The following is a 132,536-nucleotide window of genomic DNA, read 5'->3' as shown; positions in this document are numbered from 1 at the left end:
ATTCACAGCATTTTTGAACCGATATAGAACTTGGAAATTTTTTTTTTTTTTTTTGGTCTGCTTGTATATGAGGAAATTTGTGCAGAAAAGGGAAAGAAATACTTCTTGGTCTTCGGAGCCAGACAGATCTGGATTAAATTCAAATCCTGGGGCAATACTAATATACACTATATCTGCAGCTTGTGAGAGCACCAGAACCTCCTGGAATTAGATTTCATGGGCTTGAATCTTGGCCATATATACTTCCTATTAATTTGCTAGCTGTGTGACCTTGAGATCATTACTAAACCTTCCTATGTTCCACCTCATAGGATGCATGTAATGATTGAAAATGTATGTAAAGCACTAACCATGTCATTATTAGGTGATATATATGTAATCTTCAAATTCTTCCGAGAGCCTCAGTTTCCTCATCTGTAAACTGGAGATAATACTCATCTTGCTGGGAATTTGGGAAGATTAGATATAAACAAAACATCTAGTACGGTAGTAGGCATTCAATAAATTATAGTAATAGTAATCATATTATTCAAGAAAAGCCAGTACTGCACCACACCTATCTCAACTCATACTGCCTTGGCTTCTGAGTTGTACATTTTTGTAGCCTCCCTCCACCCTCCTTTATTAATCAGTCCACCTTTATTTATATATTGGGACAGGTGAGTTTGTAGGGACCATCGTTATAAGGCACCTACTACCTTCCTAAGAGGAAGCTGGCACTCGGGTTGGATAGAAGTTGGAGCCCAGGGTTTCAGCCAATCCTGGGACCCACCCTACTTCTGGATTTCAGTTATGTGAACCATACATTTCCTTATTGTTTAAGCCAAACTGAGTTTGGGGTTTCTGTTATCTGCTACCAAAAACATTCTGATTCCCTCAGGAAGGTAAGTCATCTTTGACTATATTATCTAAAGCACCTCCCGGTTACTCTCTGTTGTAATTCATTTATTTCCATGTCAATATACACCACAATCTGCAATTCTCTTGCTTATTTACTTAATTATTTCCTTTCTTTGAATCGCATGGCTCAGGAAGGCAGTGAGCTCATTTTTCTTCCTCCTAGTACCCTATAGATACTCAATAAATATTTGGTACATGGTTGAATGGTGATGCTATATCTGAATTTATTGGGTAAAAGAGACAGTTTCCAGCTTTCCTTTAATACGGGGTTTCACAGCCTTGACACTGTTGACACATTAGGCCAGATAATTCTTTCAAGGGGCACTGTCCTGGGCATTGTAGGATGTTCACCATCATCCCAGCCCCTTACCCACTAGATGCCAGTAGCAGGGAAAAAAATTCCCTGATTGAGAACCATTGTTGTAATATCTACGAGATTTTCGTTAAGCTTAACTGGCACAAAAAGGGCATCATCTTAGGACAGGTTTTTTGAGGTAAATAGAGTAATATTTGGTATCTGAACCACAGATGATGTAGCTATGAATGAGTCAGACAACTCTGGCCAGTGTGCCATCCGACAGCTGAGGAGGGTGCTATGTCTCCCACTTAGCTACAGGACCTGCTTGTGTTGTGATGTGCCCCGCCCGTTCCGAGGAGTTAATTTTGACGGTGGTTGAGAAGTGTTTTTACGATTATAAATTATTTCCTACAGGCGAGTGTATATAACTGGCCACTTTTCTTTGCCTTAGTTTCTCTACTTATGAACGAATAATTAGAAAGCTTGCACAGTTACTGAAAATTATTAAGTAATTCTTACATTTATGGTTACCTTACCAATTCTATGATAGTAGAGAAAATAAAGAAATTCAGTATTTGGATAACCAGGATCATTGTTGCCCTACATAAGATTTTCACTCTGAAAACTAACTCCATAGGCCAGAAATAGATTTCTCTTGTCTTTGTTTCTTCAACACATATGAGAAAAAGGAAAGGGAGGAAATGTTACTGTCCTGTCTTCTTTATTCTGAACTATAATGGGGTAAGTTAAAGTACTTATACAGAAAGATGAGTTATTTCAGTGCAGACAGTTTGGATTTGGCCTCTTGAAAGAAGCACCTTCATTTTAGTGGGGGAACAACCACCAAAGTGTTGGTGTATTTTTTTTTTCTAATATCAGATAGATTCTAAAACCAGGATGTGTCTGAGCTCCAGAGATGTTAGCATTATTACGGATGCCTTTGTCGGGTGGCATATTAGGTTCTTGGAGTCCAAAGGAATTAATAGTCCACTGTGTGGGGTGGGCGTGGCAGAATAAATAACATTTTCAGGATTGGTTGTCATTGGGCAAGTTGGACTGACCTTACCTCAGGTGTGCCAGGTGAGATGAGGCCCTCCTTCTGGATACTTCACGTGGCTACCTGCTTGCAAAGTCGGCCCTTGGCAAACAAAGGAACAGTTGTCAGTGGTGGACCACTAGCGTGAGGTGGAAAAGAGAGAGACATGAGGACTGAGTCCTGCAAATTAATGTTGCTTGTTTTAATTCTCCAACATAAAGGAGAAATAGCAACAAGGCTATTTCTTGCCAGTTCTGAATGAGGAGGCACTCCAAAATAATTGCACGTGCCTCCCATCTGCTGTCTACATCCGCAGACAGAAGGTGGAGGCTGTGTTAGGAGAATGAGGACAGCTTTGGAGAAGACGTACCCTCCAACTCCGAGAGGGAAAAGCACAGTGACTGTTAGGAAGCTGATATTGCAGACTAAGGACCCCAAAACCAACTATTTAAGTTGTAAAATGTCTGTTTTTCCTGAGGAAGTTTGTAAATTATTACTTTTCATTTAAAAGCAGTAGGCTCCACAAATATGTGATTTTGTGCTTGCGAAGGCTCTATTCCGAGGAGTTGACCATTTATCAACCCTTGTTACTTTTTGACAGTAGTATAAATTATTCTCCTTTTTCTGTGCCGGGAGGGGACAGGGTCAGCCCAGGAGGAAAAGTCAGGAAAGGCTGTCTTTAGCTCCTGACCCTGCATTTCTATACCTGTCTCCAGCCTCTCATTTACCGTTGGGTGTGTCTCCTCGAAGTCCCAGAATGCAAATCCAGGGCTCCCGGTGCCTAGTGCTAAGCAGTTCTTGCAGGTTTGTTCCATCCGGTTTCTCTTTGGCCTCCCCCAGGCTGGGAGGCCTAACCAGCCGAAGACACCCCCAGCTGCGAGGCAGTGGAAAGGTGCCTGTCTTTCCTAGGACAAACTATGACAGAGACCTTATTCCCCGGCCCTGCACTGTTCTTCCAATGGTGAGGCCGCCTCGGAGGGCGGAGGAGTATAATCCAGTGTTATTAGGAGTATAATCTAGTGTTATTAGCATTGGGACAATGATAAAGGAAAGTACGGGAAGCCCGCCCTTACTGTGACTTCTGTGTCTGTGGGGATCTCTTTTGTCCTAGAACAGAATCACAACTCTCCTGAGGCAGAGTCCAGTGTGTCTGTGAGTGAGGGGATGGGGGCAGGGGGCTGCAGAGTGAGGAGCTGTGGGCTATTTCCGGGAGGGCTTCAGGGATCTTGGGAACTGTCTTCAATAGCAGTGGGTCTCCCGGAAATTCATCATAATAAAACAAAGCCAATATGGCTAAACTGTTGTGCTGTTAAAGTGTCCTTACAGATTGCATAAGGAAAATGGCCATTAGCTTTCAGCTTGAGTTGTTTGCCTAACCAGCCCACTGTGCGCTTCACTCCTGCAGAGGAGCCTGGCTGTGCCTGTGATGGTGAGAACCCCAGGCTGCCCTGGGAATGTGATGACGGGCGTGGCAAGGCTCAGGGCTGGTCTGTCCTGACACTTGGCAAGACAATAGGTAGACTCTGTGTCTGGAGTCAGACGGATCTGTGTAAATCCTGGCACCTGCAGCCTCTCTGGGACAATGACCTAATCTCTCTGAAATCCTACTGCATCATGGTAGCATGGGGACCAATTAATTAAATAATGTAACATAAGCAAAGGACCTGCCACAGAAGGGAGCATGTAAATGGCAGCTATGGCGGTTATTGCTGTGATTAATTTCCTGGTCACATAAGATGCCTCCAATTGGCTCCACTCTCCTTTTAGTCCTCTCCCAGTAAGACACCACCGACCTGTTTACGTGTCCTCACCTGCCTGTCAGTGTGCGTGCTGCTCACAGCGCATGACTGCTCAGGTAATCTACAGTCCATAGATTTCAAAAACGCAGTCCAATCTGTGTTAGTATCTTCACAGATGATTTAAAATCGGAGATTCCAGTTTTAGCAGGGAGGTTAAAATGTCACCTTCCTGTGGTGAGAGAATCTTAATAATATCCCACAGATTTTAACTTTGTCACTGTCCTGGAGAGATACACTTTATTTTTGGTACTTTATTTCTGTTACATTGTTCTTACAAAGGCCTTTCTCCAATGTTACTTTATAACATTAGGTTTCTGCTTAGTGAATAGCTATAGTGATATTAGTACATTTCCTAAAGGAATAACATCCTATGGTGCACTAAACGGACTAGTCAGCCACCTTTATACAGCACTGGAAGTTTCCACAAGCCCAGTCAGTCATCCGTTCATCCAACAAATATTTGTGGAATTCCTCCCATGCACAGCCATTATGTAAAAGTATTACAATGGATTCAAAGATCATTATCAACAACAACAAAAATGTTTGCCTACTTGCTGGGGTGAGGGCTAGCACGAGGGGCGAGCCAGAGACCACAGCCAGGTCTCGGTGAAGCCAAGAGCCTAGCGGCCAGAGAGGGCCGTGCTTGCATCTCAGCTCTCAGTGTCACTGTGGGACCCTGGGAGGCAGCTTACACTCTGTGAGCTGCAGCATTTTCACCTGCAGAATGTGGTTCCACCATCATTCAGTCAACAAAAAACACATCCATGCTGTGCTAGGTATGTCCCCAGGTCATTTACCTGTGCGCTCTTAGTAAATTCTCACCACAGTGCTGCAATAAGGCATCCAGGCAACAAATGCTATTTTCTCTCTCCTGTCCTCCTAATTCATATATTCATTTAATAAACTTTGGGCCGAGCCCTGTGCTAGGAAGCACTTGGTTTAAAGAAGAACGAGATGAAGACCACACCTCAAGCTTCTCGATCTAGTTGGGGACACCACCCATAAACAGGTAACAATCCAATGTAATCATTGGAATGCCAGCACTGTGCTTAGTACCTTATTGGAAGCAGAAGCAGGGTGCCTGGGCTAGGGTGTGGGATGGGGGCACAAGGTGACTGACAGCTGAGTGGAGGTGCGGAGGTTGCAGGAAGGGTACTGCACTCCCTGCCAGAGGCTGCAGGCACACAACAGAGGGACCTTACCTGTAGGATGGGCAGCTGAGTGTTCCTGAAAGCAAGGGCCCAAGGAAGGAATGAGCACGACAGACGGGGACATGCCCAAGATGTGTTTCCAGACTGTCTCTGAGTTCTAAAGGGCTGATAAGGTCTTCAAGGACCTTGTTGACTTTTTGCAACAGCAATGGCTCTCCAGAAAATGAATCATGATAAAATAAAAGCAATAAGGCCAAACCTTTGTGTTTTCAAATATACCCTGACAAATTTCACCATGAAAATGAATACTGGTTTGAATTTTTGTTCTATTCTGGACTTTCCTCATTCAGAGTGACCTGGAGGAGCCCAGTTCACGGGGCCAGGGCTTTTAAAAGTATGATGGAGTCTGTCTGTGCTGGTTTGCATGGTTGGCTGGCAAAACCTAAGAATAATTCCAAAATGGTGCTTTGCGTCCTGAGTGCTTCTAAAGAAGGGTGACCCACTGCCCCCCTGGATCTGGGCGCTCACTATACCACTGACACAAACCCAGTGGCCACCCCAAACAGGACCGGTAAGGGGATTCGACTGGCCCACTGCACACATGGCACCATCACAGCCGGGCGAGCAGGCAGGCAACGCGAAAGGAATCTCTGTCCAAGCGTGTGTGGGCTGAGAGCAAAGCCAAGTACATCGGAGACAGGAGGAGTTGAAGTGTCAGTGAAGTGCAGAAATGAGCGTGCTCGTGCAGAGAACTAGGATCCTAGAAACATGAACTTACCCTCCTTGCCAGCCAGGGGAGCCAGACACTCAGGAAAATCTTACACAGAGCCGCCAAAGTGAAGAGCTGGAGCACAGGACAAGCAGTGTTTTAGTTTGGGCTTTGGCATTCGCAGGCAACAAAAAACCCAAACAACCAAGAAACAAACGAAAGGGAATGCATCGATTCACATGGCTTGGAAGTTTTGGGGTGCTTCCGGTTTAGGCTCAGCCACATCCAGGGGCTCCCCTGGGCTCGTCAGGACTTGCTGTCTGTCTGTCCACCTCAGCTGAGCGCTTTCTTTCTGGCGTGGGCCATCCTGGCATGGGCAGTGTCGGGCCCTGTAGCTCTAAGTGGACACAGTACTCAACCACCGGAAAGAGGAGAGCAAGTGGGCAGCACGCATGCTTTCCAGGAAAGCCCCTCAAGGTCCCTCTGAGGTAGGGGTCTTCTATGTCTTCCTCATTTTACAAGTGGGAGGAAAGCTCAGCTGGATTCAGGAATTCCCTGAGGACACTGGTAAGTGGTGCAGCCAGGTGTGAAATTCCAAAGTCCTGGCCTTGGTCACAGGGGCGGAGGGGAAAGGCAGGGGCAGTGGCTGGGAGTGGCAGAGGTAGTGGGTGTGGGAGCTGGCAAAGCCAGGGGATCGAACAAAGTGCTTTTAAGTAGCTCCTTTCCTTTCTTCAAGCACAGCCTGAGCCACAAATCCCTAACGGGTAAGTCCCAAAGAACAGAACAGAATTTTTGTTCCAGTGGAGGCACTGGTTAGCATCTGATGCTGGCCAGTCCTGGTGAGGCTTCAGGACTGGAGGTGGGGACAGTCCCCGTCTGACCTCGCAGAGAGCAGGTCCTAACCCTCCGCTGGGGAAGCAGCGGCATGAGGGTCTGTAGGCTGCTCTCAGAGGGCCAGGCTGAGTTCCAACGGGCTCCCCTATGGGGCTCCCCAGAGGGGCCTTCAGGCTGCAGGTACTGTGTTTCCCTGTTGGTTGAGCCCAAGCTGCTGAATCTTCCCACAGGGGCCGTCTTGAGTCCAATGTGTGTCTGTGTGTGTGTGGGGGGGGGGGGGGGAGCACAGCCCACAGAGATGGGGCTGCCTGGAAGACATAGGGCTGCATTAGAGTGACTATAAGCTGTGAGCTAGATGTCTCCAGAAAGTGAGGGTTTGTATAGGAAAAGCTGACATTCCACGTTCTCCTTGCGTTGAGGAGACTGTTCAGGATCAATCTAGGTAACCGGAGATGAGGTAACGTCCAGAGCACACGTGACATGGGGACAGATGGAAGCTGGAGCCAGGGGAAGCCAGGCCTTCCTCCTGAAATTTTAATCAACTCATGATGTCATTCTAGACATTGTGGGATCACAGCCCAAGCCTGACAGTGACTGGTTTTATGCTATTTGCATTTCGTAGCTTGCTTTTGATTTTACCTAAGAATTAAAAAATACTGTATTCTGTTTTAGTCATGCCAACAAGGAAGGAAGGAAGGAAAGAAGGAAGGAAGAAGACACACACACACACATAAAGATTTTTGTGAGCTGTTAAGGTTGATAATATTTGGATGACACCCACATCCCCAGGTCCTGTCCTGCCATAGCTACCTCCTTGAATATCTATAGAGAACAAAACAGGTAAAGAGACTCCATTACTATGAAGCTTTGCTTCAAACCCCAGTGTAGAAGTCCATTGGTGGTAGAGGAGATCCTTTTACTTAGGCTAGCAGCCAATCTGAGGGCCATCTGGGCTTTTCCCTCCTGGATCCACACACATTTACTGCTCTGACATTTATTCATTCAACAAACACCCACTGAGTGTCTACAGCATGCCAGGCACTAGTCTCGGCATTCGGTCTTCGGCAGTGAACAACACACACAAATCCTTGCCCTCATGGAGCTTACATTCTAATAGAGGGAGACTGAACTCCTCCCTTCCACCAAAATAAGTAAATAAAAATGACAGCTTCTGGTAAGAATTATGAAGAAAACTAAAGCAGAGTAAGGAACAGGTGGCACAGGGTAGTGTGTGTGTGTGTGTGTGTGTGTGTGTGTGTGCATTCCTGCTTTAAATAAGGTGGTAAGAAATGAGCAGAGACCTGCAGGAAGTGAGAAAAGACGCAAATATCCTGTGGACAGATTCTCAGCAGAGGGAAAAAGACATGCAAAGGCCCTGGGGTAGAAGCATGGTTGGCACGTGCAGCGAGTAGCAAGGAGGCCAGTGAACAAAGGCAGGAGTGGCAGAGGAGGGTCAGAGCAGTCGTCGGGATCGTCTATGACCAGCTAAGGCCCTACAGGCCACAGTGGGAACTTTCATTTGCCTCTGAGTGAGGTGTGAAGTCGCCGGAGTTTTGACTAAAGGAGTGACTTGACATTCATGATGCTCAAAGGTTCACTCCACGTGCTGTGTGGGGTCCAATGCAGATGGAAGGTGAGCCACAAATGTGAGTCGTATCTATAACCTAAAAACATGTTCCACGTTAAAAAGTAAAACGAAACAGGTGCAAATAATTTTAATCTATTTAATTTAACCTAATACACTTAAACTCTTAATAGTACAATATGTAATCAATATAAAAATTACTATTGAGGTAGTTTATATGTCTTGTTTTATACTAAATCTTTGAAATATGGTGTCTATTTGACAGCTCCTCTTAATATGAAATAGTCATATTGCAAGCGCTTAACAGCCTTATGTGGCCTGTGGTCACCACACTGGGTGGTACAGCGCACGCCATGGGGGCGAGGGTGGGAACGGGGTCACCATTTGGGACGTTGTTGCAATGGTACCGCTGAGAGAGAACGGTGAGAACAGACTGGACTGAGGCCCAGAGCGCACCAAGGACGAGCCATCTGAGAAGTGACAACTTCTCCTTAAGGCATATGGCGGACTGCTTGCGGAACCACCACCCTGGCTCCTTGTGGGAGAAGGCAGAGCCACTGGGAACAGCTGATAAATAACAACTACACTGGGAGAGAGGAATCCATATTCAGTCACATTCACCACCAATATGGCCTCAGCCACACGCTCCCAGATTCACGACAGCCCAGCAATGGGGGTCATTGTTCAGGCAGTGCCGGGGCTACAGTCCCCGGCTGTAGGATATTGTGGAATAAACCCTCAGGGGAAAGGATGAACGGGGGTCTGTTACCCCAGACCCAACGCAAACCCTACACAGCTCCTTTAACAGCACACAGCCTGCCATCAATTTCCTTATCATAGGATGCCCCCCCCCCAAAAAAAAAAAGCAGCGTTCTAACAGCTCACCTGTACTATTGTGTCTGTGGTTCTCGTCCGGCAGCTGCCCGAGGCCCTCTTCACAGAACTCCCTCACTTCATCATAACACGTTCGCATGGCCTCTGAACAGAATTTTCAGAAAGGGGAATTGCGGCTATTCCTATTGTTTTTATCTCTGATTCAAGACTTGTGCGAATCACTGGACTTTGGGCTTCTTTGCGGTGACATGAATGACCCAGTCCCAGCTGAGATGGAGATGTCCAAACACTTTGTATCAAAAAGCAGCCCAGAGCTGGGATTTTTATCAGCCCCAAGCCTGGAATTCGATTGTCATTCATTGGTGCCCTAAGGCATAAATCTAGGACTGACAGAAGGGAAAACCTAACTGAGACAAGTGTCAGGACAGTTTAAATGAAAATGTAATTCACTTGCTTTTTAAATAGCGTTGCTCAGATAAGTGAGTCAATACACCAATTGCTACCATCTGTCATTACCGAGGATTTACAGGAACTTGAAACTATAGAGAACCATTTCTAATATTACATAAGTTAATTCAACAGATATTTATAAGGACCTACTTTTTGTCAGGCACTGTATGAATGGATACAAAGGCAAATTAGACCAGGTTTAGAAACAGAATTATAACAGAATTGTGATGGATGTGATGGATGCTGCGAACACTGGTAGAATTACGTGCAAGGATTGTGCATGCTGGGCTGGGGTGGAGATAGGGACAAGAAAAAACATTAGAACTTGTCTTTATATTTTTCTATCTCATACTTTAACGTTTTCTATTTTTGTGTGTTTTCAGATATGCATAATTGGTACAGTGACACACATATAATTTATAAATGATATAGGGAGCTGTGGTGCATAGCCAGTCATTGAGAGAGCACGGCTAAAGGCGAACAGATGCAGGCGTCATGTGATCTGGGCCGTAGAGGACTCAGGACAACTTGCCCGAATGAGCAGCATTCGTCCTGAGTCTTACCTGTGATCTTGCCCGACAGAAGAGCGGGGAACCATGCCAGTCAGAAGGAAAAGATGGCAGTGTTTTCTCACAGGTGTGAAAAAATATGACACTTCTTCTACACAAGGAGTGCCGAGAGAGTCCTGCACCCAGGTGGGACATGGGGGAAGGGAGAAGTGGCACTGATGGGACTTAGTGTGCCAAGTTCATGAGCCTGTTTTACCCCATATGAAGGAGAGGAGGGGGCAAAGGGACTCAGTGGTCTCTGGACAATTGGACCTTCCCCCTGCCCACTGGGTCAATCTGTGGGAATCTTCCTAGTTACGGTGCCGAGAGTGGTGGAATAACCGTCTTCTGTTGGAGGAAGAAGGAATGAGAATCAAAAACTCTCCTGTATCACTTCTAAAATGTAGCCCTGAGCAAGAGACGACCTCAGAGTTTTACCAACTGGATGATAATGAGTCCTCCAGAAATCTACAGCCAAATCCCTATTGTTGGTTAGCACAGTATTGGTCTCAGGCACGTGGTCAGGTCAGCATTATTTTTGAACTCCCTCTCTTCCACTCCTAATAACATTTTATGCCCATTATTAGCCATTTGTCTAAAGCCACGAATAACCAAGTCATGAAATCCATTGCCCTTTCGATCAACCTGCAAGGTTTGACGTCCTTAGCAGCCTTTCTGTACTCGTCAAGGGTCTTAGTTGCGAGCAACAGAAATCACTCTGGATGATTTAAGGAGAAAAGAACAGAAATAATCTGGGGTGCAGGGACCGAGGAGTGGACACAGGGGAGGGGCAGGGAACCAGGCCTGGAGGCCAGAAAGCCATGAGTAAGTCCTCAGATCATGCTGGTGTCACGGAGTTGGAGAAGTGGTGTTGAGAAAGACACCAATTATTCCGTGTCAACAGTACAATCTTAACAGCCCCCAAGATGGCGCCCTGTGCCTGGGATTCTGCCATTTGCCACTTTCTTCCTGACTCCTGTGAACTTTCACTCCAGGTCTTCAGGGGCTCACTTCCATTCTGTGTTTCGGTCACTGACCCTTCTCTCAGTTTGGGTTCTCGTGTTTGTCTGTACTGAACGTTTCTGTTTAGATGGGCCACCCTCCCGTCAGATGCAATTTGTCTAGCAGAGAACACCAAAATCTTTTTTTTTTTTTTTTTTTTAAGATTTATTGGGGAAGGGGGAACAGCACTTTATTGGGGAACAGTGTGTACTTCCAGGGCTTTTCCAAGTCAAGTTGTTGTCCTTTCAATTTTCAGTTGTGGAGGGTGCAGCTCAGCTCCAGGTCCCATTGCTGTTGTTAGTTGCGCGGGGTGGGGGTCGGGGTGGGGGGGTGGGGGGGTCGGGGGGCAGGGTGGGGGGGAGCCCACCATCCCTTGCAGAAGTTGAGGAGTTGAACTGGCAGCCTTGTGGTTGAGAGCCCACGTTCCAACCAACTGTGCCATCTGGCCTCCTGGGAGCTGAGCGGCAGCTCACTGACTTCATTCTAGTTGCAGAGAGCGCAGCTCGCTGGCCCATGTGGGAATCAAACCTGCAGCTGCATTGCTCAGAGTTCGCGCTCTAACGAACTGAGCCACCCTTCCACCTCCCAAAAATCTTTTAAACTAATGTTGGTTCGCGCACTTCTCTAACCACGGTTGTCGGCCACTCAGACTCCAGAACCGTGTTACTTCCTTCTGGTTAATCCTAAATCATCTTGATGTGTCCCTCATGATAACTCTCGCATCCACTGTCTTTTCTAATTCTGCGGCCCAGGTTCTAGCTCAGCCTCTTACTGCCTGGACTATTGCGACAGGCTCCAAGCCGCCTCACTGCCCTCTGTCTACATGTTCTCAGTGAATCCTGGGCTCTGCCCCAGTCTTCATGAGCCACTTTGATGAGTGTCGGCCTCTCAACAACATGGTAGGTCCCCACTGACTATTGGAAGAGCCTGGTATGTAAGGCCTCAGTTGTCTTGCCCCAGCTTCCTGACTCTGTTCTAGCATTATGTAGTCTAGGGTTTAACCTCAGACATTTCAACAGACTAAGGGAGGGATACAATCTTGTAGGGGTCATAGAAAGGAGAGTATGTTGGTTCTAATCACCCAGAGGTCCTTTAAATGCTATGCCTGCAATGTTTCTCTCTCCCATTACCACCTCTGCCCACTTTCATTTCTCCTTATTCTCAACCAACCCCTGGGCATCTCTGTGAGCCATGGCCACTCCCCTGAGCACAGGCAAAACATGTGTCTCAAGGTTTGGGGTTTCCTTCTTTCTTCTCTTTTATCTTCTGCTTCTCCCAAAGTCGATGTCAGTGTACAAAGCAGGGAAGCACAAAAACAGGACTTGTCTACTCTCTCAAGCCAAAGAACTTGGCAGTTGAACGTAAGCAAGATAACTCCAACACCCTCTTGACTTAAAGCTTGGAAAATGATATTTCTGAAACTTGTATTTTTATTTGTGTAAGACATGATCACACCACAGCTATTTTATATATGTTGAAGTTGGAAATACATTCTTATTTTTTTCTTAGGCAAAAGAGAGGCATAAATCATATAGCTTCTTCAATTAAAATAAATGCTGTCTGTATTCCAAAGCCTAACAGTTGTCTTGTCGATGAATGAGAAGTCCTTAGGGTCCTGTGGTCTCCTTTCCTGGGGACCTGGTCAGCTGTGTCCTGTCCTCCCACAGGCCGGAGCCCTCACCAGGGCCAGCGCCCACTCCTGGGCTGGCTCCTCTCCTCCCCAGACAGCTTTCCTGCCTTCTCACCCAGATGATACCTTGTGTGCTATCCGATACCTTTTCTGCAGCCATAGTGGTCTAGCCATCGTCTCTCTTACCTCACTGACTTTATGTCTTTATATACATTTTTCCATTTCTACCAGTTTGGGTCCTTCCCCCATTTCAAGACCTCTGTTCTGATCCCCACCTTCTCCCTGAAACCATCTTCGATTACCCAAGCCATGGTTTTCTTTCTCCCAAGAACCCTCAAAGCTGTTTGATTCATCTGGACTTCTCCTTTAGGTAAGTTGTTTAAGAATTATTTATGTAGTGCTTAGAAAACAGTAGAGCTATACAAAGGTGACATGATGTCACTTGCAGTTTTATCTTTTCTTTCTAGATAATTTGTGAGTCCTTGAAGGGCCGAGGCTAGCTTCTCAACCCTGTGCATGCCTCCTGGCATCTAGCAGCTTTTTGGAGCAGATGATGGGGTATTACAGGGTGGGGACACAGAGAAAGGATATCCACTCTCCTCTCTTGGCTGTGCAGGACTGCTGTTTCCCCATCCTGCACTGAAACCCCAGCAGAGGTGACAGTGTCATTGTCGCTGGAAGCTGGAAGCCGTTAACTGCTGGTGCTTGGCTCTCTAGCGTGCCCCTCCCCTGCGGTAATGAGGCGGAGATCTTGAGTGGAGGTGGCAGGCAGCCTGGAGGCCACTGACAATGCACCACAGCTGGCCTGGAGTTTTGCCCGAGCCAGGAGCAGGCTCGGCTGGACCACGAAAGCCTTCGTAATCTAAAGCAGCATAACTTTGCCCACCTCACTGACACTTATTATTTTAAATCCCTGATGATTAGGGGTTTCATTAGGTGACTGAGACCCCAAACAGGGTTCTTGGAAATTTAGTACCTGAAAAATAACTCTAAAATGAAACAGGGAGCAATTCAGGGTAAGAGTGAAGGCATTTGATCAGAGTTTGAACACCGGTTCCTACAAGTTGCAAGTTCTAGGTCCTGTGCTGGCAGTTTTTAAATCCTTTGGTCTCAAGACCCCTTTATACTCTTAAAAATTATTGTGGACCCTAAAGAACTTTTATATAGTGGGTCATATCTAGGAATATTTGCTGTATTATAATTAAGACCAAGATATTGAAACATGTTTATTTATTCATTTAACACAATAATAATTAACTTATCACATGTTAGTATACTATATTTTTCATACGAAAAAATTAGTGAGAAGAGTGTCATTATTTTACATTTTTTGTAAATTTTTTTATCTGCTTTAATGGAAGATGGGTAGATTCTCACATTTCCTTCATTGTATCTATTGGGATATGTTGTTTTAGATGAAGTAAAGACAAGCAAACTCCACACAGATGGGGGGATATTGTAATAATCTTTTCACATAATTGTGGACATTCTTTGATACTCCACCAAAACACGAGACTATTGCGAGTTTCTTTTCTTTTTTTCAAATTAAAGTTTTTTGGGTGACAATGATTAGCAAAGTTACACAGGTTTCAAGTGTATGATTCAGTAATACATCATCTATATATCACATTCTGTGTTCATCACCCAGAGTAAGTTCTCTTTCCATCACCATATATTTGCCCCATTTACCATCATCTACCACCCACCTCCCCCCAATTGGGAGTTTCTTAAAGGTTAGTTGTAATGTGGAATGTGAAGTCATGTCAGTGAACTTTGGTACTGTGTCAACGTTAAAATCCATTGGTCTTTTACTTCGACTGGAATTTTTTTTAACCCATTCACGGTTTTGTAATGTCATACATAGGCCATTTGGAAAATATTGTTTCACAAAAGTACACAGTTCTTCCAAATCTGGACTCATTTCATTATAGAAGATAAAAAAAAATCACATGTGTTAATACACCATGATCTCATCAAGAAGTTTTTAAAAGTTTTTAAAAGGGTTGGGAAGCTACTGAGCTCACGATGGCAGATACAAATTTTCCAAAATTCAAATTTCGTGTGAAAGCTTGAATTTTATTGTTAGCAACACATAACATCAGTTGTTTCCCTTGAAGAGACAGGTTTACTTTGTTTACTTCTGAGAAAATATTTGCCCAGTCATGATGCTGAATAACCCGTTTATCTGCCAGGGTTCCTATCACCTGAGAAATGGGGTGCTGTGAAAAACCCAGCTAGTTCAAGTCGTAACTCAAGCAGTCACACCACTGCTGTTCCTTGAGACATCATGGTTTGATAAACAGTGCAAGAACTTTTATGCGACACCTCATTTTGCCACACACAATTTCTAAAAGATGTGTGCTCAAGGGTGTCATTTAATAACAATTAGTAATTTGTGCTGCTTCATCAGACTCTCCTTAAGTGAATTTCACTCGGTTGTTGCCACCGCACACAGTCTGCTGCTACTGCCTGGATTAGTGCAAAGGCAACACCACTCTTACCTGTGCTGCTTCTGTTCCATTGGTGGAAATTCAACAGAGAGGCAAAAAGCAAATAACGTTTTAGTGTTGTTATAAAAAGTTTTAACCTTGTGAACATGGGCACCGGAAAGAGTCTCGGGAACCCCTAAGAGGATGGCGAACCCCACTGAGATTCACTGAGCTCAGGCACGCTCCTGAACCAAAGGTGGGAATAAAGCAGTTTTGAGAATTAAATATTATTTAACAAGAACTAATGCATGTAAAGTACATAGTAGCATGCCTAGGATATAGCAAGTGTTTATGAAATGTTAGCTATTAATCTATCGCTATTGTGAGGGTAGAGCTATAATTTATAACAACAGTAATGACAATCTTTCATTTTTCTCCCCGAACCCATTCCTCAGGTACGTTTCCATTTCCATTAACTGCTCCGTCAGTCTCCTGCAGCCTTTCTGTGCTCCAGCCAATATCTACTCCCCAACAAGCCCCATGGATCTGACCTCTGTCCTGCCTTTAGGCAATCCCTTCCTTCCCTTCTATTCCTGTGGCTGTGGCTTGGCTTTGTGGAAAGAAACTGCTGTGAAAGGCAGTTCTGGCTATTGGTATTTGACCTGTTTGAGACTCAGTTTACTAATCTGTAAGTGGGATTAATAGTCTACACACACACACACACACACACACACACACACACACACGCAAGGTCTGACAATTAAATTTGCGAACTTGTTGCAACAATGTTGCTAACCTTTTGTGATATTAGAGGGATTGTTCATTATGAATTTGTACCAACTGGACAAACAGGTAACCAAGTTTACTATTTGGAAGTGCTGAAAAGGCTGCATGAAAAAGTTAGACGGCCTGAACTTTTCACCAACAATTCATGGCTCTTGCATCATGACAATGCACCAGCTCACACGGCACTGTCTGTGAGGGAGTTTTTAGCCAGTAAACAAATCACTGTATTAGAACACCCTCCCTACTCACCTGATCTGGCTCCCAATGACTTCTTTCTTTTACCTGAAGATAAAGGAAATACTGAAAGGAAGACATTTTGATGACATTCAGGACATCGATGGTAATACAATGAAAGCTCTGATGGCCATTCCAGAAAAAGAGTTCCAAAATCTCTTTGAAGGGTGGACTAGGCACTGGTGTCAGTGCGTAGCTTCCCAAGGGGAGTACTTCAAAGGTGACCATAGTGATATTCAGCAATGAGGTATTAGCACTTTTTCCAGGATGAGTTCACAAATTTAACTGTCAGAACTTGTGTGTGTGTGTGTGTGTGTGTGTGTGTGTGTGTGTACAAAGGGTGCCAAAAAAAGTATACACATTTTAAGAAAGGAAAAACCTATTAAAATTGTAATACTCAATAACAAAAGATGAATACAAGTCACGTTTGACGTCTGCAATTATAAGAGGAGCTCAAAGTGGTTACCATCAGCATCCAGACACTTCTGATTACGGCGAACTACTGCTTGAGCAATGCTGACCAAAGTGTCCACTTGTGTACATTTTTTTGGCACCTCCGTATAAGTTACACACACACACACACACACACACACACACACACACAGATTTTTTGAGGTTAAATGGAATAATATATTTGAAAGTAACTGGCAGAGTGCCTAGTTATATCATGTGTTTAGCACTTCTTTCCCTTTCTCCTTTTCTCATAGTTTTCCTTTTTTAAAGTCTTTCTTCTTTTTCTTCTCCTCCCTAATCTATCTAGAACATTACCACAGAATTATTGTTCTCACAGCCTAGCTGGTTCATTAAATCAGTGCCCTGCACCCAGGAACGGCTGGCTATTCATTATGCACTGGCCTCTCTGAGGGGGCTGCAGACTTAGGACGCAGACAGGTCTGTAGGGGGGAGACTTGTCCTCACCTGCCGACACGTCTTTCCCATCTGTCCACTGCCCTTACTGCCACAGTCAATGGAGGGTCAGTCTCCTTTGGGTGGCACTCAAGGTCCTCCTTGGAGCGGCCTGGACTGGGCCAAACTGCACCCATCAGTCTGTGAAGTCACAGCTCCCCCAGCTTACTTCCATGTCACTGCCACCTGTTCCCTCTGTGGTGTGGCAGTGCCCTCTCCCCTCCTCCGCTCCTCTTTCTGCCCACTGCCTGTCTGTTCCTTCACCTCCAGTTCAACTGGCTCGTGTGGGAGGCCTTCTCCAGTCCCCTAGGGGATGTGCTGCAGTTCTCTCACACTTCCTTCAGGTGCTTCTTAGGGGACCTGGAGTGTTCTACAGGGTCTCATGGCTAGCTCAGTACATCCGGGAGATCTCTCCACTCTGATCTCCCCAGGAAAATGCATTTCTCTTCCCAACCTCTGCAGGTCATGTGAGGGCCTCCCACCTGCAGTGACTCTCTGACATGTTTGTTGATGGATAAATGAAAAACGTTTACTCATTTTGTTGAGCTTGTGAACCAGGAGCCTATATCTGAGAGCAGCTGTCGTAAAATGAGCAACTACTTACTAGCACCAGCACCAGGAGGACCAACACATTTCTGTAGGCTGCCAAACGGCTATGGCCCACAACTTCTGCCGTTAGTACCAGTCCAGGGAAGACACTTCCTGTTGCTCCTGTTGATATGCCTGTTAGAAGCGATTCTAACAGGAATCTACTGAGAACAGGAGGACATGTGATTCTAGAACAAAACAGCCAAGTGGATAATCTACTTCTGATCAGAAGATTCTAGAAGATAGCTCATTTTTGTAGGGAAGCCCCTATACCACTCTGCGTCTTCCAAAGAACAGAAAGTTGCATGGCAACAGTTTTGCATTTTTGGGCTTAGCCTGGGGGCTGGCCTCTGTTGTATTTCCTGGATCTTGGTTCAGGGCTGTGTCTGTACAAATCCCGGGATTAAGCTTCTTTGGATAAAATCTTGGTGGAAAGTCTGGCTGGACAGAATGGGTCTCACCTATAATTTGTGAACACCTCTGGAAGCAGAGACAAGCCCCTCTAGGGCACTGGAGAGACCACCGTATTTCTGTCATCAGAGGTCTTCTTGAGCCCTGCTGCAGGGGGAGGCTGCGGCCACTGATGAAGGTGTTTGCTGGGTCTGTTTTCTTCCTACCTCATTCTTCTCCCCTAGCAGGAAAAGGTTTTCTTGCTTCCCTAAAGGTTAGAGCCTCAGGTGCAGTGACTGGCTGCTCTCCCACGGCCAGGTGTGCACTGATTCTGGGGGGGTGGGGCACGGTTAGCAGAAGGTCAAATGTGGGCCTGCTGATCCCAGTGACCTTTGTCCTAGAGACCCAGTTTTAGACATTCTAGTTCACTGCCAGATCATCAGCCTGGAAAGTAATTGCTAAGGACACTCATAATTCACAAGGACACACTTGTGTGCCAAGGGCCCCTTGAAGTCCTGTGAGGGATCCTGAGGGAATGAGGAGTTGGAACCTGTCCCTTGGTCTTTACTGGTACAGGCCTGGATGCCCAGGAGGCTTCTCACGAGGCACAGGAGAGGCAGCAGGCTGGGAAGGGCAGGCAGGGTGGACAGCCGCTGGGGCCACCGCATTGCACTCCCCACCCCCACCCTCCTTGGGGTTGATGGCTTTGTGTGTGCTGTACCTCTTCTTGGGGCGCCTTTCCTCTTTTTCTCAGCCCAGGACCCTCCTATTTCTCCCTAAGACTCTGCACAAAAGCCCTGTTCTGCCTTTCTGACAGATTCCCATGGCCATAATAGATTTTGTCTTTCCCTCTGTAAGTTCCAAATTGTTTCCACCTACCTGTGCTGTAGCATTTATCACGTGGCAGTAAAATTACTTATGGACATCATTGCCTCCTTTATGGGACTGTGAGTCCTGCCGCCCAGTTCTCCGTTTTATGCTTCTTTGCATCTGCCCCAGAGCCTACAAGGGGCAGGCCAGGCATGTGTTAGCGTCCTCACAGCACCTTCCATTCCAGGAAACTCTCGACTTGCGGTAGGGAGTGAGAACTCCCAGCAAGTCCATTTATCATAGGACTGGAGTAAGTGAAAGGTAATCCTTTTTAAAATGTGAGTTATGGAGCTTTGTAATGCGCCATTTGTCTATGTCTGTGTGGAGAGGAAGACGCCAGGGCAAGTTTATTACTTACACAGAGTGCACTGGGTGTTGTCTTTAAGGCCCCATTCCCCAGCCCTTGTATAGCACACAGTCATACTCTGACCCGATGAATTTTGATGAAAACATTGATTAAGCACCTAGAGTTGCTTGTTACCAAACGTGGAAGAGGTATTTGAACACATACTCGGCAACCAAGCTGTTTATTAGGCTTCTGAGTCTCTTTATACCCACCTTGCTTTAATGTTTAATATCTAATATATGTGAGGCAGGTATATTTTCTTGGAAGAAAGCTAAACAGCTTTCGGAAATTGGAAATCTTCTAGAACAGGCAGGTAAGTTTTAGAAGGATAAAAGGGATCAATGCAGTCAAACCACAAATTTGAAAAGCCTCACTAAAAAAATGAAATGAAGGATTCTTACATTTGATTTCCCTCCCCTACAAATGGTATTGACATGTAGCCACAGACCTTGGCTGAACGGGACAAATGGCACGATTTTCATTCACGCAAAATGGATAACACACACCTTATTTTGTTCCCAGTTTTAAGAAGTCAATATAACCCAGAGAGAGAAAACCCTTTGTCTCCATCTTCCTCTTTTTAAAACACTTGCAGCAGCTGCTGTATGGACAAACCTGTCCTAGTGTGTCTGAGGTGACACCCCCTAATGGCATTCATGTTTATAAGGCTCAAGACAACAAACATTTGTTTAGTACCGGCTTCTCTAGCTCCCGGAGCCTCACTTGCATTCCTAGGGCACTGGGCCTCCTTTGGTGTTTAGCAAGTGGGTGAAAGCTGCATGTCCAAGTGGCAGATACCGGTATTCACAGAGCACTTAGTGCTGTCGCAGGCACATAGTAGGCATCTAAAAAATATGACCAAGTATGAAAGGAAAACATGGACAGGACCTCAGGAAGTTGTGGTCTAAACACAGGTAGGCAATGGGCCATTGGTCCGTCTACTTCCCAAGACAGAAATGAGTCAAGGCTTGGGGGAGACACAGGGAGTGCGGACCCATTAGAGAGCTTTGTCGTCCTTCCTTTGTAATTGCTTTCCCCTTCAGTCCACTACACAACCTAAGGGGGCCAGTCCTGGGCCAGGGACACCACTCTTCCTGGAGGGAGGGAGCCCCTGGTGGGTCCCACGGCTTCCGCATGTCACTTCCCCTGCATTCCGATTTAATTAATTTTTATAAGTAGTTTTGAATGACACCCTTCCTCTTGCATTATGGTGAACGCTTTAAAATTACATTTATAGGGAATCACATTCCCTCAAACTTCTATTAAAAGCCAAATTCCAGGCTGAAGCTATTGGCCAAATGCCATTAAAAATAGATATTAAGTAAATTAGCTGATTCAAAACAGCTTCATCAAAGTAGAACACTGGTACCAACACTATTAAGAGTTGAATTACTGATTTATTTTTAATAGCAGGTGGTACAATAACAAAGAGGAAAAGTGACTTCCTTTCCCTTCTCCTGTCCTCCCATCACTTTGGGGGTCAGAGGGGGACTAGTGACCTAGTGCTGGAGATCCAGGAAAGAGAGGTGATGGCATCAGGGTGGAGGGTGGGGCCTAGGTAAGGGAGAGGGTGGAGAGGGAGAAGTGGAGACTAGTGGCCGGAGGGAGCAGGGGTCAGACGCCTGCCTGGTCCTCGAGGTAAAGCGGCCACCTCTCGGCTCACCGCGGGCCAGACGGGCCCTGCCGCTGCCGGCCGCCAGGGGGCGCGGGCGGAGCCGGCGGAGGGAGGAGGGAAACGCGGAGAAGGGTCAGCCGGGCGGCAGGGGCGGCGGCGGCGGCGGCGGCGCAGCTCCGCTCCCCGCGCGTCTTCGTCCCCGGCTCCAGGCAGGGCGCTCAGCCCCGCCGCCAGCATGCAGCCGCCCGCCCGCCGCCGCGCGCTCCCGGCACTGCTCCCGCTCCTCACCTGCTCGCTGGGTAAGTAGCCGGCGGCCGGGCGCGCATCGGCGGGGCGCGGGCGATCAGCCTGCCCCCGGAGCCCCGCGCCCGCAGCAGCGCCCCCTCGTGGCCCCCGGTGGACCCGGCTTCTCGGCCCCGGGACGCGCCGCCCCTGCCCCAGTCGGCTGCCGGATCCCCGCCGCCGCCCGGCCCGCCTTGTCTTCCCGCCGCCTTCCGCCCCGCGCTGGCTGTCGGCCGAGCGGCGAGCCCGAGGCGTCACCCCCCACAGGAAGCGCGAGTAAACGGGCGACTGCAAGAAACTTTGGAACGAGGGACGCGGGCCCGCCCCCTGCCTGTCGCCCGCGCGCCCCGCACCGCCCGCGGGGCCCAGGGATGGCGCCCGGGCTCCGCTGGCCCCTCGGGCTCCCTGCGGGGGCTGACTGTGATGCCCTGACCCCCGAGGCTACGAGGCTGTGATGGTGCCAACTTGGCGTCAGCACCCCCACTACGCATTCCTGGACGGGGACGGGGAGAGCGGTGCCGCCGGACCTCGGCGTGTGCGGCCCTGCGGAAGCCTCGCCGAATCCTGGCTGGGTCTTTAGGGGGAATTAGACACTCCTGGGAACCGCTGCCATGCTGTACTGCCCCTTCTCTTTTTTCTTCCATTCTCATAAGAGCATTTTCTCCCGTTTATCATAAAATGTGATAAAAGTTTTTTTTTTTTTAAATCATTGTAATTAACTTTCATGATGAGATTTGTTCAAGTTAGAAAGCTTGGGTAAAAATGATTCCCTTTTCAGTGCCCTCAGGGTTATTGTCGTCTAACCTAGACATGTGCGTTTCCAGCCTAAGGCAGGAATTTCAGGCTTTTAGGAATGGCAGAATGGTGCAACTTAGGAAGAGACGTGGTGTTGTCGCACGTCGCTGTTTGGTAGCCCACCAGAACCTTTTCTGCCCGTTTTTGTTTGGATTTAAGCTCTCCTAATAAGGACCTCATTTGCGAACCCCTGGTATTTTCTACAGGTGCTCAGTAAAGTGGGGGAAAATCAAGTGAGATTAATTGGTAATTAATTGTTCATACGCATGATTAAGTAAGCAACAATGTAATTAAAAGTGTGCCGGCATCTTGGGCAGACAAGGCTGTAAGGGACTGTGGGGAGCCACTGAATTTGGCAGAGATCTGTTTTACTGGGAGGGAGTGACCTGCTTGGGAGCAGTCCTGGGGGGGGCGGGGCGATGGACTAGGTGACTGCTACCTGCATCTGTTGGCTTGCTGCCTGGAAGTTTTGTACCTCACCAAACCCGGTGGGTGGTGGCTGAAATTGGCATTCTATTTTTAGCCCTGCACTTTATAATGCTGTCCTGGGGATGTAATGTTTGTACATAATATAGTCAACATATGGGCTGAAAGGCCTGTTTGTATATTGCTCTGGGTACCTGTTTTTTATTGCCCTTGAGGGAATATCTGCATTGTCCAAACTTGGTACTATATTAAAGGGACACGCAGAATGAACTAAAATGTCAACACATTTTTAGAGATGTCGCTCAGCATTGTGAAGTCAGATAAGCACAATAAAATAAGACATAAAACCTATGAAAAGTTCCCTGAGATATGTGACTTCATGAAATGGCTTTCATGGGTTGGTACAGGTAGGAAGTTGTATTCTTCGAGGTCTGACATACATCATGAGTTCATTTTATTGAACTCTGCTTTGATATGGGGGGGGAGCACCAGGATGTGAAAAGGTGGGGTACCCACTCTACAAATCTTGAAATCAAGATTCTTGGGATCTAGCCGAAACATGGGATATGATAGGAATTCTGAGGCATGTGGACACTCCTGATCGTTTAAATATACCTTAAATATTCCCCTATAAGTTTAGTTGGCCTGGCTGTGTATATTTTATTGTACCCACACAAACTGTAGCGTATTCAGTAGAGAAAAGTCAACATAGAAAATTTATTTTAAAGCCATATGATTATGCAGATAAAATTCACTGCAATTTCAGTTCTAAAGTCTGGTGCCAGTTCTAGAGTCAGAAGATGTATTCACGCTTCTAGCCCAGCCACTGTGCGGTTTCTAGTTGTTTCTCATGTAAAATGAGAGGCATAGACTAGATCAAATATTGGAATTTTGCCATTGCTTAGTTTTAACATCCCGATTCTATTGTAGCAGAGACTGCTATCTGCCTACACGATAACCCTTAATTCCTTCTTTTCCTGACTAGAAAGCCTCTTAGATAATCAGGACCCTTAGGGACTGAAACTGGTACATTGAAGTCTTAAGTCTCCATTGTGACCCTATTTGGAGATGGGGCTGTAGGCAGGTAATTGAGGTTATAAGGTTGTAAGGGTGGGGCCCTAATCCATTAGGACTCCTGTCCTTATAGGAAGAGGAAGAGACCCCAGGGGTGCATGTAGGCAGACCACAGGCCATGTGAGGCACAGTGAGCACGTTGTCACCGCAGCCAAGCAGAGAGGTCTCAGCAGAGGCCTCTGTTGGCACCTTGATCTTGGACTTCCAGCCTCCAGAACTGAGAGATACATTTCTGTTGTTTACACCGTCCAGTCTATGATTTCTGTTAACGGCAGCTGTAGCAGACTAATAATACAGGGGCTGAGGGGAAGGGTGGAGGAATGGTAGTGGTGGTGGCAGTGTGTCCAGTGACAAAACATTTCTCAGTGTCCCTTGCAAGACAGTGAACTCTCCGTACAGATTTTGGTGGGGTCTTCTTAAAGCTTCTTAAAGGTGGCTGACCCAATAGGCTGCAAGCCTTTTTTTGGCCTTCGTTTCAACCTTTCCATCGCCGATTATGCAAATCTGATGTCTGTAGCCATGGTGGCCATCTTGTGACCATGAGGTGACTTTGAAGACGGGAGCCAGCGGGAAGGATAGCAACCACCAGTGGATCGGTGCCGGGTGGACAGGAGCACCCCGCTAGCCCAGGATTGCCTGTTTCCAGACGCGTATTGCCTGGAATTAGGAATTAACCTGTGCCTTGTTTAAGTCAGTTGTTTGGGTTTTCTATTAACATAGCCAAACCTAATCCTAACTGATACATCTGTGAAGTTTATTTGAACCAATCGTAAAATAATAGATACTAACTTTTCTCTTTCTTATCCCCGTTTTTGCTCTGGATGGGTCACGATGGTATGCCTTAGCACCTGCCAAAATGAAGGATGGTTTCCATTCTGAGCCAGCTCTTGCTCAGATGTGTTTTGCTGTAGTGAACCAGACATTTCAGGATACCAAGAGTCAGGCCTAACTCCAGGTTTTTTGGCGTTTTTTAAATTTTTGATTTTTAGACCTTCCTTTTACTGTTTAGGCAGTACTCATATTGCTGGCATAGATTTTAACCATCTGGGTGGACTCTTTGTCATCCAGGACCCCCAGGTTGGCTTGGCCCCTTGGTCATGGACTTGACCCAAGGGAGTTTGCCTGTAGCTAGTGGTCAGTACCCTGTGTCAGAGCTCTGTTCGCTAAGCCACTCCCAAAGAAACCCTATTCAGTGTAGGTGCTGATTTGAACTGTGAGTAAAGGTTAACAGTTTAAAAATGGTTAAAAGTTTCTTCCATTTATTTAAAAAGTGTTGACTACCTGCGGTGTGTCAGGCATTGGGATGTTGCAGGAGGAGACTGATCTGGTTCCCCTCCGCCTGTGGAGCTGACAGGAAGCACACAGGACACCGGAAACTATATGCAGCTGTGCTGGTGCTGTGGCAGGAGCTCACTGCGCTGTGAGAGAGAACACGTGGCAGGGAGATGTGTGGCCTGTGCCTGGAGTCTGGAGCAGCGGTTCTTAACAGGCGGCGATCTTGTCCTCTGGGAAGTGTTTGTCCTTGTCTAGAGACATTTTGGGTGTCATAGCAGGTGGTTTGGCAGGGGTGGTGCTGAACATTCTGCAATGCAGGATACCCCGTCCTCCCAAGAATCAATGACCTGGTCCAAAGTGTCACATGTGCCACTGAGAAACCTTGGATTAGGAAAGCTTCCTAGAGGAAGTGACCTCAGAGATCAGAACTGGAGGGGAAACCGAAGTCGGTTAAGTGCCTTGTGGGGGCCGGGGGGCGGGGAAGCTTGGTGATTGAGGAATGGAGTGAGAAGGGACAGGACTGGAGAGATTGAGAGGGGGCTGGCAGGACCAGTAGGGAACCCGTTATGCAGGGTCCTGGAGACCAGGGTGAGGGTTTTGACTTTGTCCTTAGAGCAGAGGGAAGCTGTTGGAAGGACTGTCATAGGAAAGTGACACGATTTGGCTTCCCTTGTAAGAAGCTCGCTCTGGCTGCCCTGTAGAATTAGAGGATTAGAGGGGCCAGTGTGGAGGCTGCTAGAGTCACTACGTGAGAGACGATGAACAATCTCTGACATGGTGACTGATTGGTACAGTGGTACAGGGACAGCCACCTACAGAAAGGGTGGGGTCAAGGAGGAGTCAGAGGCTTCTGTCCTGAGCTGTGGTGGACCGTGTTGCTGTTTACTGGTATAGGCACCAATGGAGAAAAACTGGATTTAAACCAAAAAAAATGTATTGGAGTTAAATATATATAGCGTAAAATGTATCACTATGATCATTTTTAAGTGGATACTTCTGTGGCATGGAGCACCCAGATGTTTTTCTAAAATTTACTTTAATTTTATAGGGGGAGGTGAGGATGATGAGCTCAGTTTGGACAAGTTGAGATTGGGGTGCATGTCAGGTGTCCAGGTGCCATATCAGGTGGGCAGTGAGATCTGTGGGTCTCGAGCTCAGAGAAGAGGTCAGCTTGAGAGAAACTTGGGGACATTTTGAGTAGGTTTTTTTTTTCTTTAGAGAGCCTTGATTGATAGAATAAATTCATTTAAGTCTTTATTCAAAATGTATGTGTAACAAAGATTTGGTAGAGGTTGGGGAAGAAAATCTTTATCTGTACGATATAAAGCTGCAGGTTTAGGGAAAAAAATGCGTGAAAGTATATCAAATAAGATCTGAATGTATCTCAGATGTAGCAATGCCGTTTTCTCCTAGGGCTGTGACTGATTTTCTCTCCTAAAAGAATATTTTATGATCTGTAAAGGTGATATGTTTTCGTTTACATCATTGCTTCCTGTGAGAAGCTCAAGGTTCTTTATACATCATGCTGAATTTATCTTCTCCAGGTCCTTGAGGGTGGAGATGCAGGAGCTTGCTTTTCTTTTATGAGATGCAGGGAGGAAAGGAAGGTAATAAACGACTAAGGTCTGTTGTGACAATAGCCCTGTTCAGTTCCCTTGAGGGCCTATCCAGCTGTGCCTGCCAGTGTGTTTTGGTCTTTTGCATACATGGGTATCACCTCAGTGTCTTAAGGAGGCCCCGGTAAGGTCCCCCCTTTAAAATGCAGATTCCTGGATTCCAGCTCTAGATATTTCTGATTCAGAAGGTCCCAGATGGGGCCTGTCGGTTTGCATTTGTAATAAAGCCCAAGGTGAGTTGTGTGTGCTGGCAGGCCACCCTGGCCCAGGTATAAACCAGGACTATTACTGGATGACTTTCATGCACATCTGTAGAATGGAAAGAAAAGATTGCTGGTGGCTTTGTCTTGAAATTGATATTAGGGCTGTTCTGGAGAGAGCAGAGTGTGGAATTGAGGCCTCGTGGTCAGCCGTCAGCTGTTTTGTCTCCTTGGGAAAGGAACCAGGAACCCCAGAATTTAAACTAAGGAGTCTTCCTCTGGTTTCAGCATCATTTGACAGATTTTCAAATGCTACCAGAGGGACTGTGTGTGGGGCATGGGTCTCAGAAACTGGGGAATGGGTTGTGAGAGCAAAGGTTTTTGGATAGTAAAGTTCCTACAGGTGTTAGAATGTGGCAGTTGGGCACCATGGACCTAGCAGCACTGGCAGGGGTGCATTTCAGACTCACGTTTTGTATTTCACAAATAAGACACCCGAAAGTGAAGCATACGTTTTATTTCTGTAAGTTAGCCTGACAGCTAACGGTGCAGTACTACTCCTGCAATGGAAGGAACTGACAAGTCGCTGAATTCCTCGTTTCCATGTTTGCGCTCCAGGACCTCTACGGTGTGTTCCGGAGGAGGCTGTGTCCAGGGGCTCTGTGTCCCGTACCTGTGACTCAGTGCGTGGGACATACTTACCAGGGTGCTGTTTTGAACCTTTGACCCCAAACTCTGAGTTGGAAGTTTCTTCTTTTCATAGCCTGAAGGGTGGGTCTGGGGTTCTCACATCACTTGTTTAAATGAGATATGACTCAAAGAAGCAAATGATCTTTTCCTTCCTAAAATATATGATTATTTCGGTTATTTCCTATTTGTATCCCCTCCCCCTCCAATTTAAATATGTAAATTTGTAAATATGGCACATACACTGTAAATGTCCCTGTAAATATGTAAATATGGCACATACACTATATTGGTCCTGGCAAACTTGGTTACCAAGTGAAGACGTGTCTGTATGCCAAACTCCAATTCCCATTGACTTCTTTGATAAAACAGGAGCTATGTTTCAGATGGAGCAAGGTCAAGTCTGGGTAGGTAGTGGGTTCACACCAGGAGGCACGTTACACATGTCTGCTCACTGCCCGACTTGGGTGGGAGGCCAGGCCTCCCTTCATTCCCCCTCGCAGCCTCCGGAATCACGTTGTAAGTGTGGCAGACCCCATGGAGCCGGGATAGGGGACCCTCATTTGACCAGCTCTCTACCTGCCCTGGTAGCAGAATTGTGTTGGCATTCTCCCTGGTGCAGCATGTCCCCTCCCTAAAAGATTGCTGTTGGCACCTGAGCGAAAGGCTCTGGCGTTTCCTGTAGGCCAGACCCTGTCCCGACCTGCACATGTATTGACTTATTTGATTCCTGTTTGATTCCCCCCATTACAGGAAGAGAGGCAGAGGCTCCTGAAGACCAAATCACTGGCCGCACATTGCTTAGCTCCTAAGCAGCTCGGTCTGCACTGCCTCCCTCCCACATGGCGTGAGTCTGTACTCTGTGTGAGCAGTGAGCTCGGCAGGCAGGCCTGGGGCCTAGTCACTGTGGTGTGGTGTCTCCCCACTGCACTGTGAGCTTTAGCAGAGCGTTCCCTAAAGCAGTCCCCCCCTGCAGACCCGGCTGCTGCTGGGAATTTCCACACGAATGTCCTGGGGCATCGCAGGGTGTTGGAAACCAAACTGAGTTTTCCCACACACCTGCTCACCCGGCTTTATTCTCTAGCTTGTGATGGCAGCCCAGCCTGCCCAGTGCCGCCCACCCGAACCCGGAACCATGCAATCACCTGCACCCCTCTCACTCACCAACCTTCTGGCCTCTCCCTTCCCCGCCCCACAGATGTCTCAAAGCCCATCCATTTTGCCTCTAGTATCTCCAACACAAGCTCCTGCTCAGGACCCCGCTGGGGTGCCCAGGCAGGGCCTCACCTTAATTCCTTCCCATATCTCATTGCCTGGCCCCCTACTCCCTGAGCTTCCTACATGGCTTGCTTGTGCCTTTTTCTGTCCCCGCACACTCCATCCCACTTGCTATCTCTAGAAACCTCTATAAAGCACACATTCAACATGGCACTCCCCTTCTTAAACACTGCAAAAAGCCTTCATGGCACTCAATAAAACCATCTCCCTAACACCAAACCCTTTCATGACATGGCCCCTGCCATTTCTAGCCTCATGTCTACCTCCAGTTACTCCCTTCCCTCAGGTGCTCAGGCCCCAGTCACTCCCCTCCCTCAGGTGTGCAGGCCCCAGTCACTCCCCTCCCTCAGGTGAGCAGGCCCCAGTCACTCCCCTCCCTCAGGTGAGCAGGCCCCAGTCACTCCCCTCCCTCAGGTGAGCAGGCCCCAGTCCCTCCTGCCTCAGGTGAGCAGGCCCTAGTCACTCCCCTCCCTCAGGTGAGCAGGCCCCAGTCACTCCCCTCCCTCAGGTGAGCAGGCCCTAGTCCCTCCCCTCCCTCAGGTGAGCAGGCCCTAGTCACTCCCCTCCCTCAGGTGCTCAGGCCCCAGTCCCTCCCCTCCCTCAGGTGCTCAGGCCCCAGTCACTCCCCTCCCTCAGGTGTCCTTCTGGGTACCTTGGACTGTCTGTGGTGCTTGCATGCAGAATTCTGGGCATAAGCCAGTTTCCAGGCCTCTTTGGTCTTGTACTTAGAGTCTCTGCTTCCTGGAATTTACTTCCTGAAGCTCACTGCTTCCCTGTCTGGAAGCCTCCCCTTCCCTCTGATGCTCTACCTGGGTAGGTGCCCTGTGCCCTCCCCCAGGTGCTCCCTTAGTGACTGGCCTCAGGACTCACATCAGAGCGGGCACATCTAACCTGGGTGTTGACGGGGACTTCTGTTGGACATCCTGGGGGAGCAGCTCATCCGGTCCATTCCTGGCTCCCAGCATCATGTGTGGCTCAGGTGCACATGGCCACTCTCGGAGTTTCTGTTGAACAGGTGAAACTGAATTCATGATGAAATGAGAATCGCTGCTGACCGCTAGAGAACTTAGCGAGTGCCAGGCCCTGTCCAGGGACAGCACACATGCCAAGCCATTCCATCCTCAGCCAAGGACGGTGCTGTTCTGTCCCCAGCCAAGGGCAAGTTATAGGGCCCCCCATCCTGTTGCAGGGGCGATGGAGCTGTTCTCCAGCGTGTCCACACTCGTGGGGCTGGTGGGTGTGAGGACAGGCTCCCTCAGTCCTTGTTTCTGCTCCCCCTGCCCATGGATTATCTGCAAAGCAAATAAATTGCCTGGGCTGTGCATCCTGGAGCTGAAGGCCCCTCCAGAGGGCCTGGAGTGAAACCTGGGAAGCTCCAGGGAGCCCAGCCACTGGGGCGGAGTTGTGCTGGGTGATATGTTTTTTAAGTAGGTCACAGGAAAGGAAGTCAAGTCCCAAAGGCTCCTCCCTCCCACTGTGTGTCAGAGGAAAGAGTATGTGGCCCTGAGCCCTGGGGGGCACCAGCTGCCACATCTGGGGGTGCGCTGTGAGCCTGTCCTGATGGCAGAGCTGGGCACATGGTTTTGTCCCCCCCGCCCACGCGGGTCGGGCACACCGACAAGGCCGCAGCCACCTAAGGTGTTGTCCTACCCACCCAGCCCAGCCCTGCACTACCCCTCATGCTTATCTCACTAACCTGGCAGCAGCCTAAGGTCTTGGTGGTTTTCTTATTATTTTTGTGTTTCATGTGGTTTGTGTGATAGACATGACTGGGAGAGTTTGGGAGGACAGATTAGGGAACAGGAAGAGGACAGAGCCAGGAGTTCTGAGGCGCAGGCTTCTCCTGCGTAGGCATGGGGTCCCGTGACTCTCCTGGGAACAAGGGCGGGTGATGGGTGACTGGCGTACATGCAGTGAACTGAGTCCTATCCTGCACACTGGGCCAGGAGAGCCTATAAACCCTAGTCCCAGGTCCGTGGTCAAGTCCCGACTGCTTTCTCAGGATGGGTGTGCTGACACATTAGTTGACTTACATTATTTTACGTTGTCAGGAAAAAGGTCTTATTTCTGTTGCCTGCCCTAGTTCCCTGTAGCACGTCACAGGAATTCATGTCGAAAATAGAATAGGGAAAATTACTTTTAAACAGTAGTTTGGCGTGTACCTTGCAGTATTTCTCCTGCTGCACATTGAGGCTGAGCTTTTGAGAATATTTTTCCCCACCGAGTCTGGAAATCCCTGGGAAGACAAACTTCCTATCTGGAGCCCCAGGGGCCCCTCCATTTGCTGGAGTGGGGGCACTTCCCTCCCCCGTACCCGCACTGCAGGCAGGGTTGTTACACTGCCACCCTGTGCTCTCCTCTTAGAGTTTTCAAAGGTTGACGGGTCATTTATTACCTCCCGTGCTACTTTTCCTCACTTCCCTCCTCTATTTGCACTGTTTCCCCTTCATTTCCTCCAACTGCAGATTTCATTGGTAGGAATTCTGCGTATGATTCATCATCTTAAGATAGGGTTTATGAGTGGTAAAGTGTGTTCTGCGTCTTCAAAATGCGTTTGGTTCCTTGATGGTTTCTTTTGTTTTATTTAGATTATGGAAATAGGAAGATAAAACCAACTAGTATTTTTTTTTCATAGTCATCCAATGGGGTGATCTTGCCGTATGACTTGGTTTTATGCCTGAAAGTAACTCGGATGCATTTCTTATGATATTGCTTTAGATATTGTAAAACTTATTTCTGGCAGGGCAGAAGGAGTTCCTAATGTCACAGCAGAGTAACGGGGAGAAATGACAGTTTTTCTTTTTAAGGATGTACAACTGTAGGCCTGTGCCTTTTTGGAGAGACTGCAATGTAGTTTGCCCTCCCCCCAGTTAAGCTGTGTCTGGATAAAGGCACGGGGCCCAGAGTGTGACAAGCTGGATACATGGGGGTCACTTGGTTTATTGGGAGCGTCTTCCCTCTAATTCCTACTTTAAACAGTAACATGGCCAAATAATATTAGCTGCTTATTTATGAAAGGGACGCGTTAGTCGTTTTCAGAACTAGTACCCAGTAAAGACACTTTATCTTCAGTGTCTTTCTCAGGGGCCGGGGCTTCTGTTTTGACACACATTTCTTTTTCCGTCAGCCACCCAGCCTTGCAAAAAAGTGACAGAAGACTACCTGCTGGTTGTCAGATGATGAATCACTGAACATGTTAAATAGAGGAGGTTCTTTTTCTGAATAGGAGAGTGAGCTCCACCCCAGAGAGCTCTGACTGTCTGTGCCTGGTGTTAGAACTGACAGGCTTGGTGGAGGGGGACGTGGGCATCTAAGTCGGGCATTAAACAGACCACAGTGTTTAGAGCCCGCATGTTGTCAGATGTGCCGTTTTCTGGGATCCTGTGGTGCCGAGTGATGTTAACATGTTGTCACCTCCCTGTATGATGTGTGTTGGTTCTATTTGTGATGTCTTCTTCACGGTTGTAAATGTGCATACTAGGTTGGAGGTAAATAAAATTAAAACAAACGCCCCCAAATTAAGTACCTAGAAGCAGAATTTAAATGGCTAAGTGGTGTTTGATGTTAAATCTCTCGTTTCTTCTTAGAACCTAATGAGTGATTTGGGCTTTGTGTTTGCTGTGTGTGTGTGTGTGTGTGTGTGTGTGTAAAAAGTGAGAATGTAGGTCAGATCCTAGTGAATATAAATGAAGGTGGGGGCGCTTCATCCTTCTGGGTTGACGCTGCCTAGTGTAAGGAGTCGACAGCCCTTCAATGATGTGACCCATCACGAAGACTTGCATTCATTCATTCTCTCGGTAAATATTGATTGACCTTCCTCTGTGTGCTGGCTTTGTTCAAGTTTCCGTGGCAAACAGTAAATAAAACCACATTCCTTCCTTCATGGAGCTTACAATAAACTAATACATAAGACAAGCAATAAACAAAGATATTATGTCAGTGGTGGCACGTGTTCTATAGAAAAGCTCAGCGGGGGTGGGGTGAGGAGGGGGTCGAGTGGGGGATTTACTGTTTAGATGAGGTGGTCTCAGGGAGGCCTCCTGTAATACCTGCTGTATCTAAATTCTGCCCATAGAGGTTCATTTGGCTTCTAATTCAATTTCATTCTGCCTTTTGAAATGTCATCCTGGAAATGGAAATGATTAAACCGCCTTAGTCATTGTCTTCTTAGTGTGAATATGTTTTAGATTATTTCCCTCGAGCAAATGTTAGTGGAGACAGAATGAGAGGCAGTGGAGGCTGGGAGGCATCCGCGTGTGAGGGTCGCTCCTGCTCCTGTCACCCAGGGAGCCCCATCAGGCACTGCTGGTGCTCGTGACTGCTCCGTGGAATTGCCTGTCCCACGCTCAGTACGTGCTTGCCCGACGGCATTGCCTGTTTTTCCTCGGAATGCTAATTGGAGAAAGCAAACGCTGAAATGCTTTCGAGAAATGCACTGTACAATTAAGGTATTAAGCTTTGTCTGGTTCACCTTCCTGACTGGTTTCTCATTTTGTTTTATATTTTCAAAGTGTTATTATCTTATTATTTTTTAAATGTGGAGTCTAGATGTGTCCCTAGGGATATCTCTGTTTATTTATGGGCTCCAACTCAGAGTATTAGATGATTCTGAATGGAGAGTGATTTTAATTCTTCTCACTCTCCTGGCCCCATGGCTTCAGAAGGGTCCGCTAGCTCTCTGCATGCAGGTAGCAGTGTGTACGCCACACTTCTAACCCACAACCCCAACACGGAAAGCTTGCTGTAGGTTCAGCTCTGTGGCTCCAGGCTCTCACAGTGATTTGTGGGAGTGGGGTTTGTGCGTCTTCCCTTGGGGTTCTCAGGAATTCCCCTTTGCTTAATTAAGAAGTAACCAAATAAATAAATAAATAAATAAATAACCTGAGAGGTCCCAAATTAAATTACAGCCTCAGGAGAGTGAGAGAAAGAGACAATAATAGTTAATTAGTTAATAGCTGGGGGCAACTAACAGTAGACTGCTCACAATTCCTGGATGTCTGTTGGAGCTTTGAATCAATTTCCAGGCATCTATTAGAGACCTCCAGAGGCCACCACATTCCGCTTGTACATGAACTTGCAGGGCTACTGCCTGTACCCAGTCAAAAGCAGTAAATACAGAGGTGCCAAAAAATGTATACACATTTTAAGGAAGGAAAAAACTGTATTAAAATTACGCTGATGGTAACCACTTTGAGCATCTCCTGTAATTGCAGAAGTCAAGCATGACTTGTATTCATCTTTTGTTATCAGTATATATCGAGTATTACAATTTTAATACACTTTTTCCTTTCTTAAAATGTGTATACTTTTTTTTGGCACCCTCTGTATTTCTCCCTTATAGACCATGCCCTTAGCTTAGAACTGCCCTGCCTTACCTTCTCCTACCCCTTTATCCATAGCCAATGTCAATTCTTTCGAAACAACTACATCTTTCTTCCCCAAACTGTTGGCATAAAAGAGCCCCATCAATCCCGGGACAGGGGACTTGTTGCTTTCTCCATCCAGCCCTGTGGCTGCTGGCTTAGACTGCACGCCCCAGGACCGGGCCTTTCTAGCTAGCATGTGGCTCCATAAACTCTTTCAGAAAAGTTTTTGGCTGTGAAAGTTTTTTTTGTTTGTTTAACATACCACACTGGAATCAAGGTTTCTAAGAAGTTGTATTCTGTGTGCATCTATTTTCTGGTTTATACCCGCGGGCATCAATGGTATAAACAGATTCTAACTTCTTTGATGTAGTGTTTCTCTAGCTTGTTGGCCGCTCCCTGATAAATAACTTTAGGTCCAGAGATGAAGGCGAGTGCCGCTGTTTTGTGGCAATGTAGCTGCTTTTAAAAATGAGCAAAATACATTTTGTTAAAGTATCATTTTTTTCTCTTTTTAAGCAAAACTGTTCAATGTCAGAATGAATCTTAATTGCTAATTTTAATATAAAAATGTGTCCTTTTTTCCAGCTTTGGCTTTGGCTTCTGAAGATGTAAAGAAAGAGATCACACGGTCTAAGGTACTGATTCTAATGATCAAATCTGTTCTTCTGATCTGACATTCGTTTGTGTTTTCTTTAATGGGAGATGTAATGATTTTATCTGTCAGTAGTTACCAAGTTTCTTTCTTTCTTTCTTTTTTTTTTTTATGAATTAATGAAATGTTGGTCAACATAGATTTTGAATCCATAGCAGCAACCTATATACAGTCTGGCTTTAAAAAAAAAATCCTTCGATAGTTAAAGCAGATCCACTACGTTTCAAATTTCATTTTAAGAAAAAAGGTGTTTTAATGTGGAGTTAGACACCTGAGAAGTCTTGCTTGGATACGATGGTTTCCTCCAGTATTACCACATGTTAACCTGGGGCTTAATTTTCTCAGTCTGTGAAAGGATTATGCTGTTTCCAAGGTCACCCGTGCCTGAGTGTCCCTCACCTTGAAGGTGGCAGGCACTGTGAGAGGGCATCCTGGGGACTGGCTGAGAGACCCAGACTCCTCGCACAGTCAGAACCAGAAACCGAGACCTGGGGGTCCGATGGAGAGGGGCGGGCACTCACCCAAATGGTGGGGTGCTTTCTTTGCCAGCATTTCAGCATTGGTTGCGTTCTCCAACCTAATCAATTTTACCATGTGGGCTTAACGCGACATCTGTGAGGAGAAACAATATTTTAAAATATGAGTTGTTTTCTGTTGTATTAATTAAGGCTCAGTTGGCTCTATTTTTTACCCCATGATTGGTGCAAAAGCATTTTTTAATAGAATGTTTCTTTTATCAATAGAGTATTATCTGTGCTAACTGTACTGTGGAATTTCTACACAGGGGAAATAATAATAATAATTCCTTATGGTTTTCAGATCCGGTATGGTTAATTAAGCATTTTTAGACATTTCATTTAATTTGATCTTCTCAATGAGCCTGTTACTACATAGCAAACCAGACGTTCTATGCAAAACAGAAAATTTACCCTCAGAGAAGTTAGTGGTTTGAATGACTATTAAAAGGTGAAGTCAGAATCCAAATTTTCTGAGTCTTGAATTTTTCATACTGTAATTTTATATTATACAGTCATGTGCCTTATAACGTGTATGTTTTTGCCACTAATGAGGCTCATTTAGAATGAATTTAAAGTGCTACCCAAGGGTTATTGAAATGGAAATAAAATGTTGAGTAATGAATTTAGAAATTATAGCACATACTTTTGAATACAGGTTTTGACTAATCTTTTCAAATGAGGAAATAATTCTCCTTTGCTTTAAATACATATATAGAGAGATAAGGTGAGTCCTATATCTTAGTGTCATTTTTCATGCAAAGGTATGAAAGCCCTTGAAAAATGTCATTAACCCCATCTGTGCTTAGGCCACAGAGCCAAAAAAGCCATTAATCCCACTAGGAGAGGCAGGGATAAAACATCTCCTGTAGCCCATACCCGAGACGGGCAGATGGAAAAGAGTGTTTGTCCAAGGTCGTCCAAAGTCTGTAGGTGACCTGGAGACAGGAGTTACAGCTCTTAGCAATAACCACGTTAACTTGGGGTTCTCAGTAGTTTATCACCCTCACAAGCCGTGACCAGGATCTGCCCCATCACTGCTGCTCAGAAATGGCCCCCTGTGTCCCCATCACCCCACTGCTGGCTCAGTCACACGCCCCAGGAAGGGCTGGGGGCATCCCCAAACAAGGCTCAGATTCACTGGCTGGCATCAGGTGACTTCACATCAAAATCGCGAGGGCTGTCAGTGCCCTGTGGTCCTGCTGGGACCTGGCCTCTAGGCCCAGCCTCTCTTCAGGACTCTGGTCCCTGTACTGTCCTGGGTTGTGACCTGCCCCAGCTTTCAGGGGAGTCTGCCCACCCAGGCTCGTGTCCCAGGCCCTGGGAATAGCCACGGCCATGTGCCTGTTCAACCTGTAGTTTCGTTCAGCTTTATGTCTTATGGTGGCTTGTGACATTGTGTCCTGTATGACAGGGGGTTAGAGCTGGACACTGGCACTAAACTGCTGCGAATCACATCCCTTCTCCAACACTGACCTGCTGTGGACCTTACTGGGCCCCTCTGCCTCAGCTTCCTCAGTAAGATGGGATAAGAAGACCTGTCTCCAAAACCTGTTTTGAAGAGATAGATGATAGATAGATAGATGATAGATAGTTGGATAGATAGAATGTGTCTGTGCGTGTGCACGTGTGTCCACCATGTACCAGGCGCTGTTTAAATGTTTATGTGACATGACAGCAAGAAATGTTACTCAGCCTTTCAAAAGGAACCTAAACAGTACCAAAAAGACCACAGACCTTCCTGCTTTAATTGGTTCACTTCCCTTTATGTTGGCATTTGACTTCATATGAAGTAGATGATGATGATGGGAAATACTGAGTATTTGCTTTGGGCAGACACTACTCAGCCTTATATGCTCTAATTAAACTCTCACCACATCCCTGTGAAGTAGGTCTTGTAATTATGATTCCTGTTTGACAGAGAAGAAACTGAGGTCGGGGCTAGTAAGGGGTGGAGGCGGGAAGAACACAGACCCAATGTATGGCTGAGCACCCAGATGAAGGCAGGCATGCGGATTAATTTGTTTTACTCAGAGTCTGCGGGTGGCGGGGGCTGCTTGTGATGGGGAAGAAGAGGCCATTTTATCTCTTCTTAAAAGATTTCATATCACATTCTATTGAGGATGTCTACTTTTCTTTTGAAGGATTTATAAACGAAGGCTTACATAGATGGATTGCAGGTGTTCAAATCTGTTGCGCCTCAAAAAATAAAACTGGACCAAGGGTGACTTGATTAGTCCTTTCCCAGAGATGGGGACGCTCGCTGTCTGTGGGGCAGATGCATTGGTGAAAAACCTTTCTGATCTGAATAGCAGCTCAGTTGACTTATGAAATGTTGACAGCAAGCACGTTTGACTGATATTGATAGTCAGTGGAAGAAACATACGGCAACAGAAATAATAAAACAAATCATGTGTTTATTTCTTGTTGGGAAGAACTAAGCATTTTCATGATGGAAGCTGGAGACAGAATTTTAAATGTTCTGTCAATTTGTTCATTTAGTCTAATTTTCTTTCTTAAAGGGAAAATTACTCAAGACCATTCTGGTTCGGTTTCAATTCACGTAGTCCAGCTGTTTCTTGGATATTTTATTTTTACTGTTTACAAATTGAGCCATTTGAAGTGGCTAATCACTTCCTAGCTATTATGCCAGCCAGTCGGAGGGGCAGTGCTTGACGGCAAAGAGAAAGAGGTATAATTTTGGTTGCTTTTCTTTGGTTTCACAAAGATCTCTGATGGAAAGTCCAGTGGTGCTCCAGCTTGTTTCAGTTACAAGTCTGGAAACACTCAATTCAGGATCCTTTTTATTTTTCAACTTGTTGATAAGGTGACTGCTGTCATAGGTATTATTTTTAGGTTATTCTCAAAAGTTGTTTATATCTAATGATGCCCATTTTCTGAAAACCACCTCTGGAGGAAGACTGGACATGCATTTTCACGGGGGGTATGAGAAAAGGAACGTTGAGAAGGAGTAAAAAAATCTCAGTTTTAAACATAGTTCTGTGGCTAGAATGACGGTTGGATATTAGGAAAATCCTTTATCTTTTCTCAGCCTCTGTTGTTGCATTTGTAAAAGGAGGTTGTTCGATTGGATCATCTTCAATGCTGTTTTTTTTAATTGTGATAAAATACACACAACATAAAGTTTAACCACTTTTAAGTGTGCAGTCAAGTAGTGTTAAGTACAGTATTGTGTGGCCAGTCTCCAGAATTCTTTTCATCCCGCAAAACTGAAACTCTGTCCCCATTAAACAACTGCCCCTTCCCCACCCCAGCCCCTGGCCACCACCCTCTACTTCCTGTCTCTATGAATTTGACCACTCTAGGGACCTCCTGTAAGTGGAATCACACAGCATTTGTCCTTTGGTGACTGGCTGATTGATATGTTAACCTAAAAACAGGCAAAGTGAAGAGTCCACATGCATTTATTTGAGGTCATTAAGAACAGCTATTCAGGACGCACTGATTCAGGCAGAAGCTCGGGCAGAAGCCCAAATAGTGTTCTGATTAGGAGGGAAGGCAAGGGGTATTTTTGGGAAGGGGAAGGAGAACAATTAATAGAAGGAAGGCATTGTTGTTGGTGCAGATAAGGTAACAAAGTGATGCTAATTCTAAAGACTTGCTTTTACTTTTCAGTCCAGTAGTCCTAATATCAGCTTTCTTGTTATTTTTGCAAACAGTTGTTTGGCATACACTGTTGCCTTAGGCCCAGTGCAAAGGTTATTTTGCCCTGTTTTAACATCCAAAGGTTTGAGGCCTAAGACGTGCGAGGTGGTTCCTCTGGGATGGCAGGTCCTGCTCTGTTTATATTATTTTTTACATCACTTAGCATAATGTCCTCAAGGTTCAGCCACATTGTAGCATGTGTCAGTATTTCTTTTTTAAGGCTGAATAGTATTCCATTGTATGTACGTACTATATTTCCTTTATTCATTCCAATGCTATTTTGAGAGCTAAAATTTCCTGTTTTCCATGAGCCCCAAGGAGAAGACAGCAGATGAATGGTGGGAGCTGAGAGACCCTTCTGGATCCCCGGCCAGCACTCCTTCCCCGGGAGCAGGACATTCTGCTCAAAATCCACTAGCAGCAGCCCCTGGTGGCCCCGCACAGCTCGAGCAAAGCCCTCGGTCCTAAAGGCATTTAGAGTATGGGAGATGCACGGAGTCCACACATGCTGACTTAGGATGGTCCTGCCTTTGATACCACATTTACACAAGTGGGTTGAGCTTTCCAGTCTTTTTTTTTTTTTTCTCTTCCAAAAAGTATGTGTTTTATCAGGAGTAAGTAACGTGTCAGTTGATCCTGGGGTGAGCCAAATGAGTATGTAACTCTGGGGTTCTTTTCTTCATGACTCAGTGGTATTTCTGTTCTTGAGATAAAAATCATTTCAGAAAATGCTACCAAAGGAAACACGCTCCTGTGTTTCACTGTCTGCCCCTGTCTATTGTCACGGTCCCTTTAGCATTCTAAGAGACGGCATCTGTGTGAGGCTGTCTTGGCGTTTAGACTGCTCCCGGTTTGTTTGTGCGGGCTCCGCATCGTACTTCTCATTGCAGCCTGTGAAGAAAAGGGAAGGATATTTGCCATTGTCCAGCTGTCATAATTATAGCATATGGCGGTTGAAAGCAGGAAAGGACAATGAGAGAGAAAATGACTTCCTTGTCTGCCGGAGAAAACAATGGAAATGGCAGTTAGCTGCTGCCACTTGGCACTTTGTCAGAGAACCTTCACGCTTCTCCCTGGTTTCCCTTGGATCAGGACGAGGTGTTTCTGTGTCCACATCCAGATTCCGTGTGTGCAGCGCTGCAGCCCTAAGACACCCGGTCTGGGCCTGTGGCGACCATGTCCAGGGCCCCCGTGCAGCGCCTCAGGGGGGAGAGAACACCGCGCTACTGGTACTGCGCCACCTAAAAGATGAGAAGAACAGTCATTAGCAGGGCTCATCTTCACAAGGGCACACTACCAGAACTGATACTATCTCCGCTATGTTTGCAATACTTTAGAGTTTACAACGGTTAAAAAATAAATAAATAAATAATAATAATAAAAAAAAACGGAGCCACTGAAAAGTGGAGCTGGAGCTGCCGTGCTGTAAGAACGGCTTGCAGGTCTTAGGCCTCAAACCTTGATGTTAAAACAGGGCAAAGTGACCTTAGGCCGGGCCTAAGGCAGCATGCACATGTCCCAAAGAACTGTTTGCAAGGAGAACAAGAAAGCAGATATTATGACTACCGGGCTGATGACTACTGGATTGCAAGGTGAAACCATTGTTTAGAATTAGCATCACTGTGTCACGTTATCTGCACCAGTAGCAGTGCCTCCCTTCTGTTGATGTCACTGTCTCCGTCCCCTTCGCATAAATACCATCGGCTTTGTCTCCTCAAAGCACTACCTGGCTTCTGCCTGAATCAGTGCGTCCCAGTAGCTCCTCTTTCGGATCTCAGATAAATGCTGTTGCCTCTCACTTTGAAAGGTTTTTTACTATATTTTGAGGTTAACATGAGGTTTCTAAATTAATGTCCCGAGAACACTGTGAACCAATTAAGCGTTAGCTCCACGTCACAAAGGAGGAAAGAGCCTCAGCTCAATTAAGTGATGGCCAGGATCACAGAAGGAAGGGACAGCCCCAGCGAGGCGTGTGTCACAGTACAGAGGCACATCACTGCGCTTTTCCCCGCTTAATTTTGGTCTGTGTTTTTAGGCAAACATTTCTAAGCTCTTATCTTCCATTTCTTCCCTTAATGTGTACCATACATATTTACTTGGTGTATTGTTTGTGACGTGATGAGATTTATCTTTTTCTCTTTTGTTTAAAATGCAGAATTTGGAGAAAAGTGGAATATCAAGGAACAATGACATAGGTAAGTAATGATTTTGTTTTTAACAAGTGTATTTCTTATAAATTATGTTTCAGTGAAGTGCATTTTTCTTTCTGATTTTATTTATGGTGTAAATATTATTGTCCGAATACGCAGCCCAGCGTTTGCCCTCATGAAGACACAGGAGAACACTTCTCACATTGACATTCATGTGTAGTATGTATCAAATTAACATCTTGTATGCTGGATTTAGGTCCCTCTGCCATAAGTTACTGAGTTTCCAGTAAGGGCAGATTAGCTGTCAGGTGGGCCCTCTGGGGATGACAGGTGAGTCAGACATGGTCTCTGTGACTGGGGCCCACACCAGCAGGAGGAAAGGACATGCCGGGGCCTGCTCGTGCCCTTCTCTGCCTGGAGCCTTCTCCCCGCCGTGGACCGCAGATACCACGGGCGCTGCGGTCAGCCCTCCCACGTGTCCTCTGTGCGGTTCCTGATCCCAGGTGCAGACGCGACTGCTCACTCCTTTGCAGACACTTTACATTCCTGTCACCATCCATATACACTCTTATTTGCAACCTCTTTTAAACATCTCTCTCTCCACCAGTATATTGTGTCTTCAGGGATGTGGCCAAGAGTTAGTCTTTTCTGTATTCTGTGGGAAACATGCCCCAGTGTGTGGCTGAGGGAGGGTAAGGCCACACCTCTCCCCAGAGGGTGAGAACTTTGTCACCATCAGTTGTCCCACGGTAGGCGGGGGACCTGGAAAGTGGCCCTGGACAGGAGGAAAAGGTACGCCTTCCGTTCTAGGCCTTACTTCCTGGGCCTGGATTCTAAGGAGTTGGGAAGGCAGGAGAGGCCCCTGGCGGTAGCAGAGGATGGGGTAGTTATCTCTGAGGCCTGGCACCTGGGGGAGCACAGGGCCATGGGTGGGGTCTGCAGGCTCTGAGAGTAGCACTATGTGAGGGCACACATTGCATCATTCTTTTTCTTCTCTCTGTGAAAACATTCTGCATGGTTCAGCCACTCCTTCCCGAGTGGAGATTTTCTCTCTGTTGCTAACCCTGTGGGTTTGGGCATTTATCTGGATATTTATTTTATGGGAGCTGATGGGTCTCCCTGTAATAAAATGGTTAATAGATAGAGTAATGACCACCGTTGGGAACACGGGCTTGAAAGAGAAGTTACCTGGGCCAGAAATCTATATTCTTGGAATTGCGAATGGCCAATCTGGTGACACTTGGTGTCAGTTCATCTAAAAAAGACCCTAGGGATTATTCGTTTCACTTCCTATGAGTGTACAGGGCCGGGGGCTACTACGGCAGCTGCCAGTGGATTCCGAGTGTTCAGGTCATGTCTCAGCACTCAGGGCTGGGTGCCAGCCTTCCAGGGTGCGAGTCCTGTCTTGTCTCCTGGCTCACCGCCTGATCCATACACTCACTAGTGACATTATTGTCACCACGTGACACATAATTGGAGACTCTTCATGTGTGTGCCTGTATGTATGCTTGTCCCTTAAATCCTGAGGGTGCTTGTTATTCGGCATTTACCCAAAGAATGCCGCGTGGGTGTCCATCAGCAGGACACCAGCCTGATGAATCTGTGTCTCCAGATAATTTCTCACCAGGAGAGACCAGTGCTTTCAGAGTGTGTGGCACGCGAGGGTGCTCAGCCCTGCAGGAAGAGCGGGCCTTTGATTTCTTCACCTCTGGGGAAGAATCTCTTCCCCCGCAGGCCGCCTTTCTGACGTCCCCGGTTCTGAAGCCTTCACTTAACGCTCTTGGCACCTCAGCACTGGCTTCGGTCCCTTCCGAATCCTTGACTGATTTCTTTATCTTCCCTGTCACACTCATCATTATTGTCAGGCACTTAGTGTACGACTCATTTGTCGCATTTTCCTGGAGGAGAAACAGTGACAATCTGTCTTGACTTGTGACAGTGTTTGGTGGAAGCAAATTGCACTGAGTTTAGGGACGTGCAAGCATAGTGAAAGGAGGTAGTGGGACTGTCTTATTAGGTCCAGAGATGGGGCAGTGGGAGGTGTCGGCAGAGAAGACAGCTACCCAGGTGAGCTGGGATCTAGACGCCCCCAGGAGAGGGAGGGCTTAGCGTGCGTGTCAGAAAGTATTTCTCAGTGCTGATACAGAACGGCAGCAATTTATGCACAGACGCTTTTTTCGGCACTAAGTGGTACCAGCCTGGTTCTCCTCTGAAAGGGGCTAGGGCTGAACAGCACAGAGATGATTTTCTGTCGTTCCTTATTATCAGGGTTTTGGGAACCGGATGCACCCTTCCTCCTTTGCCTCACCCCGGCCACTCCCCTACAAGCAGCCTATTCCTCAGCCATACCTAACAGTTCCGATGTTCAGGGCTCTGAATTCCACTCGTTGTCCCGAACCTTTGCTGCTCTCTCTGTGGGGAGGGTCCTCCCCTGTCTTCTCGGGGTGTCCCCAGGACTGTATCCTCATCTCCTCCTCTGGGAAGGCTCCACCGTCTGGGGCGCCAGATGGCTCCTGAGCCCTTCTGCATTTGAAAGCGATTAGTCCCCAGCCTCTGAATGTGGCGTCAGAACCCTTCACGATCTGGTCTGGCTGACCCAACCTCCATCTCTAACTTTATGGCTGACCGTTCCCTATGCCCTGTTCTCAGCAATGCCCGACACACTTCCTGCTCACCACTCAGGGATGCTGCCGAGATAAGGCCGGCTGTGGGCTCGGTGATAACCCCACTTCTGTCTGCTGTGACCCTCTGAGCCCGAGCCTGCACAAACAGCTGCTTTTCAAAGGAAACTCTGCTAACACCTCCCCCCAGAAGCTCTTCTTGCACTACCTCCCCCCTCCTCTGTGTCCCCAGGGTTCCCCAGGTGGGCTCTTTGCATTCACCCCTTGTGTTATGGTGGCCTATCTTATTTTTTAAAAAAAAATTTTAAGTTTTACTTTTTTAACTGGAGTATAGATGGTATACAATATATTAGTTATGTTTATTTTAGGTGTACAATATAGTGATTCCACATTTTTATTCCTTACAATGTGATCACCTCACTAATTCTAGTAATCATCTATCACTGTGTAAACTTATCACAATATTATTGATATATTCCCCTTCCCCTTTTCGCCCTTCCCCCACCCTTTCCCTGTGGTAACCTTCTTTTTTGGTCCCTGTTTCTATGAGTCTGTTTTGTTTGTCGTTATTTTTTTTTTTTTGAGATTCCACATAAAAGTGAAACCATACAGTATTTGTATGAGTTGTATCACTTAGCATAATACCCTCTAGGTCTATCCATGTTGTTGTAAATGGTAAGATTTCATTCTTTTTTATGGCTCAATGATATTGCATTGTACATATGTATCACCTCTTCTTTATCCAGTTGTCTATTGACAGACACTTAGGTTGCTTCCATATCTTGGGTATTAAATTCTGCAATGAACATAGGGGTGCATTGTCTTTTCAAATTAGTGTTTTTGTTTTCATTGGATAAATGCCTAGAGTGGAATTGCTGGCTCATAAGGTAGTTCTATTTTCAAGTTTTTGAGGAACCTTCACACCATTTTCCATAGTGGCCGCACCAATCTGCAATCCCCCCCCCCCCCCCCCCCCCGCAACAGTGCATTAGACTCAGGTGCTGATGTGCAGGGACTGTGTTTGGTCACCTTTGTGTTCCAGAGTCTTGCACTTGGTAGAGTCTCAGGCAGAGATGTTTGCTGAATGAATGCACAGAGCATGTGTGACCAAGGCCCCTGGGAAAGGAAGGGGATGATTTCTCAGTAATGAAGAAACACGTACAACTCACAGCCATGACCCAGGTGTGTGAAAAGCGGGGCAATTTGCTTTTTCTTCTCTTGTAAAGCCTCTTCCCTGCATTGCGCGAGCTGGGGACAGTGGGAGCTTGGCTGAGCTGGCAGCAGTGGCAGGAGCTGGTTTCTGTGCTGAGTGCTGGAGTGACCTTTGATGGATGGAGCTGCCTTGTTAGAAATTGCATTATGAATTATTCTGAACATACAGAGCTACAAAGAGTAATATAATGGACCTACCTACCACCTAGCTTAACAAATGAAACGTTGCTAACAGCTGGAGCCCTTGAGCCACGACCTGGGTGTTGTGTATGAGTCGCGTTCGTCCTGTACTTTCACGTCGTGTGTACACACACATAGATGCGTGCGCTTGTAGCACACGCCCACTTCATGCATGTTTGCGTTCATCTTTGTACACCAGTGACTTCCATCATTGTTCCGTGGCCGCTTGCTTTTCTGCGCCTTCTGTCTCTACGATTTGTCTCCAGTGCCACCTGGGCTGATGTGTGTAGTGCTGCTGAATTTTTGTGACTGCAGAGTGTTCCGGTCAGTGGGTCTTGTTAGTGGGTATTTGAGTTGCTTCCAGTGTTTTCCTTTTACACAGTACTGCTGGAAGCGTGCTTGTTATAAATCCTCTTACACGCGTGGGGGTTTCTCAAGGACGGTTCATAGCAGTGGGGTTTCTGGGGCACTGGGAATGTGCCTCAACTTCATTACAGTTTGCAGAATTATTCCCTGATGTTTTACTTCATTCTTAACAAAAGTAGATCTTTATAACTTGCGTGTGTCAGTTTATGTTAATATTTCAGGCATAGTGGATGGACGATTACAGTTTAGCTGAACTAGAAGACACCATTTAAGCCTTATTGGGAGGACCGATTTACAGAGCCAAGAGCTGATTTAAAGTGGAGGTAGACACGGGCCGTCTTCATACTCACATAAACCCCCACCGAGAAGCACTGAGGTCGGATTCAGTTGGCTGTGCAGCTGTTCCTCTTACATTTTTTACGCAGTTTTAACCAAAGAGCATTTTGGATTATTTTTAGATCTAGATGGCTCACTGTGGAACGATTTGTTGTATGAATATCTGAGAGAGTGAATACATGAATGAAACTGTGGAACTGAACATAAGAGCAATAAAATATAGTAGAATAAAATTAAGACCAAGTTAGTGTTCCGGAGTTGAGGCGTTACAGGGAAAGGCTATGGTGGGGGAAGGTTCCCACATTCATTTCCTGTAAACCTGGCTGGAGGCTGTAATGAAATGAATGTGACACCTGCCTTCTGCCAGCGCCCCTGTCTGGTGGCAGGGTGCTGACACACGGCTGTTTCTAGTTCTCTTATCACAAGCTCCAAGCCGGGGAGGCCTGATGTGCTTCTCCATGGTGGCAGCTGAGCAGCCATGTCCCTCAGGACAACCTCCGATAGTCCTCCCGGTCAGGTGGGTGTGACATACCAGTGTCAGTCATAGACTCTGCTTGCTAAAGCCTGGCTGCTATGAAATTAAGACTGATTTCCTGAACAGAACACTCAGTTCTGGCTGGGTGCCTTGTGAGGGCGGGCCCGGAAGACTTGAGTTATGTATTCGCAAGCTCTTGTAAACACATGGGACATATGCAGTCACTGTTGAATGTCACCTTGGGGGACCATCCAGAACATTCTGGAGGTAGTATGTTAATTTGCTAGGGCTACAGAAACGCAGTACCACAAATTGTGTGGCTCAAAAACAGAACTTTGTCTAATGGCTCTTGAGGCTGGAAGTCTAAGATCAAGGTGTCTTCTAAGGCTTCTCTCCTTGGTTTGTAGACGACCGTCTTCTCCCTGTGTCTTCACTTCACTTCACATGTCCTCTGTTTATAAGGACAGCAAATACATTGGATCAGGGCCCACACTAACGACCTCACTTTAAGTTGATCACCTCTGTAAAGACCCAGGTCCAAACACGGTCACGTTCTGAGGTCCTGGGGCTCAGGATGTCAACATAAGTTTGGGGGACACAAGTCAACTCCTAACAGGTAGGGGCGCAATGTAGGATTGTGTGTGCATTGTTAAAAGGCTACTTGCGAGCAAGATTTTCAGCTGTTGGGGGGTCAGTGTTCTAGACATGGTCATACTTTCCCAGGTTCGCAGTTGTTCCTTTTCACAGGTGCAAGAGCAAATTCAGTGCGACCACAGGTGTGATCTAGTACAGGGAGCTGGTTTGCTTGCTGACTTCTAGGCAGGAAGTTTCGGAGATCAGTTTAAAAACAGATTTTATCATTGGAATTCCGTATACATTGATTTTTTTCCCGTAAGAGTTTTATTGTCTGAAGCCTTGCCTTATAGCTGTCTTGTTTTTAAACTTGTTTTCAAGTTTATTTCAGTTGTTAAAATATAAATACCTTTGGTGAACACACAATGTGATATATAGATAATATATTACAGAATTGTACACCTGAAATCTATGTAACTTTGCTAACAATTGTCGCCCCAATAAACTTTAAAGAAAAGTAAAATATAAATACCTGAAAATATTTTTTTTTTTGGTTCTAGATTTGAAAGGAATTGTATTTGTCATCCAGAGTCAAAGTAATTCTTTTCACGCAAAGAGAGCAGAACAGTTAAAAAGAAGCATCTTAAAGCAAGCTGCAGATCTTACCCAGGTATGTGGAGATGGTTTGGGATGTCCACTAACATTTATTTATTTTTGTTTATTTATTTTTTAAACCGCAATTACTTTATTTATTTATTTATTTATTTATTTATTTATTTTTATTGGGGAAGGGGAACAGGACTTTATTGGGGAACAGTGTGTACTTCCAGGACTTCTTTTTTCCAAGTCAAGTTGTTGTCCTTTCAATCTCAGTTGTGGAGGGTGCTGTTCAGCTTCAAGTTGTTGTTCTTTGAGTCTTAGTTATGGAGGGCGCAGCTCAGCTCCAGGTCCAGTTGCCATTGCTAGTTGCAGGGGGCAGAGCCCACCATCCCTTGCGGGACTTGAGGAATTGAACTGGCAACCTTGTGGTTGAGAGCCCACTGGCCCATGTGGGAATCGAACTGGAAGCCTTCGGAGTTAGGAGCACGGAGCTCTAAGGAGCTCTAACTGCCTGAGCCACCGGGCCAACCCTCCACTAACATTTATTGATACATTTATGTTCTCCAGAGCACTTGGTCTGTAGAGAATCAATTTTATTTAAATGAGAATAATTCTTCTGACTTGTTTTGCTTATTTATATTGACTGTTTATGGCTTAAAATGCACTAGTTAATTCCTAATGCTCAAAACATCACATTCTAAATTATTATATATATTTTTCAATTTAAGAGAATTACATAATTATATAGGACTGTCATGGTTTTGTCATAAAGTATGATAAAAGAAGTGGAAGAAATAACTTTTTAAAAGCAGGGCTTAAAATAGAGATAATTAACGTTCAAAATTTTGGTAACAAGTTCTAAGGCAATTTTCATGTTGAAATACCATTTTGATTAACCTTAGTGTGATGTTTCCTCTGTGAGTCTCTTAGTCTGTTTTTTAATTGGATATCATTAATTGAACTTTTGATTTGATATGTAATGTATTACCTGAGAAGGATCACGGAGAGAAAGATCGACACGTACAGGTCCATTTCAGTAAAGTTTAAAAGAGGCATGAACTGAATTTAATGCTGGAGGTTTGGGGCAAAGGGAGCTGCGCCTCGAGTCGCCTTGCTGGTGCTTTCTTCTGTAGCCAAGCGACAAACATTCCTCAGGCTGCTGCACCGCCTGCTGTGGCCTCCGGAGGGAAGTGTGTGAGTGTGGATGGTGCCAGCCATGGGGGTCTGGGCAGGCGCCCTGATGGAAGGCGTGTGTGCATGATGGATTGCTGTCTTTCTGTTGGTGGGGGCTGGGAAGTAGGGTTGGACGTGTCACAGGAAAAATGAGCCGCCCTAATGATACTGAAGGCTGAGACGCTGCTGGGATTAAGGCTCGTTGTTTCATCCCGAAATGCTTTACGTACAAGATTCATCCAGCCTCCCCACGTCCTTGGGAGGACAGGGCCCTGGCTCCCTTGCTTGCAGCATCACACCTTCTCAGGGGGAGGGAAGAATTGCCTGCTATAGGCAGATGGCTTTTTTTCGGTGGAGATTGGAGCAGCTGGATGAGTCTGGACTTCTCTGTCTGGAAACCCAGCTTTTAGAGAGTTTCTTCTATAAACCTTTCCTGATTTCCTCAGAGAGGCAGACATGCCACCACTTTGACTGGCTGGGCTTCTTCCGTTTGCTCTGCAGAAGCAGAATCCCTAGTGGAGTGGACACAGGAGGCTGTTGCAGGGGCGGGGGGCCGCCAGTAGCCCACACAGTTCCTCAGGTGGTCCCGGCAAGCACTGATGGAATGTAGGTCCATTGGGCCTTGGCAGCTACATTACTGTGCTCAGCGATGACATCAGGACAATTATGTGTCACTCGCTCCGCCATGAATGAAGATCTGTGCATCCCTGTGTACCCACGTGTGACGTTGCTCTCAGAAGTACCTTCTGCCTTGGGCAGGCAGGTCCGTGTGTCTCAGATTGTATACCTTCCCCACTGAATCCATACTAATCGTCCTTGACACTCAGGTGGAAATGGCAGCCTTTGCCAGCAAAGACCAGGCGACAGAGAGTGCCCCATATGTCCTCTACAAGTGGTCCCCTCTTTTATGTTTTGGACTTTTTTGTGCCAAGGGGTACTAACCACTGGCTCTCTGCCTGCCTTGCCCCACACTTTTTTGGGAAGCGCGGCTTACAGGGACCTCGAGGCTGGCCGTACGTACTCCCAGGACTCGGCTCAAGTGGGAATTAGGCATGTGGGTACCTTTTGGTGGGAGCATGGACATTACAGCATGTTCCTCCTTTTTGTCCTCTTAGGGACAGTGAGACTTGGGAGGGCGCTGCTTCTTCAGGAGGCTCGGGACCTCCACAGAGGGTAGGGCCCAGGTACAAGATTCCTGGATGTTTAGGGCTGGCTTTAGGCTTGGGGGCAGGACGATGGTCATAGGTCCCATCTAAGCCGTAGTCACAGGTCCCCATCTAAGCTGACCTTGTCAGTCGTGGTGAGGAGTGGAGGACAGGTGTTGGCTAGAGCTTCTCCGTGTCTCAGGAGTGGAGGCAGGAAGGCCGGCCATGGAGGGTGTGGATCCACAGAGCGCTGAGGACCGCAGGCTTGCCGCCTTTCGCCAGGACAGCCACACCAGAGCTTGTGAACCGAAGTCCCTGTCTCTGGGTCACCTAGCACTTTACTTGCCAGTCATTTAAACTTGTGACTGTTCCCGGGATCACCTTGCTGTGCCGGCCTTTATGACTTTGGCAGATTGTACACTTAAAATTTGTTCACGTTAAATGTTCTTACCGCAATACAAGAAAAAAAATTCAATAAAAATTCAATACTAGCTAGGTTGGGGGTGGGTGGGAATAGGAGAGGGCTTTCTGCATGGGCAGCCAGGTAAAGGCGGCCAGGTGAGAGGCAGGAGCACGGTGTGTATGGGCGCTGCCTGCTGTCCCAGGGTGGGGTCAGGTGGCAGGTGGCAATGAGGGCGGCCAGCCTGGACGGTTAGGCCGGGACCTGACCACAGAGGAGCTGGATGTCCTCTTGAGGACCCAGGCCTTTCCCAGGGGCATTTCTGGTATTTTGAAAGAAATGTCTTTGATGTCCAAGACACTGAGTATGTCTGGCCCCTGGCAGTATGCGCTGGGAGCGACCCCCTACCCTGTTACTAAAAGTGCTTCCTGTGAGAATTACTGCTGGGGAGAGCGTTAGGGCTGCAACCTTAGCTTTGCAGTTTAAAACCGTCACTCTGGTGGCTGTGAGGCGGGCAGCTTTAAGAGAGCCGGGGGAAGGGGGCCTGATTCTCAGGTGATGGTGGTGGGGTGACGTGGGGCCAGAGCTGGGGGACATCGGGCCCGTGTGGGGCTGAAGGAGAAGTGAGGACATCCAGGGAGGACTGAGGGCGGGTGGGGCCAGCCACCATCTGAGGTTGCAGGTGACGGGCTCTCAGAGTGACAGGGTGCCAATGACTCAGGTGTCTGTAGATGAAATCTGAGGTGGAGGGTCAGTGGTGGGGGCTGCATGTCTGAAGCTCAGGAGAAAGGTTTGGCCAGAAGATGGCAGGTCTGGGAGTCGGCTGAGAGCTTGTAGGTGCTTCCAGGGGAGCGGTGGGACCCTGGGGACCCGTGTCTGGGGGCTGGGCAGAGCAGGCGCAGCCCACCCAGGACACAGAGGACAGAGAGCAGGGGCCTCCTGGGATGGCATGTAGTGATCAGTCCTTTTCCCCTGAGGACTCAGGAGGGGCTCAAACTGTCCATGTCACTGGACAGTCTGTGTGGACTCCCGCCTGTACCCTCACCTCAGCAGCGGGGGACGCCATTGCCACTGTGTGATTATTTTTAATTGTGGTAAAAAGCATACAACATAAAATTTGCCATTGTAATCATTTTTAAGTGTACGGTTTTGTTCTGTAAGGTGCATTTGCATTGTGCTACCCGTTTCCAGAACTTTTTCATTTTCCCAACTGAAACTCTGTTCCCACTAAATAATGACTCCCCATTTCCCCTGCCCCAGACCCTGGGGACCCCCCTTCTCTTGTCTGTCTCTGTGGATTTGAGGACTCCAGGGGCCTCCTGTAAGTGGAATGACACAGGATTTGTCTTTCTGTGACTGGCTCTTTTCACTGAGGACGATGGCCTCCAGGCTCAACACCCGCAAAGCTGTAGCTTCTGGCTGCGTGTATCGTTAGTGTTACTTTGACAGACTCTCCTCCAGGTCCTGCTGCCCTGCAGGTGACCTCCATGCTCATTTGGGGCCCCACGTGGGTGCCCGTGTGCTCTTTGTTCTTTAGGGCGTCTGTCCCACCCTCAGCTCTGCGCTCCTCTCCTCCCCTGTCCCCCAGGGCACCTACTTGTACAATGTCAAACACAGTCCATCAAACAATAGGATCGTCGCCGGTGAATTATTCTTGGCTTTGAAAACTTAGAGAACAGCTCCGTTCATCTGAAGTACTTAACTTTTCTTGCACTTCGTTCTATGCTACTTAGTTTCAGTGTGCTTATACTTAACTTTTATTGTCCTTGACATTTATAATTTTTACTTCAGACAATCTGTTTTGTAGGTGACTCACGTTGCCACTAGGTGGCAATATTGGTTTTGCATTTCAAGACTCGTAATTAAGCAGTGTCATTAAGCAAACCCCTCTCCTCCAGCATTTAATTTCTGTGATAATAAGAGGAATATGGACTAAAGTAGTAAGGAAACCACTGTTTAATGATAAGATAGTCTGTTTTCCCTATTCTGAAATTCTTTCCCGGGACGGAAGCTAGCTGAGTACTCAAGTACAGTAAGTCCTCACTTAACATCGTCCATAGGTTCTTGGAAACTGTACAAGGAAACCAGTTCTACCCTAGGCTGATTGATAGAAACAAGAGTTAAGTCCCCATGGCATATTTCTGGTCACAAAAACATCACCAAACTGCTAAATAAAGGTCCAAAACCCTTCTCATATTAAACACTGAAACCAACATGAACTCTACATCCATTTAAGAAAGATGAATAAACACAAGTGAGATAATGATTTTCCAGCCCGCTATTCCAGTTCAGGGTGGCAGTGAATGGAGCCCATCACAGCAGCTCAGGGCGCCAGGTGGGACCCACCCTGGACAGGACGCCCTCCCATAACACACCCACTCACACAGGGACAGTGGGATGTGGGGGGCGGGGAACCAGAGTTCCTGGAGAAAATCTACAGGTTTTCTCTGCACATAGACAGAGGCCCCGGCAGGGAACCGATACTCGGTTCTCATCAATGTTGTAACAAAACATTGAACAGACGGCATTATTCGAGGACCTGCTATAATTTGTAGAAAACGTCATCCCTCAGGTTCAATTCACTCAGTAGATCCAGAGTGTCCTCTAATGACTTAGAGCATATATGTTTGGATTAACAGGTCTTTGGGTAGTTGAAGTAGCCCGAAAGATTTTAGAGTGGGCAGCTGTATTTGGTACTGGTTCCTTTCTTTCTCTTTATAGAGTTCTTTAGCCTACATGTGTGCTTAAAAGTTGAATTGATCCCATAAGTAGCATTTTAGAGATCCAAAGATTGTTGACAGCTAACACGGGCTGCAGACAATACTTGGGGCAATGACGAGGTACCCTGACCCAGAGCTACATGCAAATAGAGAAGTGAGATTCAGTTCCGAAATGCACAGAACAGAAGGAGACACGGTCACTCTAAGAGGCAGGTATGGCTCCCTAGTTAAAACTCAACTGGAACTTGTTTTAAGAAATTGACATATTCTGGAGGAAGAATGGACAGCTCGGTCATCAGCCCTGGAAGCTTTGAGACTTGGAGGCAGAAGATGGCAGGACGTCCCCAGCACCGTGGCGGGGAGTGCTGGCTTCTTCGAGGAGGGGACGGTCCCATGGTTTGGCAGGTGTGCACTAGACTCTAATAAGCAGGCTGTGTGGGGCCAGAAGGCCTGAACCAGGACGCCTTCAGGTGGCAGTTTTGGGTTTCTCCATCGATTTGTCCACCATGGGCATTCACAAAAGTGGCTCAGTGGGGGGGACGGGGGTGCAACAGCAGTCAGTTTGATCGTTTGAATATTTATCTGACAGCCCAAAATATCTGTTCCTCCCACACTACCAGATGTCTGGAATTGTTGTTTGTTTATTCATTACTGTGGTCGGGTTGTGCTTGACTACAAAGTCTGCCCCCAAAAATGAAAGTGCAGAAATGTAAGGATTTCTGTGATTATTCATCTGCTTCTAGCTGGTCTCTTTGCTTCGTCAAGTCATTACCTGTGCCCGTTGGGCCTCAAGGCACCAGAATGCGGTCTTACTAAAAACACAAACATTTTTCATCCTTATAATGACTGAATATACAACTTTCTATGTGAAATTTAATCCTGTACTTGGAATTGTTTCTAGAGTGGTGAAAGCGTTTTCGTTTTCTGAAATAATTGGGGTCACGGTAAGTTGTTATTCTCATCTCCAGCTTTCAAACTGGAGTTTATAATGGCTTTGAAGTTGATAATGATATGTTTCTTCCAATCAATAAGCCAGCAGACTTCACCAAGTGTACTTTCGTGTGTGGAGTGCCATTCTGGATTGCAGTGGAGCAAAGGGTTAGAAAAGATTCCAATTCTTTGAATTATTGATAAGATAGATGGTATTTCACAATAGAAAGGACTATGTCACTGAGTAGAAATTAGAAGTCCAAAATGAGTAGTATGTGAAAATGTTTATTCATCCAATATTCTTTGGACATCTATAGTGACAGTAGGTACTGTTGAATGTGAAAGGGCATCTCTAAATAACTCATGGGGCCCTCGAGAAACACAGTGCCCATTGAAAGCTGTTTAAGAAGCAGAGCGATACGTAAAAAGCACGAATTAACATAGTGCTGACTGTGTGTGAAACCCGAGGATACATAAGGAGGACTTGTCAAATCAGGTGGGAAAGACAGCGGACATGAGCTGCAGGTGTTGGTTTAGAGCATGGACCCGGGACTAGATGACGGGGATGTGGATTGTCAGGAGTTTACTGTTGGGGTGCCACGTGGAACTGGTATTTGAGGAGGCACAGTGTGGGGACAAGTACAGCGCATGTTAGCAGTGGGATGGCAATCTTTTTAGATTGGAACAGAAGGAAAGCAAAGTGGGTGAGATGGGGAGATGTGGGGGACAAATACGGGGTTCTTAAGTGCACATCTGTAGATGTAAGGATACAGAGTTTGAAGAAATGCTATTTTTTTTCTGAGCTTATCTCCCCTCATGACAGGTGGAAGGGCCATGTGATGTTACAAAGATTGACTAAAGGTGCGTGGACAGTTCCTGTGAAGACCTCCGAATTAATCAGGCACTTAGTGCATTTCATTTTAAATGCCTACTATGTGCATATAGCATCTGGGTGTCCGTTATGATTTGACTTCTGTTTTCTGAACTTAAAAAAAAATCCTTTCCTGAGTAGATGTTTGCGTGAAAAATCGTCTGTCTTGTATGTTACACGAGTGGGAGCAGACAGCCCAGAACCTGGCGAGCACTCCAGCACAGTGTCTTATGACGATGGGGTGGAGAGGTGGTCACAGGGAGAGTCTCTTTCACCTTCTGGATCTTGGGGTCCAGTAACCAAGGGGATCCTACACTGAGAGAATTTTGACTGAAGCTTCAGAAGTGTGTCAACACTTGCCTAACATTAAGGAAACCATTATTGTTCTCCAAAGGAGATTCAAAATATGATGAAATCGGAAACAGTAAAGGAAAGAAGATGAAGCATCATTTTGTGTGTGTATTTTTTTTAGTAGGTCCTAATAAAATAAGGATTTGTGCACCATTTTGAAGACCCTGAAGTGTGACCTTTAACCTTCGCACAGGGCAAGGGTCATGCTAGATTGGGAAATCAACTTTGTTGGGGAACAGGGAGGTGAGAGCTGGCAGAGGGAAGGATGGAGTCTGGAATGACGCAGGACCTGGGATAGGCCGGAACCACAGGTAAATTATGGTTCCATTTTTAAGGCAACCTGCAAATACAGAAAAACAAATTCAGAAGTGGGATATGCTTATAAGGTTTCAATTCTGGAGGTTGGTACAGCTGTGAATTACATTTTATGGTAGGTGTTGGAGCACATTTTTCGCTTTAGGCCAAATGGAGCCCGGCTAGCTGCTGCTTAGAAATCTTCCCACTCTCTCACCTCCCCCGACTAGAGAGCTTGTGATGGGAACACACACTTCTAATTTTACTGCCTTTTTCTGTGGTATGAACTTTGTTTAAAACCTGGCAGACTCTTAACCTTACAAATAAATGATTCTTTTTGCTTGCTCACAGAAAGTTTTGGAAATCACTATTTTCTTGAGAAGAGTTAGTCAGGCCTTGAGTTATTAGTTTTAAAAAAAAACCCTCATTTTCATGAAATAAGCCAGGAAAGGGAGAGCAAAACCTTTATAGATCATAGAGCAAAGAAGCTTGATCAAGATGGCCTTGTGTCTTCTATTGTTAGGGATTTCTTAATTGGCAAGGAGACAGCGTAAGGTACTCCCTTAGGAGCTTGGCTTTCAGAGTTGAGTCATTCTCACTCAGCTTTTCTTTTTAGGTGAGAGTAATTAGATACTTAATCACTCACTAAAAGTTTGTTTTTTGTAGTCACTGATAGTTAAGTAATCACATTAAGTTATTTGTTAAATTGGAGATTTGATGACATTGCCGTTGAATAAGAATGGTCATCTATTCATTTAATAAATCTTTATCGGCTATTTACTTTATGCAGAGGCTTGGGAAAGCTGCCCCAGAGGCAGAGCAGTGAGTCCACTCCTGGGGCAGGAGTCGCTCAGCAATAATGATTATCTGCGCTGTGTGGACGGGCGTGCTATGAGTGCCCGTCTTTTCGTCTGTCCAGCATTTGAACCCCTCTCTGGCCCTGAGAACCTGGCCCCGTGTGTTCTGGTGGGGTTGGGGCTTGGCCCACTAAGAATGTCAGAGGCCAGACACTGGTCTCCCCGAGCTCGGGAGGGGGCCTGTGATGGAGTGCGTCCGGGTAGACATTATTGCCACCCAGGATTCTGAGTCTGGAGCCAGGGACCCAAAGAAGCTGGTCGCTTTAGAACTCACTGTAGTGTCAGCTTGGTTCGGACATTTGAACTGAGCCTGGAAGAAATAGTAAGAGTTTGCTAGACTCCTGCCAGGGTCACCTGTGTGGACTGCCTGGATGGAGGCTGTCCCTCGTGGGTCTCACTGCTGTTAGCGGACGGTGCCTGTCAGGAAGGTGAACTGCTGTGTGAGCCAGCACGATGGTTCACGTTGGGAAGGTGGCCTCGGAGAGACGCGTGAGATGTCTCATGCATGGGGTCCGGGCCTGGAGTGGAGACACAGACTTGGAGCTGCAGGGTAATCCCGGCTGGCTGTCACTGCGTGCGTGTCCCCATTGTTATTTTATTTGGTGCTCAAAGCCACACAGTGCTGAGCTGTTTTCAAGCGTCAGCGCATGTAAGTCTGTGAAGTACTTACTGTTATCCTCCCCATTTGCAGAGGGGAAGCTGAGGCTCCGACTGAGTGACACGCCCATGGTCACATCACTAGTGAACAGTGCAGCTGGCCTGTGTGTCCTTTTCAAGTGGCCCCAAAGCCTCTACTGTCTGTGTGGCTGCCTCCTGACACGCACCTGGGGCTCTCGTCACCGGCGGGCCGGAGATCAGTGCAGCGGGCGTGTGCAGAGAACTCCACGCTGCTTAGGTGACAGTGTCCTGTTCACGCCACCCCTTTACCTGGCTTTATTTTTCTTATGCCATTTATCCCTGACATTATCTTTTAGATTTATTTGCTTATTGCCTGTCTCTTTGATTAGAATGTGAGCTCCAAGAAGGCAGGCACTTGGCCCTGTCTTTTCACAGCTGTTTACTGTGTTCCTAGAACAGTGCCTGGCACACAGTAGTTGCTCCACAAAATAGTGTCAAATCCATAATAATAACAATTGTCACATGCATAGCATGTGCCAAGTGGAGGCATGTGTTAACTTGTTGTTTTTATTCCTATGGTAGATGACATGAGACGAGATGACAGAGGCACAGACAAGCCAAGAAACTTGCTAAAGGTTGCACAGCCCAGAAGAGATGGAGTGAGGATTCTGATTAAGTACTTTGGCTCCAGAAATCAGGTCCTTAAATACTAGGCTTTACTCCCTTTCATGAATGAGTGGATGGTTAGTTAAAACAGATTTATAGGAGCTATAAAAATGTACGTAGTAATGCGTTTCAAAGTAAATACGTAGTTTATAAGAATAAATTTTATAAATAATGAGATCATATTTTTCTCTTGTTAAGAAAGGACAGTTAATGACTAAGGTCTGCGTCTGGAAAAAAAATTTTTTTTTTTTTTTTTTTTTAAGATAGGCTCAGATTCCTGGAAGATATGTTATTATAGCATCATATGTAATCTCCTGGTCCATAAATAATACTGGGTTTTTAAAGGCTAGTAAATCTGTCTGATCCATGCTTCAAACAGCACACTCCACCTCTCTGCTATCATCCTCGTAAGATACACCAACTTCTTAGGGAAGAAATTATAACAGCAAACAGATGTTAATTTTCATCCTAATTTATTTGTTGGTCTAAAAGCTCAGTTCAGCGCCTGAGAAGTATATCATAGCTGGGATTTAGAAATGCAGTTGAACTGGAATCAGTCTTTAAACTGAAGAAATATCTTGACATTTGCTTTCTAATTGAGTGCTTGGTCTGAATGAGACTGAATTAGACCATAAGCTCATGTACTGCTAAGCTTATATTTTAAATTAAGGTTTGGACAAGTTATAAACATTGGGAAACAGTCTGTGAAGAGGGGAAAGGCCAGATAATGGAGTTAAATGAGTTGAATTCTTTCCAGACACAGGCAGAAAAACTAAAGTGGTTCAGAACCAAACTTGCCCAATAATGAAAGTTACTTGTGATATTTTCTATGTTAATCTATTTTCATCCACGTTCAAATGCTGCCTTTTTTTATTCATACTATTTATTTTTCTAGCTATACATTTTCATGGTTTTTCCTCCTCATTAAGAACAAGGGGCTGAGCATTTTTAGAATGCTCGGTTATGGAGTCAAACCCCTTTCTCTAATGAACATAATGAATATGTGTAAGAACCAGGTACTGAATTAGAGTGTTGGTTTTGAGTTTGCTTGTTTTCGGTAATTATTAGCAGCTTTAAATGTGAACATGTGCCTCAATAACAACTAGGTTCAAAGGAAGTCCTGACTGAAAGTCCAGTGGGCTTTCTGAGTTCAAAGTGCTTGTTAGGACACAGGTTGAAGCTGACGATGGAAAGAAAGGTAGACTTTAGTTCAATGGGACAGGTAGAGATGCCATAAGAAGTTCAGATCACTGTAATCAAGTTTTTCTTGTTTTTTGCCTTTTCTGTCATTTACCCACATGTGGTCATTTGCATTTTTAGCTCCTTTATGCTTACCTCTGCTATGGCGTTACCTCCTTGTTGAAAGGATTTTTCCTTACTTTTCAGGTTAGAAACAGTTAAGTGTCCGGGTTCTGTTGAACAGGCATCGTTTATAAGACAGGGCTGCATGCCTGACTGTCCAAATCTCCCACACCTTTTCTTCCTTATATTCCCCTTGATTTTTCATTTGAAAACTTTCTCAGTCATTCTAGATAAAAATGCTTCACCTCTAAAAATGCCTTACGGTGGTGATACAACACCTTTACAGAGGTCTGAATCCTGTCATGGTGTTAAGACAGATGGAAGGAACATAAATTATGACCATTCCGAGTGGTAAGAACTGGGATAAGATCATCTGATGGAAAATTTCACTGTGACCTTTTAAATTATTCTGTCTTAGAAGTGCTAATATATGAACATGTCTGTAAGTATTTGAGTCTTCTGTAGTCACAGAATTTATTCACACACACACACACACACACACACACACACACACATACACACACACACACACCAAACAGGAATAAAAGCTCATGGGGCTTTTTGAGGATTAGTAGACAAAAATCTATTTATAATTAAAGTGACCGTGGCTTCATCAAGAGTTGATGAAGACCAGATTCTGTGTCAAGGGAGAACTTACTCTGTCCTCCTGAGACACAGGTATTCACACCCCTGTGGACACAGCTATGAACACAGTACACTAGTTTTTGAAGTGTTTCTATTTAGAGATAAAGAGGTACAGAAAGCTCGATTGCCATTTCTGTGTTTACCAACTGAAGCAAATATGAAATCCAGACATACATGGTTTAGTGAACAGAAAGTGATGGAGATAGGAATGGCCATAATCCACAGACTTTATTTTAGCTTAGAATTCAACTCGCCCTTGGTGCTGACTCAACCTTTGCTGCTGCATTTCTGTCGTGACAGAAGTTATTCTTAGACCATCTTTGTGCCTCTGCCTTTGTGCCCTCAGGGCCTTTTTGCTGATGTTACCTGTTTAGGAGTGATACTTGTTTAGGTATGGTACCTATTTAGGTGTGATACCTGTTTAGGTGTGATACCTGTTGACATCACTTACATATTTCCTCTAACTAGGAAGGATATAGTACTTGTTTGGGAGAAAAATTTTGAGGTGCATTTATTGTTCTTCAAAACATTTTTAAAACTAAACCATGATTTAACTACATAAAGGATTTTTAAAGCTTATATGTATAACCTTTGTCATCTTGACACAAATATTTTAATTTTCTGGCTCCTTTCCAGTCTCTTCATATATAAATTTGTTTTACATTAGTTAGAATTGTGTCTGTTCCCATTTAACATAAAGATATTTCCGTGATTATAAAGTCTTCATTGTATTTCAATTGCTACATAATAGCCCATTTACTACTTATTTTCTTATAAAACTCTTTTTAGTATTTACTATGTTTCTTTTCTAGCTAGTTCATATAAGCATGCTCCCATAATTATTTGAAGTTTTATGCAAATGTTAACATTATTAGTTTTCTTCACACATGAATTTTGTTCTTATATAATCCCTCATGAATATATCTATATATCCACCTACATATCTATCTATCTATCTATATATATATATATATATATATATATATATATATATATATATATCGACACATATAGCAAGTTTTTAAAAACAATGAAAATTGCTGCATAATCCAATCAACAGTAGGAAAACCCTGGATTACATTGGGTAATTGCTAATTCAGCTTTAGGTTTACTTTTTCTCTCTAACATGCCACGTTGTCAGCCTGATTGCCCCTTTGATTACTGGTTTGCGTTTCATATTTGTACACGGAAGTTAAAATACAAAATAAAGAAACGAGGCTTGTTTGCTATCCAACTCCAAAGATTTATATTAAAAATGATTTTCTTCTTAAACATAAACTTATATGAACTTTAAGACTGTTGTGGAATCTATATTAGTGCAGTAATATTTCAAATAGTTAGACATTTGTTCTTAAAGTCTTTTGACTTTAACATAGTTACCAGGAAATAGTATAAAACACAGAATATACTAATGTTTGTTGGGGGAGGTGTTCGAGCTGATTAGGTATCTGACTCTTGGCTGGTAGCAAATGGAAATATATTGACTAGTGTTTTACTTCAACGCTAATGTTCATAGCCTTGAAATTATGGATCTCTCTTTTTATGTATGTGTGTGCATGTTTATTTAACCACAGTTGTGTCTCATTGCTGAATATGATTTCCTTCTATATTTATAAATTTTGAAATTCTATCATTGTGCTATAACTATTGTTACTTGAGTATTTAAGGATTATATTTCTCGTATTTATACCCCAAACTCTTTATGACGGTGTTTTAGTGCTTTTACGGCCCTTTAAAAATGTTTTTTCCACATGAGGTAAATTGGATGTTATATCCTCTGGTTTAGCCAAAGTGTTTCATTCCCCATGTGCTACCTGTGCTGTGTATCTGGTAGAAACCTTTTAGGCCTCTGAGTTTTCTCTGACTACTTCCCCTGGGCTCTTCCCTTCCTGTCACCTTTGCAAATACACAAATTTCAGGTCAGCTCCAGGATCACTGAAGACCCTCCCTGGTAGTCGCCACACTACTGGGTGTCTGGGTGTTGGAGCCGTAGTGGGGATTCAGGCACACTCTTTTATTTCTAGTAGCTCCAGAAGAGAGAAAGAAGAGAGTAGTGTGAAGCGTAAACTATCAGGTCTCTAAAAATTCCTGCCTTTTAAAATTGTCTTTTATTCTTTTCTAAATTGGAGTGGTCATGTTGTATTTTTACTTATTTATCTTCTTTGATAATGTTTCTTTAGGAACTCCCCAGCGTCCTTCTTCTCCATGAGCTGTCTAAGCAGGAAGGTGCCTGGACCATACTTCCGCTGTTACCACAGTACGTTTACCTCAAAATGTGTCAGGTCTCGACACTTGTATGATCCCTAGTTTTCTTATCAAGAGGGTATGTTTTTTCTCAGAGCCAGTCAGTGAGGTAAACTTGAAGTCCACTTTTTATGATTACTGCATGAGCCAGATTTCTTGATGACCGACTCCTAGTTATGAGTGGCTTTCATTTTTAAATATGTCCTTATTAAAAGATAAAATGTCTATATAGTTGATATTTATATTTGAAAATAATCTATCTTTAAGAACTCCAACTGTTATAAAACCATTAGTATGTGGCTTTCTTATAACCTGAAACTATTAACTGAAGAAAAATATAGGGGCAAAGTGCAGATTTCTTGACATTGTATGTGTCCTTCGTCCATTTCCTGCCTGTGAGTTTTAAACCTTATAATGATCTCCCTTTATAAAGTGATTAGTACCATCTATTTCCTTTTGTCAGCTTTTCTGTAACGTATAGCAGAAATTCATCATGGATTTTCTTCTGTGAAGAAGAGACAAGAATACGAGTTCCAGAACTCTTAGAAGTGCTCAGGAGATACGACCCATCAAAGGTGAGTACAATTTCAATGCCAGTATTTCTCTTTTGGGGAAATGCTTAAAAGAAGATTTAATTTTCATTATGAGGCTTTTCAGCCTAATGAAAACACTTAATTTTAAAGGAAAAAGAATGGAATAATAGTTGACTATCTGGAAGCAATGTTCAATAAGTCTCTAAATTTTGTAGCTTTTAGACGGATGGAACTTACAATGAACTATTTTTAAATGAAAAACTATCTATCTATGCTAGCAATTTCAGAGAATTTAGAAACTATAACCCAGTTTAAATGGGTTATGTCTCTTTATGAACAATGACCACATATCATTTTAGATAAGAGATATTTTTTGAGTGCCAGCTGTGTACCAGGCAGTATGACAGCAGTGTCTAGGACACACACACCTGCCCACCTGGATGGAGAGGGTGCAGGAGAGGATGGCCCATTAAAGCAGCAGTTACAGTTAAAAGTGAGACATCTTGTAATAAGCAAACAGAGGGTGCTGTTAGAAGCACATAGCTGGCATCACATTTAAGTTGGGAGGGTCACGAACGAAAGTGACATTTAATCTGAGTCCTGTAGAACAAGTAGCAGTTAACAGGAGAGAAAGAGTGTTCTGAGCAGAGGGAACACTATTTGAGAAGTTCTGGAGAAGGGATGCATCTTGCGTTAGAAATGCACAGCTCCTTTCATATTTTCAAATTTTATTTTGTGCAGACATGACATTGTGCAGATAAGACATTGGTCTTGTTTACCTCTGAATCCCTAGCACTGATCGGAGTGTTGACCACTTAGTAGGTGGTCGATGAATATTTATGAAAATTATACAACCCTGTAATGTCAGCTTCCCTGTGGGGCTGCGATCAGCGCCTCAGGAGGTTCTGGAGGTTTTGAGGGCTGCCTTGGAGATATCGGGTGTAAACCCAGCTTTTCCATTCTCTTGGAGAAGCCCAGGTCACTTTTTAGAGTTCTTTCAACTTGGAATAAGCAGAATGGGTCCTTTCTGGTATTGCTGGGCCAGCTGTCCTACCCGAGATCTGATGACCATTCAGAGCTGGACCAGATTTGATGAGGATTTGGGGAGCAAAGGTGGCCTCTGGGTACCTGTCTGGTGTGTTGATGTGGACACCCAAAGTTGGGCGACAGCTGGAGCACCAACTTACTTTCTCAAACTCTGCAAGTGTGTTGTTGTCATCAAACCACCACTTTCGATGTTAAATGCTTGAAGGACGCATTATGATTTCTCTTCATGCCTTTGCCTCCTGGGAAGATAACAGATATCATTCAATGAGAAAGTTTTTAGGTTAAAAAAATAGTTCCTTCAAAGAATAGAAAATTACGACCATGTCTCATCCCGTCTTCTCAGATGATGCTCACCAGCGTCTATGCACTTCTTGCCATGTTTTATGTAAAACATTTGTTAGGCTTTTATGTTTTCTTTTCACTTGGGAAAAACTCCCAAATCTTTTTGAGGATGTAGGAGTTTTAATCTCCTCCTAGTGTTCATTTCACCTGCAGATTATTTTTCCATTATCCAAAGCTCTAATTCTGTACAGTGACTCACTGTGCTTTTTAATGAAAATTGGAATGATAAATTCAAAAGTTCAAAGCAAGTTCAGAGGCAAAATGAGATGTTCCCCCCTCTTTTCTGAACTCTCCCATGTGAAAAAAAAAGCTAGGATGCTTTATTTCTTTTGAAACTAGTATTTGGGAATAAAAATTACGTAATGTTGAAATTCACTAAAACCAGTGTGGATTTTTCCCTTACCATTTGAAATTTTAGAAAAGGAAGTATAAAGCAAACCTGGCTTTGATACTGACACAAATAAACTACATAAAAATAATATGATGTAGTATGTTACAGTATCAGTTATTTTGTTTGAATCTGACATTTTTTCCTTTCAATATCTTTCTGTCATTCTTACTAATACAAGTTTATGCTGTTATACACTATTTTAAATGGAAAAATGTAATCTTTATTAAAAGTAATCTTTGTTAAATAGCCTTTCTAGGTGATTTCTATAAATTTCTATATCTTGATGAAGTCTTTCTTCCTCTCCACCCCCACTCTGCTTTCAGTATAAGCGTGTATTTACTCACATGTCTTGACTTTTTTGTTATTAGTAGAGGTGAAACACAGGTACTGGTAAAGTAATTCTATGGTACTAAGAGAACATTGTCTGACTTATTTTATTATAGTTTATCTTGATAATAATTGTCTTTGTTATGAAGTTATTAAGAAAATCATTAAGAAAGATGGGGGTATGCCTCTTTTCATAGATTCTATATCAGTCTCTCCCTTAATATAGTTTATAATATAGTCCCCGACTAAAATGTTAAAAAAAAATCTTTTATACTAAATAATAGCTGAAAACTGCCATTAGCAGTTAAAACCTAAAAACATGTTCTGCATAAAATTAGGTTTGGAACAGGAGATGATAACAGTGGAAGATTAGTGAGAAGGATGCTAAAATACACTGACGTGTTTCTTTTCATTAGATAAGCTGTATTGACATGGTATGTTAAATGTGATGATTTTTGTACTGGTTAATGTTTAGTAGTTTGGCAAAGTGTTATATTATTGATTTAGAAAAATGATGTTGAATTGTCCATCTCAAGCCAGGGCCATTTGCCTGGTAACTATCCCTCTTGCCTAGTGATGACTTGATTTAGTTATAAAGTATCAAGAAGAAAACCATCAGGTGGAACTGTGAACCTAACTGTACAGGTTGTGTCAATGGCTTTCCCGCCTCTTCTCTCAAGACCTACTGCTGAATTGACCAAAACTAAGACTCTGGAAGGTATTGGGGACACAGCCCCAAGCAGAAAGGGGCTCTGAAGAAATGGTGCTGTATCCCTCCTGATGAGGGATAGGGAGTGAGGTGGTGATGGCTGGATAAGAGAGAAAATAGGTAAAAACTTTTAGAACTTAGGGTACTTGGTTTAAATTATATGCTTTAGTCTCCTTCATTGGGGTGGTTGCCCTTTTATTTTTTTCAAGTGTGTTTTTTCAGGACCCATCAGCTCCAAGTCAAGTAGTTGTTTCAGTCTAGTTGTGGAGGGCGCAGCTCACTGGCCCGTGTGGGGATCAAACCGGTAACCTTGGTGTTATGAGCACCGCGCTCTAACCAACTGAGATAACCGGCCGCCCATGGGGTGGTTGCCTTTTAAAGCTTTCCTGGGCTTCCTCCATTAGTTTCCAAAAACCAGTGAGCACCTGGGTATTGTTAGCTATTCTGGGGATACAGCAGTGAGCACAGTGGACAACATTCCTGCCCACAGCAGGGGATATTCTTGTTGCAGGGGAGATAAGCAATAAGCAAAAGTGCAAACAATGTGTCAGATCGTCACAAGGGCTGTGGAGAAAGTACAGCGGAGTAAGAGGGATAACCGACAGACTGGGGTGGGCTTACTGTGCCGTAGGGTGTCAGGGAGCAGCTCCTGGATCAAGTCACATGGCAGCAGAGTGTGAAGGAACGAGAGGGAGGGAGCCTTGTGCTTCCTAGTCCTCCACCAAACCGCCTTCTTCATGCCTCCACCTCTGTCTAACAGGAGCCTCAAACTCAGTGTGTTCAAAACTGAACTCTTACCCTTTAAACTCCTTCCATCTTCAGTCTTCCTCATCTCAGAAATGGCATCACCGTCTATCCAGTTGCTTATCTGAAAAACATAGGACTCATGACTGACTCCTCTTTTTCCATCAGCCCCAGTTGAGTCTCTCTCCAAAACACACCTCTCACTCATCTGCTTTCCGTATTCAACACAGCTCAGGCCCAGGCTACCATCATCTCTTCCCTTGAGCATTATTAGCTGGTTTCCAGGTTTCCACTCTTGCCCTCCTAATAATCTAGGCTCTCTATAATTCAGATGATAATCATTCACCTGTCCAAAAACTTCCAGGATCTGCCATTCCACCTGAGATAGTTTCGCTAGATACAGCATTTTTGGTTGGCAGACATTATCTTCTATCACTGCAAAGGTGCTGTGCTACTGTCTTTCATATTCTGTTGTTTCTCTTGAAAAGTCAACTGTATGTCATTTTTGCTCCTTTGAAAGAAATGTGATATTGTCCCCCAGACTGCTTTTTAGATTTTCTCTACATGGTTTTTCAACCAACATGTACCTATGTGTAGTTTTCTTTGTACTTGTTTTGATTGGAGTTTATAGAGCTTCTTGAATCTATAGTTCGATGACTTCTGTCAGTTTTAGAAGATTCTAAGCCTGTTTTTCTTCAGGTATTGAGTCAGCTCTGGTCTCCTCCTCCTCCTTCTGTTCTGTGCTTCTAATTTAGACTTTTTCACTGCGTCTCACATTGCTTTTATGCTCATTTCTGTATTTTCCTCCTTTTGTTTTCTTTTTTGTATATCAGTGTGGATATTTTTTTACTGACTTGCCTTCCAGGTCACTAATCCTCTTTTGTGTCTAATATCCTTTTGGATTCCATACTTTAGTTACTGCATTAATTCAGTTTTAGAATGTCCATGTAACTCTCATTTATATATTCTAGTTCTTTGGTAAAATTCTTCATCTTTCATTTATTTTCTTAAACATATGAATCACAGTTATGTCTCCGATAACTACAAAATCTGATTTATCTGTGCGTCTTTCTATTTTTCATTTTTCTCTTTGTTTTCAGTTTGGTCTTGTTTCTTGGCATACCTGGTCCTTTTCTACTAAATGTCAGATACTTCATGTAAAACATTGAAGAGGCTGTGGCTGCTATCCCTTCCTACAGGAGGACTTATGTCTGTGCCCTCACTCGTAGCCCCCCGCCCCCCGCCCCCCGCACTTCACCCTTGGGCTCCCCAGCAGCCCTGCTGACATCTTTGTTCAGCTCTTTAGCCTCTACACTGCTGCTTTCCACTTGGTTCTTGGTTTTCCCCCTGGCTTTTGTACAGCCTAGGAGTTGAAGGGAAATGACATGTATAATTTTGGACTCACTTCTCTGAAATCCTCTTAAATCTCTACCTTTTTGGCAGTCTCCAGCTCCAACCTGTCCAGGGAGGTGGCAGAGTCCCCAGCTACTGCTTCCTGTGGTGTGCTCCTCTCTGCTCTGGGAACCAGCCAATTCCTGAGGGTAAATGGAGGTGAATATGGGGTTCCCAGGGACAGGTGCCCCTTTTCTCTGGGATGTTAGCCCTCACTTTCCATCTGTCTTGTTTTCTGCCGCCCTCAATCATTTGCTTTAAGTAATTCTCCTGCTTTTGTACTTGTTCTTGGTGGAGGAGTAGGTCTGATCCAGACTGTTCTGTTGTGGCCAGAAGTGGAAGTCTGCCACTTCACTTAGAATCTAAAGTCTATGTTGCTTTCCACTGGTGTCTAAAACCCACTCTGGTCTGTCTCCTGCTGCTCTCTTTCATTCCGTGTCTCCTTACACCCACGCAAGTCTAGCCACACTGGATTATTTTTTCCATCTAATATATCAAGCTCTTTCCCACCTCAGGGCGTTTGTATTAACTGCCTTGACTGCTCCAGCTGCCCCCGGATGTTATTTACTCTTCAGTTGTTATCTCTTTCCAGGGCCGCCTCCCATTCGCCTGTTTTGTTTTCATCGTAGCACATTGCAGTTCTATCTGAACTCACTTTACTTGCTTGCTTGTTTCATGTGTCCCCACTGTTGTGTAAGCTGTGTTTCTGCCTGGTGTGGAATCTTTGTTAAGTGCTAATTGATAACAATAATAAATTTTAATTGAATGAATGAATGAATGAATGAATAAAACAGGCACTGCTTCTGGAAGGAATTTTTCAAATTCTTCTTTGCAAACCTCAGTGGGGCACAAAGGAAACTGTTTTCTTTGCCTTCATAGTATTTTGATATGGAATATTGTATAAAATACCACTTTTACATATTTATGTTATAATAATGACTAACATTTTATTTATCCTGATGATATTAAATTACTCTCTTTATATACGAAGGTTATGTTCTGTTCATTAGCATATAAGTATCAATTTTATTTTTGTTGAAAGTTTTAAAAATATGTAATTTTTTTATCACCTAGAATATGTAATAAAGTAAAATTAATGATATGACTTTGTTTTGGTCTTACAGGAAGTGGCTTTTTAAGGAAATGACATTTCATATCTTTATTTAACAGGAATGGTTTTTAGGAAAAGCATTACATGATGAGGAATCTACAATCATTCACCATTACGCCTTTTCTGAAAATCCTACAGTTTTTAAATATCCAGACTTTGCTGCTGGCTGGGCCCTTAGTATTCCACTTGTAAACAAGTAAGAATTTATTTGATTTTTTTTTTTTTTGATGTGTGGATCAACGTTTATTTCTCTGCGTGTTATAATTGATGGATCTGAGATGAGTTTTCAGCCAGAGCCATGTATGCTAGAGCAGGAGCCGTCCCTGAGGGTTCTCGCTTCTGCTCCGTCACCTGCCGGTCCCATCAGACTCACCCCGCCACCTGTCTGTGCTTCCTCTCACTCACCTGCAGAATAAGGTGAATAGCAAATTGTGACTCTGAGGAAGGGCACGCAGATGGTCTGAGAATGAGAACTCTACACCAAGGAGTGTTACTGTTGTTCGTGGAGTAGTTAGCAACAGGTATGACTTTGATGGTCAATAACGATGAAAAATGAACCTGACACACGCATGGGCCTGGGAGTTGATGCTAGTCTGTGCGTGGGTATTCACGTTTAAACACAGGCCAGGCGGGAGGGACAGCTCCCAGGAGGCATTGGTGATATTCGTACCTGGTTCTTTGTGTGTATAATAGCAGTCATGCTTTTTTAGATGTAAAAAGTGAAGATAATTAAGGTGTACTGCAGGAGAAATGTGGTTGTCGACAGGCCCTGTCAATCTGAATACTTCAAATTAATTATTACGTGTTTTTGTTCTTTAGGGAATGGAAAGTTGGTAAAGCACTTGTGGCCTTTATGTCTTCAAAGGTGAAAAGGTTTCTTACATGATGTTTCTTACATTATTTCTTACATGATGTGTGCTGTTTCTAGGATTTGGAGTCTTGAGAACTTTTTAGCTCATTGTAGGTACAGGAAGTAGTAGATCCCTTGTCATTCGTGGCTGGCCGAAGGGCTGGGTGACTTCCTTGACATTTGAAAGTTCCTTACAATGTAATCCCCTCCTTTCCACTTAGAATCCAGAAATGCCGTCAGCACCCCGTGTTGTCCAGGCTTCCTTACTACTAGGGGACAGTGTTGTGAGGCAGGTTCCAGTAGATAGATGTGCCCTGGAAAATTCTTTTTAGGCACTGAGTTATATTGGGTTCCATTTGGCTTGAGAGGGCACAACAGAGGAGGGGTCATTTGGGGGGCTGGCAGCTGAGACAGTGGCTTCCTGATGGTGGCGGAGACCACAGCTCCTTGCCACCCATTTCTGTGGTATGAATCTGGGGATTGTTTTTACAGTCTCAGTCTAGAGTCTCTTTCCAATAATTCTGTGAGCCATCTATATGCCTTAATAAATGCATTTTGTGCTTAAACTGGTCAGAGTGGACTCTCCAGCTGAAAACTTTGGCCCGTGTGCCCCGTCCTGAGATAGCCGGGCAGGGCTGCCCTGCTCCCAGCCTGTACCAGACTTGTCCAGGATGGTGCTACAGTGTCCTGCCCCATTCTCAGGAGGGCTGGGCCAGGGAGGGACCGAGGAGAGAGCTCTCATTCTCTCTCAGCCTCTACTGATGTGCCTGGCCCTGCTCTGTCAGAGTGAAGGGAATATGTGGTATCCGCAGACCAGGATCATGGTTATTCTCAAATTAATGAAACTTGTGCTTGCTGGCGTTCGAAGATCAGGTGCTACCAGCACTCTCTTTCCATTGTGTCCAGCGGTCTGGTGCCAGGGACCAGTTCAGCACCCTTTGTTTGGCCTGAACCCTTCAGAAGCTGTGAGCATCATGTCCCACGCTGGGCTCTGTATCTTGTCCCTTCAGGATCCCAGAGGCAGCGGCAGCAGCAGCAGCAGCAGCAGCAGCTGCAGCAGCAGCAGCAGCAGCAGCAGCAGCAGCTTCCTCTAGTCCAGCCTCACTCTTTTCGCTTTGCTTCGTCATGTGGATTATGTGGGCTGCCTTCTCTGCAGAAGTCCTGGTGGCCGTGGCTTCTGTGAAGCTCTTCTTCACTCTGTTTCTCTCCCTTTTCCTGGAGAGCCAACTGAGTCCCCTGAGAGAGGGACAAGTCCAGCTATAGCCTTCCCATGACGTTCAATGAGCGTAGACAGCGCCTTCTCTCCAGGGCTAAGGAGGAAACCAGCAGACCCACGGAGCCCTCGGACAGCAGGCCCGGGGAGACAGCCAGGTGTCTGAGCCAGCGCGAGCTCCTTCTCCGTCCCTCCCTCTGGTGCAGGAGGCCTCTCATCCTGAGGCAAACCCTGGCGGTCTCAACTTTGACCTTTCTGCTTCCATCCCAGTTTCCTCATCTGGCAAGGACCTTAGAGACCTCTTTTGATGCTGAATGCAGTTCACCTTTTATTGAGCTAAGTGTGAGAAATAATGAGAGCTCTGGCTTCCCTTTGGACTTATTTTTAAACCATATGGATGGGAGTGATGTGTCTTGAACACGCCTTTGTCACCCGTACAGGACAGCTGTGTCCAATCCTACTGCTTGTCATGATGGCATGAAGCATCGCCTATCCTATGAAACCTCTTGGATCTGTGACTGCCCTCTGGGTGCAACGCTCATAGGTATAGAGGCCACCAGGTACCGGCAGGTGCCATGGCTCTGGCTTATGCTCACCTCATAACCACCTTGTGCTTACCATGTGAGAGCTGCCAGGGACTACACGTCCTGCACCAGCCAAGATATTTGTCTTGTTAAGGGGACACTTTATGTTGTGGATTGCCTGGCATTCTGTAGAGATAGTCCCATGGGCACATCATTCTCTTTCTTGTCGTGTTTATGAGGTTATTGAAAACATCTGTTGACAAGTGCCGACTCACTCCCTTTCTGGTCAAGCTTACCAATATTTTCCTACAGAGATATGAGAGAAGATGGAGGGCCTCCCATCACTGCAGTAGGGTGTGTAAGGAGCCATAGCCAAGGGAGTTGGGGCCAAAAAACTCATCTTTTGCACGAGTTCACAGAATTTCCAGCACTTCCCCCACAACTGCTGCATGATCGAAGAATGAGGCACCAGTTAACCGTCTGCATTGAGCGTCATCCGCTTTCACGGCACTGAATAACTACCAACAAACCGTAGAATATTTGCATTTAATTACTATCCATGGTCTTCTCTGCCTGCCGTCCTTTCCCTTGCCAGCAAAAACAAAACAAATTAAAAATGCAGACTCTACCGTAGGACCAAATTAAAAATTCTGCTTATCTTAGACCCTGTTTCCTTTTTCTCATGATATAGACAGGTAATCAAACAAAAAAATGATATAACCCATCTAGAATAGCAGCTGTCTGTGGCCAAAATATTATACACCTAATAGGAGATTCTTACTTATTCTTTAAGAAATTGGTATTGTACTTTGAAGTAAAGGAGGTGTAAGTACCAGTTAGCCCCACCAACTGCAAAGCTGGGTCTTCCCATTTGGTCTGTCCGCATTCCAAAGCTGATGTGCTGACGTAGTTTCCTCTTGTTATTGGGAAATCTATCAGTCTGAACACTGAATTGAGGACATACTATTCCTGTACTTGGAAAGTGAGGTCTGTGGTGTGGTGGTTGCAGAAACCCAACACTGTTACTGAGGAGCCTGGTTCTGTGTCTCCTGCTTCAGACACAGCGTCATTCATCCTAAATCTGGTTCCCTTTGTGGTTTCAAGGAAGTAAGGGTGACATGTGTTTATTTATGTCCAGCAGTTGAGAACCTCTCTAGCCATGGAAGGTAAGTGCTTATCTTCAGTCTCTAGTTGGATCTTGTCCAGTTGAAGTTGGTTGGATCAACTTCAGGTGTGTACCAACCCCTGGACCATTAACAGTTGCCAGGGAACGCCAGTATTTTGGTTGGGATCAAACTAATTCGGATTCTGGAGCCGTTTATTGGGCTCAAGAATTAATCAGAATCGGACTTCTCTTGGGAGGAAGGAAGGGGAAGGAAGTATTGTGTAGGCAACTCACAGCGCCCTCTAGAGGAATGCCGAGTCTCCTTCTCACCATTTCTGGATTTTCTGAACTACTTAGTAGGTAAGACAATTTACAGTTATACTTATGAAGGTATTTATCCTGCTCAAGTCACCAGAAAAACTGGTTAAAGACCTTTCATGACACACTCTTTCTTACACTGTTTCCCATCAAAAATTTCATTGGCCCCAATTTCTGGCATTAATTGTTTTTTTTTGGCACTTATTGGTTATTGAAATTAGCATTTAAAAAACCCTGTGCCCTCTTGCTTGGTGCATAGACCAGTGAAACCTAGTTCCCACTGCTAGGACTAGCCCTTTAAGTTAGGACAGTGCCCTGCACACTTTTAGAACTTGAACTCATTTGCACGGTGACTGCCTTCGGCTTGGGATGTCACGTGGTGACATGAGGCGACCCACCAACGTGAAGTTCATGATGTCGAGGTAACTGTCACTCCATGGCGGCTAGGCGTCACCACTTAAAAATGTCAGTGTGTGCATTTGTTTGTCTTCAAATCAGTCATTATCTCCCTGAAAGGGCCTCTACCCATGGTCCTCACTGCTCCACTCTCTGAAGTTTCTCCCAAAGGAAAAGTTTCAAGAATTGAATGAGAAAGAAGCTTAAAGACAAAGAGCAGACAGCACACTTGGGCTAACAATTCAGAGATGTGTCTGTTGTATATTGGGAAGGGGCATGGGAAGCGTGGCCATTCCCTGTGGATGTCACATGCGATTGGGTTCTGATCACAGCTTTGTGTCCCTTGCCTGTGACTGTCGCCCAGGTGTGACCTTTTCTGTTTTTGGAGTCTGAATGTGGTCTGTTCGGATCTTGGAGGCACTTAGCATGAGTCCACATTCCAAATTTAATATAAGACCAGTTTGTTTATACAAACTGGCTCCGAGTGAGCAGAACTTGAGCTGGTCAAGACCCCACTCCAGGGCCGAGCTCTGTCTTACCATATGTCGGAATGTGCCTGTGAATTGGTGTCTTCGTGAACCCTCACACTCCGACTCACAAATCTGTAGGCAGACACCTAGCAAGGTGACAGATCCCACGGGCTTCTTTTGGAGCTAGCTACCTGTCACCAAGCTACATTAATATCAACCAGAAGACAAATGCTTTAAACCAAGTATCAATTATAACCCGAGTCTTCCTTCTTTCTCTTCCCTCTAATAAGGAGTAAATTGTTAAAGAAACCTTTGTGGCTCAACCAGGCTAAAAACTCAGTACAGATGTTTGATACTTATTACTACTTTTCCTTTTAAAGTCACTATTATTTCTTTATAGTGAAAAAATGTAGTAGGAGGTTTGTAACTGAAACTGATGGTCTCATCTCTAGCCCTGTAATGAATATAGGACCGTATGGTATGCCAGCGGTCTTGGTAAGTATGTAACCCTACCTCGCTTGGCTTGGAATCAGAGAATACACGGCCCCTCTAATCGGGTTGCTCACTGAGCCCTTGGTTTGGCGGGGTGGGCACTCCTGGCAACACAGATTGTAATGCGTGTAACACAGCTGACGGGACGGTGCTTCCTCTGCGAGCAAAGGAACTTTCCATTTCTTCTGATAGGCAAGTCTGGAAAGGTTTCACAGAGAAGGTGCCCTTGAGTCTGGTCTGGAAGAAAGTTTGCAAAGTAAAGGTTGAGTGCAGGGGTATGTGGGTCCAGGGCCTGACGACTTTGTTCTGCATTGCAGGAGCCATTGAGGATTTTTCAAGCAAGAAAATGATGTGAAATGAAACTGTTATTTATTCTTCCCCGAAACCACATGTTCTCTCCCCCTAAAAACTCCACACACCAATTTAATTCATTTGGGTGATTAAAAATAGGAGAGTGGAAAGTAGCAACTTTGTGTTCTCTGTCATACAAGATTTTTGCTTTTCTTTTTCTTTCTCTGCGTTATTTAGTGTAAGGATTATCAGGAGTCGACAAACTTAGTGGCTTTTTGTAAAGGCACTTAATGTGTTGTATTGTTTTATATTGCATTTGATGTTAATAGCCAGATGTTATAGTAATGAATGCTGCATTTGCAGCAAGCCTCGCCATCATATCCCGGTCAACATGTAATTGCATTTTCACAGCCCTCTGCCTCTAGTAAATTAAATTGTTATTTTTTATCTGAAAATTTGTATTTTTGCTTGTTTTCAGATATTAGAAAGTCTCAAGAATGTGTTATTCTTGTTTAACCCTTCTTCTGGTTTCAGAAAAACCCTCAAATTGTCTCTGTTTTTTAGGCTTACCAAGAGGTTAAAGAGTGAGCCCTTGAAGTCCGACTTTACAATAGATTTAAAACATGAGGTATGTTGTGGTTTGTTTGGTTAAAAGTCTTACTAATCAGGAATTCATATCTTCTGATATAACAGGTGTCCTGTATTCCCTGCCATGGCCCCGCCCCCCCCCCCCCCAAGGTTGTTCCACTCCCCAGAATCAGGTCCTTCTCTGTTAAGCTCTTTTTAGTCACGTGGGTGGAGAAGGATCAGTGAAAAAGACTGCATCTTGTGATTCTTGATTCTTAGTTTTAAAGCTAGGTGGATGGGTCCAGCAGTGGATTTCTAAAAACATGTAAAAGTGTCATTAAAAGTACCTGTGGTCTTACTTGGTGCATTGGTTGTACATGAGGCCTTCGTCACACCCCTGTGCTGGATCTTTTGGGGCAGAGCTGAGCCAGTTGGTCCCAAGCAGGAGCTGTGGCACGCCAGTCTGGACCCTCAGCACCCCTGGCATTTACTGGGTATCTGTGACCGATCGTCCTGGAGGCAGGTGGTAGGTGTCTCATCATTGATCATTAAGGTCGGTGTGCATTTCATTGATGGGCATGTTTGACTGCCTGAAACAGACTGCCTTTCCCTCTGCAGGAATCTGTGTCTTAGGACCCTGGGGTCCGTCTTGACACGTAATAGGTCCAGCCATGTTGGCAGCCTGCCAGGAGCAAAACGGGAGCTGTGGTGTAGAGCCTAGGTTCTGGAACCTATTAAAGATTGAATGCATACAATCGAGCATTTCTAATGTATGTGAAAGGGATAAGGGTTGGGCAGAATGTCTGTGTGGTCCCAGGTTCCTGAACCTGGGTCTGTACCACAGCTGACTTTTGTTACAAATACCTCGGCAGGCCCTGGCTTCCCACTAGTCATTCTTTCCTTTTTGTGGGAGAGAAGACTGATTTTTCATACGTGTATTTCTCGTCAAGTGAGTTATTTCCTCATGTAGAAACAGCCAAGGAGTGAACGTCTTGCACGTGCGCTTTTGCTAGCATAGTCGTTGCTTCTGTGAGCATTTTGATGTGTGGCATGTGGATTGTCTGCAAGGCTTTCTCCAGGGCAGAGGCTTTTAAACTGTTATTTTGACTGTGACCCCCTTTAAAAAACTACATTTTTAATCGTGACCCAGTATATTTGTGTGTTGTACTGTGTTTTGTTACTGGTTTCTAACTTAGACTTATTGTGGTCTATATAATAGTAGTTTGAAATACTTTTAGGCTTTATGGCTTAGTTCGTGTTCATGTTTCATAAATAGAGAAAAGGATGTGTATGCTCTAATTTGGGGGGTATAATATTATTTTTACATCTATTAGATTAAAGAAAAATGTATTTAATCTAATAAGTTAACCTGTTAATGCACAATTAATATTGTGCTTCATAGATACCCTTCCTCCCTCACCCCCTCCGCCCCCTCCCTCCCTTCTTCCCCGCTTTGTCTGTCTGCTGGGTGTATCATTTCCTGAGGGAGGAATGGGAAAATCTCTCATCATAACGGTGGATTTGACACCGTCTCTTCCTTTTTATGCTCTAAGACTATGTTAGTTACATGCATACAAGTTCAGAATCATTACCTCTTAGTGAATTATCTTTATCTCTAGTAATGCTCTCTTTCTTAACATTTATTTTGCTGATATGAATATTTCTATACTAGCTTTCTTTCAGTGTTCTCTTTGTAACTGTTTTTCATCTTCTTCTTTCAACCCTTTTGTGTCCTCATCTTTTAGGTGTGTCTCACTTAAAGAGGACACTGTTGTTGTTGTTGTTTTAATTTAATTTAATTTTTTAAATTAGTTTCAGGTGCACAAAACAAAGTAATAGTTAGATGTGTATCATTTATATCCCTCACACTGTGTGAAGCGCCCTCATGCCCTGCCCCTCTGACATCGCACAGAGCCATTACATTTCCACTGTCTCTATTCCTAATGCTGTACTCCGCTTCTTGTAAGTGTATATATATATATATATATATATATATATATATATATATATATACATAAAATTATAGTTGACATTCATTATTGTTCAGCTTCAGCTTCGGGTGTACAGTGCAGTGATCAGGCATCTACATCATCCCTGAGGTGGTCTCCCTAATGAGACAAGTGTGCATCGGATACCCTACAAAATCTTTACAACATTATTGATCACATTCCCCAAATTGACTTTCATATCCCGTGGCAATCTTGTGGTTACTGACTGTGCTTTCTAATCCCCTCACCGTTCCCCTTATTCCCCCCACCCCCACCCCCCGCCCATCCAGCAATCCTCAGTTTTTCAAGAGGACATTGATTTTTAACTCCTACTTAGACAATCGTTATCGTCAAACCAGTTGGCAAATTTACATTTATGTTGATTGTGATTACTAATATATTTGAATAAAGCACTTTGTTTTACCCCTTCCCCCCATTTTTCTTTTTAAAACTTCCTTGCTTTCTTTAGATTTTTTTTTTTCTTTTTTACTCCTCTGCTGTGTTGGAGGTCAATATTTATGCCTGTGCTTATTGGTTATTTTAAATATTTTAACATGCATTCTTAACTAATGATGGCTAATTAATCAGTGTCCTGAAAATTCAAGGGCCTTAAATAATTTAACCCTGATTACCCCATTCCTAATTTATATATCTTGTTGTCTAGTATTTTTGTTGTCTTTTTTAAAACCCGGCAACTTAAACGTTATCATTACTTTATGGTTAACATTTGTATTAGCTTAACCATCACCTGCCAGTGTCTTTGCTCACTGTTCTGTCTTGCTTCTAAACCTTCCACCTGGGATCATGTTTATTTTTCCTGGAGTACATCCTTCAGAATTTTCTCTAGTGAGGTGGTTAATTCTCAGTTTTGTTTGCTTTAAAAATGTTTATTTCTACTTTTTCTAGAAAAAGTTACCCTGTGTATACGGTTGTAGGTGTCACCGCCATGGTGTCACTCCACTGTGTTGGCTGCTGCTGTTGCTGCAGCGTTAGGAAGTTAGCATGGTGTAATGTGGGTCCTTTGTACGCAATGTGTCCTTCCTCTCTGCCTATGTTTACGATTGTCTTTGGTGTTCGCCGTTTCCCTGTGAGATGTCTAGGCATAGACTCTTTTCTCTAATCCTGCTTAGGATTCTTTGGCCCTTTCTGTCGTAGGATATTTATGCAGTTTTTGGAAATTTTCAGCCAATGTCTTCACTGTTTTCTCATTCCTGTTCTCTCTTGTTATCTCCTTCTGGAATTTAGATGCTGCCAGCAGTCTGAACTTCTCTTTCACATTTTCCATCTTGTCATGCTACATTTCAGATAACTTGGGGGCTTTGTCTTTTAGTTACTTGATTTGGTTTTCAGGTGTGTCTAATACATGGTTCATCCTGACCAGTAAGTTTTTCATTTTAATAATTATTATTTTTCATTTCTGGAAGTTCTAGTCATTTCTTTTTCAAGTTTGCTTTCCTGTTTTGTATAATCTTTTAAAAATGTGCTCACGTTTTAAAGTTTTTTGTTTCTTTGTAAAAACATATTAAATGTGGTAATTTTATAATAAGTGTTTGGTAATTCAAGGACCTAAAGTTTTTGGGTCGGATTAAGTGTGTTTGCTGGTGCTTGCTTGTCGGCTCATTTCTTTGTGCTTCTCTGAGTGCTGCTCCTGTGCCTTTGGAGTTTTAGCTGGAATCCTCTGAGTCCTGCGCTCTTATTGAGGACTCGCACTTGCTTTTGCCCCGAGGGTTGTACTGACATGGAGCCGCTTTAAATCCCTGTTTGAGGGGCTCAGACCACATAGGTGGCACAAGTAGGGAGGCCTGGCTTTGGTTACAAAATCCCAGAGGAGGTTTGGAGATGATTTTCCCTGCCATCGAGCTCCGGAGTCCCAGCTTCCTGTGGGGTTTGCTGTTAGACACCCCCACTGTGGGGGTCACAGGCAGTGTCCTCCTAACACCTGTCAGAAACTCAGCATCCCCAGGGCCCAGCTGATGCTGACTGAGGAAAGCTGCCTCTGGTGCGCTCGTCCCAGGTTCTCACTCTTGCATTTTTGCCGTCAAAAGTGCCACACTTTTGTGCCAATTTAGCCATCCATTTAAAATGATTTTAAAGATATTTTGTCCAACATTTTTGATATTTCCAGCACGTCGGTTAGTCAGGATATATTATATCCTTTCCATTCTGCAGGAGACCAGGGTGGTGATAACATTTTATTTCATCTTTCTCTGTGATGTTTGAGAATTCCTAACACAGCTTCCCCACAATGGCTTATGACAACTTTGGAATGTTTTGGGGGTTGAAATATTGATTCTTAGTTAATTGTTTGTTGTTAGTAAAAGGTAGATTGATTGACATGGGATTATTTTTGTAGGTAAAGAAAACCTGTTGAATATTGACAAATTAACATGGCTGTGTGTAATGCTCTGTATGGACGGTGTGGCCACTTCTCCTTGAGATGTTTTGTATCTTCTCATAGGTGGGGTGCCGGTTACATTCTTTTGCTCACTGTCCCCTGTCCCCTGACAGGTTGCCCTCTACATCTGGGACAAAGGTGATGGGCCCCCTCTTACTCCAGTGCCTGAGCTGTGTACAGATGGTGTGGACACCCACTGTGCTACCACATTCCACTCTTTCCTACCTCTTTGTGTAAGTAATTGGAGAAAAACTCCCTTGCACCTCAAAGGACAGTGTACCTGCTGTGTATACCAGCACTTTACACACTGAAAAAAACTAACGTTTGCCCTGTGCCAGGTAATAACCATATATCACATTCCTATGAAAGAGAGCCCTGTAAGGTAAGCACCACTGTCACCCCATTGTACGCAGGACACGAGACAGGCACTCAGGTCACACAGATTACACAGCGAGTGGGCCGGAAGGAAGCACGTGACCAGTGCACTGTCCCTCCATGGCCTTTGTGCAAGACCGCCTGCCAAGCTCTCAGGGCGCCCGGAGTCATTTCTGTTGTTGATGATGTGGTATGTGTGTCTATGGGAATATGAGTTCCATCTCCAAACGTTTCCAGTGATACCCAGGTCTCTCCTCAAGCCCATCTCATTACCCTCTCAGCTGGTGACCGTGCTTCCGTCTCACCTGAGGCTTTCCAGGACTTTCAGAATGCACTACTCGTTAGGGCAGACCCTGGGTCCAGTCCCAGGATGAGCCTGAAGACCACGGAAAATCACTAGGTTGTTACCAGTTCTCCTTCATCAGGGAAAATTTACTCCCCACCCTTAGATGGTGTCTGTTAGTCTCAAGTCAGTCACATAGAAGTCTTGTGCGTTGCATTTTCACACACACACACACACACACATACACCTCGATGGGCAGAACCTGTAATGTTTGCTCACTTCCTTAGGGAACACCTGCCTTCCTAGGCCTTATGCCTGCTGGCTCTTTAATGCTTTTCTAGGGAATCTGGGGGTGGGGTAGGGAGGTACCCTCCTAATATCGTGAGTGACATGATCAAGCTGTGGTTAGATGTCACTATAAACCATCCCCAGGTGATGTAGGAGTCAGGACTGAATTTTATTAAAGGCCTGAGACAGGTGATGAAGGGCTCATCACACCACATGCCAGTCCATGGCTTGGGTGCGGGCTGCCCACAGATCTCTCTGTGTGCCCGCTTTTATCTGAGTGATCAGCTTGCATTGGAGCTGGCTCAGGGCTCCAGGACCCCCACGCCCACCCCATCCCCGCCCCAGTGTTTGGAGTAATCCTGCCACTATAGCCTAGACTTGGGGAGACAATCCAGGGGCCATGAGAATACTTTAGACATCAAGGTAAGGCCAGGCCCACAAAAGGGGGTCATCTGTCATTTTACACTGCAACACTCCCTCAGTTCTCTCTCCCTTTGTCAACATCTTCATCAGCTGGAAAAAGGAAAGGGAAGGTTCCTAAGAGTTACTGGGCACCTATGACGCACTTGATAAATAGTCATGATAAAATAGCTTCACTGGTGGTTATTCTTCCCACCTTCTAAATGGCAGACTGCAGGTCACAGAGTGAAGGGACTCGTCCACATGACACGGTGTGAATGGCAGAGCTGGGATCAGGCCAGTCCGACTGGCAGCGAAGGCTTTGTTGTCAGCTGGACGACAGTTGCTTTTCCCCCAAAAACTTCATCCTGGAAACAGGCTTGATGGCCCTGAGGTGCATTTGACCTCTAGCACATGTGATATTTAAGGTGGGTGTGGAGTTAAGATGACATGGACTCATGTGCATATATTTTTCCTTGTTTTTTAGGGAAGTCCAGTGAAGAAGGAGGATATTTTTGTTGCAGTGAAAACGTGCAAGAAATTTCATGGTGATAGAAGTATGTTTTGGGTTATTCATTTTTATAGAACTTTAAAAATCCATACTGCCTTTTCAAAAATGTATAAACTCAAGAAAGGGATGATGACATACATACAGTTGGAGTGAAAGCAGTTGTTATCGAATCAGTATTCCTTGTCATCCTGCTTCAGTCACCAAGATCAGTTAGAAAGAACAGTTTTGTACTGAAACATGGGTGGCCGTAGCCCTTCAAATACTGTTTAAAGCAGTGTTTTAAACGAGAAATGGAAAAGCTCAGCTGTTGCAATCTTGGAGACAATACGTGAATAACAGTCCATTTTGCAAAACAATGTCCCATTAGGTCGCTGTACAGTCTCTGAACTGCATGAGAATGTTAGGGGGGATTTCAAGGTGACAAAATGCCAAGGAAATGTTTTTTGAAGACTGTTCTTTGTTTTTACATTTATTTCAAATGCACACATTGGAACTCTTAAATAAAGATTTGTATTTGCTCATGAGTTGATACATAAAAGGAAAAAGGTGCCTTATAAGCAGTGGTCCCTTGTTAAGGAAATTCTGGCTTTCAAATGGATGTTGTTTTTACTCAAGTTTTTGGTATCATTATAGAATTCTACTAAGTTATGGTAAAATGTGAAAAAAAGCCCATCCTAAATACTATATATAGACAATTTCTCTCTCCTTTCACCTTATTTCAAGCAGCACTTTTCTGAAGTTGAAAATTAGACAGTCTCTTGCATTTGCTAATTTTAGCACATGTTTTTCCATGAAAAGACTGTCTGTCGATTTCACCAAGAGTGTGATATTTATATAGGAGAGATTTCTAACCAGTGTCATTTTTGTGGGATTGGAGTTATGGGGGAAATTCATTTATATAATTTATGTGAAAACATGATACTTACAAATTATATTTTAAAAGGGAACATATTTTCCAAATAAAGGAGTATTATAATTTGGGATTAAAGTATTGTCTGAGACACTGGCATCAGTTAAAATCTGGTTATAATCAACAATATCTTAAAAGTACATTTACTATAAGCCTTTAAGTTTATCAAAAATAGTCGTGTTAAGTTCCCAGTCCAATTAAATCAGCCTGTATAAATATATGCATTCATTATACCACGAGTCTTAAAATACTATTAAAAATCAACATAGCAGTTAAAAATGTTCATTTATCACAAATTTAACCTATATTTAATATCCTTTTGCTTTTTTAAAAAATATGGAAGCTTTGTGGGACAATTTTTGGCAAGTATCTTTTATAAAAAAGTATCAAGGGAAATTAACTGGCTGCTTTTTTTATTAACAGCAAGCAGAAGTGTTTGAATTGATTTCCTTGATCTTGAAGCTGCACTTGGAGTAGTGAGTGGTTTTATAATACTGATGTTAATGGTGGTGGTATTTTCTCTTTTGAAACACATTTTTCAAGTGACAAAAAAGTAAAATTAGGGACTCTCCTGTCATATTTTTTATATTCTACAGAAATGAGAAAAAAGGTTGCTGATTTTAAATTAGTAATTTCAAAGTTTATTGTTTTCATATTTGCAGAAGGTTGAGGTCAGTTTTCAGATGTCCATGGAATGCATTTATATTTTAATTTTGACTCAAAGCTCTTTAATGCAGCGGGCCAGCCGCCACGAGTCGAACGGTTCCTGACAAGGGGAGTGGGAATGAAAAAAGGCACTCACACTTTGATGATGGTGATCGCGGACCCCAGTGTTCCTGGAGACGCTGAGTTTATTTTGTCCCCAGAATTTATACCTTCTGTGGACGTGCAGTTTAGCAAGTACAAAAATGCATTACCTAGTTAACAGTAAAACTTTAACTTTAACACAGGAGACACAAAATTTACTGAAACTCCCAAATGTAATTATCTTATCAATAGCCCTGATAGGCATCAGCCTTCTGTTCTGGGAACTGGCCACTCCCACCACATTCCTGAGCAGCATGCAAGCACTCTGCAGATGCAGGCAGAGACAATTGCTTCAGTGGGAGGAAATAGGTTAAGTATAAACTGAGCCATTCTGTTAAGGCTTTAAAGTTAACTGCAACCATGGCTCCCCACATCTCCCCCTTTTTTATTTTATATTTTTGAGATCGTGTCTGGCTTAGGTGGTCAGTACAGACATTTTCACTTACCCGTCATTGGATATCAATCATCAAAGCGATCGACTCCTGTCTTAGGTTGTAAAAACGCTTACTGATCATTACCCGTCATTGGCTACCGATCTCCTTTGAGGAAAGCCAGAGACAGCAGTGGCTTTTCCCAGGCAGGGGGAAGGGGAGGCAAGGCCTCTTCCCATATTTTTCTAAGGCAGCTCATTGGGGGTCCCCACTCGGTTTTGCCTGGCTTAGGTTGTATCTCCCTTGAGATATCTTACCCGTCTTTGGCTGCAAACCATCTTTTGGGGACCAGACAGAGAGACATGAGGTGTAAAACATAAAGATAAGCAAAGTCCTAAAAAGCCAGTCTTACAGGCTCTTCTTTCCTTAAGGAAAGACTTGGGGGGGACAGTCGGCTAGGCTGTTGTGTGACTACATCTCCCCCTTTTTTATTTTTTTGAAGCATGAGAAACACAGAACATGTAGTTATTTCATTTACAGCCTGTCGGAGGGCTATTTGTCCACATCTGAGGACTATGTAAAACAAACAGAACAATAAACAGAATAGCAATATCCCCAGCAAACCCTCTACCCAAAGTCTTTATCCATTTAACAGGGTCTGAAGTGGAAAGTCCTTCTGCAGCTGCGGAAAGTGAGAGCTTTTTCACACCCTAGGGGCGTGGATGGGTATCTATAGATGTCTTCTCTTCTGTGGGCTGTTGCTCACGGTATGGTTTAACACCGACCAGGAATTTACAGAGGTTTTTTCTTCCAGACCTGGAAAAATACAAGCAAAGCCTCTTCCCCGTGTTATCTCGCAGAGAGAAGCAGGATCAGCTTCTTCACGTAATATTTTAAACAAAGGTTGTAATTTACCAGTTGTCAACTGCAACTGAGGTCTAATCCAGTTAATGTTTTCCAGTAGCTTTTGGAAATAATTTAATGTTTTTAAACAATCTCGCCGGATTTGTATTTTTTGAGGCACTATGGCTTGAGGCATTAAACAATATCCCAGATAAGAGTAAGGAGGCACTTGTTGAATTTTTTCTGGGGCTAGAACTAGCCCATAATTGTGGAGCTTTTTTTTTTTTGTTAATGAGCAAAAGCAGCAAGCAACTTTGGTTCACAAGAGTGGGCATGAAGTATGTCATCCATGTAGTGGATGATGTAAATATCTGAAAATGCCCTTCGGGTAGGTTTTATTTCAGCTGATACAAATTTTTGACATAATGTAGGGCTACTAGCCATACCCTGAGGTAGCACTAGCTAATGATATCTCTTAAAAGGTTTTTGTAAATTAACAGAAGGAACACTGAAAGCAAATCTAGGGTAGTCATCAGGATTTAAAGGTATAGTATAAAAACAATCTTTTTAAGTCCAAAACAATTTTATATGTGTTTTTTGGTATAGCTGTAGGACAGGGCAAGCCTGGCTGTAAGGCTCCCATTAATTTTATGGTTTTATTAACTTTTTGTAAATCTTGTAATAATCTCTATCTACCAGATTTTTTCTTAATAACAAAAATGGAAGAATTCCAGTGGAATTAGAGGAAGCAATGTGTCCCTTTTAAAGTTGCTCCTGTACTAGCAGCTTGTAAAATCTTTTGTAGGGGGGACCTTTGATCTTTTACACCTGATAATTGCCTGATTGTCACAGGTGTTAAAACAGGAGCCTCAGGCTGTGGATCCAGCCCTGCAACTACACTTGGAGGAGAATTTAGTTGTAATCTAGGCTTTTATTTTGATTGAGATTTTAATAAAGACCCAGTCTGTTGAGCCTTTCAAAGATAGGATATATTCCAAAATGCTCTGTGGACTCCCCTTGCTTGTGAGCTTCTTCACAAGCCATTTGAAGAGGGGATCGTACAACAGAGTCCGATCCTGGCTTAACATAACCTGGCGAAGGCTCAGCAGGCATTTCCCAAACCAAAGACTGCAGCGGAGGTCCCCACCTACGGGGCTCCTCAGGAGGTGGTGCAGAGGGATTAACTGTGGGGGGATCTTTACCCCGAGGATTCCATTGATCTCTAAAAGGAATCTGGGGACTCCGAGGACAATTTCCTCCGTCCACAGCAACTTTAAGCTCAATCAGCTGTCCCTGAATCTTTTTTAGCTGATCTGCAAAAGAAAGTGCAGTGCCTGCAGGCTGCTCGTCTCCTTGAGCCATAGCCACTAAAGGAGAGTTTTTGTCCCTATCATATTTGGCTACTTCATCTTTTAATTTTTCCTGATCCTGAGGGTCTAAATCTTCCCGGTGCTCGACCGGAGCTTCCTGACAAACAGGCTTTTGTTAACTTTAAGAACTCCCTCTAACAACTTTGCGCCCCCTCCCTCCTTCTCTCTCTCTGCCGGAGAAGCGGCAGCTGGGAGGATTTCCTCGTTTTCAGCTTGTTTCACTTTCTCTAGCTTGCAGCCCTTTTGTTTAAGTCCATGGGCAGCATAATAATCTTGTAACTGTTTTTCCACCTTTCTTTTGCAATTTTTATAAAACTTGTCTAACTGTTCTCTGCTCACCCGACTGCCACGGGCGGTAAGCAACTTCTTAAGTCCTCTAACATACAGGTCCTTGCTGCTGGCGTGACCCATCCCTTTTCCCTAACTCGGCCCTTCTTTCAAACAAAGAAAAACACTCAGGTGTCCTTCTGGCCGTGTCCCTTGCGGGGCCAAATCCGTCTTAGCTAGAGGCGCGCCGGTATAAATCCCCGGCCAGTCGCCGTTATGCCATATGACAGAACCGGAACCGCAGGTTAGGACCCAATCAAGCTCCGTAACACAAAGTCGTGGAGCTATCACTCACTCACACACTCATTCGACCGAGGGGACAGTGCCTTGCTCACCGTGCATCCACTGATTAGCTCCAATGAGCTGGGCCCTTGCCACACGGTGTTCCTCACTATTACCCCTATATCCAGTCCCTGTTCGGGCGCCACTTGCAGCGGGCCAGCCGCCACGAGTCGAACGGTTCCTGACAAGGGGAGTGGGAATGAAAAAAGGCACTCACACTTTGATGATGGTGATCGCGGACCCCAGTGTTCCTGGAGACGCTGAGTTTATTTTGTCCCCAGAATTTATACCTTCTGTGGACGTGCAGTTTAGCAAGTACAAAAATGCATTACCTAGTTAACAGTAAAACTTTAACTTTAACACAGGAGACACAAAATTTACTGAAACTCCCAAATGTAATTATCTTATCAATAGCCCTGATAGGCATCAGCCTTCTGTTCTGGGAACTGGCCACTCCCACCACATTCCTGAGCAGCATGCAAGCACTCTGCAGATGCAGGCAGAGACAATTGCTTCAGTGGGAGGAAATAGGTTAAGTATAAACTGAGCCATTCTGTTAAGGCTTTAAAGTTAACTGCAACCATGGCTCCCCACACTTTAAAATGACAAACTCTTAAAAGCTTGTTAAGAGCATTAACCTCCCCACCCCACCCACAAGCCAGCTGGGCTGATCTGCTGCTATTCATTAGGTCATTGAAGCCTGAGACCTAAAAGATACTGAGAGGCTTTCACAGTTGGCTTTCTGTGGCAAGCCATCTTGAAACTCAGATGTTTGTGTGACAAGATAGTGTAAGGCAGAGGGTTTCTGGGCTTTGATGTCCGTTTGTCTGGACAAAAGTGAAGCCTGCCAGGCCCCTGGGCTCTGCCTTCCTTTTGGAAGTCTAGTCCAAAGCCACCAGCGGGTACAAAGCGTTATCCAGTAACCATGTTAGTTACAGTGACAACGCATGGTAACTGCTCTAACTGTTGTCCTACTTTTTCTGGTGTGCTTCTCGTGTACATTCATACAGACGCGTACATCTGGCTTCGTGTGGACAGCTCCTCGCGGTGCTAGTTAGTGTTACTCACGTGATACTGTAGAGAAGGCCGAGCTGGGCGGGACACAGCTGGCCCAACTTCCTGTGGATGTGGAGCAGGGCAGCTGTGACCATAGAACAAGCGTTCTTGGTAAACGGCAAAGGAAGGAATTCGGGGACGCACCAAGTAAACCACGCAAACAAAACCAGGCAAGCAGTGGTTTTATTAAAAGAAAAGAAACAGTACAGTACATTCTCAAGATGGCATGACAGTAGGCAGGCCCAGAAGAAGAGCAACTGCCGAAGAACAAAGACATTTAGTATTATAATCAAATGAGGGTGCAAAATATTTAGGGATGGCATTACAGGTGTTCCCAGGGCAAGTCTTTGCTGACCACGCCTTCTCGTTGGGAGGAAGGATTTTGTCCTTATTTGGCCCTTGTGGGAACTGGCGTGCTGACACAGGGAGTGGAGATTTTTCTTGGCTGCCATGCTAATACTAGAGTCCATTATAGTTAGCTAAAGTTCACCCTGACGGGCAAGATGGCATCCTGGATCTGCTCTCGGCCGCCAGAATCGAGTTCTGGCCTGTCTGGTAGCTGCACCTTTTCCTGAGGATGGTCTCATCTCCTTCCTGAGTCCCTCTCACATCCTTCTTCCCCTCCTCCCCTCTCTCTCTCCGAGGCCCTCTTCTTTCTGCCCATGGTAATAGCTGGAGCTCGGGTTTCCTGGCTCCACACCCCATGTTCTTCCTGCCATGGCACAGCTATATTGTGATCTTGGATGTGTTACAAACCCAAGACTTGATAAATAGTATTTGATATTGGTGTTGACGTTCTGCTCAAGGTCACTTTTGACTTGGCTGTGGAAGTAGGCTTTTTGTTTTCAGCAGCGATGGGGATAGGCAGGAATTGAAATCCTCAGATGGTCTCAACTGTGGATCAAGCTGGCAGTTTAGACTGCTACCCCTGCCCAAGCACATCACTGCTGTAGTTGAGAATACATGGACTGGTGTTTTTTTATTTTTTCCTTTTCTCTTTTCCTGTGCACTCCATGGTAGAAACACTTGAAGTTACAAAGGTCAAATGACAATGAAGTGAAAAAAAACATAGAGAAGACTATGTATCTTTACAAAATTGGGAGTGGCATACTGTGAGTGGCAGGTTGTCACCTTGGGTGCGCTGAGCACAAGGTACTGAACACAAGGTGACACTAGCAACGGCCCCCACTCTTGGCTCCTTACAGTGTTGGCCAGCTCCAGGGAGGAGGCTGAGGGACGGGACATTCTGTCCAAGGCTCTAGTCAGGGCAAGGGGAAATATATGTTGAAGTCATTGTTTTATACTCTCATGGAAGAATTGAGAATAAAGCCAAGTTCCAAAATGAAAAAAAAAAAAAAGATTATTTTACCTCTTGTACTTTTTTTTTGCCTTACAGTGAAACAAATGTTTATGTAACTGCTTTTGGCTGGATTCTGATTTAAATGGAAAAAAGAAGCAAACGTTCTTAAGACACAATCAGCCAAAGTATTTTCTGTCTTCTAGCTTAAGGAAGAAATATACCATGACACCATCGAAACAGCAACACTCTTCTGAGATGCAAGCATGTAGTAGGGTTTTAAAGAAACTTTAATATAAAGCAAGGAATTGGGCTGAGCATGTCAGATTATTTTGAAGCAAGGTTGTCTCTGGAGTTTAATATTCAGCTTGATCACTTCCTCTCGGGTTCTGTGTTTTTCACTGTGTGATGTAGGCGGTCAGAAAATGTGAAGATGTCTCTTTGCACCATTTTGCCATGCAGCTTTTGTGCCTGTCTCAGCTATCCTGGGGCAGCCGCTGTTTCTGTTCATCAGATAGTGAGCTGTGAGAAGCCCTCTTCCTGCCGTCTCCCTCTAAAGAGGTTAAATTGCTATTTTCTCAGCCTTTAGTTCCTTTTCACAGCTTCCTAAGCTCCTAAAAATAGACACTTTATTCCTTTTACAGTAAAAAGACACCTGTTTGATATATTTACTGCAGTGATCTTGTCTAGAAGAGGCAGATCTGAGCGGACTTATTAGGAGTGTGTGGTAGCTCTGTTCTTTTTGATGAGAGGGGCTTGCAATCTGCTTATTTAATATGAGGCTTGGGTGAAAATGCAGCCCCAGGGGAAGTCTCCCCGTGTGTTAAATGGAGTGATTAGATCAATTAGTAAAGGCAGGAGGGAGTCAGGTGTTGCCTCGGACAGTTTTCCCCTGGCTGTGGAACAGATGAAGATGTCCCAGATTGTCCTGAAATGTTTCAGATTGGCCGTGAGGGGTGCTTTTCAGTCTTAGGTACAACTCCTCTCTAAAATCAGGAGTTACGGCACACTCTAGGCAGCTGTGTCTCTAAGCCTCTCCTGAGAAGAGACAAGCAACCAGGGTTTTATTTTGCGGTCACCGACTACCATACAGCAGGTCCATTTGTCAAAAATAGCAGAGTCCTTAAAATCACGAGTCATTCATATTTGATTGTGTGGGGTTTTTGTACAGTGTTCAAGGGTCAAGTTCATGAACATCTGTAATCAGTTTCCCAGGTAGAGTCACTGGCGGGTAAAATGTGTGTCTGTGCCTCATAAAGAGACTCGGCTCCTCCTGCTTTGAGTCTGTACAGCCACGTGGAAGATTTATACCTTCTGAGTGTGGGGTTTTTTTTATAGTCCAATTTTTACTTTGCTCCCATTTTAAATTGATTTGCAACAAACCTTCTTGAAAGAGGCATTCGCTATTTTATTATGTGGTAGAAAGTGTGCTTCTCTTTATCGAAATTGAAATACTAGATCATGTCACTATTTTGAAATATTTTCTCAAAGTTTAATGTCATTAGGGTGCATCCCCTCAGTATAATAATAATAATAATATAAAATATTTTATAAATAACAGAATGAATTCAATTTAGAATTCAAAATGCTGATGAAATAGGCCAGTCATTTAACAGTGTTAAGTAATTTAGAATCAACCCTGGTTGAAAATAAAGCCTTAACCTGCTGGTATAGAAAATAAGCCTTAACTTGAAATTCTTTATAGCTGGTAGAGAGGACAAATGCACAGGTCTTATAGTGACACATGACACAAACTGCTGAATGCTTTTGGTACTATAGTACCATAACACCTCATTCCATTAAAATGGTTAATCTAGTTTTAAACGATGGGTAGTGGCGGTTCCCTCTTGTGCCAAAGGATGAATTGCTGGTATGAATAAAACCTTCCTTTCATCTAGTTCCAAAGTGAGCCCCAGGCCTCTGGTTGGAATTCCTACGAGATTCAGTCCTCATTCAAGTATTTATTGAGCACCTACTACGGTGTCCCAGGCACTGTCCTAGGTGTTGGGGAACCAGTCATACGGTAATTCTTACCTTTCCTGAAATTTCTGTGTCGACTGTTTCAAAGGAAAACTGGAAACATGTAGTTAGGTATATCAAAGACCTAACTCACGCTTGATTTTGACTTTAATTTCATGAAATCAGCTAACTGAGAAGACACACTTGTGCTATTTAATAAAGCCATTAGAACCAACAGGAGCTGACTGCTAAGGGCTGAGGAAAGTGGAAGCAGAATTTGTAAGGCTTATGGCCGAGTAATATTCCATTCTGTTTATATATCACATCTTCTTTATCCAATCACCTATCGAAGCACACTTTTGTTATTTCCATGTCTTGGCCACCATAATTAATGCTGCAGTGAACATTGGGGTACTTATATTTTTATGGATAAATGCTTTCAATTTTTCGGATGGATACCCAGCAGAGGGATTGCTGGGTCATATGGTAATTCTAGTCTTAATTTTTTGAGGAGCCTCCATACTGTTTTCCATACCGGCTATACCAATTTACATTTCTACCAAAAGTGTATGAAGATTCCTTTTTCTCCGCAGCCTCTCCAACACTTGTTATTATTTGTCTCATTGATGAAATACTGCATTTGTGACAACATTGATGGATCTTGAGATTATTATGCTAAATGAAGTAAGTCAGACAGAAAAAGTCAAGAACCATGACTTCACTCATATGTGGGACGTAAAAGTGAAGGCAACAAAGGAACAAGACAAAGAAACAAAAACTCATAGACACAGATAACAGTTTAGTGGTTACCAGAGGGTAAGGGGAGAGAGGGGGGATGGTAGATGAGGGTAAAGGGGGTGAAATATATGGTGACGGAAGGAGAACTGACTCTGGGTGGTGAACACATAATGCAATATATAGGTGATGTGTTATAGACTTGCACACTTGAAACTTATGTAGTTTTGTTGACCATTGTCAAACCCCAATACATTTTAATCTAAAAAAAAGAATTTACAAGGCTTGCAGGACCCAGTGCTGGGGCCCCAGGAGAATTCTCGGCCTATGCAATGGAGCACATTTTACCCAAATGTGAACATTTAGTGGCTGTGAGCTGTAGGGAGCCTTTTCTGGGGTAAGTCCTCCTGCTCAGTATGTGCCACGTCCCCTGCCACCACAGCTGGAATGTGGGAGTGGAACAAGGGAGGACTTCCCCCACTAGCAGCCTTGCCATTACTTCCTGAATGTGTGTCTGTTTTGACGGGTGAAATCTCTATCTGCCTTTTTTATGATTGCAGAAAAATTCTATTGTAATGTATAAAAATAACATTTAGAGAGTTAAAATAGGTAATTTGGAGATTATTATAGCTAATGTCCAGAATTCATAGGTCTTTTTCTTTCTTAAAAGCTGGTAAATAATGGACTATAAAATGGTGCACTTTTATATTTTATATACAAGGGCTGTCAGTTTGACTCACATAGCTAAACACTTAAATTTGGCATTGCATGGGCAGTTTTTGCATATAATTTATTTTTATTTGGGCTGCGAAAAAGGAAAAGATAAATGATCTGATAGAGTCTCAAAATACTGGTCTAAAGATTTAGTTCATCAGAGTTGAGATTCTTAAATTAACAGGGTATAAAATCTAGATAGGGTGATCTTTTCTATGAAAACAACAACAGAAACCTTTTCTTTTTAAAACTTAGAGATGCACAGACAGTAACTTTAAAAAAAAAAGGTATACAAGAAAATAATTATTCAGATCACTGCTTAAGTGAATTAATATCAAATAGTGATCAGGCAGAATTCCACATCAGGTGTGGGTAAAGAGCTGTCTTTTTTTTTTTTAATTGGGGAACATTGGGGAACAGTGTGTTTCTCCAGGGCCCATCAGCTCCTCCAAGTCATTGTCCTTCAATCTAGTTGTGGAGGACGCAGCTCAGCTCCAAGTCCAGTCGCTGTTTTCAATCTTTAGTTGCAGGGGGCTCAGCCCACCATCCCATGTGGGAATCGAACCAGCAACCCTGTTGTTGAGAGCTCATGCTCTAACCAACTGAACCATCCGCCCCCACCCCTGCCCCTCAGAGCTGTCTTTGAACCTCTCACCTGAAAACATAGAAAACCAGGAAGGTTTTCCATTGTTTGTGTTTATTGTATTAAAACAATTTATCTGTTAATGATAGAGGTTTACAATCTGCAATGCTTCCCAAGGTCTTATTTCCTCCACCTTTTCCCAAAGTGCAGCACAGTAATGCCACTCTTAGTCTGCGGTGAATCTCAGGGGTGGGTTCATGCCCTTTCTAGGGTGGGTGCCCTGTTGGAATCTGCGTGTGGGGACCGTAGAGTTTGTAAAGGTAACCCCCTCCTCATGCCCTGGCCCATGGTAAGAGAGATGAATTTGCATCTCAGAACCACAGAGAATATTCCACTCTTGGAAGTAATTCTATTCCCCATTCCCCTAAAAAGCATTTTAAAATTCCAGTTGTGAATTTTAAATGAAGTCTGTTCGGAAAAGAGAAATATTAGTTAAAACTAATTTAAATGCAACAGTAGAGTCAGACTGTTGATTATATACTGATTAAACACAATCAGTATAATCAGAAAATTTATGATATGGAAGCAAGTGTATTTGTCACCAGGAATGGAAAGTACTTGGCTCTAGAGTAAATTGAAAATGGCTTAGGAACAGGGTTTTATTCATGTGCATCTGACATTTCTCAGGTAGAAAAGGGAGCTCAGAGGCTTCGAACACCTGAGGAAGAACAAGTCATGGTTCCCTTTCTTTACAGGTGCTGGCCCTTTGCGATTCCAAGCTTCTCTTTATAACTGTGCCAGTGACTGTCATCTGTCTCATTTTTTCAGTCCCCATTGTAAAGCAGACGTGGGCTGGTCAGGCAAGTCGCATTGAATACTACAGTGATTATGCAGAAAGTTCCATTCCTACAGTGGACCTGGGAATTCCTAATACAGACAGAGGTGAGTCCTTCATTCTTAACTCCTCTTATTCAAATGTGCATTCTGTAAAGTACAGTCCATTCAGTTAGGATAGAAATAAATTTGTATAAATACTTGAATTTTTGCCTTCCTCCCCCAACGTCTTTACCCATGGATATGGAGCAATTTTTGCAGATTAAGAGCTGTGTTATAAACACAATGAAAGGTTTTAAGTTTTAGTAGCCGTGTAGATGACTGAGCACATTACAATTACAACAGCGTTCTGAAGCACATCACACCTTCAGAATTCATCATGGCTCGAATGACGTGCTCAAAGTTAATCATCTTTTCACACAAAGCTTCTCATTTAATTTTAGCCATTTAACCAGCCAGGATGTTGTCTGACGGCTGTGTGCCAGCTACTGTTGAACACTGGGGGAAGTAGGAGTGAAGCTGGCAGTTTCTATCCTCAGGAAGCTGATGGTCTAGCTCTCATTTTGTGTGTACCTCTGAATGACAATCACATTCCACACTGGGTATGTGTGATATAAACGTGCTCTCTCCATATATATATTAAAATACTAAATATAATTAAAATACTCCCATATTTTAATATAATTGTTGGAAGTACACCAGCTTTTTTCTTCAGATTGCAGGCTTTCTAATCAAAAACATTTTTTTATTTCACAAAATGGATGTAGAAATTTGGCCAGCTCACCCACACATGCTCTTTGTTCATCTTAATTTTCGTCCAGTGTTTCTGCCACATTTTTTCTTTAGTTTTCTGGATCCCCGAACCCGTTAATGAATAAAAAACATAAAAGTAGTAAGTTGACTGTCTAGTTCGATAGTCATTTGTCTTGATGAGTTTATGGGAATGTCACTCCTAATACCTTGATTGGTTAAATACATATAGACTCAGATACACCGTCTCTGTGGCTGTCGGTTCTTTTGACAAAGTTGAATATATTACTGAGTCTGTTGCTGTCTGGTTTGGAAAAATGATTTTAGATGAATTTTCTTTTTGGTTAATCTTGCTTTTTAGACTTTAATTTAGCTTGGCTTTAGTATTAATTTCTTGATTCGTGCATTCCTTATTGACGTCTTTATTTTTAGCCCGACCTTCTTATTGCTCATGTTTATATTCTACTTTATTCCAAGAGGAATTTGAGATGGCTTTCAAAAATATATACAGTATGGTTAAAAATACAGAAAGAGATCAAGAATAACAAAAATAAAGGTGAAATTGAGTGGCTTAATATTAATATTAGTTTGTTCTCTGTTGTGTCACCAAATACTTTGTTGAGATGAGGGGCGTCTTTCTATTGATCGACTTGAGTTCTCTTCCCTAGCCTTTTATTCCTATCTTGCCCCAGCATTTTCCATTAAGGCAGCAACATTTATCTGTTGGCCCCTGAAGGTCTGTGACTGTCTTAGTACTGTGTCTTCAGTGCATAGCCTAGAAACTACCACAGTACCTGGCATATGAAAACTTAACAGCAAATATTTACAAAATGAATGAATAGCATTCCACTTTTGCACCATTGTTTCCCTATGGGTGCAATCCTTGGCGATCCTTATTCTGACTGTTCCTTCAGAATAAGTATATCTAAGGGAAGATGCCAGACTTGTAATTTCTCTGAGGCTTACAGTGTTCCTGTTTGTTTGGAGTGACGATAAGTCTCGTCTCTGCCTCAGACTCGCTACATGACTTGTGATTCCCCTCATCTCTCTAGTCTCCCATTTCCTCGTGTGTGAAATGAATGGCTTAGACTTCATGATCTCTAAAGTTGCCCCTGGTTCTCTATGTCTATGAAAATTAGAAAAGTCTAATTTGTAAAATTTCAAATTATTACATACATGCCAGCATTTAAGCTTTTACTTTTAAAACTTTAGAACTAACAAACATATGTTTTTAAATGAGTTACGTATGTTTTAAAGAAAATAATACATTGTAAGTTTTCCTCTCGCCTTTCCTAGGTCATTGTGGAAAGACATTTGCCATTTTGGAAAGATTTCTGAATCACAGCCATGACAAAATAGCATGGTTAGTCATTGTGGATGATGATACCTTAATAAGGTAAGAAGTCATTCTCATCCTAGGGTGACTTGAAATTCTCTGTATATTCGTATTTTGAAACTATGATGGGTACTTCTGCTTCTGGCCACGATGGGATAAGGACTGGATTTACTCTCATATATGAAACATCCCCCCAAAAGAACAAAATATGTGAAATGAAGGTTTTTAAGATCCTGAATATAGGCAACAAAGGACAGTGATTTATGAGACACACGCAGCAAGTGAGGTGAGTCCTACAACTGCCCCGGCTAACTGCCCTAAGAAGGTGTGCAAGTCAGTGCTCAGGGAGGGGAACCCAGAGGAACCTGGCCAGTTCCTTGAATTGAAGAGATGAAGCTGAGGGTCTGGGAGACCGAGGCCGTTGGAGTTTGCAGGACAGAGCAGAGGAGAGGACAGAGCTGCATAGGAGAGTGCGGGAGAGCTGTGGAGGCGCCCCTTAAGTACTGATCGTACGTGTGTACGAGGAAGCTGCCGGAGGCTGGGGAAAGAACCAACAGAAACGATGAGAAGGAAGGGGCCCGACATCACACAGGGCTGAGCACAGTACCTCTTCACAGCAGCCAGCCTGGAACACCCTTGATTCACAGGGTCGTGCTCTAATAGTGGGGAACGGATGACCCCACACTAAGCACTGCTCTTGTCCTGCCAGACAAATCTTAAGAGAAGGATCATGAACGACCAAACTGTTCCCAAGTAACATGCCCACATCCTCTCAGGAAGCTTGAGAGGATTTATAGAAGTATCAAAATATCCAACTCTCTACAAGGTAAGGTTCACAATGCCTGAAATCCAGTCAAAAGTTACCAGGCACGCAATGCAGCAGGAAAATTCACCCAACAACCAAGAGAAAACTCAGTTAATTGAAATTGCCCCAAAAATGATGCAATGTTAGAATTTGTGGTTATTAAGCTGTTACTAATAAATAGTTAATTCTAACTCCATTCCTTATGTTCAAAAAAGAGATTTGGAAGGTATACGTGAGACAGATCAAACTTCTAGAGATGAAAACTACATTGTCTGAGGTGAAAAATCCACTGGATGGGATTAACAGCAAATTACATGTTGCAGAAGAAAATATCACTGACTTTGGACACTGCAACAGTTGACTACCCAAATGAAACACAACGATAAAAAATAGCTCTGAACAAATGAACAGAGCATCCCTGAGCGGTGGGACAATTCCAGGTGGCCTTGTATAGATGCATTTGGAGTCTCCCAAAGAGAAAGGGCTCATGACAAATATTTAAAGAAATATTTTCCAAATTTGATGTGAACGATACAGATCCAAATTTGATGAGCACCCACAGATCCAAGAAGCTTGGTGAACCCCAAGCACAACTGTGAGCATCAGAGCAGCACATGACACCTCCAAGGATGGCGTCCTCGCTGACGGCGTCCCGTGCGTCTGTAACCGCGTTACTTATGCCGTCAGTCTTCACCTTACTCCACCTGGAAGTTTTTGCCAGATGTTCGTTTAGTTTTTTTTTATTTTCAGTTTTTTCCTTTTTATTAGCAATACTTCTAACTGCTCAGTGATGTCCTAAATATGTTTTTGAGTTTGAACCTTGTCACCTTTTCCTTTTAAGACTCTGATGTCATCCTTGATTGCCATGAACACCCTAACTTTTCTGAAGTCACAAGGCTGAATAATTGCAAGTCCACTCGGATAGAATTGGAGATTTGCTGGTTTCAGTCACATTTCCTCCAACTTTTAGCAAATATGAAGTATGTGACAGTTTTCACACTCAGTTTATGTTTCTTCAGCTTTAAAATAATATTGTGAATATGGAAACGGTTAATGTCATCAGGAGAAGAAATCCAGAGGAGATGCTAAATCACTTATTTTAACATTAGAAATTGAAGGTTGAGGGTTGAATTGATAATTTTACAATATGCAGGAGAAAAAGGAATACTTTTCATTCCTTCTCTGGTCAAGAAGTAGGCATAAATTGGCCCCAGCAGGTTTGGAGTTTTGCAGAGCCTTTTACCAACTAAAGGCTGCAATTTCCTTGGGGACCTTTAAGAGTCTGTTCTCTGTAACTGAGTGGTGTTTTACAGATATCCACACACTTACTGGCCTTCCCCCGAGGAGCTATTTGTTAGATGACTTTTTCAAGATTGATTCCCAATTAGGTGCCTAGAATGTTTAACGTATGTGCCCAAAACAGGATCGTTCCCAAAGATAACATTTTCTGGTCATTCAGAAACTGTCAGCATCAGTGACCTTGACCTGCAGACAGCTGTCAACCCGGTTCGTACACATGTAGACCTGTTTCAGCACCACACTCATAAAGGATTTTTTCCATATAGTTAATTTTTCTTCACTTTCATCCTTAGCCTTATGAGCTGGGATATTTTTGTAAGCTGCACGAGCATGGATGGAAAAGATCTCCTCTTGTACATCTGTACTTTGTTTTCTTAAAAAGAGGGAAAACATGATGCCAGATCGCTAGGTTCTAGATGTTAATATTGCTCTGTGAGAAAAGAATTCATGATTAATAATTTAGAGAAATGTTTGCTGTCATATCTCCCTCATGGAAATGGCATGATGCTTGTGAATCACAGGCTTGAGAAAGATTTATTTAGCCAGTTAAGAAAATGTAATCCAAAGTTATTGACCATGTGAAAGCTTTTTTCAAGGAACACTGGTTAATATCATGAGGGAACCTAGGATTGGGTGGTGTGTGCCCTGGAAAGCCCTAGTTTAGATGAAATAGTGGAAGGACTTTGTACGGCATTTGTAAGTGGGGTAGGCTCTTAACACATGGAAAAACTAGGCTTTCTTAACATCAGCATTTTTGTTGCCTTTAAAAAGTTACTTCTAGATTTTATTTTCCCATGAAATTTTTTCATCCTAAAGCAGCTCTAGTTGTAGACATTTTTCCGAGCAGTCCTCAAATGTTCTCGTTTTGCTTTGTAAGCTGCCATTGTTGACACATGACGAAGAAGAATTGGGGCCAGAAGGTATAGACAGACAGACATAAAAAGACCATGGACCAGCATGGCCTTACTCTAGGGAAACCTCAGCAAGGCTGCGTATCATAAAGGGAAGGTCACTGGAACAGCTCCGCCCAAAATTCCTTCCTCACCTGCCAGCCACATCCTCACATGGACCTCATTTATACCTCAGAAGTTCCCTTATTAGCCATCAAAAATTAAACAAACAAACAAACAAGTACATCTGAGGAAATGTGATGATTAGTTCACACTCCCTGGGGAACAGACCTAGTAGAAGTGAGTTATCTGGTACACCTGCCACCTTTACTTCCACCCAAACTGGGCAGCCACGTGCTGCAGGGGCTTGTTAAAAGTGGGGACGAAGCCCTTTGTTTCTCAATTTCTCTCCTGTTTTCAGAAATGCATAGTGTTCATCAATTCTTTCTTTTTCTTAAAAAAAAAATCCATTTCTTCTGTGAATCACTTGAATGTCATCACCAAGTGATTTCAGTATCGTATTGGATAATAGAAGCAGTGGGGTGTAAGGACCATAAAATAGTTCCTGAATGAGAGTTATTGCTTCTGTCCCCTCTGGGATCCCAGCATCTCCAGGCTCCGGCACTTGCTCAGCTGCTACGACTCCGGCGACCCGGTGTTCCTGGGAGAGCGCTACGGCTACGGCCTGGGCACTGGTGGCTACAGCTACGTCACAGGAGGCGGAGGGTAAGTATGGGCGTGGCTTTGTGGGCGGGGCTTTCTGCCCTGCCCTGCACAGGGCACTTCCGGTTCTGCATGCCGAGCTGGGCCCCTGGCGGAGGGGCGGGAACTGCTGTGGGAGTGCTCTGTAAGTGGTAGCTGTTACTGCAATAGGAAGGTGGACATCACTTTTGTAAATATCAAAAGAACCCCGTGAAGAATAGTTTACCCCTTGAAGAGACGATATAAAAATGTATGTCAGGTACTTGGTAGAAATGTCCCTACAGCAGTGATTGCTTCTGGGTAGCCAATTAGGTTTGATGGTCTGTTTAAATGAAAAAAAATTGGATGTGGATTTTATTTTCAGAAAGTAAGTCATTAGACTTAAATTATCCGGTGCTTACAAATCACATCTGGGAAAAGAGTAGTGTAGGAGTTTAGACTCAAGCAATTAAGTGATATTTGTGTAGAATTTATAGGTTTCAAGTAACAGTTAAAAATCAAAGGTTTTTAAATGAAACATCTGCCAAATCTCTTATGGGGAAAGATTTTAACTTGATTTGTACGGGTAAATCCACCGAGCAGTTGTTTCTGCAGTCTTTGCTATTGAGGTAATTGAGGGAGGCTCTTCACTTGGTTAACTGTAGCAATTTAAATCCATCCAAGAGGAGCTTGTTGAGTGTCCACTCTGTGCTGGGCACAGTGGATTATTAACTTGTGAAGGGCTAGGACTTGCTGGTTTTACTTTGTAGTCCCCTAGAACAGTTCCTACCGAAGGGTCTCGAGAATCACATTCCGGGGGTTCCAGGTTGGTCTGGCCAATTCAGTGGCCTGTGTAACACAGTCATGGACGTGGCTCTTTCACAGTGGTAACCAGGCGGGGGTGGGTGCACTGATCTTTGCTGAGTAGCATTCGTCCACATGAGGTCATAGTAATAGGACATGGGTGTCCATCCGGCCTTTAAAAGGACAGTAAAGGGTGAGGCCAAGGAGTATTGACCTCTTCAGTAGAAAAAGCTTCAAGCTGTTCGCAGCTTAGGTCACCAACATCTCCTGCATGGTGGCTTCCTGCCACATCCTGGTCCCCTACGTCCCATGCTGTTGTCCACATGGTTATCAGACCTTGCTCCAAGCACATCTGATCCTGCCCCTCCTGCTCAGAGGCCATCACTAGCTTCCCATTTTTCCCCAAGCGTGTGAACCCTTTCCTACTTTGGGCCTTGAAGACTAGGAGCTAACCATTCGGACTTCAACAAGAGCCAAGCTGATCAGGGATAATGCTTCATTTTAGTCACCTCAAGTTGGTCTAACCACAGTCTCCCACCTGTGAAGGCCTCTCGCTAGGAATTAGTTCATCTAGGTTTCCTATCATCTATCTCTTCAACAAAAATGTGATTTTTCCTGTTACCACAGGGGAGTAAGTCTTTTGCATCCTTTTATAACTTCCCATTGTTTTTAGGATAAAGTCCACACTCCTCATCCAGGCTCCCAGGCCTCTCTTGGCAGAGGCTGTGTACCCTTCTAGCCTTGTTCATCTGTACCCTCAGCTTAAAGAGTCCATGCTGAATTTATTTCAGCTGCTCAGAGGCACTGTTTTTTCCTGTTCTCCAAGGTACGGCATCTGCTGGCCTCGACATAGCATTGTTCCCCCACCCCTACCTTCTGCCTCTGTCACCTGGCTAATCCTTCTCATTGATTCGATACAGCTATCATTTATTTGTTCCTGGGAGCCTTCAGCCTGGTGTATCCTCTCACATCTGGGTTGATGCCTTTCTAATGTGCTTTCATGGCATATTATGCAAACCATTATCATTTAATTGCCTATTTACTTTTCTGTTTTCCACCTAAATTATGAATTATTTGAAGGCAGCGCCTGTGTCTCATTTCTCGTGATATCCTCACTTCCTAGCATAAGGACTCATTTTTTTTCTTACAAGGTACAATGAATAAACAAATGCAGATCACTGGGCATTGTTCCATAACTAATGTTGGCTAAGGTAATATCTGTTTTTTAATAACACATTTACAAAGATGCAGAAACGTTCTTTGTGAGATTGTCTTATATCAACCTTCGAAAAAGCTGCAGACGCAATGTTGAATAGTTTTTCTAGTATTACGGTAGGTGTTTCTGATGGTCTAGTTGAAGACCAACATGTCTGCAAGTCAGGATCAATAATGGTTGTAAAGCCAATGAAAGGATCATGACCATCACTTTAAAATAATGTAATACAGAACGGAACAGAACGAACTAGTACGAGTGTAATACATGTAGTTAAGGACAAGTATTGTTTTGTGAACTTTCTGTTTCAGTTTTATACGCACAAAACACATAAATGGTTGCAATAGGAAATGTGTTCCTTGTTTCCTCACCGTGTTTTTTAAAGATTTTATTGGGGAAGGGGAACAGGACTTTTATTGGGGGAACAGTGTGTACTTCCAGGACATTTTTCTAAGTCAAGTTGTTGTCCTTTCAGTCTTAGTTGTAGAGGGCGCAGCTCAGCTCCAGGTCCAGTTGCAGTTTCTAGTTGCAGGGTGCGCAGCCCACCATCCCTTGCGGAGTCGAGCCGGCAACCTTGTGGTTGAGAGGACACGCTCCAACCAACTGAGCCATCCGGGAGCTCAGCGGCAGCTCAGCTCAAGGTGCTGTGTTCAATTTTAGTTGCAGGGGGCGCTACCCACCATCCCTTGTGGGAGTCGAGGAATTGAACTGGCAACCTTGTGGTTGAGAGCCCGCGCTCCAACCAACTGAGCCATCCGGGAGGCAGCTCAGCTCAAGGTGCCGTGTTCAATCTTAGTTGCAGGGGGCAGCGCCCACCATCCCTTGCGGGACTCCAGGAATTGAACTGGCAACCTTTGTGGTTGAGAGCACACTGGCCCATGTGGGACTCGAACCGGCAGCCTTCGGAGTTAGGAGCATGGAGCTCTAACCTTCTGAGCCACCGGCCTGGCCCATCTCACTGTCTTTTATAGTCAAGCAAGTTTCTAAAAACCATTGCCTTAAACCATCCCTCTGAGCCCCTCTGGTTTGAGCTAAGTTGGGAGTGTGGATTCCAGTGATTTACATGTAGATTTTCTGTATTGTTTGGAAAATGAAACCTTGCGCTATTTAAATCCATGCGTCTTCTTGTTTTTCACTTCATGCTTACTGCTTGAAAGTTTGGGCATTTGGGGACAACTGGTTCAATAACTGTTTTCTTTTTTGAAAATACTTATTTACACATGTTTGGTTAGGAAACTGGTCAGTATGTCATGATTCTTCTGGGCAGCCTCTTGAAAGGGGCTGGGGGCAGGGTTACCCAGAAGGGCCATGACCATGACCTTTCACCTGCTGGAGGACAGGAGGGGCACGCGGGTCTGAGGCGCTTTATCTTCTGCAAGTGTTCTTGACTCTGTGGTACACCCTCACACAACCCCTGCCTCCCAGCTCGGTTTTTCTTAGTTTCAAAATTAGTGTTTTACATATGAAAGGAAACCACGTTATTAATTTTAGAGCCTTTCAACATCTTTTTAATATTTAAAAGTTGGCAGACAGAACAGATATACCCTGATATAACTGGCAATTTTCCATTTTGGGGGCCAACTTCATCCTGAAAGAACCCATCTGCATACTAATAAAGCAGTGATATTAAAGGCCCATGTGTTCCGAGTTTACGTGAATAATTAATGTAAGAGTGTTCTGTGTGAGTAGGCACTTACTAATAAATATTTCACGCTTACATTTTATCTTTCTGTAAAGTTAATTTTCTAGAAAGTGGGCCATAATGAAAGGCCTTTCTTTTCTTTCTTGTCCTACTAGATGCTGGCAAAAGAAATACAGAAAGTATTTTTATTTTATTTTTTTTTTAATTTATTGGGGTGACAATTGTTAGTGAAATTACATAGATTTCAGGGGTACAATACTGTATTACATCATCTATAAATCCCATTGTGTGTTCACCACCCAGAGTCAGTTCTCCTTCCATCACCATATATTTGATCCCCTACTCCCACTCCCCTTACCCTCTGGTAACCACTAAACTGTTGTCTGTGTCTATGAGTTTTTGTTTCTCATTTGTTTGTCTTGTTCTTTTGCTGTTTTTGGTTTATATACCACATATCAGTGAAAGCGTATGGTTCTCTGCTGTTTCTGTCTGACTTACTTCGCTCAGCATCATACTCTCAAGATCCATCCATGTTGTCACAAATGTTCCTATATCATCTTTTCTTACCGCCGAATAGTATTCCATTGTGTATATATACCACAACTTCTTTATACATTCATCTATCGAAGGACATTTTGGTTGTTTCCATGTCTTGGCCACCGTAAACAAAGCTGCAATGAACATTGGAGCACACGTGTCTTTATCTCTAAATGTTTTCAGATTTTTTGGGTAGATACCCAGGAGAGGGATTGCTGGGTCACATGGTAATTCTATTCGTAATTTTTTTAAGAACCTCCACACTGCCTTCCATAACGGATGCACCAGTCTGCATTCCCACCAACAGTGCATGAGGGTTCCTTTTTCTCCACAGCCTCTCCAACACTTGTTACTATTTGTCTTGTTGATGATAGCCATTCTGACTGGGGTGAAGTGATATCTCATTGTGGTTTTGATTTGCATTTCTCTGATGATTAGTGATGTTGACCATTTTTTCATATGTCTATTTGCCATTTGTATGTCCTCTTTGGAGAAATGTCTCTTCAGGTCATCTGCGCATTTTTCAATTAGATTGTTTGTTTTTCGTTGTTGAGTTGCATGAGTTCCTTGTATATTTTGGATATTAGCCCCTTATCGGAGGTACTGTTTGCAAAAATCTTCTCCCATTCAGTTGGTGGCCTCTTTATTTTGTCGATGGTTCCTTTGCTGTGCAGAAGCTTTTAAGTTTCATATAGTCCCATTCATTTATTTTCGCTTTTACTTCCATTGCCTTTGGAGACAAATTCATAAAATGCTCTTTGAACCCAAGGTCCATAAGTTTAGTACCTATGTTTTCTTCTATACAGTTTATTGTGTCAGGTCTTATGCTTAAGTCTTTGATCCATTTTGAATTAATTTTGGTACATGGTGACAGATAGCAGTCCAGTTTCATTCTTTTGCACGTGGCTATCCAGTTCTCCCAGCACCATTTATTGAAGAGGGTGTCTTTCCTCCATTGTATGTTTTTAGCTTCTTTGTCAAAAATTATCTGTCCATATTTATGTGGCTTTATTTGTGGGTTCTCAATAATTCTATTCCATTGGTCTATGTGTCTGTTTTTCTGCCAAGACCATGCTGTTTTGATTACTGTAGCCCTGTAGTACAAGCTAAAGTCAGGGAGTGTGATACCTCCAGCATTGTTCTTTTTTCTTAAGATTGCTTTGGCTATTCGGGGTCTTTCGTGGTTCCAAACAAATCTAATGATTTTTTGTTGTATTTCTTTAAAAAATGCCATTGGGATTTTGATGGGGATTGCATTAAATCTGTATATTGCTTTGGGTAATATGGCCATTTTAACTATGTTGATTCTTCCAATCCATGAGCACGGAATGTCTTTCCATTTCTTTTTGTCTTCTTCAATTTCTTTCAAAAATGTCTTATAGTTTTCAGCATATAGGTCCTTCACATCCTTGGTTAAGTTTATTCCTCGGTATTTTATTCTTTTTGCTGCAATTGCAAAATGAATTGTTTTTTGTATTTCTTTTTCTGAGATTTCATTGTTAGTATATAGGAATGCAATGGACATTTGTACATTGATTTTGTAGGCAGCAACTTTACTGTATTTATTGATTGTTTCTAATAGCTTTTTGGTGGAGTCTTTAGGGTTTTCCATATATAGCATCATGTCATCTGCAAAGAGTGATAATTTAACTTCTTCATTCCCATTTGGATGCCTTTTATTTCTTTCCCTTGCCTGATTGCTCCGGCAAGGACTTCCAACACTATGTTGAAAAGCAGAGGTGATAGGGGACAGCCCTGTCGTGTTCCTGAACGTAGAAAAAAGGGCTTCAGTTTTTCACCATTAATTATGAGATTAGATGAGGGCTTGTCATATATGGCATTTATCGTGTTAAGGATAAAGGATTTTAAGGTATTTATCATGTTAAGGTATTTTCCTTCTATACCTATTTTATTAAGTGTTTTAATCATAAATGGATGTTGTATCTTGTCAAATGCTTTTTCTGCATCAATTGATATAATCATATGATTTTTGTCCTTTATTTTGTTTATGTGATGTATCACATTGATGGATTTGCGGATGTTGAACCATCCTTGTGCCCCGGGGATGAACTCCACTTGGTCGTCATGAATAATTTTTTTAATGCATTGTTGTATTCAATTTGCTAGAATTTTGTTTAGGATTTTTGCATCTGTATTCATCAGAGATATTTGTCTGTAGTTTTCTTTTTTGGTGTTGTCCTTACCAGGTTTTGGTATCAGGGTAATGTTGGCCTCATATAATGAGTTAGGGAATACTGTCTCTTCTTCATTTTTTTGGAAGAGTTTGAGAAGGATTGGTATTAGATCCTCTTTGAAGGTTTGGTAGAATTCACTAGTGAAGCCATCTGGTCCAGGACTTTTGCTTTTGGGAAGGTTTTGGATGACTGATTCAGTTTCGTTATTGGTGATCTGTCTCTTTAGATTTTCCAGTTCTTCATGGTTCAGCCTTGGAAGGCTATATGTTTCTAAGTACTTGTCCATTTCTTCTAGGTTATTGATTTGGTGGCATATAGTCCTTCATAATATTCTTGGATGTTCCTTTGTATTTCTGTGTTGTCCGTGATAACTTCCCCTTTTTCCTGTCTGATTTTGTTAATTATTGTCTTTTCTCTTTTTATCTTAGTGTATCTAGCCAAGGGTTTGTCGTTTTTGTTAATCTTTTCAAAGAACCAGCTCTTTGTCACATTAATTTTTTCTATTGTCTTTTTGTTCTCTATTTCATTTAGTTCTGCTCTGATTTTTGTTATTTCCTTTCTTCTGCTGACCTTGGGTTTCACTTGTTCTTCTTTTTCTAGTTCTTTAAGGTGTAACATGAGATTATTTATTTGGGATTTTTCTTGTTTCTTGAGATAGGCCTGTAATGATATAAATTTCCCTCTTAAAACTGCTTTCGCTGCATCCCCAAAATTTTGGTAGAATGTATTTTCATTGTCATTTGTTTCTATGTATCTTTTGATCTCTCCTCTAATTTCTTCTTTGACCCAGTCATTCTTTAAAAGTATGTTGTTTAATCTCCATGTATTTGCGTTTTTTCCTGCTTTCTTTTTGCAGTTGATATCCAATTTCAAAGCCTTGTGATCAGAGAATAGGCGTGGTATGATTTCAATCTTCTTAAATTTGCTGAGGCTGATTTTATGTCCCAATATATGGTCTATCCTTGAGAATGTTCCATGTACACTAGAAAAGAATGTATGGTCTGATGTTTTAGGATGAAGTGCTCTATCTATGTCAATTATGTCCATTTCATTTAATGTGTCATTTAGGGATGCTAGTTCGTTATTTATTTTCTGTTTGGATGATCTATCCATAGCTGTCAATGATGTATTTAAGTCCCCTAGTATAACTGTGTTTTGGTCAATTTCTCCCTTTAGTTCTGTTAGTAGTTGCTTGGTATATTTCGGTGCTCCCTGATTGGGGGCATAAATATTGATGACTCTTATGTCTTCTTGTTGTATAGGCCCCTTTACCGTTATGAAATGTCCATCTTTGTCTCTTGTTATCTTTTTCACCCTGAAGTCTGTTTCATCTGATATCATTATGGCTACACCTGATTTTCTCTGGGTACCATTTGCTTGGAGTGTCAATTTCCACCGTTTCACTTTGAGTCTATGCTTGTCCTTGTAGCTGAGATGTGTCTCTTGGAGACAGCATATAGTTGGGTTTAGTTTTTTTGATCCAATCTGCTACTCTGCACCTTTGTATTGGTGAGTTCAGTCCATTTACATTTAGGATGATTATTGATATGAGAGGATTTCCTGTCATTCTATGTTTAGTTTTCTGGTAAGGCTGTGTCTCCATTGTTGCTTTGCCTTCTTGTTGTTGTCTATTATTTCTGTGTGGTGGTGGTATTCCATGATGTTTCCCTCTGTTTCTTCTTTTATTACAGAATATATTTCAGTTCTGGTTTTTTATTGAGTGGTTACCCTTAAGTTTATGTAAAAGAAAGTTTGATATTTAGAGTATTCCATTTTCTTCAGCACGCTTACTCTCTCCATTCCCATATTCCGGTTCAGGCCTTTACTCTTCCCCTTTTTATGTTTCGGTTGCCACAGATTGTCCCTGTTGATGGTGGTCGAATAGCCTCCTTTAGTATTTCTTGTAGTGCAGGTCGTGTATTAGAATATTCCCTCAGCTTCTGTATGTCTGGAAAGGTCTTTATTCCTCCTTCATATCTAAAGGATATCTTTGCTGGATATATTATTCTTGGCTCATAATTTCTCTCTTTCAATAGTTTGAATATTTGGTTCCACTCCTTCCTGGCTTGTAGAGTTTCTGCTGAAAAATGATGATAATCTAATGGGCTTTTCTTTGTAGGTTACTGTCTTCTTTTCCCTGGCTCCCTTGAGGATTCTTTCTTTGTCGTTGATTTTAGACAGCTTCAATACAATGTGCCTTGGAGATGGCTTGTTTGGATTGAGGTAATTAGGTATTCTATTTGCCTCTTGGATTCGAGGATCCAGTTTTGTCCACAAGTTTGGGAAATTCTCATCAAGAATTTGTTTGAATATATTCTCTGTTCCGTTCTCTCTTTCTTCTCCTTCTGGTATGCCCATTATTCTTATATTGCTCTTTCTGATGGAGTCAGAAAGTTCTTGTAGAGTTCTTTCATTTCTTTTAAGTCTCAAGTCTCTTTCTTCTTCCATCTGTGTCATTTCCAGGTTTTTATCTTCGATATCACTGATTCTTTCCTCCATCTGTTCAACTCTACTACCTAAGCTGGTTATTTCATTTTTAATTTCTTCTATTGAGTTCTTAATCTCCAGAAATTCTATTTGGTTTTTTTTTTAAATTTCCATCTCTTTCGTAAAATGCTCATGCTGTTCTTTGATTGTGTTTCGGAGTTCATTAAACTGCCTTTCTGTGTTTTCTTGCATCTCGTTGAGTTTTGTCAGAACTGCAATCTTGAATTCTCTGTCATTTAAGTCACATATTTCCATATCTTTAAGTTCCTTTTCTGGAGAGTTTTCACTTTCTTTCTGAGCTGTCTTGTTGCCTTGGTTATTCATGGCAATTACTGATTTATTATTTCTCTTCCTAGACATCTACAGGAGTTGCACAGGTTGATAGGAAGAGGTCTTTCTTTTGTTTTCCAGTACTTGTTGGTAGAATGTTTTATTTTCTCTCCTACTGCAGCCTTTTTTTTCTCTCTCACAAGGTAGTGCTATGTTTTCTGTGCACTATTCCAGCTTCTCACACAATGGGGGCATTCCCTTGGAGATGGGCTTCTCCTCTGTTAATACTTCGCCTGGGTCACAGGGCGCAGTGTCCATGTGGGTATGTGGAGAGCTTTTGAAGTTCCAAAGCTCTTCCTGCACCAGATTCAGAGTCCGTATGTTTCAGCAGTTCTGTGTACTCCTGCAGGGATCTGCTTAGATCGGTGGGTCCAGGGGTGGGGTTACTTGTGAAAGGTGTCCCAGAGCAATGGCAGCGACCACCACCACAGCCAGCCCTGCTTCCACAGCTCCCTCCCCTTTGCCGGAACTAGTTGGACTGTGAATCTGTGTCTGCGGTCCACAGTTCTCAGAACAGCAAATATTCTGTTCTTTTGATCTGATACTGCTACTGTTCCGCTTCTAGCACCGGGCAGGTGGGCGCGGGACAAGCTCTGGGAGGGTAGGGAGGGGGTGGCTAGTCTCAGTGCCTAAGGCTTCCGTTCTCTGCTCGGCAGTGAGGGCTTAAACCACCGTTTTCAGCCTTCTTCCCTCAGTCTTTTCTGCGAGGTCTCTGCCGTGAGCTTGGGTTCAGCTGTGTTATATGCTGTCCCCTCAGCCCTGTGGGCCACAAGTGGAGCTCTAGCAGTCCAAGTTCTTCCCTCTCCCCCAGCTGCCGTAATTCCGGGATGCAGCAAGCTCGGAGCACTGAACTAGGTCTGCGTCCTGTGCCCGCGCAGCTCCGTCTCCGCACTTCTGCTTTCCCTCCTCTCCCGCTCGGGCAATTCGACCACCTTTAGGTGAATTCAGTAGTGGGCCTCTTCGTCTTGCCTGTCAGCTGTGCAGGGAGTCCTTTGTGGAGTTGTTGTTGTTCGATTAGTTGTATAATCCAGGGTAGCTTTACAGAGGCTCACTTCACGCTGCCATTTTGATCTGGATCTTAGTATTTTTATTTAATGTGGGTTGCTGATTACCGAGATTACAGTTCTGATTGGAGTACAATGAGTAGCATTATGAAATTTTCCTTGAAGTGGCATCAAATAGGTGCCATTTAAGGGGACTGTGTTTGTAGTCGATGCATGTCCCCTCACACAGACCCTTTTACTGGGGTCAGTTACATGAGCTGGAGTTTGACAGGGCCACGTAGGTGTGATGCCCAGGGTCGCGGGTGGACACTAGACTTTCTAAGAGAAAGACAATTGATGGTGAGTTTCACACCTCAGCTTTGCTCTTTGTCAAGTCCATCTGGTGCAGCCACACTTTCTCAGATGATCTTAAAGAGCTTCATGTCACTGTATCTTCTGACATCTTAGGGAGAGTGTCTCTGTGTTGTTGTGTTGCTAGCGTTTGGTTACTCGTGTGAGTTAAACTGCTTGCTCTGACCTGAGTCTGGAATCAACATTTTTGCCTCAGCGATTGTGTCCAAGCTCTTTGTCCTTTCTCCTTGGCTGCTGAATCATGGAGCTCTTCCTCCCTCGGGAAGAAGGTCTTTGCAAAGGCAGCTTCATTCTCACTTACTTGATATATCAGAAGTTTGAGTGCTTGCTATGTGTGAGGCCCTATATTTGGCTGTGAGAAGATATGGATAGGATACATTTTAGACAATTTTGCCTTTGAGACAGTTATTGCTTATTGGAAATGAACTTGTGAATGACTCATACTTGTTTCATCAGCCCTATCAGCTAGTGGGTTATTGATAATACGAGAAGATCCATTGCTACCCTAGGACTAGAATGGAAGCCAGAAACCAATCTGTATGTTAAAAAAGGGAGAGCTGATTGTAAGAACATGGTACAAAAGTATTGGAAAGCGCCAGAGGAATGAAAGGGAGAGGTGGCTTTACTTAGAGCTCGGTGACCATAGAAAGCTGCTACTGCCCCTAAGGCTAGAGGAAGTGCTGTTTTCTGGAGCCCGTCCATATGGGCTGCGGTGGCTGCTGCTGTCAGTCATAATGCTGCATGTGGGCAGACCAGGACTGGCCCGTCACTCCTGCTGTGGGACCGCCATTGATGCTCGGTCACCCCTGTGGGCTCTGCTGCAGCCCGTGGCTGCTCGCCACCCCCTGTTCCCGCTCCAGAGACCACCAGAGCCAGAGGTGCATGGCCTCCCCCAGTGTTGTGCGCAGGAAGCCAGGACTGGCTGGAAAGGCAGGAATGGGCTAGAGTTCCACCAGGAAGTACCCGACACATCAGGGCAAGTTCCGTCAGAGCACCACTTGAGGCAAACCAATCTCTCTCCCCTCCCTTCCCCTCCCCTCCCCTCCCCTCCTCTCTTCCCTCTCTCTCCTCTTTCTCAAAATCACCCCGTGGAAGCTCTGTAGACCGGCATCACTTGGACACTGCATGGCTTTTCAATTCGATTTGATCTCATTGTGGGTCGTCACCTGTGCGAGTGAGGTACCTAGTATTTCTGGGCCCTTCTACCTGCTGGGACTGTGGCAGATTTTGTTGTCGCTCTGACAGAGTGTTGAAAGTAAAGAATGGTTTCAATCCATTGGCATCTCAGAAAAAGAACATGGCGTCATAGTATTAGAAAGATACGTAAAGAAGCAGAACTATCTATTAGGTAGGTAAACATCTCTTAAGTGATTTTCCTTTCAGAGAATGCATACAAACATTTTCCCCAGAATATATATTGAAATATAAACGCGACTGGTGTCAGTGTCTTTGCTCTTTATCAGAAAGGTGGCCTCTGAACACTGTTTCTTCACTCACGTGGCGGGAGTCCAGGAGCGGCTCTAACCCCTTGTCTGCTCTGACTTCCCGCTAGAATGGTCTTCAGCAGAGAAGCCATCAGGAGACTGCTCGCCAGTAAGTGTCGCTGCTACAGCAATGATGCCCCCGATGACATGGTCCTAGGAATGTGCTTCAGCGGGCTGGGAATCCCCGTGACACACAGCCCCCTCTTCCATCAGGTGAGGAGATGGTTGTCATTTCTGTCTCAGGGGAAGGCTCATTTCTTTTCACGTCAGGATCCTGCATCTTGCCTTTCACATGTTCTCCTGGAAACAATCCTAAGAACTGGGTGGACAGGCCTTGCGGGTGTCCTTACAGACCGCTTGACCAGAGGTTGGTGTTGTACCATGGACCGCATGAAGATGGAAGGCAGAAACATCTAGAAAACGAAATGGTGTTTGACCAGTATCCTGGCATGTAGGACCGGGAAAGCCTGTTGTTTTTTCCCTTTATTTTGAGTTAAAGAATTGATGATGTTTTAAAATTATTAAATACTGTCTAGAAATATACAGAACTGACCCAATACTGTCCTGTGGGCCACCAGATGTATGTAGTTCTACACTGTCCTCCATTTTCACACTGTCCATTGGCTGCCTTTTTATTGGGCTTTCCCTGCTTTGGTGCTATTAAGCTGAGTGGCTAAACTTTATTAAATTCCAACATAGTATCTCAATAAGCATATATTCTGGGGTCATAGAAGAGGAGAGATGATGTTTACCTGGGCTGGTTGGTGCTAATAGCTTCACCATTCTGCAGTTTGGGGTAGAGAAGGACATTTTTCTGCGTGATTTTTAGTTGCTTTTTAAGAATCAGGTCGGTGAATGTCTGACGTTGTGGGAATAAAAGCAGACATACAAGGTGTGACAATTAAGTTTGCGAACTCATTTGCAATACTGTTGCTAACCTTTTTTGATATCAGAGGGATTACTCCTTATGAATTTGTACCAACTGGACAAACAGTTAACCAAGTTTACTGTTTGGAAGTGCTGAAAAGGCTGTGTGAAAAAGTTAGATAACCTGAACTTTTTGCCAACAATTCATGTCTCTTGCATCGTGACAGTGTACCAGCTCGCATGGCACTGTCTGTGAGGGAGTTTTTAGCCGGTAAACAAATAACTATATTGGAACACCCTCGCTGCTCACCTGATCTGGCCCCCAGTGACTTCTTTCTTTACGCAAAGACAAAGGAAATACTGAAAGGAAGACATCTTGATGATATTCAGGACATCAAGGGTAATACGATGACAGCTCTGATGGCCATTCCAGAAAAAGAGTTCCAAAATGACTTTGAAGGGTGGACTAGGCACTGGCGTTGGTACATAGCTTCCCAAGGGGAGTACTTCAAAGGTGACCATAGTGATATTCAGCAGTGAGGTATGTAGCACTTTTTCTAGGAAGAGTTCGTGAACTTAATTGTCTGACCTCTCACTAAAAATAAATATAGCCCTCACCCATTCAATACCTTCCTTAAAGCAATTCAAAGCTTTTTGAAATGTATGAATGCATGTGTAAGTGCCCTCCCTTCTATTGAAAATACTATGGTTTTCATGCTTTAGTTAGTAACCAGCAGCAAATGCTGTCACAGCGATATAGGAAATTAAGTGTGACACAAATAGCTCTATAGAAAATAACGTGAAAAAGGTGAAGATGGCATTTGCATCATCAAGAAAGGCAGAATCCATTTCTGTATTCTACAGGACCACAAGGAGGAATGGAAACAAACCTTTAGTAATACGCAATGTATGAGAAGCCGCCTTCCTGGTACGAGGCGGAAGGCGCTTATACGTCTTTTAATACCTTGAGAGTTCTAACCCATGTTGAGCCTTTGTGTTGTATTATGACGACTTGCAAAAGCAAGTTATTCCCTCTTCCTCTCTCTCTCTCTCTCTCGTTGTGTCTCATAATGTTTCATAGAGAAAGAAGGGTGACTAGGACTGTTGGTGTGTAAGGGAAATAATTTATCGTTGTTACTATGACAGTCGTTGGTTTTTATGGCAGCCTTTTTCACTTAAGGAAAGAATACATTGATAAATAAAATGATAAGGAGAAAAGAAGAAGATAATCCTTAAGCAAAAGTGCTTTCAAGATAATTTTTCTTAAAAGTTGTTTTCCACACTTTAAAACTCTTGATTTCTCTAATCCACATAATAAATTTTAAACTTTTCCAAAATTGTAAAACTTGCTTCAACGTTCCCAGCAGGCACTGTGGTGTCTTTCCATTCTCAAGCCCCTTTTACAGAGTTTGCTGTGATTTGGATATCACTTTCTATTTGTAAGGTATGAACCCTGATCCAAGCAGTGTATTTGTTTGTACTGGGAAAGAGAGATGAGGCAATGAAGAAAATCTAGGGTTCCCGAGGAGTTAGAGTAGGCATTTGGAAGCCGTCACAGAGGCAAAGTTGCCTGGGCCACTGTGCTTCTTTTGTCAGTCAGGGAAGGTTATGGTGAAATTTTAGGATTATTTCAAGGGGGCTTCAAGGAGTGTCTGTCCTAGTATATCCCTTTGTTAAAAACAAAGTATCCAGAGCACATGGTTTTCTGTTCTTCCAAAATTCTTTGCCACTAAGGGTATGGCAGTGTGCATTGGCCAGTGAACCCAATGCAAAAATTGTCAAAACAACCATTTCCTGACTCTGGAAAAAGCATTGAGAAGCATTTATCCCTGAAAAACTGCTATAGTTTTGGGTAAGAACCCCAGTGTCTGAGGCCTTCTGAGGCCTTCCTGCCTAAAGTCTTAAAAGCAACAAAAATCCTAATGAAAAGGGAAACAAAAAATAAGATTATTGGTTGATTTTTTGTTAAATAGAGACCTGAAGGCAGAAAGAAAAAAAAAAAAACTTGATGATTGTATATCAAGGAAAACTATCTTTCCAAAATTGAAGTGGAATAAAGACATTGCCGAATAAACAAAAAGTGAGTGAATCCTTTGCTAGTAGACATTCCCTATAAGACAAACTAAAGGAAATCCTTTGAGCTGACAGGAAATGACAGCGTGGTAACTGGAATATATAGGAAGGAATGAAGAGTACTGGGAAGGGTTAATAGGGAAAATGTAAAAAGAATGTGTATGTGTTTGTGTGTATATATGAGTATATGTATGTATATATGTGCATATATATATATATATATATATATATATATATATATATATATAACTAGGAGAAGGAAAAAATGTGTGTATGTATAAACACACTTAAGCACATATTTATGGACTGGAAGCCTCAACATTGCTGTGATGGCAGTTTTCCCTGATGAATTTTAAATACTCTAATTTTATTCATTTTATTCTTTTAAAATTAACTTTATTTGTTATATTCTGAATGCCCACATGAAATGTTCTGGATCAGAGACAGATTTGTAAGTTAATACTTCACAGTAAATAGTAAGCACATCTTGCCCCATCCCTCCTGCCACTGTCCCTCTGTCCTCGGGCAATATGATTAGAGCCAGGTCAGTTGTCCTGTATAAGTGGCTAGATACCCAAAGCCAAAGGACACGGAAAGGTTATTTTCTTTGCTTATAAATGTGAAGGAGGCAGCTATTCCTTCCCTTTCCTTTCTCCAGCCCTTTGGAAGGCAAATGAAATCTCTGTAGCCACCTCTTCCTTCTTGAAGTGTGGTTGTGTCCCAGGGTCTCCCTGGCACCTTAAGTCACCCTAGGGACCTAGTTCAGGCAGGTGACCATTGGCCTTTTCCTAGGGATGAGGCAAGTTTTCCTCTTATTTTGGATCAGAGCAATTAGCTAGACAAATGGCTACAAATCTGATTCTCAAGGCTTTTTTTTTTTTTTTTTTTTTAATATACTGAAACAGAAATTTTTTCTACTGAAACAGTTTTAAAACAGAAATTCAGGGGCATTTTCTTTCCCCACACTCCCCAAATTGGTCTACACATTCAGTGCAAATGCATATCAAGAACATAGCAGGCTTCTTTATAAAAACTGACAAGCTGATCCTAAAGTGTACATGGAAATACAAAACAAATTTTAAAAAGGAGATCAAAATTGGAGGATTTACACTTACATGATTTTGAAACTTACTGTAAAGCTACAATAAATAAGACAATGTGAAATTAGTATAAGGATAAACATACGTATCAATGGAACAGGACAGAGATTCTAGAAAGAAACCCTCCTGTTTACGGTAAGATGCCACGGCACTCTGTGCTGGAACGATTCTCTGTATATCCACACAGAAAAACTGCAGTTAGAACCCCACACCACACAGAAAAATTAACTCAACATGGATCATAGTGCAAAGTAGCAGAGTCAAAGCCATAAACTTCTAGAATAAAACAGGATCATTTTTTGTGACCTTAGTTTATGTGAAGAGTTCTTATGGCATCAAAAGCATGATCCATAAAAGGAAAAATTCATTAATTGAACTTCATAAAAATCAAAAAACCTTTACTTGTCAAAAGGTATCATTAAGAAAATGAAAATTAAAAAATCCAAGTCATAGACTAGGAGAAATATTTGCAAATCATATATCTGATAAAGGACTTGGGTCCAGATTATGTAACAATCTTTTACAACTCAGTAAGAAAACACACCACTCAGTTTAAAATAGGCAAAAGATGTGAAGAGACATTTTACTGAAGATGCTATGTGAACGGCTCATGAGCATGTGAAAAGGTGCTCAGCGTTCTCGGTTGTCAGGGAACTGGTGAATAATACTGCTGTGAGGCGCCACTACGTCTGCTAGAATGGCTCTAAGCAAAACGACAGCCGTGCCAAGAGTGGACAAGGGTTGGAGGACACGCGCTCCTCTGTTGCTAGTGGGAAAGTGACCATCACACGGAAACATTCTGATGGTTTCTTAAAAGTTAAACATACGCATGGTAGGCAGTCTGTGACGTGGCTCATGGCCGTGTGTGGTCCTTCCCCCTGGAGCGTGGGTCAGGGTAGCGTGGCGATGGAGATGGAACATCTCCTCCGTCATTAGGTTACAAAGGCTGCGACTTCCATCTTCCTCGCAGACTCCCCCAGGGCCGCCGTGGCCACACTCGGTGAAGCAAGCAGCCGTAGGGGCAAGGAAGTGAGGTCCTTGGTCCACCAGCCCGCAGGGGACTGCATGTCCCCAGAGCCACCCGGTGAGGACGCGGTTCTTTTCCTAGTTGAACCTTCAGATGAGACCGCCGAACCTTGGATGACATCTCGATAGCCACCTCGTGAGAGACTGAGGCAGAGGTCACAGCTGAGTGGTTCCCAGATTCCTGACCCATGAAAGCTCTGCCATCGAAAGAGTGTTGTTTGCATGGTGTCCATATAGTATGATACTGCTCAGCGGTAAGAAGGATGAACCACGGACACACACAGCAAGGCTAAGGGAAGGAAGCCAGGCACAAAATAGTCATACCATATGATGCCATTACGAAGAAACTTCTGGAACAGGCAATACTATAGAAAAAAGCAAATCAGGTTTCCTGGGTCTGCCAGTGGAGATGGGGACTGACTGCAAATACTTGCGAGGGAATTCTGGGGTTAATTACAGTGTTCTAAACCTGGATTTTTGTAGTTCCTTACTCTGGATATTTACTAAAAAATTTCAACTACCATTACTCTGCATGAATTGTATGTATGTGTGCGTAAATCATACCTCAGTACAGCTGTAAAACGTGTTTATCCAAGGAAATACAGTTGTAATCTCCATTTGTTGTGCTGTCCAGTGTGCTCTCATCTTTCTAGATACAAAGGTTTCTGTTTTGCCACAGTGTCCTCGTGCAGTCTGAAACCTCACGTCCTGCTCCGTCCTCACCCTGCCCGGTAGTGTTTCCTTCTGGCCCCTTGGGCTCAGAGATGTGCTCACTAGAGGTGTACAGACTTCTTGGTGTTTCGGATCCGTGCTGGGATGCATTCCACTTGTCTGCTTTGTCTGGTTCTTTTCCATGACTTCAGGTGTCAGAGACGGTTAGCACCTTCTAATGTTCAACGAGCCAGCTCTTCACTTGCTTACATGGCTCCTGAGCGGCAGTCAGTCCCTTCTGGAATGTAGATTAATAGAGGGAAAGATGTGATGGGTTTATTTTTTTTCCGTTAGGTGTATTTGTATCTGCACCCTTTCTTTTTTAAATGTGGAAAACAAGCAAAGATTTATTTCCATTGCTTTCCTCCCTTGCTTCCTTCCTTCCTTCCTTCCTTCCTTCCTTCCTTCCTTCCTTCCTTCCTTCCTTCCTTCCTTCCCTCCCTCCCTCCCTCCCTCCCTCCCTCCCTCCCTCCCTCCCTCCCTCCCTCCTTCCCTCCCTCCCTCCCTCCCTCCCTCCTTCCCTCCCCATTATGGAATTATCTGAGGACTGAGAGTATGTTTCTCCTGGGTTTTCTTCCCTGACAGTAAACTCTCAGAGGGCCTTGCAAGGAAAACATCGCGTAAGATATGAATTCCCTCAACTAATATTCAGAACGTTCCCAATTCAATTAGAGTTTATTCCAGTGTGCATTTTTACTCTGTCTCACTGTATGGCCTTTAAAATTTCCTTCCTTAATTTTTAACTCCACGAGCACTTAGAATTTTTAAAGGGCGATAAAATGGCCAGTGTGAAAATTTCCCCCTACATTATTTTGAAGTCTTTCTCACAGATGTTACTGTTATTATAAGTGTGCCACCAGTGAATAAAGGAGGCCGGGGTGACTGAAGCAAGGCCCATGTGCCGAGCCTGTCCCTTGAGGACCCGCTGCAGGTGCCTTGGTGGGACATGAGACCAGCAACGGGCACCTGCTCCAGCACATGCTGGTCATGTCACCCCAGGGAGTCAGAACTGCTGCAAGCGCCGGCTTCCTCATTTGAAACGAACTCTCTTACAGGGTTATTTCAAGGACTGGATGAAGTAAAATGGAACTAAGGTATTCAGTGAACCACTCATGAGAGTTGGTTTAAATATTCATATCAAAAATTTAAGCAGAATGTAATAAAATAGTAGCCGTGAGAAGACTTGTTTTTTAAAGTGTATCCTATCTACTTTTAACTAAAGTCGAGACTATTTTAGAATTGATAACCCAGTGAGTTACTGTGTAACACAGATGGGCTGTGTATGTTTATAAACAAGATAAGCACTGAGAGAAGATGGACGCTTTGTTCAGAGCAAACAAAGTAGGGTCTGGTGACAAGTTTCCTTCCAAACCCTGCAGGTTACTTCTTCAGTCTCGTCGATCTAGACTATGTCTGATTCTGTTTAAATTTCATTTCTTAAGTTTAGAGAATTTTAAAATGATGATAATGCAAAAACCTTCAGTCCCTCTTACAGACTGTTCTGGTTACTCAAAACGCCCGTTCATGCTTCTGGAACGAGCTGAGAAATTTAGGTAGGAGGAGAGAGAAGTCACTTGACTCTTCTCCCTGCTGAGCCCCACATTTCTTCCTCTGAAAGACATATTCCTAATGACATGTGAGCAGTGGACGGGCAGAGGGGACCCGAGAACGGCCTTCCCCACCCCACGCAGCCCAGTATGGCCAGAGTTCTTTTGACAGACTGGAAAGTGATGATTTTGTGTGCCTTTTAGCAGAAGTCATAACAGGAACTTAAATGACTTACCACGGAAAACCTTTTATGTTTATTACCCGTGGTTGAGGGGTCTCCCATAGCTGTGACTATGGAACACAGAAGCAAAAAGCGATGCATTTGGGATATTAAAGTAACTGAGATGTAACAGCAAGAAGCCTGCAGTGAGAAGGGAGGTTTTAGTGGAAAACATTTTCCTTCTTGCCTGTAGGTTTCCATAACTATTATCAAATATTGAGGAATGCAATCGCATCGTACCTTCAAATGCTGTTCTGGGCAAGACTTCCTTGATGAACCAGCATAACTCTTCTCCCTGCAGGCCCGGCCTGTGGACTACCCCGGCGACTACCTTGCCCACCATGTCCCCGTGTCATTCCACAAGCACTGGAACATCGACCCAGTGGAGGTGTATGCCACGTGGTTGGCACCCCGTGTGGAGGACAAAGCCAGACCTGTGACACAAAAAGGCTTTAAGGATGAGTTATGAAGCCTGGTCCTGGATACACAGTCTGGGCAGGACACGGAAGTGGAGATGGTGGCCTCGACCTGGGTGCCATCTTGCCACTGTGTACCACGTGGCTTCGGGACCTTCTTGACTTCCGGTGGAAATGGTACATGGTAGTTTTTGAGGGGGGAGGAAAAGCAGTCATGGGGACAACAGATTTTTTCCCCCCAGGAAAAATCACTTGCTTTTTTGTATTATGCATTATTGTATCACACAGTGATTCCTGTGTGGTTCTCCAGCTGTGACACAGCAGATTTATTACTATCATGGGAAAGTAAGTGGCACCAGAAGTCCCCTTCCTGTTCCTTCTCTTCATTGTAATGAAAGTTTCAGGTGAGCACGAGACTGGAGAGACGTGACTGTCTCAATCTACATGTAGAGAGAGAGCAGCGGGAACGCCGACTGATGTGGATGTTACAATGGGGTGAACTTTTTAACCATATTATTGATGGTGAAAATGACATGCTGCTCACTCGGTGGGAACAATGCTGTGCTACGGAGGACTCATAAAACATCATCACAGTCTAGCTATGAAATCCCCTGTAGTCTATAGTTGGGGTTATGTTTTATCTAGTTTTTCTGTTTATGCCTCATAAAAAGAGAAGAAGTCTTCTGTGGGAGTGTCCCCCTTGTTAGAGGTTCATCTGTGTTCTGTTTCTCCCTGAAGTCCTATCTTTTTTTTACCTACTTAGAACAGGAAAGTGTACTGGGTGTACTGGATGCTGCCAGAAAAGACTGTCCTCGATATTTAAGAACAGAATTGTCATGTTTTATTCAAGTCTTAGTGAGCTCTATGTAAGTCTCAGGAAGTGAGTTAAATTAATTTGTACCTGGTGTTTTGCTCTTGTTTTTTTTTGAATGTTACTGAATGACTCTCCTGCTCAGAATAGATCCCCCCAGGGTACCATCAAACCCTAGTGGCAGGAAAGTGGTGATCTGGCAACTTTCCTGGGTTCTTAAAGAATGAAATTGGAACATAGTATTTTGAAACGGCTCTAATTTTCAAATCATATCTTTAATATACAGTAATTTAACACATTCATTTGTAAAAAGTACTCCATCTTTTAATGTTGCAATTATATAATTCAGTTTTCTAAAGGTATTTGCATAAAAATTGATTTTGATGTCAAACTAATTATGGTATAGTAAAATGCTTTCCTCTTTTCTTTCTTTTCTGAAAATAAAAATTGCTATTCATTAACTTTGATTGTAGTGCGTTTATAGCCAAGCACAGGTTTTAAAGCCATACCACCAAAAAGTACCCAGGTGTGTGCCTGTTAACAATATATTTTTCTTGTAGCTTAGAATTTGACTCATTTCCCAAATGATGTGATAGCGTTTACCATTTTCCCAAATGCGCAAATACCAGGACTGCTGTGTTTTCAGTGATAACCTGACTGCACTGCATTCATTTTTCTGGGAGTGGATTTTGTGGCCTGTCCAAGTGATGGATCAGGGACCATCTGCTGTGTGAGGAGCATCCTAGGGGTTTATAGCTCCTGTCAGGCTGTTGCTGATGACATCAGCATTGTTATCACAGCTGGATTGTCATAGCTACCCGTCATCGTTACCGTGATATCATCGTCACCTTCGTCACCTCTAATAATCCTCCTGGAGGGCCTGGCTGCCTAACCTAGTGGAGAACAGTCTTCAGTTCTTTCTGTACCTGCCACCGATCGTCACACTCGGAAAACGGCATATTCATTTGACAGGATCAAACTGGTATCTGTGTATGAAGACACACGTCCATCTTTTCTGTTACAATCAGTGCCTTCCGTGGGTACTTTTAAGAGTTTTGTGTATTATATTTACTTTTTGGAACTGTGTAAGCCTAACGACAAATAAAAGATCTTTGCCTAAGGTTCTGATTCCTTATATGTATTCATTAGTCTCACCCAGAGTAGGAGTGTGGAGGGGCCTGGAGAAAAGGAATTAGTGAAATCAGAGAAAAAAGTTGGCAGCTCAGCAAACAGGTTTCAGAGAGAAAAATTAATGAAAAGCTATCCTGTTAAGGAAACCATCAGACATTGCAGATATAGTCATACGAGGTCTATAAAACCATGATCCTTATTATTATATAATGAATTGGTGATGCTATCTTGGAACTGGTTGCATTCAGTTCATATCTTAAGAACTAAGTTTTGAATCTGAACTTCCCAGGACAGATACTGTCCTATTTGTATTTCCTTTGCCCTTTGAACAGGAATTTCCAAATGGCTGTCTTTATCCCAGGGATGTCAACATTCAAGGAGTTGTGTGTGGAATCACTGGAATGTTATTTTGGCTTTTAAGCCACTTCTGCTGCTATAGCCAAAGCAAGCTGCCTGACTGTGTAGGATTTTTTTTTACATCCTGCAGCTAAGTCAGGAATCCGGACAAACAGCCTTCATAGACTGGGAGTGTGAAACAACAGGAAGCCAGCCTGCAAGTGGAGCTGTGCGCCGGTGTGTAACTACCAGTGCTCCCCAAACGTCCTGATTTACTGAATACCTTTAGTGCCTCCACACCCGCACCCATTACAATGGTGTATGTATTTTTCTGCAAAAACTAACACTAGAGCAGACCTTTGTGAGAATGCTTCTCTTGTCTTCCATTCATACGCAGAAATGTAACTGCTGTGAGCTAAAATGAATAGATTCATTCGGCAATTGTTTAATATTAAACATCCTCTGTGTGTCAGACATCCCAGGATGCCGTCATCTGTACCGTTCACCACTCCATCCCTGGCATCTCTGAATGCCTGGCACACAGTAGGGGCTGTTGTTTTATGTTACTAAGCATTCTACAAACATGTCACCTGCACAACATAGTTTCCTATGTAGACAGCGAAGGCTTTGTTTCTGGCATTGTCTTTTAGGGCATGTTTTCACTTTAAAGGTACTTAAATTCCCGGAGGAAGAAGGGGTCGGTACAAGGAGAAGGGACATAAAATAGACCAGTAAACAAGTGAATGAACAAGATGACTTCTCATAATGGTCCGTGCTGTGAAGGCAGTGAGCCTGCTGGGGGGTCGGGGACTTTGGGTGGCGTGGCCCGAGGGCGTCTCTGAGGAGGTGATGATGGAGTGAGGACCCAGCTGAATAGAAGAGTCAGGCGTGCAGAGATTATGTGCTGGGTGTTCTAGGCAGAGGGAGCAGCAGAAGTGAAGGCTCTGAGGCGGGCACAAGTTTGGCAGGTCAGAAAAGCAAGCAAGCCTGTGTGACATTGCTTAGCTGTCATCGTTATTATCGGACGTCCAGGTGTTGTTAAATAAACAGCTGATATGGAAGTCTGGAACTCAATGGAGAAGTCAGGGCTGAGCACACAAGTCTGGAACTCCTCAGCATTTCGACGGTTTGAAAACCACAAGACTGCACGAGCTCGAGTCGGGAGACAAGAGCACAGCCAGTCAGTCAGTGGGGAGGGAGGGGCACCGCAGAGTGGCGTGGAGGAGAAGCCGAGGAGACAGTGTGGGTCGCGAAGCAAACAGTCAAGTGTGTCCCATGTTGCCAAGAGGTCCATGAAGAGAGGACAGAGAAGGGACCGTGTGATTCGGCAGCATGGAAGTGACCTTGACAAGACTGCTCCCAGTGAATGGGGCAAAATGGGGGAAGAATGGGTGGTTGAAATTGCAGAGCAATTCGAAACAAGTTTTTTTTGGTCCATAATTTTTTTATGGTTATTTTAAAGACAGGGAAGGTAGCTCAAGAGGAACGTGGGGCCTTAGGGAGTTTATGTTTTAAGATGGAAGATTTGAGGGAATGTCGCTTTGTGATGAGAACGGTAAGTAGAGAGGAAGGGTGATGGATGATGACACTGGCAGTCCGGATGTAATGGGGTGGGGTCCAGAGCTTAGTGGAAGCACCTCCTTTGACAGGAGGACCCACTGCCCAATGGGGGCGAATGTAGGCACAGAGAAAGATGTCAGATTTGCTGACAGGAAGGTGGGGGTGTTTGCATCTGATCACATCTGTTAAGTGCAAGGCAGTGTTAGCTGCTGAGAGCGTCCGAATAATGCTCGCTCTCATGGAGAACTGCGGCAGGGATGCTGACAGCCTTTTCTGTGATGCTCACTGCCTGGCACTGTTCAGTGCTTCACACACTAATCTCAGTCCTCACAACATTCCTCTGAAGCGAGTGCTGCTGTTTCGCCACTTTACACTGGGGGTTACTGAGGCACAGAGAGATTAAGTAACCAACTCCAGGTCACACAGCTGGTAAGTGGCAGAGCTGGGTTTTGAACCCAGACATTTTGGCTCCAGAGTTTATTCATTTAATCCCTGTTCCCTTTCATCTCTATCAAGAAGAACGTGGAGTCCACTTATTCATCAGACAAATATATTTTGGGAAACTACATTGTGCCAGGCATTGTGCTAACATTGGGCCCTCAATGATGCCACCTAGGTCATCCACATCAGGACACACACAGCCACACCCACACACATTCTCTATGATAGTGATTCTTTAGGCAGAGAGGTCAGGTGACAGACCCACCTTGTGTTATTCTGGGCTTTTTTCCACACCAGCCTACTGGATGTTTTCAGACATTTCTAAGTCTAGAACATCTTTTCACTATTTCCCTGCCTGTTTCATTCCTCTTGCAAGTTTCTAACGGTTTCACAGCTGGGACTGGGTGTGTTCTGTTCCTTTACGCTGAAGTGAGATGCGTGTGCACTGGCTCAAGAGCCCTACTGCCAGCTTCACTGTGCAGTCCCGGGTAGCTCACTTGGTGTCTCTGGGCTTTAACTCTGTGAGGAAATGAAGCGCCTTGAACTTTAGAATGTTACGCTTCTGTGGTCTCATAGGGAATGCACATAACTGACTATTCCATTAGTGACTATCTGTACCCCACCACGAAAAGACCTTAAGTTCAAGACCTTGAGGTTCTCTATGAATTATCTGCTCTATCAATCTGGAAAATTCTGTCATATTGAGTTTAATCAATTTGAAATATATTTGATTTTCATTCATGGGTTTAGCAACACAGGAAAACTCTGTAATAAAGATTTAAGATGATCTTTCTTTATGGATGCAAAATGTAACTTTGGCTCATTCAATAGATACTAAGTTTTTTGTTATGCTCCAGGTTCTGGAGATGCAATGGTGAGCAAAGCAGACAATTCTTTGTCCTTGTAGAATTTATAATCTAGGATATGGATAGTAATAAAAACTATTACCATTACTACTGCTAAAATGTAGAATTATAAACTTCAATAAGTACAAGAAGGGAGTTGGGCTTTGATGTGACATAGAAAAATAAGCAGTTAGCCAAGAAGAGGGGTCAGAAGATGAGCATTTAGGAAGAAGGAGCATATGCAAAGGTACTGTGGTAGAGGGATTATGGCTTCTCTGGAAAACTGAGAAAAGCCAGTGAGCTGGAGTGCTCTAGGATACATTTTGCATACCCCTTTGTAACTTGGGGTTACAAAGTGTAACTTGTTACTCTTACTATATCATGGACCTCTTACATGCTATTTAATATTCTAGAACAAAATCTCCACATAGTACTCACTGTATGTTTGCACCACAATTTATCTAAGGAATTCTCTATTATTTGTTATTTTGGTTATTAGCATTTCACACTTTTTTTTTTACAGTCTCACCAGTATGTCATTTTTACACATTTAGTTAATTATTATAAGAGATTAAATTAAAGCAAGAGAAGTAGAATGACTTAGCTAAGATTAGACAGTAAGGCTACGATCTTGAATTGCTTATATTGGTCACATCAATCGGTGGGCTGAAGGACTTTCACTTGCTTTTATTATTAAAGGTGTTACTTTGACGACAGTGAAAAGAAAACAGCCATCTTTAATGCAACTCCCAACTCTTTTCCTATGCCTTCCTCTCCCACTTTCTCTTCTTTCCTTCCTCTCTCCCACCTTTCCCCCCTCACTGCTTCTCTCCCTCCATCCCTTCATTTTCCTTTCTCTGTTTTTGTGAGCCCTTTTGATCAACGTCTTGAGATTATTCATAACATTTTCTACCGTAAACTTATGTGAAGAAGAATCTTAGGCAACAGGGTTACAGAAGTCATAATGTAGATAGAATCAAAATACGAGGTCTGACAATTAAGTTCGTGAACTTGTTGCAACGATGTTGTTAACCATTTTTTTTTATATCAGAGGGATTATTCATTATGAATTTGTGCCAACTGGATAGTTAACCAAGTTTACTATTTGGAAGTGCTGAAAAGGCCACGTGAAAAAGTTAAACGACCTGAACTTTTGGCAAACAATTCATGGCTCTTGCATCACGACAATGCACCAGCTCACATGGCACTGTCTGTGAGGGAGTTTTTAGCCAATGAACAAATAACTGTATTGGAACACCCTCCCTACTCACCTGATCTGGCCCCCAGTTACTTCTTTTTTTACCCTAATATAAAGGAAATATTGAAAGGAAGACATTTTGATGACATTCAGGACATCAAGGGTAATACGACGACAGCTCTGATGGCCATTCCAGAAAAATTCCAAAATTGCTTTGAAGGGTGGACTAGGTGCTGGCATCAGTGCATAGCTTCCCAAGGGGAGTACTTCAAAGGTGACCATAGTTATATTCAGTAATGAGGTATGTAGCACTTTTTAGGATGAGTTTGCAAACTTAATTGTTAGACCTCGTAAGAGAGAGGCAGGAGGGTTAGAAGGAGAGAAAGGTCTGAAGATATTAGGCTGCTGTCTTTGGAGATGGAAGGAGCCAAGAGTCAAGGAATGCAGGTCGCCTCCAGAAGCTGCAAGGAAATTGATTCCTTGTTTAAAGGGAAGGAAACATGCTCCCTTAGAGGCTCCAGAAGGCAGGTAGCCCTGCCAACACCTGAATTGTCAGTCTAGTGAGGGCTCTCGCAGACTTCCAACCTCCGAACTATAAGATATTAAGTTTATGTTGTGTTAAATCACTAAGTTGTGGTAATTGGTTATAGCAGCGTAGGAAAGTAACACAGATAGCACCTGGGAATCCCTGGCGAGGTGGAAAGTTTTCATGTTCTGTCGCACGTTCTTCCCAACTGGAAATTGAAACTTTGGGTATATACTTTAGAGATAAACGGGCCCCAAAAGTCTGACTAAAGGTGTTCAGAGAGCTTTATGATTCTGTTGCCTAATGTGAAAAGGAAATAGAAATTCTCATTTAGTCCTTTGGGTCATTGGAAAGCCATCAGTTAAACAATGCCTGGTACACCTCTTCTACAACAAAGGAACATGCAATTCTATAAGCAAATAATTTGCACCTTTGTTAGAACCAACAGCGCAAGCTAAGAGGTCTGACAATTAAGTTCACGAACTCATCCTAGAAAAAGTGCTACATACATCATTGCTGAATATCACTATTGTCACCTTCAAAGTACTCCCCTTGGGAAGCTATGTACCGATGCCATTTTGTAATTTTTCTGGAATGGCCATCAGAGCTGTCGTATTACCGTTGATGTCCCAAATATCATCAAAATGTCTTCCTTTCAATATTTCCTTTATCTTTGAGTAAAGAAAGAAGTCATTGGGGACCAGACCAGATGAGTAGGGAGGGTGTTCCAATACAGTTATTTGTTTACTGGCTAAAAACTCCCTCATAGACAGTGCCGTGTGAGCTGTTGCATTGTCGTGATGCAAGAGCCATGAATTGTTGGTGAAAAGTTCAGGTTGTTTTCGTCTTTTTCACGCAGCCTTTTCAGCACTTCCAAATAGTAAACTTGGTTAACCGTTCGTCCATTTGGTATAAATTCATAATGAATAATCCCTCTATATAAAAAATGATTATCAACATCGTTGCAGCAAGTTTGCGAACTTAATTGTCAGACATCATAGACAAGCCTTTGTGATTACATTGGATCAACTTGAATAATCCAGGAGAATCTCAAAATCTTTAACTTGAACACCCACGTACCTTTGCCATGTAAAATAGTAGTCATAGGTTCTGAGGATTAGGATGTGGACATCTCTGGGAGCCATTATTCTGCCCACCGCACCATCCTAGGCTTTTTTCCCCTGGCTGGAAGTCAAATTTACCTGGCTGTGCTTCTGTGCAGTGCTACTTAGGGCTACATGAATGATTATGCTGAATGTGTGACTGGTGCTTTCTCTGCCAAATCAATTCCACGTGCATTTATGGCCAACTTGAATGCAAAGGGCTTTGTCCTAAAACTGTTTTTAGTGACAGTTGTATACTTTCCTCCCTGTCATCACAGAGAAAATTTAGAACCTACAGACTAGAGACCCACTAACATTTCTGTAACAGCTCGTCAACATATCTGCTTACCCGTGGTTATCACCGCTTGGTGTTCTCACACTTCATCAGGGAAGGCAGAGCAACTCAGAGAAATGTGTAACAATTCGAGGTGAGGATTGCTTGATGGTGGAGTTGGAAGCCAGTCTTTTCCATCATGCTAGTGTTTCTTACGATTTCAAATGATCAAGTCTTTGAGTTGACACTTAAGATGCTCAGCCCAGCTAGTTCAGAAAATTTCCACAGTGGCTCTTGTCAACAAAAGTTTGCTGCCACCAATCTAATGTCAACAAAGGCCCCAATTTGGGGTGCATAAAGAGGAGAAGCTTTATTCAGATAAATAGCTTGCAAACTGAAGAGACACAGTCTTCAGTTGAAACTGAAAGTGTGCCCGCTGAGACTAAAACAAAGCTGCTTTATACAGAGAATGTTCCTGCCTCCGGCACTGATTAGTCCATTTTTATGCAAATGAGGAATCCAAATTTCCAGTTTTGTTGTTCTAAATAGCACTGTCCCAATCGGTCAGAATTCCGTGTTCTGATTTGTATGAAGCTGCTCTGATTGGTCAGTACAGATTCAAATAAGGACACAGCTGTGTGGTTCTGATTGGAGGGGGCAGGCCTGAGCCCATTGGTTGAAAGACAATACCAGGAACTCCTTTATAAGGGTCAGTTTAGGCAGCAGGAGCACAGTGCAGGAGGCTGGCAGCTCAGTCTGTGGCTTTTCCCTGAAAGCAGTGAGTGTGAGAGGTCTCTGTTAGCAACGGCTGCTAGATCCTGGTCATGATATTGGGCCTTATTAACCATGGGAAGTCTTTCTTGGTAGATATATTTGTTCTCGGGGTCAACATTCTTTTTTAAAAATAATGTACTTTATTTTCTTATTTTTATTTTTTTTATTGGGGAATATTGGGGAACAGTGTGTTTTTCCAGGACCCAGCAGCTCCAAGTTAATTCATTGTTTTCAATCTAGTTGTGGAGGGTGCAGCTCAGCTCCAGGTCAAGCCGTTGTTTTCAATCTAGTTGTGGAGGGCACAGCTCACTGGCCCATGCGGGAATCAAACCAGCGACCTTGGTGTTATGAGAACTGTGCTCTAACCAACTGAGCCAACTGGCCACGCCTGGGGTCAACATTCTTTAGGAACCAAAAGTAAGGGGAAATACTCTTATGGATGAAGTCATAGCTAAATTTAAACAAAGTTCCAACAAACTGTTTTTAGAAGCCTTTGCAAAAATTGAATTCATTGCTGTTTATAAGAGGGATTCTATTCCAGGAGATCAATCCAACTGCATTTCTCCCAGGGAGTGAAAAATGGAGTATGATTTAAACAGGAATGTTCTGCAGAGCACAACTTAGTACGGTGCTGCTTTTTCTCTTATGTGCTGTGAGTGACACATGCCCTCACCGTAAGTTTGATGAATGTCTTTCCCTGGGATGAAAACCTGGGGGTCCAAAGGATAAAGACGATATAACTGTTTTTAAGTTACCCCTGTTAAGTTCTATGATTTGCACGTTGAGGGAGCAGAGAACCAAATCCAACATTGAAGAAACTGATAAGCTTATGGGGATAATGTGTCCACCATCAGATCAACCAGGCCTGCAGACAAGGAGGAAGGTCTCTGTAACAAGGGACAGTTGGGGGAAAGGACAGATCAGAAAAACACCATCACAAATCACAGCCTTCCCTGAAACAACCTCTTCTATATAAAATTGAGGAGCTGGAATCTCGTAGTGACTGTGCAGAAAGAAGAGAAGGGAGTCAATCGGGGTGCTAGTCATGGTAGAACACAAAAAAAATCACCCCTAAAGGAGGGAGCCCCACACCAAGTGGAGGAAATACTAACAGAAGGCCTCAGGCCTGGAAGATCCAAGTACTGACTGCTGAGAAATAAAAAAAAATGTTGGTATTTTTACTGGGATATTAAATGCTTCCACTTCTACCCTATGCCAAGGTAGGAGACAGGCAATGTCCTTATGGCCCCTGGGGGAAGGTGGAGGATTATTACTTCACACATTTTGCCCCCAGTGTATTATGCTTTTGTGTGTTTCAACCTCATTCAATTTTACTCTAACCTCTTTCAACTTTTGTTGTGTCTTGACTAGGGTAGGTAAAATTTTGCAGTCGGTACCTAGATTTCAGCTGCTCTCTTTGATATGTAATTAGAAGAGACTGACTTCTGTATATCCTATTGAGTATTAACCCTCTTCATGTTTCATTCCATTATTTTCCCAAGCCTGATGGGGAGAAAATATTCACAATACTTGTATGTGATAAATTACTTATATTCAGAATATATTGAAACTCCTACAAATCAGTGACAAGAAGACAATTCAATTGATAAGAGGGTAAAAGATTTGAACAGACACTTCCCAAAGAATATATATGAATAGCCAATAAGCGCATAAAAAGATGCTCAACATAATCAGCCATCACTGTTAAACTCTCAGCCAGGGGCTGGGAAAGCTCTGAGATTTATTATCTCTGCAAGCTAACGAGTTAGCCTGTCACAGTTTCGTGGATACTGGCAGAAAAACACGTGGCAACTGGGTCAGAAACAATAAATAACTTATTACTGTCAGCTACAGAAGTAGCCAGAGTCACATTTGTCTCAGCTCCCTGTGCCTGGACTCTCTCAGGACCATGTGATGAAGGTCCGGTGTTTACTGTATGTAGAGTGGTAGGCGTTCCAGGAGGAGAACGCAGAGACTAGCAAACTTCTAGTGGTCTGGTAGGGGGGCTACTGGCAAACCTTATCTTAGTACACTGGATTGTACGAAAATCTGTTCTGGGGAGAGGAGATGGATGTCTCTACCTTTACTGCACTGTAACAGTAATGTAATGTATGCAAGAGATGTAAATAAATGTGCTCCAGAGTCACTGTCTCTACCTTTCCAAGGCCCTTTGCTCATACAAATATCCTTGCAAAGAGAATTCGAAGCAAATTGGTTGCTGATGCCTAGATGTTTAGAAATGTAAGATTTGAGGAGTGACTCACAAAAATCATTTGGGGTCACTCATTAAATCGGTGGGAATATTACACCCCAATGTGCCTATTTTGTGTTGTGGGGGAGCCAGATGCAACAATTTATTCTTCATCTTAGCAGGGATATCTTGACATGCACAACCATTGGACCCCTAGAAACTTCGCTGAGGTGCAAGGTCCCTGAAAATTGGCACAATTTCTTTTCCACCCTCTGACGCGTACATGTCTTACCAATATATCTAGGATAGTTGCTACTTCCTGACCACCGGGCCCAATCAGCATAATGTCATCAATGTAATGCTGTCTGTGGGAGGGAAAGGTGGTCAGGTCCCTGCCGTACCACTTTGTGAGCGAGATGGAGAAGTGATGTGCCCCTGGGGTAGGACAGTGAAGGTGTGCCACTGGCCTTGCCACTGAAAGCAAACTGCTTCTGTTAGTCCTTGCCAACGTGTGGAGAGAAGGCGTTTGCATACTAGATAGCAGGGTGTGTGTTAACTTGCTCGAGCAACAACATTACATCTGAACAGCAGTTGGAATTGGAGTCACCACCTGGCAACCCACTGTCATTCTCCAAGATCCATTTGTCTTCTGCACAAATAGAAGAGTTGAATGAGGATGGTGTGGGAATCAAGTTTGAGGGCACTAATTCTCCAGAAATGCGTTATTGTTTTGGTTTACTCTTTGCCTAGGCAGAGATAGTTCTAGTTAGTCCACTTGGTCTTTCCTACCTTAATAGCCCTCGCTCCATTGGCCGGGAGCCAAGGTGTAGATTTTGCCAGTTACTAAGTAGGTCCACTCCAATTATGCATTCTGGAACTGGGTGGGTTTGGGGACCCACCGGGCCCACCTGTGAGACTGATCGGAACTAAATCTCTATCGATCACCTGACCTCCATAAGCCCCTGTTCTGATTGGTGGGCCACAGTAGCATTTTGGGTTCCCAGGTATTAGTGTTTGTTCAGAGCCAGTGTCCACTAATCTCTGAAAAGCCTAATTATTTCCCCTTCCCCAATTCACAGTCAGAGTAGGTCCCTTTGCGGAAGGCTGAGAGACAGGCTAACAGTGTAGGTATCTGGCAGTTTAGTGAGCTGCTTCCAGCCGGGGAGTCGTCTCCCCCTCCCTTTATCCAGGGTTTTGGGCCTGAACTGGGAGTTCATTGAGGGGTTGTGACTTTTTTTTGGCGATTCTAGTCAGACTTCTATCTCTTAGACTTAGAACACTTTCACTTACTCAGGTCGGGGAAGAATTTGGGAGGCTGCCCGTCTAGTTCTTTTCTAGGGATGCTGAGGTCACGTAGCCAATTCCATATGTCTTGGCCAGCCAGACTATTCTGACTCCTGCTTTGGTCCCACGGCCCATTACCATAACCACACCCACATTGTCTTTGGCAATTAAGTGCCACCTCTTTCTTGGCCCTGCTCCCTGGGGTCCCATAATCCACCCTGCATTTGGAGATCCTAGTTAGGTGGTAGCAGTTCCCACTGTAATTTCTGACCCACAGAGAAGATACTGCGGCTCCCCTCCCAAGTCTGTTTCTCAGTCATGATAAAAAATGTCTTCTCTGGACCCTCCCAAGGTGGGGGATTGAGATTTACATGATAAAGCCACGTTAACATTCTAATATCCTTAAGTCTTTGAATACTTTCCTCTCCAGCATACCAGGGCAGTTCTGGCATTATGCCACCTTTGATCCATATTTCAATCAACTGAACAGCTCTTCCTAACCCCTCAAGCTAAAACACTAAATCCAGAATTTTGCGTAGTGAGCCCATCTTAATAATTTCAGCCTCATCCAACTTTATATTCTTTCCATCTTGATCCATTACCACATATATTTCCCATTTTCTGTCTGTATAAAGTAGAAAGATTACATAGTTCTTTTGGTATGCATCACACCTCCTCACTTATTGGACCACTGATGGGGAAAAATTGCTGTAAGGACTTGACTGGGACCACTGATGAAATCTGAGTATGAATTGTGGGATTAGCTACTAGAATTCTATGTTAAATTTCCTGAGTTTGACCCTTGTGCTGCCATTATCTATGTTCTGTTCTAAGAAAATATAAGCAAAATCTGGGCAAAAATCACCTACCAAATCTTAAAAACAGCGCGAAAAATAAATTTCACTCTTAAACTTCAATCATAGTGTTATTGTTTTTATGTAGCTTCAAAAGAATTTTGAAAAATTAGGTTTCTCTTCTTATCTTTTTAAGTTGATACTTAAAATGTTTTATCATAAGTTATACTGAGAATTATCTAAAACATAAATAAGAGAATTATGTGAACTTTACATGTCTTGTTAAGCATTTTCTAATAAGCTAGTTTGAAGATAACCTGATTCTTCAGGGAAAGTTAGTTTGACTTAGTTTTGTACTGATTAGGGCACAGCCATTTTATAATTTTGTAAAGTTAGAGATCAGCTTGTAGAAAAAATGATAAGGTGTGTAGATTTTTCTTCTCTGTCTGCTAGAGCAGATAACTGTATGGGTTATTGTTCCTGTAACACATTAACCAGTTTTGTTTCTAATTTAGCAGTCTTGTTTCATCATTCTTGCTTTCACTGACTGCATATAATCCCAGTTTCTCACATCATTTTTTTTTTTACTAACTTTTTAAAAAAATTCGTTTCAGGTGGCTCAGGGCGGTTAGCGCTCCATGCTCCTAACTCGGAAGGCTGCCGGTTCGATTCCCACATGGGCCAGTGGGCTCTCAACCACAAGGTTGCCAGTTCAACTCCTAGAGTCCCGCAAGGGATGGTGGGCAGCGCCCCCTGCAACTAAGATTGAACACGGCACCTTGAGCTGAGCTGCCGCTGAGCTCCTGGATGGCTCAGTTGGTTGGAGTGTGTCCTCTCAACCACAAGGTT

The 132,536-nt window shown here is 43.8% G+C and overlaps 1 protein-coding gene across 1 annotated transcript; it reads left to right on the top strand.

Annotated features, from left to right (window-relative positions):
- Positions 1-20,938: 20,938 nt before the first annotated feature.
- On the top strand, positions 20,939-120,351 carry B3GLCT (beta 3-glucosyltransferase). The gene is made up of 15 exons (XM_074330078.2): positions 20,939-21,239; positions 34,525-34,574; positions 40,928-40,967; positions 47,246-47,355; positions 61,438-61,514; positions 61,965-62,076; positions 68,157-68,293; positions 74,321-74,384; positions 78,820-78,939; positions 80,539-80,608; positions 92,645-92,758; positions 94,697-94,796; positions 98,337-98,456; positions 110,527-110,671; positions 118,305-120,351. Exons 1-15 carry the CDS (start codon positions 21,176-21,178, stop codon positions 118,470-118,472), a joined length of 1,491 nt encoding a protein of 496 aa, XP_074186179.2. The 5' UTR covers positions 20,939-21,175; the 3' UTR covers positions 118,473-120,351.
- The last annotated feature ends 12,185 nt before the right edge of the window (positions 120,352-132,536 follow it).

Source organism: Rhinolophus sinicus, chromosome 16, assembly GCF_057876585.1.
Source record: "Rhinolophus sinicus isolate RSI-liver-muscle chromosome 16, RSI-T2T, whole genome shotgun sequence".
Classification (NCBI taxonomy): domain Eukaryota; kingdom Metazoa; phylum Chordata; class Mammalia; order Chiroptera; family Rhinolophidae; genus Rhinolophus; species Rhinolophus sinicus.
Note: the sequence above shows the minus strand (reverse complement) of the source record. Positions and strands in the feature narration are given on the sequence as shown.

Excerpts from the sequence above, each read along its gene's own strand:
- B3GLCT (XM_074330078.2), top strand. The coding sequence starts at position 21,176 with ATGCAGCCGCCCGCCCGCCGCCGCGCGCTCCCGGCACTGCTCCCGCTC. Across the intron at positions 94,797-98,336 it reads GATGATGATACCTTAATAAG|CATCTCCAGGCTCCGGCACT; the intron begins GTAAGAAGTCAT and ends CTGGGATCCCAG. Across the intron at positions 98,457-110,526 it reads TACGTCACAGGAGGCGGAGG|AATGGTCTTCAGCAGAGAAG; the intron begins GTAAGTATGGGC and ends ACTTCCCGCTAG.